This window comes from Anolis sagrei, chromosome 2 (assembly GCF_037176765.1).
Source record: "Anolis sagrei isolate rAnoSag1 chromosome 2, rAnoSag1.mat, whole genome shotgun sequence".
NCBI classification, from domain to species: Eukaryota; Metazoa; Chordata; class Lepidosauria; order Squamata; family Dactyloidae; genus Anolis; species Anolis sagrei.
Window position 1 is genome coordinate 227,715,628 of NC_090022.1, and position 141,165 is coordinate 227,856,792.

At 39.5% G+C, this 141,165-nt stretch overlaps 1 protein-coding gene across 4 annotated transcripts; it reads right to left on the bottom strand.

Annotated features, from left to right (window-relative positions):
• Positions 1–12,400: 12,400 nt before the first annotated feature.
• On the bottom strand, positions 12,401–96,091 carry LOC132767329 (transducin-like enhancer protein 1). Of its 4 annotated transcripts, none has more exons than XM_060762154.2 (20): positions 95,320–96,091; positions 92,182–92,282; positions 90,221–90,284; positions 89,687–89,731; positions 71,351–71,413; positions 70,219–70,293; positions 56,922–57,126; positions 56,103–56,119; positions 36,064–36,180; positions 34,418–34,471; positions 33,295–33,447; positions 32,188–32,332; positions 31,010–31,200; positions 28,070–28,146; positions 24,137–24,386; positions 21,043–21,290; positions 15,239–15,386; positions 14,282–14,432; positions 13,313–13,389; positions 12,401–13,026 (listed from the first exon to the last, which is right to left on the bottom strand). In XM_060762154.2, the coding sequence occupies exons 1-20, from the start codon at positions 95,389–95,391 to the stop codon at positions 12,919–12,921; spliced, it is 2,361 nt and encodes a 786-aa protein (XP_060618137.1). In that variant the 5' UTR covers positions 95,392–96,091; the 3' UTR covers positions 12,401–12,918. The 4 variants fall into 4 exon arrangements, with proteins under 4 accessions (XP_060618137.1, XP_060618136.1, XP_060618139.1 ...); XM_060762153.2 differs by having other exon boundaries at positions 70,189–70,293; XM_060762156.2 differs by having other exon boundaries at positions 95,368–96,090.
• Between the last annotated feature and the right edge of the window lie 45,074 nt (positions 96,092–141,165).

Here is a 141,165-nt window from a genome sequence, read left to right on the forward strand (position 1 = left end):
TCGAACCTCAACTTTAAGATAGGACTATATGTGACCATGTGTTGGGCCACATATTGTCCCTCCCTGCCCTATGCCAAAGAACAAATGGACACAAATCTGATGTCATAAAGTACAATAGATGACAATTTTAGTCTTCCCAGCCAACTCTGCTGCTGGCTTTTCTCGAACAAAGAACCTTCAAGTGGGATTGCTAAATAATAGTTATTATTATATCAGAACATTCTGTTCTATCTTTTTTGCCTTGAATCTAGATAATGGTTTTATATGCCATGCCAGGTAATAATTAGCTAACCAACGACAGGAAGTTTGTCAACATCAACATGCCTTTGCCAACAGCCATTGTTATTATTTGCTATGCTTGACCTTAAACATAATTATCACCACCGGTAATCCTAGCCAAGTGTTTGTGTTTGTTTTCAGTTCAATAAACACATGAAGGGGGAAAGCAAGCCTATACATGCTATACCTTGCCATCTATCTTCTTTCATGACAACTGCCATGTATGGGGAGCAAGCATTTTAATCTCTGTAGCCTTTTCCTGGAAAAAGAAGACCAGATATTTCTTGGAATACCATCACAGGGAACTACATGATGGATGCTGTTCATGGGGTGGTAAATTGGATTTGAACTTTAAAGGCAGTGCTGAATCTTATCCATACAAAGATTCAGCTCTCAAACTTGGAGCAGATTCACCACCCAACTACCACTTGTTCACATGGTTTGAACACATCCTACAAGACTTGCTTTCCGCATGTGAATAACTGGATAATCCTGGGGGAACCACACAGAGTTATCATTCAGGTCTTAACTCTTCTCTCTAAATAAAATGTGAGAAAAGGGTTTTCCCTACATCCCACTTCCACCTGACTTTACTGTTAATGTCTGTGTATTTGTTTCCTGAGGACATGGGAAAGACTACCACTGGTGACTGCTCCCAGATTGTGGGTTGGAAAGTTCAGTGGGCTGCCACTTTCCTTTCTTCCTACCAGTAGGCATGCAGGCAGACCTTTGACATACAATTAATATGGCAGATAGATGATGGATAGGTAGATAGGAAGGTAGGTAGGTAGGTAGATAGATCATCCATTACCTAGCTTCTGATAAAGTGGAATTTGATCTTTGAAATCTTACACCACAGTTTTGCAAAGCTGCCACAAAGCTCTTTCTTGCTTTAATTTTTCCAGGTTTTTGTCATTTTTTTAAAACAATATTGACTGCAATAATAATATTGTTTGTGGTAGCTACTGTTCTCCCTCACATAACACTTTGTTAAAAAAATACCCTGAATAATGTGTTTGGATGCTTTCAACTGTAGACTGTCATACATTATTATCCTGTGCATGGCTGGCTTGGAAGGAAGTTCCCTCATGCACAATTGCATCTTCAGATCCCAACATATATCTTTAACTTAAAATAAAATAAAAGAAATTACCATGAGCATTTATGTACAAGAAAAAGGATAAAATCTACATGTGGAAATGTTGGTCATCGTGTGACCTTTCAAACCTCTCTTCAACCATAAACAAAAGTGAAGGGTCATGGAAACTAGTCTAACCTCTGGAGGACACAGATTCTTTACTATTTTAAATTATAAAATCATATAGTAAAACTCTGCATTCTAAATGTATAATAGTAATTTATAAACACTACTGAAAATAGTAAAATACATAATAGTAATTTCAGCCACAGTTCTCTATTTTACAGGAAGGAAAGGGTAAAACCATCTATAAGTACTCCTTACCAAAGAAAAATCATGTGTAATTCATTTTTAAAATAACCTAAATAATGTGTTTGGATGCTTTCAACTGTAGACTCATACAGTATTATGGGTAAAATTCATGGGGTTATAATTAGCTGACAGGCAACTTTAAAGCACATAGACACACATACACACTACAAACCATAATGTGGGCCAACAGAATCGCTATGCATCGTGGCGAATTTGGCAGTGCCCATTGGGGAGCATGGGGAACCCACCGCTCCACACTCTGCATTTCCCAACTTATCTGTTGTCCATTGACTGCCCGGCTTCTTCCTGTTGATCCAATACAACATGGGAAGCCCCCTGTGTTGTGCCCCTTCATTTGTACTTTTGCAACTGAGACCCGCCAGAAGTAGTTCTACGTCGTGAGATGGGAGCCAGTGGGCTCTGTTGCAAAAGTAAAGACAAACCAGTACATGCTGCCAAAATGTACTCTGTCTCATGAGGTCATAAGACATGTTTAGGGAAGCCTTAAGTCACACTTACTTCCAAGTAAACCTGTTTTGCTTTGCAGTACACAAGAAATGGACTCGTGAAGATAGTCCTTTTCTCTAATCAAGGATGCAGGAGCCAAAAGATTTAATTTTTTTAGTGAAGTAAATGTTTCCCAGTGGGAGAGAAAATATAAAATTACACCATAAATTCAATCCTGAGGAGCTTAATTACTTCACTAATGAAAAATGTAAAGTTACTATGAAAGTGTCAAAACAGTCTTTCATTCCAATTCTTCAATTTTAAACCACACACCACTTAATATCCAGTTTCATTTTTGATATTTTTAATGAAGTGCTGCTCTTTCAAAACATAGAAAAGTTAGTGGCTTCTACTCAAACACCAACAAGAGGCAATATATAATTACCATTCTAAATGTGACTTTAAAAAAAAAAGCCAAGCAGCTGCACTTGCAAGAATGCTCATACAAATCCTGACATGGAATTGAAGCAAAGTGATCACTGATAATGGAAATGCACACCTGGGTTAATTTTCAATTAGGCTCACCTGCAAGATCTTCAATTCAGGGAGTCCTGGAGCATGCAAATCAAATACTATACATATTATATCAGGCATGTAGCCAGGGGGGGGGGGGCTCGGGGGGCTTCAGCCCCCCCCCCCCCCGAAATTTTCATGGTGGTTCGCGAAAAGGCCTTACTGGTGCATTATTTAAACTGTTATGTTTATTCATATCATGATCTGATCACCATACTCAATATTGGGGTATTGGGGTAACGATACAAAAGGTTTGCTAGGCTAGCCCCTCTTTCACTCAAACTCACCCCCCCCGAAACTCAGTCCCCCCCGAAACCCCCCCTGAAAAAAAATTCAGCCCCCCCCCCCCCCCCGAAACGAAATCCTGGCTACGGGCCTGTATTATATCAACCTGTTTGTTTTTTAAAACAACAACAAAAAAAGAACAGGGTCATAGTTTTCCTGAAAATCAAACACAGACGATAGGGGAGTGGAGAGACACACAATGACCACAACATGTTTAGCCAGCATGTGAGAAATTTGCAAGTGTTGTGTCACCTAGCCTTTCCCCACATCACAAGCATGGTTAATGATTTGGGATAAGTTGGTGCAAATTTCCAGGGCCTGACAATGTTGTGTATGTTTTTTAGATAGTTTTGATTCCCATTGTAAAACCAGTGGTTTTCAAAGAAAATAGTGAGATACAAAAATATATCACAAATAAATACAAAATATGAAATTCCTGTATAGATGCTTAGTTGGTTCAAGAGAGGCTAAAAACAGGCACTGGGATCATGCACACTAACCATTTAATTGCAGTTTCAATCCAGTATTGAAGAAAGCGGTTTCACTGTGCAATGAATTACATAGAATTACATACATAAATCCTGGAACCATTTCAAAGCCATTTCAAATGGTGATTAGACAGACCACAGAGCATTGATGCCCATTAAGGGCTTCCTTTGGCGTACTTTTGTGGGAGTTGTCTGGCTGCCGCAATTTGAAGCTAGCTTTGAACTGCTTTAAATGGTCAGTGTAGACGAGGCCTGCACGACACAGCAAAAATAAAATGCTGAACCCCTTGAGAATTGTTTCTGCAGTTGGAGAGCAAAGGAAGCCTGATTATAAGGGCAAAGAAGGAAAGCCGAGGTCCAGGTGCTACCCTTGTTCAGTCCTCCCTGTTTGCCACACTAAATGACTACCCTGTTTTTCCCACCTTGCTTTGTCCACTTACCTACCCACCATCCTTGGAAACACTGCAGGCCCAGCCAGGAAGCAAAGTCTCTGGGGTCTCAACCCACCCCACAAGAGTCAAAGAGGGAGAACAACAACAGTAGAGTCTTGCTTATCCAACATGAACAGGCCGGCAGAATGTTGGCTAAGCAAAAATGTTGGATAATGAGGGATTAAGGAAAAGTCTATTAAACATTAAATTATATTACAAATGAAGCACCAAAACATGTTATACAACAAATTGACAAAAAAAAGCAGTCCAATGCACGGTAACGTTATGTAGTTACTGTATATACGAATTTAGCACCAAAACATAGCAATGTATTGAAACAGCTGTGGATCCGGGCAGGAGGCAGACTGCGTTGGATAATACAGAACACTGGGAGTGAAGGTTGGATAAGCGAGACTCTACTCTATTTCCTCGGCCCTCTCCCCTTCATGTAAAGCCAGGACCTTCTTTCCTCCTGGACCAAAACCAAGATCCTGGTCTAGGGAGCTTACCTGGTGGTTTCTTTAAATTGTGTAGTTGTGCTGGGGAGCAATTGTGAGGTATGTCCACTCCATTAATGTTTCACTGAGGTCTGGACTCACTCTTGGATATCCAGATCACCCCTCAAACTGCACTATTTATGAATAAGCATTAGTAAAGAAGACCCTTAAATGTCTCAAGACATAAACTTAGAGAGGCCCTCCATGTGAGGTGGGATCCCAGATGGTTCCCTTTTACCCAGTGGAATGCTGCACATTCACTTATGTGCACACTGGGAAGATGTGCCTTGACATGATTGTTGAATGCCCAATCTGTGACCAGCATATGAGCTAAAGATATAGTCTAAGGACTACACACTCCTTACTTTTGTCAATATGTGAAGGGGTTCATTCCTGTAGCTCTATGATCTGCAAATTGGATGTGAAGTCTCTGTGAAGCATGTTTTCCTGCTTATTTCAGAGGAAGAGAAAAGCTTTGCTGTATGGTGATCAAACCTCCATATCCATGATTCCATATCCAGGTTCTACAGCTTGGAAATGCTTTTTTTAAAAATCCAGAAAGCAAACTTTGTTTTTTACCATTTTAAAAATGGGCACTATTTTACTATGCATAATGGGACTTAAGCATCCATAGATTTTGGTATTCATGGGAATTCCTGGAACCCTCACAATGTAGTGTATGGATAATGATCAAGTTAAATAGCACAGCAGGGGGGCCAAGGGTTAAATGGTTAGAAAGAAATAACTAATGGGTTAGAAATAGCTTAAATGCAGATTAGGATCTCTTCAATTATAGCACTATGAGTACACTTTAACTGGTTTCATTCTATGAAATCTTGGGGTTTGTAGCATAATGAGGTACAAGAGCACTATAGCTGAGATTTCTAAATAACCCTCCCTAAACTACAAATCCCAGAACCAATGAGTTGGCTGGATTCGGTCTGCCTTTGCAATTTCTGGGTGTTCTGGGTCCGGGGGCAGGGCAAGTGCTCAAGCGGCGCATTCGGGATGTCTATGCACAGCTGGACCTAGAGAATAGGGCTGTCCAACCACGGAAAAAATTGTTTCTAAACTCGATTCGTTTTTTGGGGTTTTTTGCGTTTCGTTATTTAAAAGAATTCCGAAATTTTTCTTTTAAAAAGTTCGATATTTACGAAATTTTGGAAATTATGAAACAATTTCGAAACAATAACGAATCGATTCGTTAATGGCGGACGCGATTGCGCAATACGCTAAAAAACCCTCCAAATGGGACAGGGGGAACTTCTGAAGCTTCCCTCTCCCTCTGTTGTTGACTGTTGGTGTGATAATTTTTTTTTTATCACTGATAAAACAAACAACGACTATAAAACTTGCACCAGACATACGGAAATAAGAATGAAATAATAACGAAACAATTTCGAAACAATTTCGAAACAATTACGAAACGAATTGGAAAAATTCATTTTGTTTTTTAGTTGCTCCTGAATGGTTCAATATCGCTTCGTTATCAAAAAAAATAACGAATTAATAACGAATTACGAAATTAACGAACGAAACCGCCCAGCCCTACTAGAGAACATAGGTAGGTCTTTGGCCACAAGGTTCTTAGATTCCCACAAAAGGAATATTCACTACCTAACTATTCCACCATACCAAGCCACCTTGTCTCTCTCCTGAGGAATCTGTACAAGGACCAAGTAGCAACAGTAAGAACTGACCACGGAACAACAGACTGGTTCAAGATTGGGAAAGGCATATGGCAAGGCTGCATACTCTCACCCAACCTTTTTAACTTGTATGCAGAACACATCATGCGATGTGAGGGGCTTGATGAATGCAAAGCTGGGGTGAAAATTGCTGGAAGAAACATTAGCAACCTCAGATATGCAGATGACACCACTCTGATGGCCGAAAGCGAGGAGGAGCTGAGAAGCCTTCTAATCAAGGTGAAAGAAGAAAGCACAAAAGCTGGGTTGCAGCTAAACATAAAAAAAACCAAGATTATGGCAACAAGAATGATTGACAACTGGAAAATAGAGGGAGAAAATGTGGAGGCCGTGACAGACTTTGTATTTCTAGGTGCAAAGATTACTGCAGATGCAGACTGTGGCCAGGAAATCAGAATACGCTTACTTCTTGGGAGGAGAGCAATGTCCAGTCTCGATAAAATAGTAAAGACATCACACTGGCAACAAAGATCCACATAGTCAAAGCCATGGTATTCCCTGTAGTAACCTACGGATGTGAGAGCTGGACCTTAGGGAAGGCTGAGCGAAGGAAGATCGATGCTTTTGAGCTGTGGTGTTGGAGGAAAGTTCTGAGAGTGCCTTGGACTGCAAGAAGATCCAACCAGTCCATCCTCCAGAAAATAAAGCCCGGCTGCTCACTGGAGGGAAGGATACTAGATACAAAGTTGAAGTACTTTGGCCACATCATGAGGAGACAGCAAAGCCTAGAGAAGACAATTATGCTGGGGAAAGTGGAAGGTAAAAGGAAGAGGGGCTGACCAAGGGAAAGATGAATGGATGGCATCCTTGAAGTAACTGGACTGACCTTGAAGGAGCTGGGGGTGGTGACGGCCGACAGGGAGCTCTGGCGTGGGCTGGTCCATGAGGTCACGAAGAGTCGGAGATGACTGAACGAATGAACAACAACAACAACTATTCCACTTCCACTACCCTTAAGAAGAATATTTACTAGGGGTAGGTTTGAACAACTCAGTATTATGATGCAAACCGGGCACTACTGTAACATCCCAAGAAGTGAGAGATTCTGCATATGGGGAGAACAAACAGTGGAAGATATTGAACATTTCTTAACTGACTGTCCAGCATATACTGAACTGCAAGACAGATATTTACATCCAATATTATCCAACTGCAGGTCCCCTAACAAAAATGATATTCTGACATCCCTCTTGCAAGGTCAGGAAATATCCAACATAATCAGAGTAAGCCTTTTTATTCTGAAAGCTATTAAGAAAAAAACAGATTTCCTGAAAGAACCAGGAAAATAAGATTCTGACTATAAATAGAAGGTCAGCTGCTGTCCTCATATTTTTGCCTTGTTTTTTTTTTACTCTTGTTCTATTTTGAAATAGTCACATGACTGGTCAAATTAATAATAGTAATAATAGTAAGAAGAATAAGAATTATTATTATTTATAAATCCCAGAACCCCAAAGGATAGTTGGAAATGGAACAATAGCCTTTTGATGAAATTCTATGCATACATTGATGGGCAATTTAAAGGTACATACATGGGGCCATTGGTATCTGCTGGGGTTTGGTACCTGGACCTTGCATGGATATCAAAATTCATGGATGTCCAAACACCATTGTATATAATTCTGTAGTGAAGTGGAAAAAATAGGTATTTTCAAGCTATGAATTGCTAAATCCGTGGATATGGAAGCTGATGGTACACTCACACTTTTGAATCAGGTGAGTGCCCCCCTCTGCCAAGGCTGGTTCAAGTACTTACTTTTGAGTAAGGAAAAATGTCAGGTTAATACACTTAGAGTGACCCTGCTTTAACTTATTCTGATCACACCCTCTGCCAGTGCACTGGTAGCTAGCTGCTAACCTGGATAGAAGCAAGTGGCTTTGAAGAGAAATATGCATTTCAAATGGACAAGTAAAATCTTAATGTGCAATTCCTTCAATAATACATGCAATACATGTGCAAATACAAGTCCATCGTTAAGGGTACTGTCATTTTAAATGAAAATACATGGCTGATTCATTAGAAGCAAGTAATTGAGTGACAGGATTAATATAGAATTTATAAATATTAAAAGAGTGCATTAATTTTAAACCTAGTTTTGCCGTGCATACTTGGTCCAAGAGATGATTTGGATAATTCAGAAAAATTAAAGGGAAGCTTGGAAGTGATCCAAAATATCTTGATGCAGTTAACCACAAAATAAGAGTTATTAGCTTATCATAATTGCAGCCAATTTTTAAAGTAAAGGAGTACTCCACTGTGGATTGCTGCAAGGAAGTGGAACAAAGCGTGTGAAATGAACAGATGGATTTGATTTTAAACAAATTAAGCCCACTCCCTGGGATGTAACAAGCGATTTTGTAGTTTTCCATGTTATGGGTTAACTTCCCACTGTGACCTTCTCAGCCTGCTTGCTATTTTTTTTTTCTTGTCATTAAGCATAATCCTTGGAGTACAAAGGCTTATTACTTCCAGTCGCAAAGCTCCCATCATCGGCCTACATGTCTGTAGGGTAGGAATAAGGAACCCATGGCCTTCCAGATGTTATTGGGTTGTAACTTCCATCATCCCTCATGCTGATAAGGGCTGATAGATATTGAATCAAGAACATCTGGAGAACCACATAGACCTAACCCCTGCCATGAGGAATGCTTCATATGCTATAAAGTTCACAAACAGGAAAGTTGCTTTGTTCTCGTGTTATTTTCCTATACAGGAACAAGTTCTTTATAAGTAATCTTTCTTGCATGAAATAACCCCCAAAAGTATGTTTAAAGCTCAAATTAGCAGTCATATGGTAGTTAAAGGGTGTTATTTTTTTGGAGTTTGTTCCTGCCAAAAATGTTGAGACAATGATTGTATCCAGAACTTGGTCAAGTTGTTTTTTGGACAATTGTTATGATCCATTTATATCCCATCTTTTTCCTAGAACGGGGACTCAGATTTCAAAATCCCAAGCCAGCACAAGCAGCTAGGGAATCTGGGAGAAATAGACCAAACCTTTCATAAGCTCTGATTTTACACATATGTACCAAAGACCATGTCCTTTTGCAAGCAGACTGTGTATTCATCAGATATAGTTGATATTGTACATACCAAGGAACAAGATCTGTGCAAATGCTACTTCAACATAACCCTAAGCCAAGGTTGTACATATGGACTCCATTTCTAGGTAAGGAACCATACATGTGTAAAAATCATTCTATGATGATGGGAGGAAACAACGAGCCTAATTTTTCTAATATGTGGCTGATGATATCACAGATGACGCCACCAGGTTGGAAACTGACAGTCCGTATAGCTCTGACCATGACTGGGTTGTTGTATGTTTTTCGGGCTGTATGACCATGTTCTAGAAGCATTCTCTCCTGACGTTTTGACTCCTGTTTTGCCAGAGGTTATGAGATCTCACAACCTCTGAGGATGCCTGCCATAGATGCAGGCGAAATGTCAGGAGAGAATGCTTCTAGAACACGGCCATACAGCCCAAAAAACCTATAACAATCCAGTGATTCCGGCCATGAAAGCATTCGACAATACATTCTGACCATGACTGTTATTCTATTCCCAATATTCTGAAACTGTCTTAAAAAAAATAACTAATAAAGGCAGCTAACAGCTTCCAAAAGTCAGAAACAAAACATATGGAAGTTACACCCATAACCCTGTAAAAAAAAAACCCTGACAGTCCATATTGGTCTGTCTTGTTCAACAGTAGACAAGATTGCCTTGGAGAGTGGTGGACCTTCCTTCTTTGGAGGTCTTTGCAAAGAGGTTGAGTTGGCATTTTTCAAAGGTGCTATGGTTAGGTACCCCTGCATGACATAAGTTTGGAATAGATGGCCCTTACATTTTTTCAAACTCTATGACTCTATACCTGTTTTCCAAAGATAAACAATAGAACCAGGCAGACCTTTTATCAGAGATGGCTCCAAATTCTGGGCATTACTAAACTCTATTCCTTCTTCCTCAGCCCTCTTTCTTGTGCCAACCTGCTGTACACCAGACACCTGGGACTGTGCAAAGCAGGTCTTACTGCCAGGAAGGTTTATAGGCAGGAAGGCTTTCATATGTTCTCCCCCCAGATCATATAGGGCTTTACAGGTTAAGGCCAAAAGCTGAATTAAATTGCTCTTGGAGACATGGTAAAAATGGTGTGTATCTGCACTCAATGCAAAATACTGTACTACCAGCAGCCTTTAGACTGTCAGAAAAATGAGGAAAGTTTGAAACTTAAATTGAAAATTATAGAGAAGGATTGGCCTCCTAGAGTCAACTATTACTGGAGGGTCCTTCAGGAGGGTCAGATAACATGGACACAAACTCATCTCAGAACTTAACAGACAGAAGACCTCTAATAGATTCCCCCACAGTGCAGGCTATATAAAACTGATTGCCCCATGGCTGCATACTATGCTAAGTTTGGCAACGGTCTCTTTTGGGGGGCTCAGTCCACCAAAATGAAGCGCAGGTGAAATTTAAGTCTTAGCATATCATTGATCATTCAGGACTCCGATATTAAGGGTAATTGCACAGAAACATCTCATGTGGCATATATCTTAAATCCCACACGTTTACTAAAGTAGATGCAGCTGAGGACACTTTCCAGTAGTTCTTTCAATTCTTGATCCCTGGGAGGATGACTGAACAAAAATGCATAAATTTACTCTCATTTATCTACAAAGGCAATGCCATCACTTTTACAAAACAAATGCCTTTCTGAGCTTTTAAATCACATTAAGGTACTGTAAACAACTGTAAACATGATTAGGATTCCTCAAGTTCTAAAATAGGGAGGACATAATTAAAATAAATAAATAAAATGTCCCTGTAGGTCCAGAATTTTCAGGTACTTGCAGATATTGATGCAATTCTTGTGAAAGGTCCAAAAGCAGAATATTGAGTTGAATTACAGCCTGAGAAATTACTTTTTGGACTAGAATTCCCAGAATACCTGTGCAAGCACAGCCAGAGAGCACATGCTAGCATTCCAGGAGATGAAATCCATAAGGGTATCTGTCGAATTCAGTAGACCTGGTTCCCAGGTATGTGTATATGGGACTGCAATACAGAAACGTAACTTCTCCAAATTCTGAACCTGCTGCCACAGAAGCTGTACACACCAACCGCATGTTCATTTGTCTATATTCACAAAAAAGTACATCTGAGGCATGCCCGCTAAGTATATATAGACAAATAACAGTACTAATTTTAAAAGTTATTAAACTATTCCATTAAGAATAGTTAATATTTTACATTCCAAATGTATATATATTAGGGCTATTACCATCACAAACTGCTATAAAATGGATTCAGTAGAGTTAACATATAAATTGGAAAGAAAACTAATGTCTCCTCAGGCACAAAAGAACATTTTTTACTAAAAGGAAAAACTCTGTCTGCAGTTGAACCAATGTTGTTCTCAGATGTGTGTCACTTTGGCTTCCAGTTGACCTTCTTCTGATTTACTGCAGATAAGGGGACTGCAGTGGTGCAACAGATTAAACCGCTGAGCTGTTGAATTTGCTGCCCAAAAGGTCATGATTTAAATCCAGGGAGCAGGGTGAGCTCCCACTGTTACCCCCAGCTTCTGCCAACCTAGCAGTTCGAAAACATGCAAATATGAGTAGATCAATAGGTACCACTCTGGCAGGAAGGCAACGGTGCTCCATGTAGTCATGCTGGCCACATGACCTTGGAGACATCTACTGACAATGCTGGCTCCTCAGCTTGGATATGGAGATGAGCAACACCCTCCAGAGTCAACTAGACTTAACGTCAAGGGGAAACCTTTACCTTTACTAAGCTTGTCACTTAGCAGAAAAGTGGCACACATCTTTTTAAAAAAACGTTAAGAGAATAAAGGATTTGTACTCATTCTCACAATTCACATATATCACCTGTATAAAAAAGCATTAACAGCTCACAATAGCATTTTACCAATGTCCTTCCAGAAACTCTTGGCCCACAATTCATTTACAGTCAATTCTATGTAAACTATACTTCAAAATTCACATTTTTGATTTTTTTTCCTAAATGTATAAAATTCACAAAGGTGATTCCTGAATTCAAAACATTCACAGCAAATTAACTATACAATGTAGGCTTTATAATTGTACAAATGGATAAAACCTTAGCCACCACTTCACAGTTCTATTTTGGCTTATCAAAAGATTTTGATTACAAAAGGGTTTCTGAAACACAATTTAAGGGGCACTGGGGGAAAAGAAAGAGACAGTTAGCTGATACTAAAGCCTTTACTGTAATAAACCAAATATATTTACAATTTATACAAATGCTTGATCTTCAACAAAATAATACAAAAACCCATATCCCGAGAGGCAAAACCAGGAGACAAGTTTATCCAAGATACCACTGTTCTACACATGACAGAATGTGGGTGGAACTGCAAGTGCTGGAACATAATCCCACTTATTCAAGCAATGAGCATGATTTTTTTATGAGTTCATAAAAAGGAAAACAAAACCCTAAAGGCCGCCACCATCTTCAGCAGAGGCTTCTTTTTTTTAAAAAAAAAAATCCATCAAAACTATGCTACATTAATCAACATTTGCCTTCTTCTTTCACATTGTCGCTGGATGCCAAAAGTTGCCTTCTGTTTTCATAGAACTTGAATAACGTTGTGTGAAGATGTCAGAAAACCAAGTTCTTCCCTTTTTTAATTAGAAAAAGGTAATGTCTTTCTACATCTACGATTTAAGAACGTTTTGGCCCAGTTCAGCTTTTTCCAACGCAACTTCTCAGTAGATAACTTCATAAACAGTTGCTTTCTTGTCTCCAGAGCCAGTAACGATGTATTTATCATCAACGGAGATATCACAGCTGAGCACAGAAGATGACTCTTTGGACTAGAAGAGAGGGGGAAAAAAACAAATATGTTACATGTTTGTGTGGGTGCAAGAGAGAAAGAACACTTGTTTATTCTTTCTCACAAAATTGATTTGGGTTAAGAGGTAATAGGCCCAATTTGGCACAAAACCTTCTGAGAATAGAATGCGATAATCTCATCCTCGTTTCTCTGAGTAACAAGTATGGAATACAAATATGAATATGAATAGCTATGGGGCCTTTTTTATTGCCTATCTCTCCAAGAGCATCAATCTCAAAATCCTCTTTATGAATAAACTGTCTCACCTGGAATATACTGGCACCATATGGAGTCCGCCAGGCATTTAGAAGGTTATCTTTTCCAGTACTTACAAACCATTTACCTGAAATAAAACCAACAGCAAGAACACTGTTAAACATCCCACATCAACATGTAAAATAATATATTTTATCAAACTGTGTAGTATCTTAACGGAGCATTTCTTTTTTCATATGGCTAAACTACTTTTCAGATTTCATCAATATGTTGCATGATTGCTGGGAGTTGAAGAGAAAGATAGAGGACTAGGGAACAGAGGGTGTGAAAGACTGTCAACTATCACTATACAAAACTGATATAATTGCCTACATCATTTGACAACCCCTCATTCTGACAAGTGTTTCTACATGGTTAACCGGCACACTGTGTTGGTAATCAGCCCCAGGGTGTCCCCAAGGTCTTTTGATGACAAATCCACCATTGTGAAATGAATTGCACAAAGTGATTGTGCTTATGTGCCTTCAAGTCACCTGTCAACTTGTGGTAGCCCCATGAATTCCATAGGGTTTTCTTAGGCAAGGGAAGACTCAAAGGTGGTTTTGCCAGTTCCTTTCTCTGAAATGCAGCACCTGATATTTGCTGGTGGTTTCCCATACAAGTACTAACCAGGGGCAACCCTGCTTAGCTTCCAAGGTCGGACAGGATTTAGTACCTTTAGAACATTTAGAATTTAGTCTGAACTAAAAAAAGCATACTTAACTTAGTGAGCAATGGGCACTATTTGAAATACTTGATGCTATGGCTGCGGCCTCACAGCCTAAGTGCATGAAGGTAGTGTTGTCAGTCTGCAAACATGAGCTAACCCTCACACCTATTCTGGGAGAAAGGTGTTACCTTTCATTTTTCATTTGTTAAAGCAAAATGGAATAGAAATAATTGTGTCCTTGCTGTAAGATATTCAGCTCAGATCGGAATAGGAAACATGGATGGCTTATATCCATTCTCTTCCAACTTACCACAATAAGCAAACTTGAGTGACAGCACACAGCTCTCATGCAGATGAAGCTGATATTTGTCAGGTTTATTTACATGCAGCACTTCCACATTACTGCTTTCCATTCCCACAGCCAGCCATTCACCAGTAGGACAATAGCCAAGGGAAAATATCTTTTAAAAAAAAGACAGTGAGAAGAGGATTACATAAAGGAAACAGATATCTATCTATCTATCTATCTATCTATCTATCTATCTATCTATCTATCTATCTATCTATTTAGCTATCCATCCATCTATCTAGGAACCCTTTTAAACCATAGAATCAATTGAAGCAAAAAGGTAATGCTTGGACATTTGCATCTGTACAAATGGAAGTACAGTACGCCCCATCCCACACACATATCTGTGGGACATCTGACACCTAAGACCCTTTATGGTTATTTAAACCATGGATTAATAGCAAACTCTATCATTTGATTATATTTGTGTGGTACTATATTTTTCAGCATAGGTAAGTGAAACTGTGGAGATTGTATCCATGGCTGTGCTATACAAAAATACATATAAATACAACTGTATTTCTTATACTAATTATGTAACATGCAGCAGTGATACACATTCAGACTTCCACAGTTTCATTGTATCTCCTTTGTTTCAACACCAAAGTTTAGGCAAACATGCCAGTTTGTTTCCATATTCAATTTTTAATAGAAAAAATGGACAGATAATGACGTGCTAATTATCTATGGGGTGCTTCACTGACAAAACATGATTGTGCTTCATAGTAAACATTACCTCAAAACAATGTAAAGACATGTCAACATCTCACGTAAATACAAAGAGCAGTTGTAATGTTAAGGGGAGTTGTAGTACTGTTATTAAGGTGTTTAACTTCACACCACAGTTAGTAAATGTACTCAATATAAGTGTTGTAATAATCAGTGCCTTCACAGATGCGGTAAGAAAATACTAGACACCTGGGATGTGAAGTCATGCTGCTGTAGCTGCCTTCCTTCTCTCAAGTCCCAAGACCTTACAGTGTTGTCCAGACCTCCTGTCCAGAGCTTGGTACCATCATTAGAAATGTCAATACAGCTGGCTCCATCTGTGTGGCCCTGGAATTGCCTGATAAAACAAACCAGATTGAATAATGATTTCCTGCCAGAACTCAAGGTAAACACTGTTGTGTTGTTAGCTTTGGACTTGTGAGCTTGTGCATGTGTGAAATCTCCTCCGTGTTGGCTGGTGCAAGGCAAACAACAACCCTGCTCTTTCCCCACCCTTCAGAAAAATGCGCTTCCTGTACCCAAGCTATTTTGCAGGTGCCAAAGCACATGAAGCATACCATAGATTGGCAAATAAGAACTAACTATTCCTTTGCTTGGATGTGTAAAAGGTAAGATGATTTACGGAGCTGTAAAATAATGCACCATGATGACACTTGGAAATAAAATTTAACAGATAACCAAATTAAACTCCAAGTACAAAAGACAAATTGCCTTCATAGAGGCAGCCAGTTATTTATAGTCTCTGCTAAAGCTGTGAATCAAGAACATTTAAAAAAATACTTTAAAAGATGCAGCTATATAAACACATGCAGGATGGGAGCCAAAAACCTACACTTTTGACTTGCGTTGGCTGAGTCTGCAAAAGCTATGCCCTTGGTAGCAAAAAGGTCATGATCTGTCATCATCATTCAACTATGTTTTATATTTTTTTAAAAAAAAATATCTCAGTGTTCTGCAATCCCTGCTCTCAGTAACAAAGAGTCAGTTTGAGCCTTCTTTAATCCCTAAACTGGGCGTTCAGAGTGTCTGCTTTTTTCCATCCGCAATTAGCATTAGTTCCTTGACTTTAAAGCAAAAGGGGGAAGGAGAAGAATGACTGCCATGGGACAAGCAATAAATCACCCTGGCGTGTCTGGAGTCATTGGTCTGAAAATTCAAGGAGCTATCAGTTCACGTACTCCTTTTATTTTCTGCTACTTTTACTAACCCAAGTGAGGGTAAGAAGTGAACCACGACAAATTGGCAACCAATACTTATTGCTCAGGAAACCTGGCAAGAACTCAACTGCTCCATAGTCATTAAGAATGTAAGGAGAGGATAAGCAGAAGAACTTGCTCTTACAAGTCCGCTATGGGGAATTGGAGAAACACACACACTTTTCTAACACATTCCTACATTTCCAGGTAAAAGGCAAGTGAGCTGACTCCCCCCACTCCCCATGTTTTTCAATGTCTAAAATACAATCTATAGCCTTGTATCCAACTATTAAATGGTTAGGCAATTAGAATTTTGTCCATATTCATTTCTCTTCTCTTCCATGAACTCCCTCCCTTACATTATTTATTTATTAAATGATTCCATATTGACATGGGAAACTAATAGGAAGAAAACTTTTTGTATTTTATGATGTTCATGAGACACAGTTGCCTTCTTACGTTATTCGGCACACAATGGCTGGAATCCTATTGCTTAGTCCTAACTAGAGTAAACCTATTAAGTCTATTGTTGAATGGCAAATCAACACATAAATCAATCTCATTGATTCAATGTGTCTACTTTAGCTGTGATTAACAACAGAATCCCGAACTCTGTGTTATGTTCCTTCAGTACTGGCATATTGAGAATGAGCTGATCTGTAAAACTGTTACGCCAATAGAGACTGTACGCTGAAAGAACTAATACTTTACCAGAGAGTATCAATTAATCCTAAGAGCTGAATAATGGATGTTTCTTGCTTGTTCCCATTAGCATTTACTTGATTACTAACGTTGTCAGTTTACTATTGTTTTACATGTTTAAGTGTATTATTTTTTTGAAGTTCCTGGTTTAATTGTATCTGTTTTCTGCAAACTGCTTCCTTTTTGAAAAAATTGGAAAGCAGTAAAGACATTTAATTCAACGGTTAATTCAACAGTTTGTAAATACGCTATTTTGCTATGATTTGTTCTTCTTCCAATAAGTAAGCATATTGTTATCATCGGAGAAGATAACCTGTGCTCTGATTGTTGTTGGATTAAAACATCCATCCTCCCTGACTACTAGCTACATTGGTGAGAGCTTTTGGGAGTTAAAGTCCATCAGTGCCTGCAGTGCTATGTGCCCTGTATTTCTGCTTTAATGATCATGGCAAAAGAATATAGCCGAAGCCCATCTGTAGGCATGAGTAAATACTGGCCCTGACTTAAGAAATTGCTGAACAAGACAATGTTCACTTGTAGACCTCAAGGACAACTGATAAACAGCGTGGCATAAATGGACCGGTACAGTATCTACATTCTACAAGCTGTCATTGCATCACAAAAGCAAAAACTCATCAGAGTGGTGTATGGATTGTAGCCGTGTTACTTTTGCATAGAAGAAAAAATAACTGAGGCCCCTTCTACACTGCGTATAATCCAGATTATCAAATCAGATAATCCACAGTATCAGCTTTGAACTAGATTATATGAGTCTACACTGCCATATAATCCAGTCCAAAGCAGATAATCTGGATTTTACAGAACAATGTAGAAAGGGCCAAAGTCTGGTGTTGCCCTAAAAAACAATAAACTCTTTCATTCAAGATTAGATTTCCAATTTATCAGATGCCAGGGAAGTATTGTTTCATTTGGAGAGTGTGCATATATACACATGCTTGGATGTGTAGGATATCAGCAACCTTTTAAAAAATGGGGCAAATTTGTGGATCTAGGCTTGAGCAAGAGAATACATGATACAAATATTAGAGTCGGATGATCGACATCTGAGGTCAGGAGATAGGGTTTCTCTGCCTTGACAAACTTTGTGTCATCCTATGCCACTAGCAGAAACAAAATGAATAAAAAAATGGGGATATACAAATCTACTGGATGTTGATATAAAAGTGAAACATGCAGCAAAATTTGGATCTCTTTGTATTCTGGACTACCTTGGTATAATGTTATGATGTTTCCTATAACTACAGATCTCCCACCGTCCTGTTGTGCATAATTTAGATGACTCACACTGCCTGGAAGTGTCCAGAAATGCTTAAGTGCCCAAACTTTGAAGCTTTAAATAGCTTCTCATTACCAAGGCAGGTGCAAATGCCGGCTGCACTTGCTGAGATTTACTGTGGGCTACTGCCAATTTTGTTGTGAAGTATGAAAAAGCTGGTCTTGTGGTCCACCAAACACTGTCATAAAATGGAACTATTTTGGGCTGTTCAACATTGCTGCCTTGCCAAGGCATTCACATCAAGGTATACCAACACATTCATCCGTTCAACCAGAAGGCTCCAAAGTAAATTAGGTATGGGGACATTATGTTAACTACACTCTCTACCTTACCAGCCTGTGCTAGATACTCCCTACAAAAAGAGAAGTCACTTATCTGGAGTGTGGAGAGTAGACAATCTAATCAGCTGCCAAAAATGAAATAGGAAAAATAGAACACACAAAATTCATGAGCTAATTTATAATTTTATTTGTCCTTTAGCTAAGTGAAAGATTTAAGAGCTGTCTCGTGGATTTGCACCTTTGCTGCCAGAAACTTTGGGATGGTCTAACACTGAGTATAAGTGACTGAGCATTTTTTAAAAAATAATAAAACAGACTGGCTGCTCCAGGACAAGGTACCTGATGCCAAGAGACTGAAGTTGAAAACCTCTAAATTTAGGTTAGCAGAAACTGATAGCTTGGCAACATCCAGTTGGCCAATATACTTTCTAAAATATGCTCCAGGGCAGCTGCAATGGTCTTCTGGGAGAATTCAGAAGTGATGTAGACAAAACAGAGTGGAAACATAGCAAATGCTCAGAAATTAGCAGATGCCATTTACATATAGCTAAACCAAAGCTTTAAAGACTTTTTTTGGGGGGGTAGCTCCCCAAATTCCCTCAGACATTATAGTCATTGCTATGTTGGCTAGAGGATACTGGAAGTCATAGTGAAAAGAGGTAGGTTTTCCAGACTCTAAGCCAAAAGAATCACAGGTAATCCTTTTCGCAGGTAGTCATAGTCATATTGTAGCAGAATTCCAAAATCATAATTTAATTGAACCCTAAAATACATGTCTCTTATCGTCAAATTAGACGAATATTGTCTGTGTCCAATCCATATCTCATAAAAAAGGGGTATGAATGTAAGATGGAATGCAAAGAGTGTTTCATTAATGCAAGGCAGGGATACTGGCACTGGTTTAACAAGAAATAGGCCTGATATATATTGCCCTTAAAAATGTTGTAGTAGTTGTGTGCCCTCAAGTCTTTTCTGACACTTGGCAATCCTAAAGTGAAACCTTTGGAAAGTTTCTGGGAAAGATTTGTTCAGTAGGAGGTTGCTCTTGTCTTCCTGAGACTGAGGGAGTGTAACTTGCCCAAGGTTATCCAATAGATTTCAATGTCTGAGCAAGGATTCAAACCCAGGTTCCAAGTCACCTTGTCCAATGTTCAAACCACTATACTATGCTGGCTCTCTGCAGTTTGGAATATAGACGAGAGAGTGACATATATCCAGAGGACGAACCAAAGAAGAAGGAAAGTAGTAGAACAGGAAGCTGAATTAGGAAGAAAAGGTTCTATGTACCAGACACAAAGAAGAATAAAGCATAATTATGAAGCAAACTGGGGATATAAAAAGTAGGGTCCCAAAGTGAAGGTGGAGAATGAAGATGTACTGAAGTATGTGACAGAAGAATGGATGGGAACATCAATGGAAGAGCAGCCTATGATTTGCATATAAAAGAAATGGGGGTTAATTATGTAGAAACACTGCTATAATTTGACTATCATAATGTCAACTGTCCCTGGTGAAAGCTAATCCAATGGGAAACTCTTCAGCTTCTCATTTGGAAATACACCAAAGGGTTTTTATTCTGCTTTATGCTTTTCCCCTGATGCATGCTATGCCAAAAGCAATTGAGGGCAACCAGATAACCTGAAAATGAGCTATTAATATTCTGGCCACTCAGCATTTTCAGAGATGTTTGCAGAGCACACCTGCTGTGCTTTCGGGAAGCAAAGATGGCGAGCAGCCAGTTAATTTTTTTAAAGTCGGTTATGGTGTTTATGTACACATACTAGCAAATAAATGTTGGCCTGAAAACAAAGCAAAAGGAGTGGCTGTTGGAAACCTGGTAGCATTTTCAAAATCCAACCCTAATGTGATCAGTCATGTAAAGACATTCTCACAAGCATGACAAAGCTTCTTTAAGGCTACTACAAACTTTCTTGAGTATTTGTGTGGATCTCCAAACATGTTAATCCTATACACAGTGACCGGAGCACACAAATACAGCAAGCTACAACCCAATGTCACTATGTTTTGAAAATGAGGCTGGAAATGTGTGAGGTTTTTGTGAAGTGGTGGAATGTGGTGGTATAAGGAACTGTATTGAAACTGAAAACCAAGCAGAATTTGAAGCAAAGGTACTTATAATTTCAAACCCAAGAAAACCCTGTTTTAAAATAATAAATTAGCCAAATTAACCAATGATACTCCATTTCTTCTAACATTTTTTTAACGTTTATACTGGGTTGACTACATGGAGGGGTAAGAATGCATAACCCCCTTACACTTGGACTACAGTAAACCTCAACAAATGTGTCTAATTATATTGATAGTGACAGGGCATGTCAATCATACCCTCAATTTCCAGAAATTTTGTCCAACCCCCTCTATGACTAATGGGGTTTCAGTAGGAATTATACAGATACTTAAAACATGGATGCTGGAGAAAAACCAACTACTTTAAGGCAAAAAATCTTTCACAGGACAGCTCTGTAGATGAAACATGTTTTAGAAACATCAACTGACCTGACCAGTGTTTGATTGTGCAGATCCCACACCGCTATGTTGCCATCACTGCAGCAAGAGAAGCAGACCTTGGAATCCGGGCTGATTGCTAGGGCATAGCAGGCAGGGGCAGACGACGTCAGCTCGGCTTTGATACGTGGAGTCGGTGCTGCCAGGTCCCAAATGGATAGCGTGCTGGCTTCTCCACCGACGATCAGGGTGCATCCATCAGGGAGCAATTTACAAGATCGAATGTAGTTATCTCTGTTCTGTAGGAAACACAACCCCCTCAATCACATTAATACACATTCTACAATGCTGAATAATGGCATGTTTTATGCCCCACCCAGATTTTAAACTCTGAAATGTCCTGTCAATCTACTGTGGAGTAGTCTTCTGTGTTAGATTCAGGCTCTGGAAAACCTAGGTTCAAATACCTAATCAGCAATGAAAACCCACTAGGTGTTCTTATTTATTAATTTATATTTTCCCAGCCTTAGATGACAAGAATGGCAATTCTACTCTGAAAAAGAAAGAAAGAAAAGAAACAAGCCAGAAAAACCCTTGAATATTAGTCAGAACCAGCTTGAAGATACATTACAACAACATAATGTTTCCTTCTGCTAAGAAAATTCCAATTAAGCTCTCTCTTGGAAGCATGGTTCTTTACTTTCTTTTTTCAATGAGATAAATGCATCTTCTTCCATTTTACTGCAGAGCAAGTTCTGCAACAAGAAGCAGAGCCAAGAAACGTTGAAACTGGAATAATGCCATGTTTAAAGAGTTACATGTGAAAGCGACAGTGACATGGTTAATGAGTGTTTCAATTACCTAATAACTTCATGTTTTATAAACCTATCTTAAGCTCTCGAATGATATTCTTAGGTTTCATTTGACCTCTGCTCTATCACAGCTCCAAAAGTAAAACTTACTCTGTTCTAGCTTTGTACAGCTAAGCACTCTTAAGGCCCTTCCAGGCAGGCCCTGTACCCCAGGAGCTGATCCCAGGTTTTCAGCTTTAAAATGGATTATATGAGTCCACACTGCCAGATAATCTGGGATAAACAGAAAAAGTGGGATCAGATACTGGGATATAGAGACTGTCTGGAAGGGCCCTTAGAGTGCTTTCCTTTCTCTAATGGGGTTCCTATAATTTTATTTTATTACATCTAGCTAGCTATTGGTATCAATGCTCCTTAATCATAGTAGCTAGTAGGGCTGGGCGGTTTTGTTCGTTAATTTCGTAATTCGTTAATAATTCGTATTTAAAGTGGCTTACGATCCGATATTGAACCATTCAGGAGCAACTAAAAATCGAAACGAATTTTTAAAATTTATTTCGTAATTGTTTCGAAATTGTTTCGTTATTATTTTGTTATTATTTCCGTATGTCTGGTGCAAGTTTTATAGTTGTTGTTTGTTTTATCAGTGATAAAAAAATAAATTATCACACCAACAGTCAACAACAGAGGGAGCGGGCAGCTTCAGAAGTTCCCCCTGTCCCATTTGGAGGGTTTTTTAGCGTATTGCGCAATCGCGTCCGCCATTAATGAATCAATTCGTTATTGTTTCGAAATTGTTTCGTATTTCCGAAATTTCGTAAATATCGAACTTTTTTAAAGAAAAAATTTGGAATTCTTTTAAAAAATGAAACGCAAAACCCCCCTAAAAACGAATCGAGTTTAGAAACAAATTTTTCCGTGGTTGCCCAGCCCTAGTAGCTAGCTATGCATGCATACATGCACACTCTATCAAGATGAGCCTGGGGGTTGAGTGTATGTATATGTGTATTATCATATAAAATGTGCAATGCACTGTTAACAACAGAACTTAGGAATACTGATTCCTTGATATACAACTCTTAGAATCTCTCCAACAGTATCAGCAATGGCCATATGGGCTGGGGGAGTCTAGGTGGTGTAGTTTTTTCAGCGTAAGGTTTCCAAGCTCTGGTCAAAGGAATTGTTTTGACAAGTCAGCCTTCGCTAGGCCATGTAGATTCATTTTACAGTTTAATAATTGATACCCCCAGTTTCAATTTTAATAATATTAGTTGGAGAAAATAAATAAATAAACAAAACCAAGGCAGGAAAACAAAATTTCAGCCCTGGTTATTACAGGTTTTAGTACATAATTGCAGCAGTTGCAAGATTATCACTTTTAAAAGCCACATAAGAGTGGTAAAAGTTCTGTAGCAGCCAAGAGGATAAAACCAATAAAAATGCCTAGCACTGGTAAGAGAAAGCAATTATGTTATGTTTCTGTATTACACTTCCTTTACTGTAAAAGGGTTTATTTTTGTTATAGTAGGATTTTTATTTCACACCTCATGGGTAGTAATAAAGGGCACATCCTATAGTTAGGCATCTTGAACCATTGCATGCAGAATTGGTAAAACACTTGTTTCACATCCTGAACCCCAAGCAAGCTCATGCAGAACCCTAGATTCCAGTGAACTCTACTTGAGAAGCCCTACCCTTGAACAATGTTACTTACTTTTTAAAAGTAACTCTCTAAACTCTCAGTGATCTGCTTATGAATTAATCTTCCAATTAAGTGGCTTCTTGGCTCAGTGAATGATTATGCTTTATTCGGTGTTGTTTAGCTTACATTGCGGCTTTAAACATTTACATTCAGCTTACAATGCTCATTTTATTTTTGCTCCTGATGTATTTTTGCCATACCTACAAAATATGCATATGTACAATGGCTATACAGATAAAGTAACACGCCTAAGTAACTATGTTCATCCATGTTTCAATACAGTTCTACTCTCATATCCTGAACTTTCAATGGAAACAGGAAATCCTACTGAAATGAATGATTTCTGCCAGAAGTTGCCATAGAGTCATCCTGGAGTACCTAGCATATTCCTAAAGGTAACCTCTCAAGGAATTTGCTATGTTCTCCAGGGCAACTCTCCTGGTAACTTCCAGCGGAAGCATACCATAGAATCACCTGAAGGATCTCGAAAATACCTTGAGAGAACTTATTTTGTCACATGCAGGTAGGTGAAACTGTGGGTACAGGGTATTGTGGACCCTGTATCCATGGTTCAGACGGTTCTGGTTTTCAGCAGAATGTGTCTGTATTTAGAAAGGACATGTTCACTTACCAGACAGTCCAGCTGAGAAACAGGACTCTTGTTGCCAGGCTGGCTGATATCCCAGACTTTGACACACCCTTTCCCACCAGTATACACATGTCTTGTTGGGTTGCTTATGGTAACTGCACACACCACTTCCCCGTGGTTCAAGGTATTGATCTGGCGAGCATGCCGAGGTATCCCTGGTCCAATGAGAGCATCTGGGGGGAAAGGTACTGGCTGCATCTGACCATCTGCAGTAACGTGAAATGAATATGCTCTGTTTGGGATGAGAAGAAAAGAACATAGGTTACATCATTGGCCTAATTATTGTGCTAAATTATAGCTCTGGCTATTTTATGTATTAAAATCAATGAAGCTGGAAAAGCAGTGGCAGTGTTATAATTCTAAGGTAAAAGGAGTCAATCCCTAGTAAATGGCTGGTGAGATACTGCATATATTCATGTATATGTCAATCTCATATCTAAGTCAAAGGCAGAGTCTGAGACCAAAATTATGGATTTTGATATGACTCATGGTCAGTACTTCTTTTAGGTTCTTCTGGGATGGGCTAAGCTCTTGCTTTCCGCCACTCTACTTAGAGAATCCTATATCAATAAGCATTAGGGTACAGTATTCATATTAACCCATGAATGTCGACTCAGATGTTTTGAATTTTTTGACTAAAATTCTAGACTTATATATATAGGTTTATAGGCCAGTTCCATAAAAAAAAATCATGACCAAGTTTTTATGCTGCAAGGGCACAGGCATACTCCATGAACACACATGAAGATGGTTCTGTGCTTAATGTTTATCAGGGAAAGGTCCTCATGATTTTTCAATGAATGACATGATTAAGCAAATTTCTTCTCGGGAGTTGTTGAAGTTTGTGTCAGTTGATTTCTGCTTTATCATAAGGCATCCTGCTTGGCATTTTAAAACCTCACCTATTTCCCTTTGCTAAGTTATCACTGAATTATGGGACTATTATGCATAGGTTCCAATGAAAGTAAGTTAGTTAATTATCATGACTCCGAAGTCTTCCCACCCACAATATTTGGTGGCAAAAGGATTCACATATCTCATGGCAAAGCTTGCTACATTATTCTTGAGGCATGGGTATTCAAGGAAAAGGGAATCTATGAAAATTGCTCAATCAGAATCCCTAAATCTATCAGATGTGTAATGGGTGAGAGGGAAATGGAGGCAGAATTAAAGTGATTCCTTCCTCTTTCCATCCCTGCTGTATTAGCATTTAGTTATAGTCTTTTCATCTCTGCAGGGCTTAAAATAGTGATTACAGTATATAATTTTGTTAGTCTGGCCTCCTTAAAAAAATAAACAGATGAAATCCAAGCCAAGTAGTTATCAGTTTTACCTTACACAAAGGTCAATTCCTTTCAACAAATATATACAGATTCTATGGTATTTGTAGCTAATTAACCAAGATACACATATTGGCCCCAGTTATTCAATGCTGGAAAATATTTATCTTAAAAGTCTCCCTGAATTGGAAATGCATGGTTCTATACTTCAGAATGTTGGAATCTGTAGTACGATAGGATTTTTAAATGTTTTAGTCCTTTAGATCTCAGTTCCCAGGATCCCTGATCATTGGCAAAGCTGGGCGTTGAAGCCCAAAACAACTGCAGGATCAGCATTCCAGGACCCCTGTTTAATTGGACAGGAGCAGATTATTTTGTGTACCTTGCTAAACTATAAATCTTAGAATTCCATAGGATATGGTAATGAGGAAAGGTGGGTGTTAGGATGTGCATTCAGTGTACCAAAGCTCCAGTGAACTACTGGTTACACAATACAACAAGCAGCAGTAATGCAAGTATCAAGGTAAGTATATTTGTGGAAAGGAGAGAAACCCATGGTAGCTTTGAATGTTAATGATAACCACAAGTACATGAAGCATCATCCCAATGCTTCTAATATTTGCACACATCATTACTGTCCAAAGTAATCCCCAGGATTTTAAGAAGCCTTAAACAAGGGCTAGATTTTTAAGTAATCTTAGACTTGGGATTCTATTAGCATGGTGTCAGGTGCTGGAGAAGAAACAGGAAACAGGTTGTCCAGAGGGAGCCCTTTCATCAGCAGCAGAATGGAAAACAAGATTGTGCTCCTAAGAGGCTGATTAATTCTTTTTTTAAAAAAACCCAACAACAGGCAGTTCTAGTCTAATTGTTTTCTGTTTCTCTAGAAAGACAGACATCTCGCATACCTTTTTTTAAAAAACAATTCAACGTACAAAGCACAACACCCGCATGTTGCTCCATGTCATAAACAATAAAATAGTAACCAACTGAGGCATGGTGCTTCACTTCCAGTTATTTGTTAGGGAAGTGGAAAGGAAGGGATGGGAACTCTCACCTCTACCAAGAAGAAGATGCACAGCTAGAATGCTGCATCCCATTTACAAAATAAATTCAATGTGACATCCCGATTTGTGTGGCTGAAAGAAACTAGCTTTCAAACTGAGGCCAAAAACTCTCCTGCTGTCAATATGAATCTGCTGCAGACAGCGTATTATCTGAACTTCTACACCAGGAATTTTCAATAGACTTATCTATCATAGATAAGGATATACCATCAGAAAGTTGCTATGGGTAACTGAAGGCATCCTGCTGCCTGGGGTGATCAGGCATAGCGTCAGTCTAGTTTCAAAGGCAAATAATGAAAGCAGATCAACTCAGCACCTAGGATTTTCAAAGTTTATCTTGTCTATTTATATAGTACACACAAGCTAAGATGGAAGGAGCTCCCAAGCAAGCAGTAAGTGTGTGCATGTGCCTGTGTGTGTGTAAGAAAGGAATAGATGGGGGGAGATGTGTTTTTAACGTTAAGTCTAAAAAACAAGGGTCAATGAACATGAACTATGAAAAAGAGTCCTGAAATTGTACAATACGCTTAAGTCTTTAGCTCCTTTCTGACACTGGTGCTTTTTCTTGGCTTCTGTCATTACACAGGTATACAAATTAAAATAAAAACAATTTCCCAATAGCCACACAGGTCATGACATTGCTATTTTAAAATAATGAAAACAGCAGGAAGGAAGAATCTTTGGAAAAGATATCAAAATCCATTATAACACACCAGATATTATACTACACATTAACATGGAATACCCAACCCTGTCTGTCAGTGCTGTGTGCCTGAAGGTAAGAAATACAGAATCCTACAATGCTTCCAAGACTGGTTTCTGCTCAGGCCAATATTTAACTACATTTTGCACATGTGAAAATTCAACATCTTCAGAATTCATGCCTGACCAAGCAATGGCCTAGATTTTGAAAGTTTAGAATATACATAAGCCTAAGAACAAAGTCAAACGGAGCAAATGGTTCACCTAAAAGAGTGATTCTCAACCTGTGGATCCCCTGATGTTTTTGCCTTCAACTCCCAGAAATCCTAACAGCTGGTAAATTGCTTGGGATTTCTGGGAGTTGTAGGCCAAAATACCTGGGGACCCACAGTTTGAGAACCACTGACCTAGAAGGACTTGAGTGTATGGCTGATTATAATCTCTGACAGAACTTGGAAAGGTACCAGTAATTCATTCTTCTTAAAAGTCCAATTTTAACAAATCAACATGCTCCACACCTACAAACCTGAACATTGTCCTAGCATTGGGCAGGTATAAAAAGTTTCTAAGCTTCATTTTCAAAAGTTCTTGCCTCCCAGTTATGAAGCTGATGTATTAATGAAGAGGTAAGTAATTGTGACTCTACATCCACTTAGGTTTTCAAAAGCCTAAAAATATCAGGTTTTGATTATATAAACAATATGAAAGCATAGTGCAGCACTGTTGTTATATCAAAGTATTAGTAGAATACATTGGAAAAACCCAATGTAGTTCTTCCTTTGGGACTCTCATCAGTTAATATGAGGTAAACAAAATGTACCCTGGCTGATTCAGACTAAAAAACTACAATATCCAAAGTTACTTACGGTTTTCCTCCAGGGATTCCAGCCAGATTTGGAGGGATTCCAGGTACTCTCATGTGTGGAGGAGGATCAAACCCTACCTGATAATGAACAAACATAATATATCTCAGAACGATCAGTTGAGCAAGAATTTTCTGGCTCACTAACCTGACAAATTGGAACAGAGATCTAAACCCATTACATATGCTATGGCCACAACTGAACATAATGATCTACAAAAGCGCTGTGGGGAGAACATGCAAAGTCCAAAACTACTGCTACATCTCCACAACAGATGAGCCTATTTGCTGGGAGGACGAAAGAAAAAACAAAAACAAAAGAAGGAACAGCGATTATGGTTAAACTGTTCCAAATAAATAAAACTTGGTAACTGTGTAATATTCCTGCTTCTTGGCAGGAATATTACACAAGAAGCAATATTCCTGCTTCTTGGCAGGGGGTTGGACTGGATGGCCCATGAGGTCTCTTCCAACTCTTTGATTCTATGATTCTATGATTCTATATTTATATTTATAAATTATATATTTATAATTTATATTTATAATTTTTATAAATTATAAATTATAAGTTATATTTATTTTATTTTGCAGAAGTTTCCATGCATTTTTGCATCTGGTTTCATCCAAGATAAAATGGTGATGAAGTTTTGATTTCCTTCCTGATAAATATTATGTAAGAAATTCAAAAATAGTAACTAGACGGATGTCCACAATCTCTTTTTTGACATATAGCCCCATTTTAAAGGCCACAATGAGCATAATATGAACACAGGACACGTTGACCATAATGGAATCTAGCAAACTCAGGGATAACAAATATATTCTTCCATTTCCTTGGCATGGCAATGAAGGAGATTTTGGAAACCTTTACCACCATTTTAGATTAACCACAGTGTTGTGTCATACAAACCATAATAAACTACTAAGATCATCTGGAGAGGCCCTGCTCTCTGTCCCACCGGCCTCGCAAGCGCGCCTGGTGGGGACGAGGGACAGGGCCTTCTCGGTGGTGGCCCCGCAACTTTGGAACTCTCTCCCTCTGGAGGCCAGAACCGCCCCATCCATCCTAACATTTAGGAAATGGGTGAAGACGTGGCTGTGGAGTCAGGCCTTCGATGAATGAGACAACACCATAGGACCCTGGATGGAAGTTGATGTAGATCCATCTTAATAGGATGACTGACCACTGTAGTTTTATATATAGTGTTTTTAAAGTTGTTTTTGTAATTGTGATATATGATATTTTAATGAGTGTATATGTTTTTTATGGCTGGAAACCAGGCTGAGTCCCTCAGTGAGGTTGAGAAGCTCGGTATAGAAAACTGTGAAATAAATAAATAAATAAATAAATAAACAAACAGTGCACAGCCTTGGCCTGCTTAACTGGAGTTGGAGGTTCGGATAATATGCTAAGTTTCAGCTAATCTAAAGCAGAAGTTTCAGATTTTCCCCTTGTGCCTGGACCAGAAAAAATATGGAGAAGGTGAAGGCTCACACACTCTTCTTCACTGAACAGTAAGCCAGCCAGGGGCTGACTGTTTGCTTGTTACTATGTTGGAAGCTGGCCTAGGGTGGGGAACAAATAAATAATAATAAATCATAATAATAATAATAATAATCACTATTATTATTGCCAGCATAATAACTATTATATTAAGTTATTGTTGATGCCATACTTTTTTTGTTGACTCTCCTTTTCCACTTACAGAGCTGTTTACTGTTTTTCTCTGAAATATGGTAAATATTCAAAAAACATTTAACCTACTGATGCCTCAATTAATGTAGTTTTATTGGTATCTATTTTCATTTTTGAAGTTTAGCTGCTGCATTTCCCACCCTTGGCTTATACTCAAATCAATAAATATTCCCAGTTTTTTGTGGTAAAATTAGGTGCCTCGACTTATATTCTGGTCAGCTTATACCTGAGTATATACGGTACTCATATTTTGAGACAAGAGCAAGCAATTGGGCAACCTCCCAGGATTTTTGGCTACAGTTTCCAATAGTAACAGTCCTTTGAGACTATGAATGATATAGTCCAAAAGATCCACAAACGGTACCAGGTTCCCTATTGCTAGGCTAAAGTATTTTGAAAACTAGGCATAAAAAGTCAGGTGTCCACAGATGGTCACCTAAATGGCCAGGTGTCCCTTTTTACAAGAGGTCCACCTTTTTAAGGGGTGGAAATCTTGACCCTTATTGGTCTGGCAGATGTCCCTTATTATAGAAGATGTCTCCTATTTGGAAAGCTTTTCCTTTTATACAAACTGAACAAGAAGTCCTTCAAATTCGATATTTTGGGTTTTGGATACATCATAAAGATAGAATTGTGAGGATTAGGTAATTTATGAATGTTGACAATATGTTAACTTTATAGCGAAAGATATATTCAAGTTTACTGAAATCCAGACTTTCATTTTAGTATTTAGATAAAACACAAACTTAATAGCACATTATAAATTTCAACTCCCCCTTACTATTGTTTTGAAAACCTGACAATACTATCTCCATCGAAGAGCAAAAGATAAATTGTTCAATTTTTTACATGAGCAAGAGGTATGTTCTACTTTACCAAACAGAAACTTACATTGTACAAAACCCATATAAGATATTCACTAAACAAATATGCTTCCTCAGAAGAACAAATACCTGCTCAGTGAACCAGTGAAACAATGTTCTGCTTTCAAGTTATCTTCTAATGAACCAAAACACCTGAGCTGCTATCGAAAATAGAAAATATATTTAAACATTAAAGTGAGGCATTTCCTTTTCAAATAAGGTGGCAAGTAACAGAGTCCTTTCCTGACACGTAACAGTGTGTATCATATGGAAAGAACTTACAAATCTTCAGTATTGTCATATGACAGGAATCTGGCAATGTGCAGCATAGAACACAAGATTCCCAGGGAATTCTATCTTCTTAGCAGTTAGGCTGCAAACGTACCATAGGGGATCGTCCATAGGCAACTACGGCAGCAGCAGCGGCAGCAGCACTCATCTGGGGGGACATGTTGTGAAGACTGGCATAGGCGGCTCCTGGGCTGGTTAGTTCCCCGTTCATGCCAGCATGAGGTACCATTCCAAATGGGCCTGGGTATGGTCCTGGTACAGCAAGAGGTGTCCTCAAGCCAGCAGCTACAATACAATGAAATGGCGTAATTATGAGGAGTACAACGTTCTTTCCAGTCCCTTTATACGATCAAAGAGCCACACTTATAGTCCAGACTGTACTCAAGTAGACCTCTTCCTTCCCATTACAAACTGTTCTCCATATATGTATGGAGTCCAAAAGTAAGTAGATTCCCCCACAATGTTTAAAGATTTTCTAAGGCAACTCTGGTCAGATGTCCTCCTCTAGAAAGGCTGAAAAAATAGCTGCTGTAGTTGAACCTGACTGATATAGGACGGAGAGAAGAAGATCCTTTTCTTCTCTGAAGCAAATAAAGGTTTGATTTTATCAATAAAGAATGTTCTGAAACAGAATTCTGTACGTTCTGTAATTTTTGGTTTGCTCAGTTGATCATTCTCAGGTATCCTTTATGGGTGTACATATGACTAGGATAAAATTTCAACCATATTGAATGTGATAGCTTTTAACAGAGGCATTTACCCATCAAATGAGCAGCTGTTAAAATACTCATGAAAAGTAGGTTACATTCCTTACCCTCTTTGCTGCCATTAGCTCCCTCCCACCACCACACACACCTTTCAAACACATTCACACAGGATCCCTGAAGATGGGTTTTGCTTTGTTTTTGCTATGGATAAGATTGATAAAGCTGAAGTCACTGACAATAACTCATATTCAACTGCCAAAGGTGACATCTTTTTTTAAAAGTTGCTACAATTTCAAATATATGAGAATAGTTTTAAAAATCTGCATTCAGAACAATGATCAGACACTTTTGTAAAGCTCTTCTACTGTTGGTATTAACTGGGAAGATTGGAAAATCATGCAGACAGCAAAACTGTCAAAAAGAAACAAAGATGCAAGGAAATTGTTATGAAAGGGAGGCCTTAACATATTGGGTTTTCTAATTCAACATGTAAATGACAAATATCCATGTATAGAGTAAGCAATAATTAATTATTTAATCGGGACTTTTAAAAAAAGTATGTTACCAGCTTGGTTGACCAGAGGATCCATTGTTGGAGGTTTGCCAAGGCCTGGACGAAGCCCTGGTGTGGCACTGGTTCCAGGAGTTGGCACATCACTTCGTGGAGTTGGTGTGCTGGATTTCAGAACTGGGGTGCTGGCTTTTTCATGCTGGTATAATTGAACAAAGGAAATCAGTATCCTCAGGATATATTATATAGTGTTTTGACAATAGCTGCTACCATAGTGAAGTGCTCACTCCCTACTGCCCTTGGGCCAATTTCTGAAAATCTAAGCCATATTGACCTTCCTGATATATGTGAAAAAGGCAAGGCATGTAACATGTCTTAATTGTATTATTTACTGGCAAGCGCTAGTATTGATTAGGTCATTATGCTTTAATTTTTTATCAGTTATTTTAATTTAAATGCAGGAGTTCCAATTACTTCAATATTAAATGCTCTGGAGTCATGTTGGCAAAACATTTGTCAGTTTGATGTTATTGTATGTAGTTATATTGCTGACTTCAGACAGGGAATAGAGAGCATTTGACAGCCACAACTTTAGTGTACTCTTTTTGGAGTATTTCAAACCACATCACAGTGATATCAAAAGACAAAATCCCTATTGGACTTAGCACATTCAGATTTAAACAATTGTTTCATTATAAAGCTATTTGTTTGCAAACATTACAAGATTTTCTTAGCTGGGGAGCTACTTTTTGGACTAAGTACTGAGGATATGCAGAAAGCATTTTTGAACTCTGATCAATTACATTCTCATGAGATGTGGGCAAATAGTAATGCCTTAAACAGCAGATAACTATCTCCAGAGGAATATTCCAAAGAAAATCAAAGCTGAAATGCTAGTATTTTGTGATCTCTTCAAGATGGTTAGCAGTCATTCCAAAATGAAGAGAAAGAAAAGAAAGATTATTTGAGTAAAAAGAAAGATCTTCACATTATGAATGAACAGGAGGTTCTTACATTAAACTGCCCCCTTCCCCCGCTTCATCCCTTCAAGCAATTCATCCAAAGTTTGAAAATCATTCAGTCACGTATGAATAAATAATGATGATTATTATGAAAATGTAGGCTTACAGACAAACCGCTTAATAGGGGGGAAATACTCACCAAACCCATTTCTTTGGATTTCATAGACGCAGAACTCCCTGAGGAGGCAGTGGATGCTGGGCTACTGGAGGCATCTTTCTTCATGAGGCGGGTTTTGTCTATGCCATTCTCTCGTGGTGAATGGGCAGGGCTTGCCCGCGGAGAAGAAGGGTCCTGCGTAGATGGCAGGAACAAGGGTGTGGATTGTTATATTTGTATGCTCCTGAGAGGCAGCACAAAGAGGGGGAGTACAAGGCACAGGAGCAGCTTTGGGGTTAAAGGAAGCAATCCTTTAACCTAAAACCAGGACAGAGGTTGATTTTTTCAAGTACTCTGAAATGAAAAGGTTTCAATTTGCCAAGGTCTGCACTGCACTTAGGCTGGGTTAAACTATGAGACATTTAGTATAAGGTCCAGGAAGTAGTGGGAGGTGAGAAGGAGGAGAGACGATGGTTTCTATGGTGGAAAAGACAAATTAAAACCAGCAAGGAAATTTTGAGGTAGGTTTCAGATCTTTCCTCCAGAATTGTTGATAAAGTTTAATGGTTTGTATACAGCCCATCCTCTACACAAAGCTACTATTCAATATAGTCACCATCAATTTGTACACATTTATGCCATCGTTTAACCCAGGCATCAAACAGTTTTGGAAAAATCAGAGTTTTGGTTCGTGACCCATGATTTTAAAGCTGTTTTCACGTCATTCAAGTAATTGAATTTGAAACCACATAGGGTGTCTTTCAGAGGTCTTCTTGCTTCTCTGTGTAGTCCAATACTGACGTTAAAACAACTTTAAAAGATTCATATTAGGCTTTCATAAGCTGGAAAGAACATAGAAGACATACAACATGGAACAACAATAACAAATGACAAAAAGCTATCTTGTAATGGTATATAGCATAAAATAACAGTAACATCATTATGTACCTTTCTAATATTCAAAATGAGTATAATTAAATGTTTCAACACTGTAATCTGTAAGCAAAAGCAGTACTGCTGGAATGCCCAAGAGGATTGCTTTTTAACTTCCTGATCTGCCTCGCCTACTTTGCTCCTCCTGTCCAAATAGCCCCTGTCACAGCAAATACACAACTTCCAGAGACATGAATTAAAGCCCTTTCCATCTCACGTAAAGAAAATTTACCTCATTAGACACATCCACAACTAAGTTGTCGTCGCTTTTGTCCCCATCACTGTCCTAGATTAAACAAACAAACAAACAAACACAGTATGATATTCAGGAATACTGTCAGTTACATTCACTAGTTATAATCAAGTAAGCCAAAAATCCAGATTAAATGCATTGCATGTGAAAAACTTTGGTAGCTTCTATGGGAAACTATAGGTATACCTCAATTAACAAATGAGGTAATACCCAGGTGTGTTCCTGGGTATTAATTCTTTAACAGATAATTTGATAAATAGAAGTAGAAATAAGATAGAAAGCATAGGGATGGGTTCTGATACCACAAAAAAACCCCAAAAAACCAGTTCAATATGTTCACTAAAGTTTCTTATTCAATTAAGCTAGGATCGGCTGAGGAATATCTCATTCTTTCATTATTTACTGCAGAAAATGTTATTACAAATCAGCAACTGAATGTCTATGTTTCTCCAGTCCACCACTACACCCTACCAATTCAAGTGTTGCTTTAAAAACTAAACCATGCCTGCAGTTTTATGGTATTTTCTAAACAACAGTGTTTCCTGTTTTAAAATATGTCTACATCAAAAAGAGGGCATCTGTTTGTTTTTTTTAAAATGTTTGTCACTGTACAAAAATCCTTAAACATAAGGAAAAAGTGCACTGTGGCAAAACATTGTCTTGTACGCTGAACAAAGAGTTTGTTTTTATGAGAGTGTTAGCAGGAATTAGCAAATTAATTCACACAAAATATACAATGTGTTCAGTCACATCCTCTCTCCATTTCTTGGGTTCTTAAGAAATAGTCAGGAAATCAATGGCCCAGTTCAGAAGTAACAGCAAACAACACTTCGCTGAGAATTCTGGATTATTATAGCTGAGCAATTCCCTCTTGCCTAAACAAACTAAGAAATATTAGTCTTTGGCTTACCTTATTTACCTTGCAGCCAAACCAGAACTTTTGCTTGCTCTTGTCCTAAAACCTGGTACTATCATCATCACCATCAGCATCTTTATTTAGACCTTGCCTTTCCCCCAAAACTGGGGCCCCTTCCACACAGCTGTATAAAATCCACATTGAACTGGATTATATGGCAGTGTGGACTCAAGATAATCCAGTTCAAAGTAGGTATTGTGATATTATGGGTTATATGGCTGCGTGGAAGGTCCCTGAGACACAAAGCAACTTACAATTTAAAGCCAAAACAATATAGCTTGAAACATTTTTTAAAAAAATCAAAATTAAAGCAGAATTTAAAAACATCGATCTAAAAAGATTTTAAAAGCATTTTTGAAAAGGACAATAAAAACAAGCCTTCATTCTCCAAAGCCCTTTCTGGGACTGAAAGCGAGGATCTCAGGGCCAAGTCAGACTCCTATGGGGAGCTATGATCTGTCAGTCTGTTAGACAGACACACTGTGTCTAAGCCATACAAGGTTTTGTAGGAAAATACTGGCACTTTGATTTTGGTCCAGAAATAAAGTAGCAGCCAATGGAGTTGTTGTAATGGGGCAGGGGGAGGCTATATGGTCCCTGTACCCTTTATGAAGCTAGCTTTCTATCAGTGTTCAGGCTTACATGTAACAAACCCTGTAATGTTTCTCCATTCCTACAGTTAGTTAACATCTTTGTCAGAGTTGCTTACATAGTGGCTAGAATCTTTATCATCCACTTTCCTCTTCTTCATGTCATTGGAATAATCAGGCCCATTCCTTCGTTTATCTGTGTTCCGCAGGCTGTCCGGGACCAAGAGTGAATTACTCTGCAAATACAGATACAAGAACAAGGTCATCTACCTTTACTATATTCACCTTTAGGAAACATGAGATTCCTGTGGTCATTGCAAAGTTAATCAACTGCCTTCCTACTCTATAGTAATGCCTAACCCCCAGTTGTTCCAATTGCAATGAATCCTTTGTTGTCCCCCATTTTAAGCTCTGTTACTCTATTTTTTTATTTATTACATTTATATATCACCTTTCTTTCAAACCAAATCTATTTTCTTTCCACTTTCCCTGTTTGTCCTCAGTTTACTTTAGTTGCTGCAAAAAGAGATGAAAATGCAAAAGCAGTTTCCACTCAGTTAACTTAGCACAGGGAGCGGAAAAGAGGGGGCTCACAGCAGCCTCTGGCAAAAACAAACTACTGCAGCCTCCCTTAAGTTTCTGTGTTCCTCCTCATTAAAGATCTTTGCCATACCCCAGTGAAGAATTTTCAAACACAAAATATATAGAGTTCCACCGTGTTATGATTTCGACAAGGAAGCAATGCTATAAAGACACGTAAAGTATAGTAAAGTTTGGAGACGTTTGCTTAATTTTAAAAACCCTAATTGCTGTAGATTCTGAATCAACTATTATTTTACAGAAAGAAGGTAGGGTGAGAACAAGACTTCACTATGATTAGTCCCCAGGCCCAGGTCCTAGGTCGTCAGTTAGTACTCTGTTCTGCACTTTCTCCACTTCTTCAGCCCTATGATACACTGTTTGCATTATCACTTGCCCAGCACTTTTTTAGTTGACCATGTCCATTTTGTAGTCCTAGCCATTGGTTTTATGGAACCGCGTCTGATGGAGTTATAATTGCAATTGGTTTAAATTTTTATTGTTGTGTTCTATTATAATTTTTGTATTTTATGATGTTTTTATTTGAATGTTTGCATGATTTTCCTCTTGGCAATTGAATGTTTTGCCTTATATGTTGGAAACCACCCTGAGTCCCATCGGGGAGATAGGGTGGTATACAAATATTATTATTATTCCTGAAATACATTTCAACCAAGGAGATAGCATTTGTGTTTATGAAAAGTAACCGTACTTCTTAATTATTTGTTTATTTACATTTTGAAGTAATCTGTCCTGATTTTCAACATGCTACTGATCCTTGCAGTACGATAAAAACTAAATGGAGCTCTAGGAAAAGGATGGAAAATGTGCAGGAAAGGACAGCAGAGTTCTGAGCTGATGTACTACTCTCCCATTAAATGCTGGAGAGAGTCTGAATCAATACAAATGTGATTTGTTTGCAACTGTTTTCAATAAAATATCACCCCATAGCCACTTACACATCTAAGAAATTGGTATGTGTATCGGATCTTAAAAGAATGAAATTTGTGCATCATCTAACTGTATATACAAAGCATAAACCAAAGAAACACAACTACAAAATGAAAAAAGTGCTGATTTAATGGATAATGTAAGCAAATCATTGACCTCACACAGTTAACTGCTCACACTTTTTTAAAAAAACCCCACAAAACTTCCAAGATAAAACTCATAATGTGAAATAAAGGCCAAAAGATGAGAGCAGAGACTAATCTTATCCACAATCTACAGGCTACTCTCTTTTCGATAATGCTATGTACAAACTGTTGACCCAAAGGGGAAGAGAGGCATTTTAGATATTTCTGGGTCACATGATAATTTGACATGCCTCCAATTCTCATCTTCCCTCCAGCTAAAGCATTAAACATGTCACAATGGGCTCTTTTAAGTTCAGGATTAGCATATGCAAGAAGGGCAATTTGTTCAATGGTGTGTTAATGCCATGAACAATGCTGAATGAAGGATGGACGAGGGGTGGGGAAGGAGGGAGGGGGGACTCTTTTCAAAAAAGACCTGACAGGACTCTTTTCTAAAAGTCATCTTTACAAGAAAGCATAATGCCAACACACTTTTCTAAATTTATATAGAAATCTGCCTGCCACCACCAGACTGCTTCAAAGAACACATCTATGCATATTCAAAATTACTCAGATTTGAGAAGGAAAGCAACAAAAAAGGTAATAGGAACAGCTCTTACAATGAGGGACAACTACTTTAGGAGCTTTGTAGTTCTCCTAGACCACAAGTAAAAAGGAAGTAGTACACACACACACAAAGCAATCTGGACTACCCTTTAAAAGTAAGTTTCAATCTCTTTTATACCTGATTATTCAAACTCAAGATACATTCGGGTTCCGCAAGGAGGGGCGAATGAAATCAAATAAAAAAGTGGCCAATAGTCATGTCTCTATCACAGTTTTTTTGTGGCTGAAAAGATATATTTATTGGATCAGTGAACTCATTCATTTGAAATGAAGTTGGATTTTAATACTCTCTAACAGACAAGGAAACTAGGAAAACGGTGCAGGAGGGTTTGGACTCCATTATTAAATTCACATTTTGAAGTGAGATGCGAATTGGAAAAAATCTGAGTTTGCCAAAGATCTAGGGATCGGGAAAGAGTGCTTCTTAACATAAACAAAAATCAAAACCAAGTTTTCCTTCACTTTTATAATACTGTACCACTATAATTAATAATTATTAACTAGATCGGCTGTCACAATTTAAAAACCATCTAAAGACCTATCTCTTCTGGCAGGCCTACCCAGCTAGTTTTTAAACATGAATTTTAATCCCATGTCCTTTGTTTAATCTCTGTTTTCTGTATTTTAATATGTATTTTATAGAAATACGTATAATACGTATTTTTTATAGAAATGCATTTTATTTGTATATTTGTGGTATTTTTACAATGTTTATGTGTTTAAATTATTCTGTATCCTGCCTCGAGACATGACGAGAGGCAGGTAAGAAATACAATTACTATTACTATTATTATTATTATTAGTCTACAAAGTGTTTCTAATTGACAATCAATACTTTTGATTGCATTTGGAATTAATGAGGTATCACCACATAATATGGCACATTTTAAGCTATGTTGCTTTTTGCAATCAATGTGATCCTATCTACGGTGATTTTATTCAGATGTCTTGTCATGTCTTGTCAGACCCTTTGAAATTGCCCCTAAGCATCTCTCAGTACTAGAAACATAGTTGTTTTCTTTTCCCAGAGGCTTTGCTTCTCGATTTGTAAGCCTCAATAGTTCATAATCATTTCCCTCTCTTTGTCTCCAATTCTTCTGTACCCCAGGATTGCCAGAAGTATAATTCAGGGTTTCTTTTTCTCAGCCACATTTTGTCTGGTATATTATGCTACAAACATTTGTTAGTCTGAATCTTAAAGTCCCCTCAGATTTTCAGGTTACAATTTTTACTACTTTTGTAGACTTATGTTCCTAGCAGTTATTTGAGTTCAGTGTATCCTTGCAGCCATTTTAGTATGGCATTTCTTATTTCAAGGCTGTACATACATACACACAAACACAAAGAGAGAGACTTTCCATTGTTTGTACTTGCTTGATGCTATTTGTTTGAACTGCATCTTCTTGAGGAATAAATACAGGTCCTTCGGTTTCTTCTTTCCATATCCAGTCCTGTAACCATTTACAGATGTTCCCCTTTTCATCTTTCTTTCTGTGTTTTCAACATGCTGATCATGTAGTGGTCTGTTTTGCCAGACTTCAAGGTGATTTCTCACATACTTTGTTTCTTCAGTATTCAATATATTCTATATGTACATTACTAACATTTTTCTTTGGTTTCTCTGATGTATTGACTCAAGAATCTTTTCTCTACTTCAAACAGTTTGCTTCACTTGTAGAAACCCACAGCCACCAATATTACATGATATAGTTGATTCATATCACTTTGAGAATGTAAAGCATGGTTGCTGACATAATTTTCCAGATTTTTCTAACTAGTGTATCTACGTAATTGATATGGCCCAGGATTTTATGGCTTGAATAATAATTAAGACTATATTATTTTGATTTTAGGACTTAGTGTATTTTGTCGTTTTTGTATGCTTTGTACTAGTGATTTGTTTCACTTTCTTATGTAGACCCTCCACTTATTGTTTCCATCACATCTGAGGCTTTTTTGTTTTTAGGATTGGCATCTATAATGTCAATCTTAAAAACAATCTAAGGAGCTAGGTTCTTGTAGGTTTTTTCGGGCTATAGGGCCATGTTCTAGAGGCATTTCTCCTGACGTTTCGCCTGCATCTATGGCAAGCATCCTCAGAGGATGCTTGCCATAGATGCAGGCGAAACGTCAGGAGAAATGCCTCTAGAACATGGCCCTATAGCCTGAAAAAAACCTACAAGAACCTAGTGATTCCAGCCATGAAAGCCTTCGACAATAAATCTAAGGAGCAATAGGGTACAGCATGTAGACCAGTGTTTCCTAAACTTTGGCCAAACTAGCTAGAACTTCTAGGAACTGAAGTTCTAAATAACTAGAGGACCCAAGGCTGGGAATCACAGCTATAGACAATGTTGACCTAGATGGACTACTGATATGTCTTTGTAAAAGGAAGCTTCCTCTGGCCCTAAGTGATTTCCAGGTTGCCTTGGATGATTAAAACCAGAATTCTTTAAAGAAATATAGTATGATGGCCCTATCAGCTACCTCTACACTCCATATACTTCTTGATCAGTGGATGTCTGGGGGTGTATCACAAAATTGCACTCACATTTCAGCTTGACAGTTCTGATTGCATCTCTTTTAACTTACACATTCCAACCCCACTTGTTTTGACACTCTAAATTTAGAATTCATTTAAATCCTAAGTGCACCCCTATGTTTATTTCTGTATGACAGATGCTGTTGTAATGAAATACATCTAAGAAAAAGACAACTACTTTCCACCCAGTGCTTGAAATCATCCAAAATTATAGATTTCTAGCCATTTCCATGATGTGTAGGTTCCTTTGCCTAAGGATTCACCGCAAAATCAACAATTTTCAGTGGTGACATGCTCTCGAAACTCTGCTTGAGTTTTGGATGGAAGCAGCTTTTTAAATAGTTTTGAATTGCAGTGTTAAAGTCAAAGAACTAAATCCATGTATGAGACCCAATTAGAGTAGTTTTGCATGTGCTGACCTACCAATCCCCTTTATTCAGTGGCTCTGTTAGCTCCAGTTCCCCATGCAGGGACATGAGAGAAGCCTCCCACAAGGATGGTAAAACAAAAATATCTGGGCGTCCCATAGGCAACATCCTTGCAGATGGCCAATTCCCTCACACCAGAAGCAACTTGAAGTTTCTCACACCCATACAAAAGTGGCTTTAATCTAGTTGGGAGTAATGACTGGATGTAGCCAAGGAATGCTAGCCTTTTTATTTTGTGAAGTTTAGATTCATAAGATTTTTCATTGCAAGCAGGTAATTTAGAAGACAGAAGTGCAATACTTCTGTGTTCTAAAATGTTTTCACTAAGCACTTTCACTTAGAAACCCAAAAGATCAAGAACATTAAATACACATAATGCTTAGACAACACCGCCCAATTTTAGCTTTTAATGTTAGGTATTTAGCTATGCCAGTACCAAGGACATACAGCACATTGTGAAGCTGATCAGGAAGTGGCATCATTTCTGACATTTAACAAAGCCAAACATGCCAGGAAAGTGTGTGAGAGGCAGACCAGACATCAACTTATACAGTAGTGATTTGTATATATCTTGAATATAATGGAGGGTGAGGAGACCTAACAAAAGGGAAAACAAAGCAAAAATACATGCAATTTTGAAATGACCACTAGAGAGATTTGATTATGAAGAAAGCAAGTGTGTTCATGAAACCCTTATCCTTATCTTGTAGGCAGACAGGCAAAGATCTTTAGAGGCACTCAAGTTCCTAGTGGCTTGCAATACAATGAAGTGAGTAATGACAGCAAACAAAAGCAAAACTGAGAAAGAACTCTTCACGCTGCTAATGCTACTACAAAACTTCTTCATTTGTGCAAAGTATACAGGTCCAGAGAGCCAGTGTGGTGTTGTGGTTTGGGTGCTGGACTAGAATTCTGGAGACCAGGATTCTGAATGCCCACTTGGTCATGGGCAAATCACACTTTATCAGCCTCAAAGAAAAGCTCAGTAGTTTTGTTAATTCCTTCCCTGAAATATAGTCCATAACATCTGGCATTTGTTGGCAGTCGCTTATCCAAATACTAATCAGGGGTGACCCTACTTAGCCTCCAAGATCAGATGGGAGCTGGTGCCTTTAGGGTATTGAAGCCAACTACAGATAGAGATACAGTATATATTCTTTTAATGTCATTTTAAATGCTTCGTCTATTAAGAATACTATTAAGAATATATACTATCCAAAAAGTTGGAAAGCTTGATTTCCAGTTTGCGACTGACTGAAATGCTTTACTTTGATCCAAACAATATGTTCATTGAATTCCATAGCTTTAATTAATCTGATCATATGTCTGTTATTTTTTTTCTTCTTATAAGAGAAAGAAATTACCTGTTTTAATTTCAACTCAATACATTAACTGAAGATAATCGTCACTTTTCAAAGCATCCTAAGTTTTTAGAACCCAATTTATCAAGGATTAAAACTATGAAGCCTACACTGTTAATACAGATTGGCCTAAGTGATAGGAATGGTTTTATAATTTCACCCACCTCTTCACTTTGTATTCAAAGATTCTCTTCTGCCATATTGGAAGTGGGTTATTCAACTGACTTTCTCCATGCATTTGGCTTATTTGGTTGAATGGGAACTCCCATAGTTTCAAGTAGGCATAACATTATTTACTAATTTATATATCATTTTTATTCATAATATGTTTGCTACCTTTTAGTCCAGCAGATTTCCTTAGATGATGCACAGCAGGTATATGCTTTTAAAATATTAAAGCAATGTTTAAAAAACATTTTGGGAATCCAAATATACTTTGAAAAATAGATTAAAACTGATAGGTTTTCTCCCACAACTCATGGCCATTCACAAAATTTGATAATAAACAAAATTATGTCTAACTCAAATACACATACACTACAATGAATTATTTAGAGCAGCATTTCTCAACCTGGGAGTTGGGACCCCTGGGGGGTGTTAAAGGGGTCGCCAAAGACCATCAGAAAACACAGTATTTTCTGTTGGTCATGGGGATTCTGTGTGGGAAGTTTGGTCCAATTCTCTCATTTGTGGGGTTCAGAATGCTCTTTGACTGTAGGTGAACTATAAATCCCAGCAGCTACAACTCCTAAATGTCAAGGTCTATTTTCCCAAACTCCAACAGTGTTCAGATTTGGGTATATTGAATATACATGCCAAGTTTGGTCCAGATCCATCATTGTTTGAGTCCACAGTGCTCTCTGGATGTAGGTGAACTACAACTCCAAAACTCAAGGTCAATGCCCACTAAACCCTTCCAGTATTTTCTGTTGGTCATGGGAGTTCTGCAGGTTTGGTTCATTCCATCACTGGTAGAGTTCAGAAGGATTCTTGATTGCAGGTGAACTATAAACCCCAGCAACTACATCTCCCAAATGACAAAATCAATGACCCCCCCCCCCCCCCAACCTCACCAGTATTCAAATTTGGGTGTATCAGCTATTTGTGCCAAATTTGGTCCAGCTAATGAAAATATATCCTGCATATCTAATATTTACATTACGATTCACAACAGTAGCAAAATTGTAGTTATAAAGTAGCAACAAAAATAATTTTATGGTTGCGGGTCATCAAAACATGAGGAACTGTGTTAAGAGGTTGCAGCATTGGGAAGGTTGGAAACACTGATTTAGAGCAACTAGTTAGAAATATATAGATGGACTGGGTTATGGATTTTTGTACATTGTTTTATTTCATTTAATCTTTTACAATCCCTTGTTCTGTGCATTCAAGTCATTTCTGACTAATGACAACCCTAAGGATTTTTCTTGGCAAGATTTGTTCAGAGAGAGCTATCTTTTTTCTTTTAGAGAGTTTGATTTGCCCCAGGTCCATGGTTGAGCAGACATTTCAATCCTGTTCTCCAGAGTTGCAGTTTAGTGTTTAAACCCCTATACCACACAAGCCACTCTAAACACCTTTGCAGAAGCATACGAGAAGCTCGGCCTGTCATTGAACATTGAATAAACCAAGGTGCTGTTCCAGTAGACACCAGCCAACCCCACTCCAATGCCAGCGATACAGCTTAATGGTGTAACATTAGAAAATGTTGATCATTTCTGCTACCTTGGCAGCCACCTCTCAACATCGACACCGAAATACAACACCGCCTGACCTCTGCGAGCGCAGCATTTTTCCGAATGAAGCAGAGAGTGTTTGAGGACCGGGACATCCGTAGGGATACCAAGATGCTTGTTTATAGAACTATTGTCCTCCCAACTCTGCTATATGCCTGTGAGACGTGGACTGTCTCCAGACGTCACATGCAACTCCTGGAACAATTCCATCAGCGCTGCTTCCGGAAAATCCTGCAAATCTCTTGGGAAGACAAGCGGACAAACGTCAGCGTGCTGGAAGAAGCAAAGACCACCAGTATTGAAGTGATGGTCCTCCGCCACCAACTGTGCTGGACCGGTCACGTTGTCCGGATGCCTGACCACCGTCTCCCAAAGCAGTTACTCTACTCCGAACTCAAGAATGGAAAACGGAATGTTGGAGGACAGGAAAAGAGATTTAAAGATGGGCTCAAAGCCAACCTTAAAAAACTCTGGCATAGTCATGAGAACTGGGAAGCCCTGGCCCTTGACCGCTCCAGCTGGAGGTCAGCTGTGACCAGCAGTGCTGCAGAATTTGAGGAGGCATGAATGGAGGGTGAAAGGGAGAAGCATGCCAAGAGGAAGGCATGTCAAGCCAACCCCGACCGAGACCGCCTTCCACCTGGAAACCAATGCCCTCACTGCGGAAGAAGTTGCAGAGCAAGAATAGAGCTCCACAGCCACATACGGACCCACAAGAATATTGGAAGACAATCATCCTCGGAAAGCGAGGGATCTCCTAAGAAGAAGAAGAAGAAGACCACACTGGCTCTCTTACAACCTCTTGGAAACTTGTTTCATCATTAGTTTAATGTTATTTCGTTGTGTCTGTCCTGCCCTGAGATTTTAAGATACATAATGAGATTAATAATAATGAATTCAACTGCTGTATTTGTTTATTCCTATACTAGTGCCAGTCCTCAATTTGTAATTATCCCCAAGAATTTTGTACCACGATTTCAAGCCAAAACATATTTTGTGTGGCAAACTCTATTTCTCATTATCAGTTATTATACTTTACATCTTCTTCCTCTGTCTTAACTTGTTACACACAACATGAGCTGAAACGTCATTTATTAGGCACTTTCACCAGGGATAAGAAATATCCAGAAAAGACAAAGAACATAAAGTTTCATAAAGTATAGGTTAAAAAAGAGATGTCTTTGTATAGTTCTGTGCTTGTAGTTGTCAAGAAAGCTGAGGGAGATCACCACTTCTTAAACTGTTCAGATGGCTAGGTAAAGTTTGTTTTTAAAGAGGGAATGTGTGTGTACGTGCCTTCAAGACACTTGATGTCTTATGGTGATAAGTTTCATATGATTTTCTTTGGCTACTTGGAGAAAATGAGATTATGTTCAGTGTCACAAGTAGCTACCTTACAAAGACTCTTCACCCACACGATTAGATTAAGTGATGGGTTTAAGAGTTCTTATCCTGTTCTAAAACACATTAGCCTAAATTCAATCACCAATCCCCACTAGAGTAGACTCATTGAATTAAAGAAACTTACATAAATGTTAACTTACCAAATATTCATTGATTCAATAGGTCTACTTATTGATGACTAGGCTTCATTTTAGTTTAATGTTATCAAACTCTTTTGTTTCCTCACAGAATTAGGACTGAATTTTATGACAGCGCTCTAGGTACTATCAACATCACATGTTTTTTCAGAATATATTTTCTTATTGGAAAGATTTAAGGACATTTATGGTACCTGGAACACCAAAAACGTATCTTTTTCCATAGTGCTGCTACTTGCCATTTCTATTTCCATTTACATCTCACATTTTCCACTAAAGAATTCAGTGCCTGAACGAGGATCATGAGATTGAATGCGGACTCTTTATCTTTAATCATTAACAGACCTAGGGGAACAGTGGGGAGGGGAAAAGAGAAGTTTCTAGCTCTGTTCCTATAGCTGGAAACCGCAAAAGTGTCAACTTCAATGCTTAGGATTTAAATACATAGTCATGTTAGTCTGGAATATCTTGTAGCATCTTTGAAACTGAGAGAACAAATTTGGTAGCAAAAGGCAGGCAACTACTGTACTTTACAGAATAACAATCCCAGAGATGTCTACCAGAAGGAATTACATATACTACTCTAGGAATTTCTCTTGGAAGTGGAAAATCAAATCCAAATGTATACACCCCAGGATTTTTGACAGGGCATGTTTCATCTATTACCCAAAATACATGAACTGAGCAACTCTGAATGGCCCATCATATCAAGCACTAGGAAACGCAAAGCTGGTGCCTTTGAAGATATGAGTAATAGCCTTGCATAATAAGCCACCAGAACTCTCAACTATGTGAACTATATAGATTTCCTGCAGAGATTACGGTCCGCAAACTTCCAGGAAACACCATCTTAGGACCCTTCCAGACAGGCCCTATATTCCAGGATCAGATCTTGAGATATAGGGCCTATCTGAATGGCCCAAAGATGGTGTTTCCTGGAAGATTTGGTGCTTTAAACTGGATTATATGAGTCCATACTGCAGATAATCTGGGATAAACAGAAAACTTGAGATCAGATCCTAGGATATAGGGTCTGTCTAGAAGGGTCCTTAGTCACTATAGGTATGGAATCCCTATACACCAACATTCCACACAAGAATTTAATTGCAAGCTATCAGGAACACCACTGCAGACAGGACCCTAGCACATTTAGCCACCAAAGCAATTTGCTCTTTATTTTTCTTAAAAACATATACCTGCAAGTTAACGATACCGCTATAGTCACACATATGGCAACACAATATGGCAATGTCTTCATGGCAGACTTTAGAACAATGGGTTGTTGTAGGTTTTTTTCGGGGTGTATGGCTAGAGGCATTCTCTCCTGATGTTTCGCCTGCATCTATGGCAAGCATCCTCAGAGGTAGTGAGGTCTGTTGGAACTAGGAAAAAGAGGTTTATATATCTGTGGAATGACCAGGGTGAGACAAAGGACTATTTTCTGCTGGAGCTGGGTGTGAATGTTTCAACTGACCACCTTGATTAGCATACAATGGGTTGACTGTGCCTGGAGCAAACTTTTGTTGAGAGGTAATTAGATGTCCCTGCCTGCTTCCTCTCTGTTGTTGTGCTATTGCAATTTTAGAGTTTTTTAATACTGGTAGCCAGATTTTATTCATTTTCATGGTTTCCTCCTTTCTGTTGAAATTGTCCACATGATTGTGTATTTCAATGGCTTCTCTGTGTAGTCTGACATGGTGGTTGTGAGAGTGGTCCAGCATTTCTGTGTTCTCAAATAAAATGCTGTGTCCAGGTTGGTTCATCAGGTGCTCTACTATGGCTGATTTCTCTGGTTGAAGTAGTCTGCAGTGCCTTTAATGTTCCTTGATTCGTCTTTGGGCGCTGCGTTTGGTGGTCCCTATGTAGACTTGTCCACAGCTGCATGGTACACGGTAGACTCTTGCAGAAGTGAGAGGATCCCTCCTGTCCTTTGCTGAACGTAGCATTTGTTGGATTTTCTTGGTGGATCTGTAAATAGTTTGTATGTTGTGTTTCCTCATCAGCTTCCCTGGAGCCCCCGGTGGCGCAGTGGGTTAAACCCCTGTGCCGGCAGGACTGTAGACCGACAGGTCGCAGGTTCGAATCCGGGGAGAGGCGGATGAGTTCCCTCTATCAGCTCCAGCTCCTCATGCAGGGACATGAGAGAAGCCTCCCACAAGGATGATAAAAACATCAATTCATCTGGGCGTCCCCTGGGCAACGTCCTTGCAGACGGCCAATTCTCTCACACCAGAAGCGACTTGCGACTTCCTGACATGACCAAAATCAGCTTCCCTATGCGGTCAGTGGTTCCCTTGATGTATGGCAAGAACACTTTTCCTCTGGGTGGATCTTTGTCTTTATTCTCGTGGCTTGTTCTTGGTCTTGCAGCTCTTCTGATGTCTGAGGTGGAATATCCATTGTACTGTAGAGGTGGTTCAGTTCATCTTGAAGGAGGTGGGGTTCACCTTTGGATGAATGCTGTTAAGATGGTCCAGGAACCTGTTGAGTTCTTCTCCATGGCTCCAAATGGTGAAGGTGTCATCCACATATCTGAACCATATCGTGGGCTTTTTTGTTGCTGTCTCCAGGGCTTGTTTTTCAAAGTGTTCCATCTAGAAATTAGCTATGACCGGGCTGAGAGGGCTCCCCATAGCTACTCCATCTTTCTGTTCGTAAAACTCATTGTCCCACTGAAAGTAGCTGGTGGTGAGGCAATGGTGAAACAGAGCTGTGATGTCTTCTGGGAACCTCTGGTTGATTAGTGCAATGGTGTCTGCTACCGGGACCAGGAAGAATGAAAGCAAAAAGCGAAGGAAGGAAGGAAAGAGGTATAGAAGGAAGAAAGGAGAGAAAGAGAGGGGGAAGGGAATAAGGAAGGAGAGAAAGAAAGATGGAAACAAAAAACCAAGGAAGAAAGGAAAGAGGTAGTGAAGGAAGAAAGGAGAGAAAGAAAGGGGGAAGGGAATAAGGAAGGAGAGAAAGAAAGATGGAAACAAAAAGTGAAGGAAGGAAGGAAAGATTTAGAGAAGGAAGAAAGGAGAGAAGGAAAGAAGAAAAGGGAAGGAAGGAAAGAAATCGAGGGAAGGTTGGCCACAGCAATTTATAACAATGGTTCCTTAACTCAGGAAGGCAATCTTTTACTTTCAGTACATTGATAATATCTCCATAATTTGGACTCATGGAGAAGACTCAAGGCATTTCATCAGAATTTCAACAACTTCCATCCAGTCTCATGTATACCCTCTTAGCCAGTTTATCACATCTCTTTTCTGTTTCCAGCCACCGTATCACTACATTTCAATATTCTCTCCATCATTGATATGGTTATCTACTCATCTTGTCCCTAGGCAACATCTTTCCTCCTGCCTTTGTTCTGCAATGACCATAATTAAAACTGAACTTGCCACCTTATCATCATACCCATACATTTTGCATTTCTTTGATCATTCACACACAGCCTTCCTATAAAGGTTTGTTCCTAGGCACCTATCTGAGAAAGCAGAACTAGTTGATAAAAGCTACAAATTTTGTTCTCTAATTTAGTTTCTATGGTGCTACATAGCTTCAGTGCTGTGACTCAGGAGATGAGCTGGAAGCTTCTCTGCACCTCCCCTGCCTTCCACCAGCAATGTTGGAAGGTATGAACTGCAACAACTGAAAAGTAGGATTTGGGGATGGGGAAAGAAACAGGGCATTGTTCTGCCTGATGGAACTTTACAGTACTTCTTTCCTGATCCAAGATCTGTTAAGAATTAAATCTGCAGGAGCCATATCCTATGTTCAGCACTGCAACCCTAACCTAATTAAAATCTGTTTGTGGCTACAGACAGAAAACAGAGACGGGGCTAGCATACCTTCTCATGATAAGGGATTCCACAGCCTGGGTGGCCACCAAGAAAACTATCTCAATATTATTCCTATAAAACATTCCTCTGAAGGTGCTGGGAGCAACAGAAGAGCTAATTCTGAAAATATTAAAAAGCAGTCATGCTTGTAAGGGAAACTGCAGTTTCTCAAATAGCCTGACTCCGTGTTGTATAGGTCTTTTAAAATTTACAAGAGCCCACGCAACATAACCAATTCATTCCAATAAATGTTAAAGCCATACCTGTTATATAACTGTCAACATTAATTGCTTGTTTAACTAATAATCTGAAATATTCACTAGTACTTCCACCAAAGAACAGGAGGGAAACGCTTGACATTTAACAGTGTATACAATTTGTCATTCTCATAACATGTAATTCTAGATAACATGTTATTCAAAAAGCGTTGCTGCATTTGCAACACGGGGTATTAAAGAACTTATGAAGTAGCCCTGCAATATATGAACATAAATATAATTTGCTACAGCTTGAATTGCAACTGTGTGCTGTTCATATAACACAAAAATTATTGTTGTTGCACTTTGAGTCTTGAACCCATTCCTGCAGGGCTACAAGTGATCTATTGAACTGGATGGCCCATGAGGTCTCTTCCAACTCTATGATTCTATTGAAAACTATTCACTAGAGAATTCGTGTGCTAAGGTGCTGTGGCAATGCCATGAGGAAATAACATTATCTTGAAGAACTCTGATCACATGCTGTGGATTGTCTCCTGTCAGTTTTTAAACAGTATTGACTGTTGGTGTTACCTTTACCCCATCCTGGATGTGACAGTATGGCATTTTTTCTTCTTCTGTGCTAGGCTGAGCACACACTACATATCAGCTGTTCTGCTGACTGGAGTGGTAAACTCTGGTCCTAGGTCAAACCTTCAAGAGGGTTACACTGCCAATCTCCTCAAGATCACATAGAATCTTAGTTCTGAAGAAAGGATATTTCCTAGTCTACTTATACCAAGTATTGTTCTGAATGTTTCTTCAAAGTTTTTGACATATTATATCATAAAAATAACAACAATGAATTTAAAAATATATACAAGCTAAAAGGAGCAGAGGAGCATACAGTATTTAACATTTTCCTTTTTTAAAAAAAAAAAGTTTATTGATCATTGTGTTGTTTAATCACATTAACAGAATGGCCTAACATCAACACAACTACACATACAAGTTGGATGTGCAAATAAACATGGATATTTTTCAAAGCTCTAATACATGAACATTTAGTTCATACACATTGGGCGACATAGTCATTGTGAGTATGAGAAGTATCAGATTGTGATCCCTCATCATGCGAGAGAAGTGGAGGAGGCAGTATCTACATTTGTCTGAGGCAGTGTCTACAATTTTCTCGCTAGATTATGGAGTTCACAATCTGAAAAAAGATGCAACTTCCAGCCAGTGCACTCTGTAAAAATGTCTTGATGTGGGGTAAAGTGTGGCCTTCTGGTAGAATTCAATACAAGGGAAGGTTGACCGAAAGACACTGATTCTAGGGCTATATATCTGAGCAGAAATGTCAGCTCGAGTGTTATATATAGGAGATAAGAACTTGTCTTCTCTGTCAGGATACAGAAATGTTGTGTCCCAGATCATACACAGAAATTGTAGGATTTACCTTGGGTTTAGAGAACTCCTTTTTTATCCTTAAAAGGTTAACATATTTATTGTATCCATTTCATGGAACAGTTCTCTGTGTCAGTTGGAATATATCTTGATACATCTTTTAGTTGAAACAAGAGGATTCCATTTCCAAATGATGATGAAACATATCTGAGTCAGCAGTTTCACCATCCACTTATGTTTTCCTTAGAATTTATATGATGATACAATGATTAAAGTTTTGGCCAAAACCCCTGATTTGATTTTATTTAACATATGCAGAGAAATTTCCTATGACTTATTTTCATTGTATACACATAGATATCCCAGTGCTCTGTGCATACCATGTATTTATACAGATCTACAAGGACAAGATCCAGTAAACCTGGTAGACAATGGCCCCTTCTACACTGTCATATGATCCAGATTATCAAAGCAGATAATCCACAACTGGATGATATGAGTCTACACTGACACATAATCCAGTTCAAAGCAAATAATCTAGATTTTATATGGCCATGTATGCCCCTCTAATCATTGCTCCCTCTTTCAGAGGAACGCAAAACATAACATCCCACATAGGATTTTGTGTGGAGGTGATTATCAAGTCCCATATACACTGTCCTTATATCCCAGGATCTGATCCCAGGTTATCTACTTTAAACTAGATTATATGAATCTCCACTGCCATATAATCTGGGGTAAGAAGATAATCTGGGATCAGATCCCAAGATATGGGGCAGGGTAGAAGGGGCTTCAGTTGTCACACAATTGATTTATCACATGATACTAGTATAACAAATGGTAGATGGTCTCTTCTACCCCACTTGATGCAGGAGGTATTACAAAACTTCTCTGTGTTAAACCCAAAATTAGAGGTCACCCCTAACATTCAGCTCCCACTCGAAACAGGTTTGTCAGCCTCTTCCTAATGGACCTAGTGAGTGTGGCAAGGTACAAGTCAGTCTTTCTTAATACTTGTTGGACTTGCAGGGACATTAGCTGCTATTAAGGCAACTATTTGATGCCCTCTTGTGAATTTTTCTCCATATGAGGAAGTCACTTCCTGTGGAGAAGTAATTTACAAATCAATGTGTTTTCTCTCTATGGAACTGTTTTTACTAGTTTTATTAGCACCTCATTTACAGGCCTCATAAATAGATAAGGTCTAGATGGGACAGCGCAGTTTTACAAGATCAGAGATAGTGTAGTACAGGCTAGAATGTTCTTTGATATGGCAAGAGACAAAAGCCTAAGTGAACCTGAAGTTAGCATGCATTATGCATAGGTAAAAAATAAGAGATTTGGGAAAGGGCTAAACTTGTTATCCCTCTGAATTCGATGTAGAATAGTATCCAATCTTGGCATACCTCAAAGGAAAAACTCCAGAGTCTCTGGAAAGCTGTCTCTGGGTGACATAAAAAAATTACTTAACATGGAACTCAAATAAACCTACTGAAGTGGATTAAATTTCTTATGGCATATAACATTAACTCTTTTCTTCAGAGTATAGGCAGTTCCCAAGTTACAAACATCTGACTTACATACGACTACTAGTTAAGAAGGGGGTGGGTGGGTGAGACATCATGAAGTGAGAGAAATCTACTCCTACAAAGGGAAATTCACTCCTGGAACATTTATCATGGGGGAAAAAACCATTCCTAGTTCCACAACAAACCATATTTTTCAAAATCCAATTATCACAGGGACAGAAAGTGAGGTGAAATCTTCTGAACAGGAGCACAGACAGCAAAACACCACAGGGGTGTTAACCCTTCCCTATGCTATCCAAAGATAAATAGAGAGACAGACAGACAGACAGATAGATATGGCTGGAGCTACACTTAAAAATGTACCTGTTCCTACTTACATAGAAATTTAACTTAAGATCAAACCTGCAAAATCTATCTTGTTCGTAACTTGGGGAATGCCTATATTAGGTACATTTATGAACATTCTTTAAATTACTCAAACTTTGCTGTTTATTTTTTGCTCATGTGTAGTGCATGCTTTGTTTTGTTCACTGGCCTTTTTAATAGTAACCAAGACAATTATGTGTTCATTCTATTATGGATTTTCTGTCATGGCAATCCCATGAATTTGATAGGGTTTTCCTGAACAAGGAATACTCAGACGTGGTTTTGCTAGCTCCTTCCTCTGAAATAAAGCCTACAGCGCCTGGTATTTGTTGGCAGTTTTATATCCAACCACATTATAAAATGTCAAGGTTCAGTATATTGGGCAGAACCCAAGATGTGCTCTTCCATAAGAATGTATTTTCAAATCATGGAAGTTGTTCTACACTTATACTAAAAGACAAAAATAGTGTTCTGATTTGCAGTTATCCAGAAGCTGGAAAGTTCTACATCATGTGTTGAGAACTTTTGCAGAACATAGGACTGGATGATATTCAGAGCATGGCTGTTCCTTCCTGTTACCATCTCAGTCAGGAATCAAGTTTTACCATTCAGACAACACCATGCATTGAGAAGAGACATGTCATTAGCTGAAGAACAAACAGGAAAAGTGCTTCAAAAACAGCTGGCATCTTGATTAATATGGCTTTGTTCCTTCATTGCTTTTCCTGACTCTGGAACTCCATGCCCAGCAAAGCCATAACCCCCTGCTGCCTCCATCCTGCGGCAGGCTAAAACCATTTTATTCAGGCAGATGTTTAAAGAAGTGTTTTTAAGACCAAGCCAAGGAGTGCTGTGTTTTATGTAATTTACCATAATAGATTTGTTTGATTATATTGCTTTTAACTATATATTTTTTAATATTTCTATGTTTAATTCTATTTTTATGTTTATATGCATTAGATTTTAATTCACGCATTGTTGTAGTTCTTAGTGTTAGCTGTTTTGCATCTTCACTCACTGCTTTGAGGAGCTGGTTTTGAAGAAACGGCAACAAAGATATGGCTCAGATCCATCTGTCTCTTTAGGGAGCAGATAAGCCTCAGCATTGGGAATTAGTTGACTTTGCTCCTTGTCCACTTAGCCAATATAGGAAAAGAGAGGTGATTGGTCTAACTGAACAGTGGCTTGAGGTGGTGACTCAGTCTCTGTTCCAATTGTTTTTTACCGAGGGACTTTAGGGAAAAAAGGTTTCTTCCTGAGTTCAATGAACTGGCCTAGGAGAACAGAACTGATTTACAGGACAGTGATTCCCAATCATAGTACCACGCTCTATACCAGTGCTTGTCAGTATAATAAAATGACAAGCAAACAGACAGAAAAGCAACACTGTGAAGGCCAGAGATCTACAGTACTTTTTAAATTGTGGCACATGTCACTTTTAACCAAATACCCTTATGTAAACTAGTTGATTTCTTTAAAGCATATGAATGTACTAAATTATCGGTAACAGGTCAAAATGAACAATCTGTAATGTAGACTTGGATTCTAACTTGCTTTTTGTGAACCGAACAGTTTGTGATCTGGCTATGGATTTAGAAGAGAGAAAGAGAAGACATGGGTTTTGGGCAATACTTCTTACCCTGACAGTCTCCTCCCAATTTTCCATTTTTTTGTGCAGGCAAGAAAACAGGTAAAACAGCAAAAATTACCTCTTACTTTCATCTAAGATGTCTGCCTACAGATGGAGGAGCGGAGTGAACCAAAACTGACTTTCACATCCTCTCCTCTTCCTGCCAAAGTCCAAAGCCCCTAAAATGCCCTTGACCTTTGAATGGGGTGGGTTGAAGAAGAAACCCCACTTCATATAAGATATAAATGGCATTGAAACTCTAAGGGAAGTTCAAAGATATTGAATTGTCTTTCTTAAAGCATGTACCTAACAAAAGGTGAGCTAACTGTTTTGCTGTTATAACTCAATAGTTTCAAGAGTGTCTGAGAAAAGTAGTAAGCAACACCAATAGAATCACACTGTTTTGAGTCACATTTTTAGTTTTGGGGGAGGGGCAATTTCATTCTCAAATGAAATTTTCTGTCAGTTCTCCAATTTCTAGCATTGAGAGAATGCTGGAAAATTTTCACATTTAAAAACGTTATATTTGCTGTTTTGGGTAATTTTGTCTTCCCCCAAAATTGACTAAACTGTATTTCTACACTTGCAACTGAATTTTAAGTTATTTCAAGAAATTATAGGAAGCATAAAAAAATCAAATTAGAAGCAATGTATACAACACTATTTAATACTATAATGATACTGACTAGACTATTGCAACAAAAGTATTGCCTCAAAAGTACAGGGCAAAGACGTATTGTGACTTCCGACATCAATGAACAGTTTTGCCTCATGACACAACTGAGTATCTACTAGGCACTACAAACAGGTGACTACACCAGAATATATAGTAATGTTTTAAAAGAAATGTTTTTTTTAATGGAATGATAACCCAAAAATAACAAGAGGTTTTAAAATATAAATATATAGTTTTTATCTTAAATAATGCACTTAGATAGGAAGTATCTGTCACAGTGATCACATACTTAAGCATATGTGAAGATTTTAAAAAAATCAAATCTCCAATGAATAAGGTATAAGAGTGTCTGTTTTTTGCTTTTAACAAACTCACCTGTTTTTAAAGTACATAAACATAATCTAGATTCGTTTACAAGGAATTTATTATAGTAACTAAAAATGATGTTTAAGATATATATATAATTTTTAATTCTTCCACGAAAGCACTGCTGTGCTGAAGAAGAGGCATCATGCCCATTATCTAAACTAAGGGAGATACAGCATGGAAGCCTACTGGGAAGGAAATAAAACTATCTGGGCTATTAACTACTTAGTAATTGAAAATGTTAACATTAGCAGGAATATTGGTACTTACTGTGCCCGGATCTCTGTCTGTTCCCGTAGTAACCAAGAAATGCACAGACATGCCCGTTCAGACACAGAGGCAAGAACAGAAATAAAAAAGGGGGGAAAATTAGAACACAAGCCGCGAACAGTTTTAAAATGGCTTTTATTTATATAAGTCATTGCACATTCCTAATACAGTGATTTCCTGAAAATTACATTTTGTAAACATGATTTACAGTTTTAACCATACACAAAGCCTAGTTCTTTCCATGACAGAATAAATTACTTATTTTCTTCGAAAATTATTCAAGTGCAATTTTGCCAAATATTTAAACGTTTCCCAAACAAACCTACAAAACAGATGCAATGCTTGAAACCTTTCATTTCAACACATTCATCTAAAAATTTGACTCTGTCCACTGTTCACCCACTCCCTTTGCATTAAAGATTATTTTGTTTAATAATAATAATAATATTAACAACAATAAAAATGGGGAATGTAAGAAAAAAAATACCCACTTATTCTGTCTCAACAACTTTCCACAATAGTGTGCAGGCCACTGAGGTTACAACTAAACATCGGTTTAGATGTCAAAATGCCCTGCATTTCACGAAAACAGGAGATCCTTAATGATCTCCAAGTTCAAATACTGGAAACCTTCAAGCTGAATTTTTTGCTTTAGCCGTCTTATCAATGTAGAACTATTGGTTTAATGTTTGGCAATCAGTTTGTTCTTGGTTTTCATTCTACACAGCTCTCATTTTCATTTAGAGATTCCCACAATTTGCCGCAACGTGCAAGTATTCATTTCACAAGGCTCCTAATCAGGCTTCCCATGCCTCTCACCTCTGTGGTGGTCTGCATCGTGGTGCTTCTTGTCATCTTTTATTGCCAAGTGGGACTGCCCACCCAGAGCACTTGAGAGGGCAAGAAGGCCAGCACTGCTCCCAAGGGGAGGGATTCCTGGAGGCTGAAGTCCTGATGGGTGTGGAGTTAGAGGCACTGGAGGTCCATGGCCATGCGAGAGGTGCTGAGCTTGCAACTGTTGCTGCTGTTATTTGTGGAAGCATTTCCAGGTAGATGTGGACCATGGAGCAGGGAGTTTTGAAGATATGAGAAAAAAGAAGGAGGATTGGTTAGCCAAGTGAACTCAATACTACTTCCTGTTTCAAAGCCTACCCCTCATTCCAGCCTGCTCCAGCTAATCACCCCATACTAGATTTCACAACTGCTTGAATATTTCCTCAGATATTGATCCTCTTTTGTATTACAGGACTAAGCCATGTAATTTAATCTACAGCCTGACTAACAGGAGATTTGTGCCGTCTAGACTCGTAAAGACATCTGGCACCTCTCCAAATCCACCTCTATATTAACAGAATTAGTGTAGATGCAAAGACTGCTGGCCCATATCCCCCTTCCTTCCCCTCCCCCCAAAAGCTTATTTTCACAACTGCTTTGAATAAAGATAGAAACAATGGCTTGGAAGGCTATGTCTAAAAAAGGCACTGCAGCAATTTCCAGTAGGAATATTTGTTATGTTCAGCTGTCAACTGTAAGCCCTTACCTTACAGCTTCATTTTGGCACTTAACATTTATAAATGTTCCCATCCTTTCATTTCTTAATGTATACCCCACATAAGCACTGCCAGAAACCAGACAGATGGCAGATTTGATGGAAACTTCACTTTGTTTATTGTAACCCAAAAGATGTGATATTTGAGATTCAGTTCACAATGGTTACCTTTGCAGGGCATGATTAGCTTAAATTTTAAAGAGTGATCATAGATGAAATAGAATACCAGTGCATGCTGCCCAATTGTTCCCACTTGAATCCTCTTACAAGCACAAATGGCACACAAGACAAGCAAAATAAAAAAAAAAGCAGCCTGTTCTTGCTTTATGACTGTGAGAGTGAGGCGAGACAAGCCAGAGCTCCCGATTCACAGGTCACAACAAATAATCTACTTTAAGTACGAAACAAAGATGACTACACATTCGCAATATACCAGAACTGTCACATCATACTTCTTATGTTATGTGAAAGCATTGTTTCAGACCTTAGAGGTTATACAAATGATAAGACAGTAGATCACATTTAAGCATAACCTCACCCAAATGAAAATGAAATGAATGTGAACAGAGGACTGCAACAACAATTGTGACCGAATACAAACATAAGGGCACTTAAACTGCACAGAAGTTTCAATCTTTTACATATTTACTTAACCATTCTGAATTCCATGGGGTATATTCCGAGGGAAATATATATATGGCACTGATACCTAATGGCCACACAAGAGGTCCATCCAATTATCCTTTTTTCTCCCCAAATTTGATCAGATTGCTTACGTTTGTAAGCAAGACTCTCTGCTTTCATGACTTCAGACAAATTGCAACTCTCTGGAGTTATTAGAACAAGGTGCTGTGTTACACACAGCTTGATTCACACTATCTCAGTTAATATGTTGGTTACAGATTAGCATTTTAATAATTTTATTTATTTAAAAAAACAAAACTGTCTGTTCTATTTTCCCAACAGGAAGATACTTTTTAAAAGAAATGATAATTTAGGGAGTCTGAAGGCAAAATCGAAATTTCTTTCCCTTGCAGATACTTAGATTAAGCAACCTTACTTTTCAGGTTCAAATTGGCCACCCACTATCAATATAATTCTGGAAACTAGTGATTTGGACAGTCAGTGAAATCCAGTACATGGCAATTTGGAGAGAGCAGAGTTAAAAACCTTTCTCAGTCACAAGCTTATTAGGTTGCTTTGAGCAAGTCAGGAACTCAGCTGCACTTCCTCTAATTAAAAAACTCAACCCATAGTTATTATGAAGACCAATGGTAAAAAGGACTTTTCCTATTTACAGTACATTTCTATCTTAGCAAGAATCCTACTTGCATTGCATGAGCATTTTAACAGACACAGCACACTACATATTGTATATATTTTGAAGTACTTATTTTAATACAGCCATATTTATTTATTATAGCAGTCTATAGAAATGGTTCTCAACCTGTGGGTCCCCAGGTGTTTTGGCTTACAACTTCCAGAAATCCCAACCAGTTTACCAGCTGTTGGGATTTCTGGGAGTTGAAGGCCAAAACATCTGGGGACCCACAATTTTAGAACCTCTGGTCTACAGGACTGTATCACTTGTATCCTCAGAGAATGTGGAGGCAAGGAGGAGACAGAGACAAGTGGGTCAGCTGCAGACAACTGAGAGTGGGCAGATGGCAAAGAGTCCATCTGGGAAGCCTACTGAAAGAAAAGGAAAAAAACACCAACCTTCTTTTTTCCTGGTCCAGGGATTCAAAAAGGTCAGAAGCAGTGCTACAGTAGGGAGAGTAAAGAGGACCAAAGCTTCTTTTAGATTCTACCAGGATGGGCAGAGTCCTCTCTTTTTGTGACTCTATCAGAGAAAGGGATGGTTCCTTTTCTGATACAAATTAATACTGCCCCTAAACTTTTATATATATATATATATATAAAAGGAGAACCCCCTCCTATGAATAGAATGACAAAAGGTCTCTGGATGGAGAAATGCCACTGAGGCAGTGGTGGCACTTTCACATCTCAATGGAGTGGACCGATGAAGCCTCTGTCTCTCACTCCAAAAAATTACAGGCAGTCTTCATAACATCTCCATCTCTTCTTTTCATTCACAATTCAACTACATGTCTATAATTAATAACAAAATAACCCCAGAAATGATTAGCAGAAGTCCACAACTCTTAACATTGCAGTTATCAAATTGTTTATTTTATGATGTTTTATGTTTATTATTGATGCATTTTGATTGTTGCTTATATGATTTTAATATGTTGTAAGCCATGTTGAATCCCGTGAGGGAGAAAAGCAGGATATATAGAAAGATATTATTGTTATTTTACTGACACAAAAACACAGTATGACACAGCAAAAAAGATATATATGCTGGATTTCATAACACAAAATCACAAGTCCAACACTTCCCAAGCATTTAGAAGTGTGTGATGTTATTATTGTTATTAATGGTGCAACCTCAATATCTTTATTGCTGATTACTTGTTGATGCTTTTGCAGTCAGTAAGACATGAAGTTCTTGGCAAAGAATTCAGTATCTACATCCTTTTCCAATTACCTCCTTGTGCCAGCTGGTGTCAACAATTAGCTGACACAAGGCTAGGAGACCCTCTAGAATTCATTTCAGTCTATTGTACTCTATTCTTTTTTTCTTTTTTTTTAGAAAAGCAAGGCCATTATCTGTAAATAAAAGTGCTTTCCACTCAAAGATAGATTACTTGAATCCTGACTTCAGTGTTTTAGTGTCTTCAAAAGAGAAAAAGAAGCCCTGGCTACTTATCACACATGCCCCTTCATGGAACACTTGATATGGCAGAAAACTTCTAATTAAGTTTCTTGCTTCATCCACATAAGAAAACTCTGTTACTAGCTTCAAAATAATGCCATGCATTAAAAACTATGGTTTAAAATTGTGACCTATTATGAAGGGGGTTGACTATAGTTTTGTGTTCTGGCTTAAATAAGAGACTGTGGTTAATTACAAATATCCTAACTCATCAACTGTGCCAACACTTTGGTGAAATAAATCAGGCACAAAGGCAAAAGTCTAATTTGCACTGACAAAAATGTTATTATTCAAACCGGTGCAGAATGCTCTTATTATATTAGTCATTCCTTTATTCCTAGTACGCTTCTTTTCATAAGAGAATTTGAAGGATGCTCATTAGGAGTTACAATGTTACGATTAAAAAAAATTCAACTTACAACTTACAACCAAAAGTAACTGGTTTTGTGAATTATAGTGTAAACCACAATCTTAGGTTAAAATAGTTAGGCAATTCAGAAAACTAACAGTATTTTAAATGTTCATAATAACATATAGATGAGACAGCCCTGTTACCCATAATTAGTACACAAGGTCAGAGTCTGATATTCTATCCTAATTATGGGATTAATGAGCTTTTTGCACAAGAAAGATGAGAAATCTAGAAGTGTTGTGATTGACAAATATGTATGTTTTATACAAACTAAGAAACTATGTCCAGCATCAGAACAAGAGTCTGTCAAAAGCCATAACTTCATATTATTTTCATAACTGCTTCTTCCACACCCATAAAGGATATGTATACTGATCCAGAAAAAAAATGTGACACTAGAGTTAATTGGAAGACTTCTTTCTTTACTTGCTTGTGCAGAAGGGCTGAATTTGTTGCACCTGTTCATAATAAATCATAATGTGCCCATCCCAAAACTGACCAATTATTTTATTCTTGTTATGGCCTTTCAGGCTATCATGTCAAATCCAGAGGTGTATTGTGCAACAGTGTTGGGATGTTTTTGGAATGCTAGTCCCATAATTCTTGACTGGTGGCTGTGCGGACTAAGAGTTCTATGAGTGCTATGCCAAAAATATCTAGAAGCCTGGAGTTGCTTATTCTGCCTAAATGTGGTTGCTATCAGGGTAGATTGACTGAAACAACGGAGTTTACACACATTTTGGATTATTTTTCAGACAGTAATGCCAGGATTTGGGACTACCAACCAGATTTACTATCAATTCTAGTTGAGACTACCAACTGGATTAACTATCAACTGCATTAACTGCAATTACTGGCATACAAAAATGATCATAAGCAGCAATACAGACTGTAACATACATTCACCACAAATGGAAGAGATGGATTACAAGAATTTCCTGTCTTGTCTAGAAATCCTTGGTTCACTCTGCCAATGAAAGGAAGGAAGTAGCATGGCTGCTGCTCAAAAAACTGCATGGGGTGGGCGGGGGGATGAGGTACAGCTTTCAGATGACAATAATAAAAAATGTCTATATTGCAGGTTCAGCTCTGTGAAGCTTCTAAACGAAAATGATTCTGGTGAACTTAAATATTCCATCCTGCTGCCTGCATATTAAAACAAAAATTTAATATATGCTGTGCATCCCTTATCAAAATCAGGAATGTTTTATATTTTTAAATTTTTATTTTATTTGCAGTTTGAAATACCTTCATTTGCATTTGTGTACATAAAGAGGTAACTTGGAGATAGGATCCAAATCTAAACATGAAATTCATTTGTGTTTCATATAGATCTTATACATATATCCTGAAGGTAATTGTATAAAATAGGTTAAATAATTTTTGTTCATAAAACCACATGTATACACACTGAGCGATCTTGGCCATCCATGAGGACAATTTTGGAGCAGTTTGGGTTTTGGAATTCAAGGATAAGGGATGCTCAACCTGAATTTATATGATTTTTTAAAATCAAGCCTAACTATATTGCATTCAATGACGGTCAATAATACTGTGGAAGGAGGGGATTATGACGGGACAACAAACAAAGGTGGACAATAATTTCACCACATTTTCCATACCCTCCTCCTAGTGATAGGCTCATTATCAAACCGCTCCAAGCCTTCGGGCAGTGGCGGTATATAAATTCAATAAATAAATAAATAAATACAGGTATTGTAAAAAAAAGTGTGCAGACTTCCTCTTCCAAGCATAGCACTAAAAGCCAGAGTAGGCTAAAATGCAATTCAAGGAAGTAAACAAATGTAAGAATAATTCACCATCAAATTTGTCAGTTCAATTTGGTTGTGTGACTTTTAAATTACATTTCAGGAGCTCACAAGATACCACCATAACTTTTGAAGGGATATCCTGAGAAATGTTTCAATATGTTTCAAAGCCCAGTCTACGAAAACAAAAAAGGGAAGAACGGCCATATAATAATAATAATAATAATAATAATAATAATAATACTTTATTTATACTCTGCCACCATCTCCCCCAACGGGGACTCAGGGCGGCTTACATAAGGCCAAGCCCAAACAACAAATTACAATAAAATAAAACGCAAATTCCAATAAAATAAACAACATATACAATAAACAATATACACAAAGCATTAAAAAAACAGTAAACCAAACATAGTGACAGTGAGCGGGCTGCATGCACATAAAATGATTTAAAAACTCAGGGTGAGACAAAGGAGCAGAATTATTTGTAAGGGAGAAATCATTGAGAGACAGGGTGATAGACAGACCTTCGTACGGGGGGGGGGGGGTGTACTCCTAGGACAAGAACGTTGAGGGGAGCAATAGCTTACGATTATCTGACTACTCTCCAAAAGCGCAACGGCAGAGCCAGGTCTTGAGATTCTTTTTAAAGGTTTCTAAGGTAGGGTCTTTCCTAATCTCTCCGGGCAATGAGTTCCAGAGTCGGGGGCCACAGAGGAGATGGCTCTCTCCCTTGCACCCACAAGGTGAGTCTGAGAAACTGGCAAGGGCAAAAGGAGGGCCTCCCCTGAAGATTGAAGAGTTTGGGCTGGTTCATGGTGAGAGATATGATCACGAAGGGCAGCGGGTCCCAAACGGTTTAGGGCTTTATAGGTAAGAACCTTTACCTTGAATTGGGACCGGAAAGTGCACGGCAGCCAATGGAGCTCCTTAAACAGGGGGTTGACCACTCCCTGTAAGTTGCCCCAGTTATTAATTTGGCTGCTGACCGTTGGATAAGTTGTAATTTCCAGACCGTCTTCAAGGACAGCCCCATGTAGAGTGCATTGCAGTAATCCAGTCTAGAGGTAACTAAGGCATGGACCACCATGGTCAAGTCAGACTTCACGAGGTATGGTCGCAGTTGGTGCACAAGTTTTAATTGTGCAAAGGTTCTCCCGGCCACTGCCGACACCTGAGCTTCAAGCGTCAGCGCTGAGTTCAGGAGAACCCCCAAACTGCGGACCTGTGACTTCAGGGGGAGTGCAACCCCGTCCAGCACAGGTTGCTATGGAGAGGGGGCTAAACAGTGGGAGCGAATGTGAGCAGGATTGGAAATTAGAAAAAGCAGGGATGGGAACTAGGGAGGGTGTCTCAAAACAATGATCTAACGAATAAGGGGCCAAAAAGGGTGGACTTTCTACCCTAATGCTCGGGGGTTTTGAAACCTGTGGGTGTGAACTCAGCCCAATGACCAAAGGATGGATCAATGGGTCTACAAACACATTTCTGAAGGTAATGCCCCAGTGCTTTACTCGAGGCCCAAGTAAGAGTAACTCCTCCACTAGCAGTCTGTCTTCCAATGAAATGAGAAGATGCATGGAGTGGTCGCAGGATTGGTAGCCTCTATAAAGCCATTCAATGGTTTTGATCTTCACTTCTGACCAGCTTACAGATAAAATTTGGGATAGAGAGATCTGGACCACTCTCTTTGATGTCCATTTGCCTCTGTTCTGCAACGAGTCTGAAATTTTCACAGCCAAGTTATTTGTGCTCAGCAGATGTTGACAATGAAGTATAGTCTCCAAAGTTTGTTCAACAGACTCACTTGTTAACTGTGCAAGACAAAATTTGTCTTTTTCCTGACCCGTCCTCCCCCCTCCCCCAACAGCCTCAATTCCTGACTTCTCATCTACTTTCTGCCCCTCAAACCTATTTCTCTCCTGGCCTTCTGCTGCAGCTAAATCCTCATATGCTAGTTACTAAGTGTCTCCCTGCATGCGGTCATGGGCAGACACAAGATAGAATTGGAAAAAGCTCAGTTCTATGGTTTGAAATTAAAAAGTGGTTACAAAGTTAAACATTCATAACTGAAGTAATGCTATGTTTGCTTTTAATTGCACTGGAATGTTTTCTAGTATAGGCCAGGGCTTAAATCTTCAGGGATTTTTTTCAAGTTCACTTCTGTGGGGAAAAAGGAAGTGGGGAGGAGGAAAACCAAGGCCGAAACCTGAACTTTGTATACACAGCAAAGTATGTTTAGCAAACCAGATTTACAACATTTACAACAACCAATGCAAGTGAATTTACTTAAGTTCTAGAACAGAGAATCGAAACAGAGCAACATAACAATCTGAAAACAGCTTTTAGCAGAATCCCCAAACAAGAATCTGTGAGAGATAGTCCAAAACAGTAACTTTTCAAGCTCTGCTTTTTCACTGGTCAAACAAATTTATCTTAGGTTCCATATGAACATGCTAAGGCACTTCAGGATAGGCAAAAAACAGAAGGCTGGATGTCTGTTTCTGTACTTATATCACCCATTACCAGACAGCTTTGCTTGTAGTACAAACTTAGTTTCACATTTAAATATAGTAGGAATGTTGGAGAAAGAAGTAGAAGATTATAGTAGAGGATTGTAGAAACACATTATCAAGCTCAGGTATTTTATGAGCTTGAGATATCTGGTCTCCCAAAAATTTCATTCAATATCTTCTCCTATGTCTCAACCAGCAGAGCATTCACTGAATACACTAAGACTTAAGCCTTTTGTCTCATATATTGTGTAGCAGGCACCTGATGTTATTTTGTCCTCCTACCCACCCCCATTGTCTTTAAAACAAGAACAACAACTCTCAGACTGTGGATTGCATTTGACATAAAATACCAAGTGCTGCCGAGGATCCCAGAAACCACTCAAGGCAAGAACTAAAAGGTTGCAGCATTACTTTTTTGCTTTCACTTCCCTTTGCATCCATATTTCTATTTTACAACAAAACATGCACCCCAGTTATTTATAGGCTTTCTAAAGATTAACTGCATGCTCATAATAAACCCTCAAGAGGTTAACCTCATCCTCTTAAGCTTCACACACTACAATCTCAGAGATAGCTGGCAACCACCGCCAAGTAGAGGAAAAATAATCCAGCATCGTGCTAATCCTTTAGTCAATCACCTCATGCAATGATGGAAAGCCGTTTGGAGGCCGACAACTCAATCTGTCTCACAAGTACTGTCAGTCCAAGAGATACATTTCACAGAACCATTAGCAGCGCACCTCAAAGGGGGGCCAGGGGAAACCTGACACCTCTCAAGTATCAAATTCTTTTTGAACAAGCTAAACTGAAATGCCCTCACAGACTGCCTCATTCTTGTGTTCGACACTTAGAAATGTTTTCACAATTCATCAAGTTGCTTTTTTTAAAAAAAAGAGGCCTGACAATCTGCACAAACTGTATATGGTGATTTTATTGGCAAACAGTGTGGTCTAATTACAACTGTCATTCACATTTCTTGGCATGCACAACTTTTAATTTTCCAGCCTGTTGCTTAACTATCTTCCTCCTTCTTTCTCCAATCCCTTCAAATTCTACCAAGATAATCCACTTAAAGCCTTCATGCCATAATCTAGATTCTCTCCACTCAAAGGAAAATCTACTTCCATGCCCAAACATAACAGAAGCAGAAAGGGGGCCACATTAAAGCATTTATGTGCACAGCTTGCTAAGTCACTACCTCACTTACTTTTTTTAATAACTGGAGACATTTTCTCCATGTCCATCAAAGATGAACACAACTGCCTGCATAAGGAGTGGGATGTACATATTCTGTCCTGTCTCTACTCTGTGCAATTTGTTCCCACATACCCTATTTCAGCTCTCCTTCCATGGCAATAATTACCAAGTTGCATAACTCTGCAAATGGTACTATTTGGATAAAATCAATATTGGAGATAGATGTATTTTTATAGATACTGTAAAACAGAGCCCCCACCTCAAAACATTTACTTAGTGTATTAATGTTTCCCTTATTTCAAAACATGTCTATTTTTCAATAACTTCTCATTTTTACTAATTGGAGGCTTGTTCTCCCTGCACACATACATACACACAAAGTCATCTTGTCTCCTAATCCCTGTGGCGAGTGAAAACAAAAATTCAGCCTTGCCTCTATAGTAGGTTACTCTCAACTAATGGGGCAGAGGAAGAATTTAGCAACAATTATTTGAAATGGCTGTGCCATGCCAGGAAGCTTAGCTTTTTAAACAAAAATCAACGTAACTCTTATTGCAATTCTACACATCTATTGGGGATCTGCTGAATCTTCATCCTCCAATGCATTTTTTCTGCTCCCTTGCCCTTTCTACTTGCCCTTACTTTCATGGAACAGAAATACCTTTTAGCTGCGTTAAGCCACTGGCTACTTGATTGTGTTTCTAATGTTGGAGAATGCACCAGCCTATTTGCATTTTCAAAAGAAGCCTTTCACAACCTTTCACGCTCACAATGAACGTCTAAACCGTTAAATTGCTATTTCTTTTATTAGCTTGAAAGACACTGCAGTTTAAGAGCATGGCCTCCGCAATTGTTCTTTACACTAAGTTGGGTCCCTGAACAATACTGACAGCTGCTATCAAACTGGGCTGCAGTTTACTTTCAGTGCAGCTGCTGCTTGTAGGAACAGACAGGCTCCTGATGCCTCCTCCCCTCTGGGGAGACAGGCTGACACAGTGCATGTTCAATGAAGAGGAGCAAAGGTCCATTGAATTGTCAGCCCAATTTTATGCTACTCCAATTTTCCAGTGTGCACACAATCCCTTTCAAACAAATCAAGCATATGTCAGAGCATGAAACTTATTGTGCAGAGTAGGATAATTATTGATATATACAAATGTGCAGAGAAGAAAGAGGCAGAGGGAATCCCTTATTGGACCAACTTGGTGGAAATGTTTTTAAAAAGAAAGAAAGCCGTAGCAGTAGTAGTGAGCTTTGCAGTGCACAAGATTATTCTTCAGGCTGTAATAGAATTGTCAAATCAGCTGTGCTGAGGAGGGAGAAGGGCTAGACTAGGGTAGTTTGGGTTAGACAGGATTGCATGTAGCATTTATGAACACTCAATGAAAACTGAAGAATATTTATACTGGCAAGTGACATGTCAATTCCTCAAGTAATGTAAGGCTGTAATCCTCTATACACTTACCAAGGAAGCAACCCAAGAGAACATGGAAATTATCTTCTTAGTAAATTTGCAGAGCATTGCATTGAATGAGGCAAAAACAGCACCTAGTAAAAGCTATCCTAATTGAACAATTACAGGTTTTCAGATGAGATTAAAATGCAACTTGCTTATGAAAGCTAATGGCCGATATCCAATTGCTAGCCTCAAGTAAAACAGCCCAACTGAATCAATTGCTGGATGCAAAGTCAACAATTATGTAGAACTGACTGATTCAATGGGTCTTTTTTGGCTGAGACTAACAACTGGATTTAGGTCAATGAATGACAGTCTGATTCTTTAAAAATATACTATTAACAGGGAAGGGTAGAGGCCGCAAGCCAGGGCTGTGTGAATGGAGCTTGCAAAAGAATAAGGATCAGAGTATTGTTCTTTTGGGTCAGGGACTGCATCTTCTTCCCAGGGAAGATGGATCACTTTAGAGCAAGTATAAACCAGCCAGGCATGTCACAAAAGTGTCATGTACCAAGTGTAAAACTTCATTTTCTTTTTTAAAAATGTATTTCCGCTGTTTTGTTTCTGCCTTATGTCTCTGTAGCTGCAGCAGAGATTTCTTCTTACATGATGCCCATTATCCAGAGGTGCTTGGTGAGTGGTGAGCTTTTGAGCAGAACTTTTATGTCAAGAACTTATCAGACAAGTGAGGGTTGCAAAGACAGCAGGCAAACAGAGACTTAATTACTATTTTTAAAGTACATGATTGGAGAGGAAAGGGAGAGAAACAAGGACCTGGTTTGAAAGCAGGGGATGTTTATGCAGAGCTAATCTGTCAAGTGTAATAAAGCAGCTTGAATAAAATTTAAGCTGAAAATCCACTGACACTCCCCATTGCAGGGAGGAATAGCTATTAAAAGGAAATGAAGGTCACCCTTCCAGTTTATTTCACCTAATTGACTGCCAATAGCTTACCACAGGCAAAGCAACAGCAGATCTACAATTGAGAAACTGATAAAAGGAGAGTTTTCAAGCTGAGGCTCATTCTTTTAATCCTCCCTCGCTCTTATGGGGCTTTTTTTCCATCTCCAGTTGGGATGTAATTTTAAGCACAGATGGATTAACTGGTCCCATTGTCTGTAGACGTCATTGGACTATGGCACTGTTAATCCATACAGCAGCATGTCTAATTATCATTACAAAGTGTCTGAGGCAACTATAAAGACCAGCAGGGCATCTTCTCACAAGCAATTAGCATAAATTGATAAATGAATAATTTGAATCTGCTCAAGGCACTTGCATATGAATAAAATCAGAAGGAAGAGAAGCACTTCTTGTTTCAGCTCCTTTTGCTTACTATGGAAAGACAAAAAACCAGATTTATTGTTCTTGGACATAGTAACAGGACTTGGGGAAGTAATAGTGCTTATGAAAATCAGTAGAGCAAGATAAGTTAGTTACCTGGGATTAACAATCACTCACAACTACACACTAGGACAGTATTCACACATAACAGTAAACTATAAATTAACATGACTTAAACAAACGACCATACACTCTGAGCTTTAAACTCCCCCCCCCCCCCCAGATCATCAGAAGAAGTTTGGAAATATTCATTTCCGCTTAGGCATAGATTTCTGTTTGCCAATAACTGTTGTCGTTTTAAAAATCCCAGCTTCAAAAATAATGGTTTTAAATTAAGCTCCGTTTATTGGTCCAGAAGACATGATCAACTGTGGTTAAGTGAAATCAAAAACTTCACAACCATTTCTTTCAAACTAAGAAAAGCAAATAAACATCTCCCATTGCTTCAGAAAGTTCAGATGTACCAAAGGAGGGAAGAGGAATGGGGAGAACCACCAGGCCATCAAATGCAATGAAAATACTTTGGCAATCTCAGTTTTGACAGCCCTTGCTTTTGCTACTAACCAACTACCAAGTGCCAAGGCACAAAGAAGAACAAAATTACAAGTCTAAAAATAAATTTTAAAAAGCAAATTAAATAAAAGTATGATGAGAATATACAGGTCCAATCGGGTAGTACGAGTATCCTTTATCCAAAATGATTGGGACCAAAGGTGTTATGAATTTCAATTTTTTTTTTCAGATTTTGGAATACTTGTATGTATATGAGGTATCTTGGAAATGGGACCGAAGTTCATCACAAATCAAAGGCATGACTATCTCAGCCATGAACGTGGCTGATTTTAGAGTATGTTGGAGTCCAGAATTCCAGAGAAAGGATGTTCAATGTGTATCATCTTACAAAATGTGTTTTTAATATTAGTACCATTTGAAAGTTGTGCAGGTGCCAAAACCAATTATTTTTAAGAATTAGTCTTATGTATCAAAGCAGTTATAACACATCAAATATTAACACATTAAAAATATCAAAACAATAAGAAAGAAAAGCTGGTTATACACACTGTAGGAGGTAGACCTGGAAGGCCACGTACCCCGATGATGGCATTCAGCTCAGCCATGGTCACTTGTTTGGCACGTTCTACAGCTTGAGCCACTTGCTGTTGATGCTGGAAAGACAAACATGAATTATTGTAAGAAAAATATTTAAAATAGGAAAGGAATTTTCCTAAACTGCAAACTAGTACTGTATAGAGTTCTCTGTGGCAGAAGAAGATGTGACTTGCCATTTAACAGTTACAAACTTAAAAAAATGCAACTCTTCTACAAGTGAAGATATAAATACTTTATCTCCTGTATTCACTATAAAAATTAAAAAGCCAAAATCCAGAGCATCGGAGATATGCCCAGTTGTTCCACTTGCAACAGGAGAGGATAAACAAACCACATGCTTGGTTTGCTTATTGCAGTGTCTACAACTAGCAGGACCAACAACCAAGAGAAAGAAGTCAAAATTTGTTCTTTGCTTGCTTCTCTGGCTCACAGATGGCATGGTTGGGTTTTTCTAGATACTGTACTAAAAATGTTATTACATAGATGACGTGTAGTTTCAGGGGTACCCACAACTCTAGTAGCATAGAACTATGTTAATTCACCCTCTAAAGTGTCAAGGTTTTAAAATCACAGAAGCCTGTAGGCTAGAGACATGGTAATATTATTTTTATGAAACAGCAATTCAACAATAACCACTGAAACATGATCCTCCCTCTTGTGTCTCAATTAAAATTATGCATCAATATGGTCTCAGCATTCTTATTTTATATTGTATTTGATTTTTCTAGGAATCATACTTTACAAATGCCACTCAAGCTTTAGAAAGTTGCTATTAAATGCCGGCATTTTTATTTACATAGAATTTAACAAATGGCTAGATTAGCAGCTGCCAAGATAACATTGGCATTAAAAAATCTTGATAATCTTTTAAAGTCTGCCTCCTCCTGTGTTGGAAAGAATAATTTTGTGGTTGAGCTATTTCACCAGTTATACAGTTGGTGTATCTCAGCTCATCTGCTAGACCAAATTAACAGGGGGCCTGCATACTTCAGTTACAACAGATGTTCCTCACTCTTGTGAATTTTAATAAAATTAACATCTTTAAAAATTAACTACTTTACAAACAAAGATGCAACATAATTTCACTCTAAACAGCTGAAGATTTGTACTTACTTCTTGAGACAAAAACGGGATGACTTGTGCACAGATTGTATTCAATCTCTTGGCAATTTCTGTCTATAGAGGAAAAGTAAATATTTTGATTAAAACACTAAAACTATTATTATTATAAAAAATTAAAGCAGCCCAACATTATATACAGTGCCTATAGATTATTGTATAGTTAATCAGAACAGGGCTCAATCTGATCAAGAACATCTGTTATGTCTTCAGCCCTTCATCTCCCCATATAAGAGGACACAAATCTATTCTTCATTAAATAGCTCATTAGCAAGTAAAGCACTGGTTAAAATCCAGAATGAACTAAAGGCGTTTAAATGGACAAATCTATTGCTTTTCATATGATTAGGCCACTGTATGAAATCATTTGTCACAAAGGTGTCTTCGTAACATTGCAATAGAAGCTGGAGGATAAAGCACCTGAGCAAATGAAACTTTTAGATAAATCAAAGCATGTCAATAAAAAGCATTCTTAAAATAAGCAGGTTTTGCAAATCTGATGCACCCAACTAAGTTCTTATTCATATAACAATGTTATACTGTATTGTTATTTCCATCCCAAGCAAACTGGATTCATAATCTAGAAGACAGTAGACCATATATTATGTCTGAATTTTAACAGAATTATTTTGGATTTTGGATCAATTATAAACCGGCTCATAATCCAGGAAAACTATGACAAAAGCAGAACATACTATTGTTTATTCCACTTTCATTTAATACTAAGCATTATGTAAACCTGTCATTTCATTGATTTCTACTATGTATCCTGCCCTGTCTACATGTATATGAGGCTACAAACAATCCTGACTTCCTTTGAGGACAAACTATGGGAGAGGAAAAATAAGTAACATCTTTGGGAAGTACTTTGGCAGGACTGGAAATTGCCAATTCTACTCCCCAAAATTTGGGTGAATAGAGGGAACAATTCATTTTGTAGCCATAAAATTCTGCAATCTGCACTGGGTATACCATGGGAGGGGCAATATTCCTGCTACCTTAATATTACAATAGTATTACAGTACATGATAGGAAGGAGAAAAAGGTAGAGTATGGCCCCATCTAGACTGCCATATAATGCAGGTTCATAATGCAGTTTATGAATTATATGGCACTCATATAATGCATTTACACTGCATTATGAACCTGCATTATATGGCAGTGTAGATGGGGCCTATGGCTAGCATATTCCCTGGGCCATGCTGCACCTATCTCTAACTTTTCCAAAATGGACACAGGTTTGCTATGAGAAGTAGCCCTGGTGGCCAGAAACAATCTTGCCCCCACTTCGTATTTCCATGTGGGTTTTCACTGGTGCTAAAGTACCCAAAAATTACTGGCAATATTTGGTGTATCATTCACATGTTCACAACATTTTCTCATTTTGCTTGGCAAATATAGGAAACTGCCAGCATTCTACCATATATCTCCAGTCTGAAGGGCTATAGCAAAAATAGTCTGCTAATATAATATTTGGCTATAAAGACACTGGTTTAATGCCTATAACTTATTCCATCTAAGGGTCAGATAAATTACCATCAACTTTAATTCAACACATGCATCTAAATATACTTCATTTCTTTCCCTATCTGTAGCAACCCAAGATTATGAGTGAGTTAAAATCTCTAGCTGCTAATAAATCAAAGCTTCAGTTAAAGAACTAAAGGAAATCTCACAGAATTTCTTTTGAAAAACAAAAACAAAACAAGTGCTATTCCAGGAATACTCAACAGGCTGAAATTCAACCTATAAAGGAAAAAGAATGAATGAGTCCCAGCAGGTCAGCCAATCAAAATATAAGTCATGGTTTAGAGACATGCCATATAATATAGACAGCATTAAATCTTTGAAATGCCTGTCACAGTCTCAAAAGTTCATGCAGTATTCATGACTTTCTGAGCTGTCACCAGATTGACACAGCTTATCGTTAAGATTTCTGATCTGCAAATATAAAGAGGACAGTTAAAACACTGAGGGACAAAAGAAACAAGTCCTTGCAGATAGAAGATACATCAACATTAATTGGCCACGTCTCTGTGGCTTCCTAGCAAAACAGATTGCTGGGGCCAGGGCCTCACGTGAAAGCCCTTCTGTTTGTATGGCAGCTTTCTGTGGAGTAACTCAAGTGGCCTTAATTGTTTATGTTCTTAATGCAAGGCCTCTCAAACGCATTCATTTTTAATAGCAGGCTTGAGTGTGGGGCCTATCTAAGAGTGCACAGCAATGCCAGTCATTAGTCTTTGCTATCAGCAATGATGGCCTTTTGATTTATTTGTAAATGACAACCTTCCTGGGGCCCTAGACGTGAGTGATGCCCCCCCCCCCTTTTTTTCTTTCTTTCTTTCTTTCTTTTTTTTCTTTCTTTTTTTTTTTTTTTTTTTTTGAAGCATCATGAAAATTAACATGTGGGAATTTGGACACATTTTGCAAGATGAACTTGTCAGTGAAGAATGCCTCCTTATTTATCTGTGTGTGTGGGGGGAGGGGGGGTATCTTTGTATAACCTCAAGTACTTTCACCTAAAATGGAGCCACCTGCAAGGGCCACCGCCCTTTTGTCAAAAGTTCATTACTGAAGTGCGTTGACAAAAAAAGTTCACAACAGCTGTAAATAAGCTCATCAGAAATCTTAGCCAAATTAATGACTCTATATGTACATTTTTCCTCATATTTTCTACAGGAGGTTGACAAGAGGTGCACAAATATTTAAAATTATGGGTTTTTTCTTTTAATTATTTTTTTTCTAAATAACTTACATTAGTTACATACTTATCTCTTGTAAGTTGAAGAGGACAGAGGCTTTTAATCAGAATGTATGTGACAATCTGCCTCTCTGATACAATATCTCTGTTTCCAGCTAACTCCTTTTGGTTAATGATCATCACTGCCTCAATCAATTGTAAAGTTTTGTGTTCCATTTCCCTCACACTCCCCATCCACCAAAGCATACACAGGCACATGTATACCTGTGTAGGGTTATGTGCACAGCCACCAACTGAAATAAGACTCCATACCACACCTTAGATAATGTTCAACGTTTTGCAATGTATTTCAGAGTACATTTATAATTTTTCTATGTAGCATAATTATTGGCTGAAGATGAGATATACTTGATAGCCCCTGCTTTCGAAGGAGACTTATTCCAGAGAGCCAATTCCTGTTGTTTTATTTCTTCTGTGTGAAAGGAGTATTGTGATTTCCTCATTTACCCTGGACTGAACTTTTGGTCCTGATAAATAGCTAAGAGATGTAAATTAGAGCTAACCCAGTCTGTTTGTGCAAAGCATATTTTACTAACATTTCGAGAAGAATGCTCAAAAGTGTTTGCAGGAGAACAGTTATTAATGAAGTGCAAACATATTTCCACTGTAGACCAAAACACCACCAATTCCCTTGATGGGAAAGCAAATCCAATGACAATAATGCTATACAGGGAGAGGCAGCATAACTTCCTTTTTTAAAATGTATTTAAAATGCCATTCAGTTGGTTGAAGACGAAGTGGAGCGCTAGTGGTAACGTTCGAGAGGCGGGAGTATTAAGTTTTGTCCTGACACAGTTCAGTCGCCATCATGTGTTGGAACAGTGAGGAGTATGCTTTTGCCGTTGAGGCCTATTTTTCGAGCAGATTTGGAGTGGCCGGCCTGCTCTCCAGATTTGGCCCCTTGTGATTTTTTTTCTATGGGGTGTTTTGAAATCCCGTGTTTATGTGAACCGTCCAAGGATTCTACAAGATTTGAATACCAACATCCAGGAAGAAATTGCCAACATAACACCTGCTATGCTGGCAAGAGTCATGACAAATGCCAGAAATCGGTTTACTCAGTATATGGAGAATGGGGGATGTCACCTACCTAATTTGATCTTCAAAACTATGTAAAACAAAACTTTAGGTATGCGCCTACATTATAAAAAAATTCTGATTCATACAATGGGTTTTATTAAGTTTTGAAAAAAGGATGTTATGCTGCTTCACCCTGTACAAACCATTGGTTATCTGTATGTGTTTCCTTCACAAGGTAACACTTTTCAAATTGAGTTCACTTACATTTATGAGGCACTATGTGCTCACAGTTGGAGCAGAGTGGGAACTCTCCCATTCTGGGATGAGGTGCCCTCCTGTTTGGTTTACAGGCCACCCATTTACAGGCCACCCTTAGTGCAAGGGAACTTTTACTGCTGAAAGCATGCTCCTTTCCCATTCCCTTGAAGTGGCAATGCATTGGCAAAACAGGGGTTATAAATAAAGGTCAAACAAAGTGTGAAGAAGCAGCGGTTTGGGGGCAAACCTTGGCTATTAGCAGCATAAGTCCAAAAAAGTTTTCTGACTCTGTTTTGTTGCAAACATGGTTGCCCTTCTCAAATGAACAGTTTTAATAGCAAACACTGAAATTTCATAAATTGTCAACAGAGCACTAATAAAAACAAAGGACAGTATGGAATGTATTTGTCATACAAGTGAAAAAACTTTTTATTAACACAGTTGGGCCTCCATATCCATGGATTCTGTATCCATAGATTCAACCATTCGTAACTTGGAAATATTCAAAAACTACAAAAACAAGTACACCTTGATTTTGCCATTTGATATAAGAAACATCATTTTACTACGTCATTGTATATATTGTAACTAGAGCATTCACAGATTTTAATATCCGTGTATGTGTGTCTTGGAACCAAACCCCAGAAAATACCAAAGACCCATGGAATTAGTATTCCTGTACTCCATGGTCCTTTTGAAGTGAGCTGCTGATAGCATTTATATCATGCAGTCCTGTTGGGGGAGGGTAATAACAGTATTACATAACTCCCCAACTCTTGTGAAGATACAAGGCTTGATCCTTTTCAGTACCTACACTCATTCTTTGGAATGCTCTCCCAACTAGATTGGCTTGGATCCTGATACTGTATTGTTTGAGAGGCACCATGAAAATGTAGCATTTTAACAGATGTTGACATCAAATGAATACGTTTTTATCCTTATGATCAATCTGTTTTATAAATATCTATCATCCCAGTACAGAAACCAATGTAGCATGTAAATAACTTATTCTTGCTTATTGGAATTCTGAATGTTGCAAAATACATACCTTAGAAATGAACAGAATATAGTAATGATGCTAACAATTACTAAGCAACTTTCTGGAAAGATTGATCTACTTGTAGCATTCATTTTGAGAGATTGCCTAGTCAAGAAACCAAAACAGCCAATTGGAATCTGTGTCAGGTGTAGATCATTCCACAATTAATTGGTCAAGAAAAGTCCAGTTCATGTTTTACTAATCCAGAAAACTATGGTGGTTGAACTTAGCCAGGCAGCACTATAGGTGTGGTCTTCTCCTACACAACAGGCTACAAGCATGTGGGTGGAAGTTTTACCTCTTACCTGAGACACAAATGCAACACACTCCTCAGGCATAAGTCACTTGCACTTCCTCTATCCTCTGATCTTTCAAGTTCAAAGCTGCCCCAGAAGTTTACAATCTTTTCTCCCACTTCCTGGCAGAGGTACCAGGTGCAGTTGTAACTTCCATAACCTCTGGACTAATTATTATTTTACGCAGGCTTGACAGCTATTAGATCTCACTCATTCATCAGATATATCTGCTAGATTCATTATTAAGGCTTACTCATGGGGGTATAAAGTTGCCTCTGCCTCTCCCTTATCATAGCAAGAGGGAGTTCTAATCCCCAAAAATATGTTTGCCAAAAGTCATGATTTTATCTCCCTGACAATAAGCCATAGAAGGTTTCCAAGTATGTCATTTTTAAAAGGCTAAGGTCTGGCTGCTTACACAGGAAATGCAGCCTTCTAACCCCTCCATAATCAGCCACTTTAATGGGCTATAAAAGGGTTGATTAAAAACAAATCCATACGCTAAACAACGTACTGGCTCCAAAAAGAAAAGCAGCACTGTTGAGGGGAGAAGGGGGAGTACAAAAGAGATGGGGATGTTTCAGAAATGCCTAATAACTACAATTATGACTCCAGCTTCTGCAGGACTATGAGGTGTTTGCTCACAATTAAAAATAAAATCCCCAAATACAGGCAATTTTAAAAAATTAAAATGACTCCCTAGGGTACTGTGAAATCATCTTTGTAAGAAAGAGGGAGAGTAGATATGATCACCTAATTGAAATTGAAATGATCCATTTAGCTTAGCCACAGAATCAGCAAGCCAGTGGGTTTAATGCTCTGGACTTGTGAGGTAGAAGGCATAGCAAAATAGAGCTGAAAACTCCATCTGAATGGACAAAATGTTCTTCTTGTCATTTATACTGTGTAACAGTAATCCACCAGGGAATAAAGGTCAAGGCTGCACTTTTGGTCATTACTGAATCATTTGAGATGATCTGTGGTGAGGAAAATCGAAGGCTGCGACTATGCAGCAAATGGCTTGACCTCAGACCAATTTTTGTCTCCATCTGTCTAACAGACATGAGGATAAAAGCTCTTTATAGGGTGTTCTTGGTTGTGTTTTTTTTTTAAACCATGTTGCAAGCCAGGAATCAGTTCAATATAACATTAATCAGGGAATGTAGGCTTTTCTATCGCAAAAATACATTCAGATTGTTATTCTTTATCACCTAAAATATTCCCTTCTCTTTGAAGTCAATTCTCCTAACTTTTAAAAGTTGTTTATATACAATAATTTGGATTCAATGATCTCACTCTAACAAAGGAATATATTTCCTCTTAGTGCACTAGTAATTGGTGGATGTGGGGAAAAAGAAACAAAGACAGAGCAACTGCCACTTTAGAAAGTCTTCTAAAGAGACCATAAGGAAAAACACTGGAGAGTTGTAGTCTTCTCAGTGGAAACAGAAGGATCACAGCCTTGTTCAATGTGATTTTTGATCCGAACTATGTGTTTTAAAAGGTCTTTTGAGCTCAGAAGAAATATCTTCAATCCAAACCAAAACATTCAAGCTGAAGAAGAGATAGTTTTAGAAGAAAACTTGACAAACTCACAGAGTCTAGGAACAACATGTCTCCCTGCATTAGTTGTTTAAGAATGTGAAACAAGAGGTGCAGTTGCATTCATGTCCTTCCCACAGTCAACTGGCCGGTTATTGGGTGAAAAGAAGGTTGAACAGCATGTTTGTTTGTAGACAAACATGCTTAGAGTATATTCACACTACTATGTAGTCATTGTACTCATATATGTAGCCAGTTTACTTTTAAGAAGCTGTAAACAAAATAGCTAAGGGAGTCCCTGTCTTGTTATGAACCTGTCAAGATCTTTAGGTGGCCGTCTAAAGAATACCAACAGCTGCAGAGCTCTATTTGACAAACAAGCTGAAGTGGTCTTTCTGCTCTTTTGCTTCTCAATTGCAAAAATGCATTCTCCTCATGATAACTATTTGGGAATTCATCAGAAGATACAGGTAAGCTACAACTAGAAGTGGGAATGTGAGTAGCACACAAGGGCTGGAAGTTAATGTATACATATGTCTGAAAGGGGCTCTGTAAGCTCATTTGCCTGACCATGGTTACAATGTTTTGGTGACTGGGAACCTTGGCAAGGTTAGTTTCCTGCATTCAACCAAAAGCAGTTACAGGCCTTTGTATTCATTGTGCAAAGGTTCTGCTGACATATGGGCACTGGGATAAATTTTATCTGCCCAGTCCTATCTCCATCCCCAGCATTAGCTCTACAGGTACACAGGCAAATGTCCAACCAGGACTACAGCTGCAACCAATGCTAACTCGCTCTGCATTTAGGAGTTGTAGTCAACTCCAATCTTCATTGTTTTCTGAGGCCACATCTCTTCAAACTAGCCTTTTAAATGTTTTGACTAGTTTATGGGTTTCTTTAATTGATACAATTTCATTTGTTTTTTTATTGTTCCTTGCTTTAGTGATGTTTTTGTGAGCAATCTTTAGTAAGAAAGTGAGAGTAATATTCAACACATAAATAAATAGATAAAATGAGATATTGAATCACAAAATATTCTACTGTACACAACCATTATTAAATTTGTTTGCTGCCCCACTCCCCATGACATCCCCAATACACATGCATTATTTATAACCTTTTATTTAAAACTAAATATGCTAGCATCTCATTTTGGCAGTGACAGCAACACGTTAAGAGACAATGTGCCATTTCAAAATGTTTAAGCCCCCACAGTATATCAATGTCAAACAACAGCATGTCAAACTAAGATTCAATTCAGGTAAGTGCCACTGCCAAATGTTCTTGTTCCCAGACGTGCTTTAAGATTATTTTTATTGCGTAAAATTTAATTTGTTCCAACTCACGTCTCCATGACAACATTGGCTAGCCCTGCAAATCATTTGGGTAATTGGATATCTTATCTCTCTATTGCTCTCAAATCGAATGATTCTGCTAGAATTGTAACAGCCAATCAAGTTTACAGGCCTCCTGAGTAATAGACTTAGAAAAGTACCCACGTTCATCTCCTATTTACAGCCATATTAACCATTACACAAAAAGTCATAGAAGGTGGCCTTCATCTATATTTCAAGTTATCAGTGCTGCCATCATTAATATTGTCATCAACAGAAAGGGGTGGAAAAACACAATCTAAATAGGTTAAACTCAAACTGATAAACAGACACATATATCCATTTCAAATGAGCTTTGATCAGTGGCTGTCCAAACATATTTGCAACAACAGCACATCACTTCAAATTTCCTGAGCTTCTCACACCCAAAATAACTGTGCCTTCACATATTATAAATGCATATTTGCATATATTCCTCTCCCCAGCTAAGAATGCAAATATGTCTATATCCTTCCATTTTTATGAATGTCTCCATGTAGTTTGGAGTGTGTGAATATGAGTACATGCTGAATTTAAAGAGGACTCCCAACTGCATTATGCTCTTCTTGTCTGTCTCAATAAGTCATTCACAGTCTGATTCACAAGTCAGTGGAAACCAGAGTAATTTGATTGAAGCAGACTTAATTCTCTTAACTGGTTAGTGGATGAGACTGTTAATTGTTCACCTTTTCATTTCTTTTCAGTCTATGAGCTCTGAGCTTTCTGCTCTCTGTCAGGGCTACTTCACGCATGATCAGTTTCTGACAATGGCACCTCTTCCATGCAGGAAATTGTGAGTAAAGTCACATGGTGGGAGCCCAGACAAACCTCTTTTGCCATTTCTCCAGGTCAACTAGGGATTCCCAACACGTGTGTGCTTTTGATTTTTTGTCTTTTTCTATGCACACATTTCTGTGATTGTAACATGGGTACATGAAGGCCCTACCATGAAGCAATATATGCACAGGAAATATATGAAGACTGCATTTCTTTTTATATAGTGTACAACAAGTCAATGTGGTATCTCTTCCCAACTCTCTCCAAATAAGCTCCCATATGTTTAACTATATATTCAGCAGAAGTAAATACTACTACCCCTATTAAAGTCGTTAGTGGGCTAGTAGATCTCCTATGCAAGTCCCAGTCATATTGGGATCTAACCCCGATTCCAGTCTTTCTCCTAATAATCATCCTATGTCAGGCAATATTAATCATGATTTCCCTTAAACAGGAGTTTCACAAGAATAACAACATTTTTCTATCTAACTCACAGGGATATTTTCTTCCACTCTAAAGACTGATATATACAGAGAGTGATTTATCATTCATGCCATTCAAATGAATATAGAGCCTTCGCTTAAGAATATAAATGTTGGAGCAAGGTAAAGCAATGTGATATGCTTGTTTCTTTCATTGAAGATGAGCATTCAGATATTCAAGATGGGTGGAAAATGTTTCTTCACACAGTGTATTATGAAACTGTGGTATTTACTACCACAAGTGGTAGCACCACCTTGGCCAGCTTTAAAAGGGAATTAAACCAAATCAGGGAGGATAAGCATATCAATCACTACTAGTTATGCTTCACATAGTTTCTTAACACCTGGCTTGGCACATCTCTTCATAGAGAACATGTTACAAACAAGATCTGTTACCTTCTTCTACAAGCAAAATCTTGTGTCAAACTGTTTGCTAGCAAACCAATAAAAACCCAACAGAACCTGCACCTGAGTAGGTATCATCAGGCCATGTTTAAAAAGTGTACGAATGGGTAAGAGAAGCGCTGCCAGAAGAGGGTCAATTCTGTGAGCCTATTCTCACAACTACTTTGGTGTTGCTTGGCCTTTTGTTTATGTCAATGTGAGATTGAATTTTCCACCACAAGCACAAAATGGTGACAGTGCTCACTGCAGCACATTCACACACCCAGTTTATTTCAGGCACTTTCAATCCAAGCGGAATAAACTAAAGAAGGCCTTGTAATCGCCTGGAGGAAGGGGGAGTATGCCTCACCCCACATCTTTTAGGCTTAGCTGAATGCCATCTTGACCAGCCAGCAAACAAAGACCCCTTTTGCTTTGCTCGCCTTCTACAAAACTGAAAGCTACCTTTGTGTTTTCGTTCACTAATCCATAGAAGCCTTTCACATGGCACAAAACAGAGGTTGCAGCATTTTGTTCCTTAAATCAATTTTCCTCTCAGCCATCCACTAGATGTTCCAGCACAGAGAAAGAACAGTCCTTCCCTTCTAATTCAAAAATCCATACTGCCATTGCCCTTGCAAACTGCTAAACAAGCAGTATTGGCAATTCACTTGTGTTCTGTAATATATTTACTGCAAATCCCAATGGCTTGCCTGCTAATGCAGTATTCCATTGTGTCTCTTCTTGTCAATACAATGACTGGTCACCTTACTCCATAAGCAGCTTTGACCGACTGTTTACTCAAGATATCAAAAGGCTGAAAAACAGAACCAAAAAAACCTCCACTAACACAAGGCTTGATTTTCTATCCAGTAATTTTTGTAAGCATTACCACAAAGGGCGGACATTTAGCTGACCATTTCTTTCATCAACCCAGAAGAGACATGACACATGACAGATAAGCCGTGCTCTAACTTTAATCATTTCCAATCAGTTTAATTGTTTAGAGTGCCTTGATTAACCAAGGTAAGGCTGTAGGATAAGTACTTCTCACATACTCAGCAAAAGAGATCATTGCTCTCACATTCATAGGACATGATCATATCAGATGCTTCTCCCTGAAATTTGGGTTGGATCCAAATTGATAGGGACAACGTGTTATCTGCAATGGGAACATAGTCATGGTTGGCTATGCCCTTCAGCAGAATGGAGAGCAATGATCTCAAACCAAATGTAGCAGATTGGTTGTAGAAGAACATCCCCTTTTTATGGTTTCCATGCCTCAGAATATTTATCCATGATGCTGTAATGTAGGGATGGAAACACTAGTCCTTCATCTAAAACAGTGGTTCCCAACCTTTTTTTGACCAGGGACTACTTGACCAGGGACCGCTCTCCAATATTAGTACCAAAAGGGTTACAAATCAGTTTGTGATCAATTTTAGGTTTGGTTTGGTTATTTGGGGTGCTGATTAAGAAAACTGCATTGGATAGACCACATAAACTCTAGTTTCTGGTACAGAACATATGCCATCCAGTAGTCACCATCTGTTCTCCCACAGAAACCCATATTTCATAATCTAGAGCTGATGTAGTAGTAGTAATTTTTCGTGGGTAGTCAGCCTCTCCTCTGCCACAATCCCCATTGCCTCAGAACTATGAAAGGGTTTCATGAGACCAGTCGCTCTCATTGCTGTGTGGTTTCAAGGCAACGGTGTAGTAAAGTTGAGGACACAGACCACATTTTCATTGTTGGAGATTGCAGGTTGGGAACCACTGTTCTAAAAGATCTAGAGTGATCCCTCAATTGGACTATAAATTTATTCACCTATTGGTTTTGTTTGTTTGTTTGTTTTGTCATGTCAGGAGTTACTTGAGAAACTGCAAGTCGCTTCTGGTGTGAGAGAATTGGCCATCTGTAAGGATGTTGCCCAGGGGACACCCGGATGATTTGGTGTGTTTATCATCCTTCTGGGAGGCTTCTCTCATGTCCCCACATGAGAAGCTGGAGTTGACAGAGGGAGCTCATCAGCCTCTCCCCGGATTCGAACCTGCGACCTGTCGGTCTTCAGTCCTGCCGGCACAGGGGTTTAACCCACTGCGCCACAGGGGGCTCCTATTGACCTATTGGTCAAGTGCCTATTTAACCCATGGAACATAAAGCAGAGTAGTGCTGGAGATTCAGGAGGGAGGGTAACATGCAATAGAATTTTCCCATTGCTCTCTCAGATATTTGGTTGTTTACATTGGGAGAATAGATGGAGTGCATATGATGCCAACTGGCCATGATTATGCAACATAGGAAGAAATATTGCACAAGGTAGTACAGGATAAGTTCTTGCACAACATTCCAAGAAGTACTTACACTGGCATAACCAGCATATTTACATTGCAAACATTATTCCATACTGTCAATTGGGTCTGCCACAAAATGTCTAGTTTTCTTGACACAATAATCAGCAGTTTAGTGTTAAAAATTAACACATTAATAACAAAGAATCAAGATGTTCAAAACTCCAGAAAGCCGTCCATATCAATAATTAAATTTCAAGCAATAGAAGCATTATCTTCAAATCTGTTTTAATAATAGCTTACTTTTCACTGAGGCTAGCAAATCTGTATGTAGCCTATACTTCTTTAAGCTACAGACAGGGAATTACAATACAGACTTCTCCACACAAAACTATCTATCTTTATGTAAATCTAGGTAGCTAGAACCCTGTCTTCCTAACATCTAGTTTAACATGATAGGGAATTCAAGCATTATAAACTCTCCCTGCAGTGTAAATTAATGCCAACCAGATTCAAGTTTATAACCTCGGTGAGGACTGGACTAACATTTTCATTCCTTTCAAAATAGCCCTGGAAAATCATGGAAGCCTGCTAATTCCCACTGTGTTTAACCCACTACTGTAGTCATCCACTACTGATCATGCAATGAGCATCTGTGGCCGGGGGGGGGGGGGGGGGGAATCTTGAATACACGAGTTTTTCCTTAAAAGAGAAGATTAGCACTGTTAGCAGTATGCACCGCTTTTGAAGCTGTAATTATTTGGAAGGGAGAAGGCAGGAAACCAAACAGAAAAACGTAGAAGGGCAGAGTGACAAGCTTGCCTGAAGGCAGGTCACAAAGATCATAGCAATCTACCCAAAGCAGACAAAGGCCCACCTGTCACTTTTAGGATGGCAGGGACTCAAACACTGTGGTAGTTTATATAGTCTGTCAGGGAGTTCAACAGTGATCAATCTTTCCTTGGCTGGCTGCCACTGAACAAAGGCTAATCTTACACCTAAACAATTTGGGGTTTTAACACACAAGAAGGTTTACCTTCTGGTTTATTCTGCAGGCCAACAGAAATGACTGGTGAGAATGATGGACAGAAGGCTTCTCATACAGCTACAAAGATCCAAGAAACTGTGTCTTGGCATCACATTCGCCACAGTAATGCCTGCTAATTCTGACTGCCATAATGAGTAAGTCTGTTAAAATGAAATATTGGCTTAAAACTCATAACCTTTATAGCAGTTGTCTGGAATGATTTACACCAGGTTTAGATCAATTATTAATTGTGTTTCAAGAATGCTACCTAGAAAAGAACCTAGCTGTTAAATGCCACTTCTGCCCTCACCTACACAAAACTGTGAAGGTAATTGAGAACACTACAAATTAGGATGTTATTCTATATTCCACAAATAACGTTATACATAATATGGAATACTCATGTTATGTTGGATGGAAAAATAAAATTACTTATAATTAAGTAGTAATTCTGATTTCTTCTGGCTTTGCTGAAAATGGATTTCTCAAGAACAAAAGTCCATTTGAGGAAGAATTCCACTAACTTAAGGGCTTAAGGCAATTTTTGCCAACTCTTCATTTTGCTTGGAGTCATAAAGATCTGTTTCAGAAGGACAGAGAACAACCCAAAACAATCAGGGACAGGGGAAAGCAGGTTAAAAATGGAAATTCCCATGTAGGATCTTCCACTGGATCAAACCAGTTTTACAATCTCAAAAAGCAAGCTAAGCTATTATATATACTGCAATAGGCAGAAATCCACTTGTATCAACATATCTGGGCTAGGGGGGCTACATTAGTCTTCCAGGAATGCTTGCAGGGGTGCGCCCCCCCCCCCCCAACACACACATACACGCAATACATTTTCTTCCAATACACAGAGAAACAAATAGTAAAGGCTTTCCCCCCAAATACTCTCCAGAAGGACAGGGGCCAAAGAGACCAAAGATAATGTTTTTTGTGTGTGTTTACCAAAACCAAATAAATAAATAAAACCTATTTTAACCTAGCTTCCCTACAAATATGTTGGAAATATTCTTTTCAGCCCCTAGAAGTCATTTTGGAGCAAGAAATATTCTTGAAAAAATATTGATTCATCAGGGAGGGGGATATAAAATTGCCCTGGGGACATCAGATTGCCAATCTCTGGTATTAATCTTTCAACCAATGTGGTTAATGGTTTGAGAATTGGACTGACTCTGGAAACGAGGTTTTGAATGCCCACTTGGCCACTGAAACCCACCAGGTGACCACAGGCAAGTCGTACACTCTCAACCCTAGAAAACAACAATATTTCACCATGCCTGATATCTAAACATTCTGATCCTGGAAATATCCTCCCACACATCGCAAGATGTATACGTATTAAAGGGACAACAAGCTGAAACAACCTAATTTCATATTAGAAAATCCCAAATTTGAACAATATTCCACAACTTTTTCTCTTTTCTCTATAAGGCAAGAGACACACAAGCAATTCAATAGTCAGGATTCTGGGATATACATTTTGATATTTAGGCCTAAATACCAGATTCCACCTGATATTAGAAGCTAAGCAAGATCAGCTCTGGTTAAAACTTGGACAGGAGGCTCTCAATGAATACCAGGTGCTGTAATCTAGAGCAGTGTTTTGGACATCAGCTCCCGGAAATCCCAGCCAGCTTGCCAGCTGCTAGGAACTTCAGGAGCTGAAGTCCAAAACATCTGGAGGAGCAGAATTTGAGAAACACTGGTTTAGAGCAGTGTTTCTCAAACTCTGCTCCTCCAGGTGTTTTGAATTTCAACTCCCAGAAATCCCAGCCAATTTATCAGCAGTTAGGAATTGTAGGAGCTGAAGTCCAAAACACCTGGAGGAGTAAAGTTTGAGAAACATGGTTTAGAGGAAGGAACTAGCAAAACCATATCTGAATATTCCTTGTCTGAAAAGACCCTACGAAATCCATGGGTTCACCATCTGTAAGCAGGTCAAGACCTTCTTCTGCCAGCAGGCATTTGAGGTATATTGCTGGGGGAATATGCGTAAGATTTGAAAGTATGTGGTAGGGGAGGGGTTAAAGGCTATCTTAAGCGTATTTATTATATTTTACTCTGTTTTTTTTTTTACCTTAACCCACACAATATCATTTGTTTTAATTTTTTTGTATTGCTCTTTTTAGTCTATGATCTAAGTGTGGAATAGTTAGCCTTGAGTCCACACAAGGAGAAAGATGGAAGTATAATTAAAGTAAATAATAACAACAACTTGACATAAGACTTGAAAGCACATACACAGGATAGGATTAACCAGTCAATCATCACTCTCCTTGGCCAAACCTCCTCCACTAAACTGCATACTTTTTCAAGACCACTTAAAGTAGTTTAAGAGACCCTCACTACTGATCTGTACATCAGAAACTAGCTCCATGATGTGTGTCTTCTAAAAGGAGATGGGTGTAACAGGGGAACAGGAAAAGAATACAAGTCCATACTCACAAACAAAACCTTTTATTTACATGTCTTGAGGTCACAAAGCCAAGATTAAACATTAGAAGGACAGTCCAAATATGGAAGGAGCCACTACAAAAGCAATAAATAATTTTCTCCTTGAGTCATTAGCCAAGATAAATTGCTTAACCATGTTAGCAAAGTAACTGCAATGTTTACTTTGTCTAAGTTTCGAGAAACAAGACCACAGGGAGAGGTCTCAGAAATCATTCATACATAGATAGAGACACACATAGAAGAACTGGCTTCGTTAACACTAAAGCTCAGTGAAAACTTTTCACATCACAGCCGTTTCCAGTTTTTTTTAAAAAAAGATGTTGTCAGATATGACAACTTTTGTGTCCCCTGATGATGCCTTGCTAAGCATTTGGTTATAAGCCATAAAGCAGGAATAATTTCAGCCTGTCAGGAGTCTAGCTAATGCCCAGTTTCCCTCTAGAGAGAATTCCTGTCAAACGTAATGAGAGCTCTGAAGGCCCTCTCTCTACAACATAATGAGCACTTAGGCCAGGCTGGTGATCAGCCAGCAAAAAGCATCAATTTGAGCCTGGCTACACCCTCGGGGCTACACATCACCAGTTTTAATAAGAATTATGATTACTCTCTACCAAATGCCTAGGAACATACTGTCCACGTTTAAAGTCAGGAAAGTTTATCCTAACTGTCCACTCACCCGCCTCCTTTTCTTAAAGTCTAAGCTTATCAAGTCAGGCAGGAAAAATCCCCTAACAATCCACCCTTTGAAAAATATTGCTCAGGTAACAAGGGATTTATTTAATTCTGCGCAACTGAAAGCAACGATACAACACTAGTTTGTATATTAAAGTAAAAGTTTATCTACTGCTGTATACAATATAATGAACATGGAAATTCCTACTTAGTAACAACATTGTTTTTGCAACTTTCTCTTCAAGTTTATACTCCAGTTTACACACATTGCCTACAAATTACTAAAACAGAAGAAAATAAAACTGGTTCAATAAGTTCACACATGAAGGCTAAAAGCAAAGACGTCAAATTAAATTTTGTTGCTTCAATCTTTAAAAGTAAACTCAGAGTTGATTCTCTTGCTCCAAATTACCATTTACTTCAGTTATATTAGAAGATTATTATTTATTTATTTAGGGAATTTCTATCTTGTCTTTTTCCGTAACACAGACCCAAAGCGACTTACAAACAGAATACAAACATTAAAATCCTTCAGTCAGGAACAAATAGATAAAACCATAATAAAACAACAATCAATAAAAGTTCATGTGTGAACTTATTTCACTTAATCAAAACCTTTTAGAAAAAAAGGAACAATTCAACTAGAAAAAGATGTAACAACATGCTACATTTAAACTCCCATTTAGTAACAAGTGTGTGTAAATAACTTAGACATTTTCTTCTACCAAGATAAAAAATAGTATTTTCTTCTACCATGAGAAAAATGTAGTATTTTATTGCCATTATTATTATGCCACGACAAATATGTTTTCAAAATTAGTATGTATGCAGGTAGAATACTAAGAGTGAAAAGAGAATTAAGAGTTTCTTCTTCCTAAGTCCAGCAACATATCCAGAGACTATAAGATACATATATAGATAATTCAAGTGCATTGCCTATAGCAAAGAGGAAACCACAATAACTGACAGTGTGCTGTGGTAACTTTGCATTACCAAAGACAATATTTTCAAATATGACTGTCTTTATAGCCCCACCAAACCCACCCTCCAAAAATCAAAGGGTTCAGAGTTACAAAAGCAGAATTCAGCACTGAAACACACTTGCTTAATGGAAGCCTTTGAATATACTGAAGATGTGAAGCCTGAACTAATCAATTTCTTCGCTGTGCCCTAGCCGGTCAGCCATGCTCTTTAATTTAATGAAACAAGAGTTTTAGATGAAATAGCACATATACATCAAGAAAGAATTGTATTGTTGCACTTTGAAATGTGTCCAACTGTGCAACTTCATCTAATGATAATTTTTTAAAGAGGCCATCGATTTCTGAAAGACTTATTGTACCAGCATCTTGATGAAAAAGTGGATGTCAGCATATCTACAGAATACTTACACCCTGCCATTAATGCTTTCTTTGGCAGACAATAACTACTCAATTGAAGGTCCTTTGGGCTGGGCAATCATTTAGCTTTTCTTCTCTTATGAGGTCCTTAGTGCCTTGTTCCAGTTCAATACTCTTTTTATTCACCATTATAGTGGCCATAAGTGTGAATTTTATGGGAACTTGCAAACTCAGTCATAACTAGAGCTTTCCAAGTCACTAATCTTTTCATGCTTTTAAATTGCTAGGATTTGAGCAGCCATCACCATATGCTGCACGGATATAAAAGACTAGGGAAGCAGATCCAAGGTTGAAACCAAAATGGAATTTCCTCCTAGAAATCCATTTCCTTGAAAGCATTTAACTTTAAGTGTCTTTGAAGCAATGGATAGTACCACAGCAATGCTAATTGTTTCCTACAGTGCTCATACAGCCAACAAGCAGCTTATAGAAAAGCTGTGTTTTACCTAAACCATCCCCAAACCTATTACAGGGCCAGTTTTAATTATAAACACAGAATCCCGTTTCAAAAAACACTACCAAATGAATCTTGTAGCAATTTCTTACCTGTTTGTGCATTTCAATATTTAATCCATATGACATTTCATAATACTGTAAAGAAGGGAGAGAAAAGTCTGTTAGACATAAGATTAGGAATAGCAACACTATCATGCACAAAATGGAGCAATTGTCTTGTGTCACTCGAAGGGCAGTCAGGGAAATATATTTCAGCTAAACATTAAGAATAATATACTGAGTCTGTTGGATAGTTGGAACAGTTTGCTTCAAGAAGCACTGGGCTCTCTTTTGCTTGAGGAATCTCTGCAGAAGTTAGGGCCCTTCCACACAGCCATATAACCCAGAATACCAAGGCAAAAAATCCCACAATATCTGCTTTGAACTGGGTTGTCGGAGTCCACACTGCCATATATTCTAGTTCAAAGCAGATAATGTGGGATTTTATTCAGCTGTGTGGAAGGAGCCTTAGAGACCTGTCAGTGCACTGCAGATCAGAGAGTTGCACTAGGTAGACTCCAAAGTCCTTCTAATATTGAATTTTATGTCATAATAAAAGAAAGAAGGAGCCAAGGTCGTACTTACCATCACATAGTGCCTCTGCATTTCTGTCTTTTCACTGGCCAGCTTCTCACATTCCAGTTTAAGGCTAGAAAGGGGAAAACAGGCATTCTTAGCTATGTCAGTTCAGGCATTTGCTTCTATTTGCATTTTGAAAAGGAAACTAGTTTGGGAAACTGTCATAGTACATACAGTGTAAATACACAGAGGCTTTACCACACTGCTTTCACATAGAACATTAAGCCTGAATACACAAAAGTACATAATATATATTCAGATCAAATTGCATACACAGACACACACTGACAGAAAACATGCACTTAATGGGAAAGCATGGTTGTTAGAAATACATTTCCAACATTCTTGCTCATGTGAGATTCAGAAAGATAGCAACCCCACTACAAAAATAAAATACTGATTTCTGAATAAAGGAGCTGTTCTTCAACTCTGAAACTGCATAATATTTTAGGACTCATAAGTACACTTTCATTTAGTATAAGGTTGTGGAACTGGGTTTTTTCATGAGAGAAAGCAACCATCTATTTGTATGTGTTCCTCACAACAGACCATAAATAATCACTAGGTACTTGTCCTTACCAAAATAGCTTCTGGGTGTTTTTTTAAAATCCTTTCATAATGAATACTGAAGTATAATTTCAGTGATACCATTAAGATATGTGTTTTATACATATGATTACTTGCTTTATACTCCTCCATTAGCCATGTATGCTTTTAAGTTGAAAGTAAATGAAACATATCTTAGGAATCCATAAACATTAACTTAGGACAAAGTCTTCCAGCGAACTTTATATGAGATTTATTTCTGAGTAAACATACATAGTTTGATGCTGGTCAACTGCAATCCAATGTACACTATTCATTACTATACCTCAATAGACACAGAACATTTGACTTTGCAGTGGTTGTTCAACCTCAAACAATTTTACACAGAATTAACATCAATAGAAATTTACTTGTAAAACTCTCACAACTGGGATTACAACCGGCGCTTACTCAAAATAGCCGCCTGAAGGACATTATGACAAATCCTTTAGAAAATTCAAGTACTCAAGTTTTGCTGCTATGATTAAAAGGTATTTGCAATCATATACTATAATACCTGATCTGCTCATGCCATCTTAAAACTTCTGTTTGATCATTACTTATCTGAATGGGCTTGATCTTTGAGTCAAGCCTGTGTACACAGAGTGCTCAAGCTGTGTAACACTTGCTTTCAGCTTTTTGTGTGTTGTTACAAATTAAGACAATACACGGAGAGCCATAAACCATTCTTAAAACTGATTTTTTACTTTGAAGTAATTTCTCTTGGACATGTTAACAATTAAGCATACTTATTGGTAAAATCTAATGCCCATTTTCATGGATGCAAGCTCCATGATGTGCACTTATTTGGGAGTAAGTCACACTGAATGTAGAGTGGCCCTTATGAAAGGAAGGACTCAGGGTCAGATTTTTCGAAGTCAAGATATGTAAGAATCCAAACACCATTTTGAAAACAAACAGGAAAACGACTCCTTTACTAGAACTGAGGGCATAGCAGTACCCTCTCTGCATTTAGAACATTTTAAATTGATTTTTCAAGCATTTAGTGGTGGAATGCTGGAATATGAGGACAGGAACAGAGTGATCAAATGTCAACTCAGACTCTTTCAAAGGCTTCCAAAGCAAATATTGACAGTTCCTGTGAAGCTCTGAAAGCACACGGGAGGGGGAGGGAGTGTTCACCTGAACTGCAGAAACTCCTACAAATAAAAACAATGGTTCACAATTTTTCCTCCCTTCTCCAACACTGAGTGACAGGCCTTAAACTGACTCCACACGCCACCACCTGGGCACAAACACTAAGTACATTTTGAAGAAGCCCAACACACCCCACTGAACAACCATAGGCAGAGCGATCTGGAATCCCAAAGCACAAGCAAAGGAACACAAGGGTGTCGATGACTTGCCCAGGCTGCACCCACCTGTGATACTGAGCTTGGAGGAACTGGAATTCTTCTTTGATTCGGTCTAGAGATTCCGGGATAGTGAACTTAAAGGACTGTCCTGCTGCCTGGTGTGGCGTCTGAAGTCCAGAATGCCATGAGGGAGAGAGAGAGACAAGTGAAAAAGGAGTCAACTTGTAAGGAGGAAGAGAGGAAGGCGACCCTTTAATCCCATGACCCAGGTTACCCTCCAGAACACAACCCAAGCAGGAAGGACAGAAGGCAACCACTCAGCATAACCACTCATGTCTAAGGACATGAAGCAGCCACGAGGCCAAGGTGGCATCAAATAACCCCTGAGGGATTTGAGCAGTGCTAGCCATCACACGCTTGATGTTTGTTTCCCTTTCTTTAAACACAAGCTCAGAATATTCAGCTAAGAGGCCTGTTCCCAAACACCTTGATACCCGTTCAGCAAACAGTTGTGGCATCTTCATTTCATCTGCTATCAGATTTTTAGGTGGAGGGAGGGTCTGTGGATCATTGGCTGCTGCCACCAGCAGCCTTCTCCAATTTCTACCCTCTGGGCAAGAGGAGAAGAGGACAGCCCCTCCCCTGTCATTATAGGCTAGTAGACAAACAAGTCTGGGAGTAAACAAAGGAGGAGACTCTCCTGCCCTCCCCTCCCCCCACTTCTGGGGAAGGTAGGCCAAAAAAAGGCAATTGAAGTTTTCCAAATGAGCCCCCAGGAAAGAGGGGGGGGCAACAATAATTCCAAGGAGTTTCCCAGGCCTTTGCCTCCCTTCCCTTGCTTCCATGTGCTCATCAAAGTCCTTTCAGTTCAGTTTTGTTAACACAGGGCTCACCACAAGCCACACTGAGAGCAAGAAACTGAGATTTAAAATACAGCCTGTCCCACAAAAAAGTATACATTTTTGTGGAACAGCAGCTACAGTGGGTTGCTGTGAGTTTTCCGGGCTGCATGGCCATGTTCCAGAAGCATTCTCTCCTGACGTTTTGCCTGCATCTATGGCAGGCATCCTCAGAGGTTGTGAGCTTGTTGTGAGCTTTGTTGGAAACAAGGCAAGTGGGGTTTATATATCTGTGGAGTAATGTCCAGGGTGGGAGAAAAGAACTCTCATCTTATGGAGGCAAGTGTGCATGTTGCAATTGGCCACCTTGATTAGCACTGAATAGCCTTGGAATAGTCAGGAAAGAATGCTTCCGGAAACATGGACCTACAGCCTGGAAAACCCACAGCAACCCAGTGATCCCAGCCATGAAAGCCTTCGACATCACAGCAACTAAAGTGCTTGTTTAAAGGCGAAGTAAATGCATTTATACGTTGTAATATGTTGTAAGCCACTTTGGGTCCCGTGAGGGAGAAAAACAGGATATAAATAAAGATTTGTTGTTGTCGTTGTTATTTGGAAGAGTAAATGTTATAGAGATTGAGAATCCCTTGTTAGAAAATCCGAAATGCTCCAAACTCCAAAAACATCCCACGGGTGTCTTGAGTGACAGACACCTTTGCTTCTGGGTGCCTCGGGCATACCCAAACTTTGTTCCATGCACAAAAAATATTGTATAGAAAATTACCTCCATTTTAAAATACAAAACACTGCATAGAAAAGTAACTTCAGACTAAGTGCATATGTATGGAACAGCAATTAATTTCATGTTCAGGCTTTGGGTCCCACCTCCAAGATCTCTCAGCAGTCCAATGTTTCAAAATCCCCCCACCAAACAATTCCCAACCAAATATTAAGCATTCGAGTGACCTGCTCCAATACCACATCTATATAATGCCATAGCATATGCCAACTTGGAGCAACTTGGACTCTCCAGGGGTTTTGGACTCAAACTTCCACCATTCCTAACAGTCTCAGGCCCATTTCTTATCTCCACCTCAGCCGCTTAAGCACCCTAGACATTATTCCACAAATAGACAGATAGATAGATGATAAACCCCACTTGCTTAAGCGGCTGAGGGGGAAAAGGAAAGGGCCTGAGGCTGTTAGGAATTGTGGGAGTTGAAGTCCAAAACACACCAAGGGCCCAAACTGGCCCATGCCTGATATATATACTATGTGTGTATTCTATCTGTACACATGCAGAGACACACTAGTTTGGGGGATATTTTAGTATGTATCCCAATGGGTGAGTCATTATACTATAGAGTGAATGTAGCCCATGACTGATAATGTATGTACACTCCCTCTCTGTCTCTCTCTATACACACACGCGCGCACACACACAAACTAGTTTGGGGGTATTTTAGTATCACAATGGGTGACTGATTCTACACTGTAGAGTGAATGAAGCCCATGCCTTATATATATATACACACACACACCATATATATACTATACACACACACTAGTTGAGGGGCATTTTAGTAACCCAATGGGTGAATCATTCCACACTGTAGAGGCTGTATGGCCATCTGTCAGGGGTGCTTTGAATGCAATATTCCTGCTTCTAGGCACGGGGTTGGACTGGATGGCCCATGAGGTCTCTTCCAACTCTATGATTCTATGAATGCTGTCCATGCCTGATATTTATACTATATATATATCACACACACTAGTTTGGGTAATATATATATGCACACTACTTTGGGGGGTATTTTAGTATCCCAATGGGTGATACACACACATACTATACATATATACATATACACATACATACATATATATACATATAATATATATATATATATATATATATATATATATATATATATATATCTCACACTAGTTTGGGGGTATTTTAGTATCCCAATGGGTGATACACACACACACACACTAGTTGAGGGATATTTTAGTATCCCAATGGGTGAATCATTCTACACTGTGAATGCAGCTTGGGATCCCGGGAGTTGTAGTTTTCTCGGGGCACATCTACACCAGGCATGGTCCAACTTGGGCCCTCCCTCCAGGAGTTTTTGACTCCAACTCCCACCATTCCTAACAGCCTCAGGCCCCTTCCTTTTCCCCCTCGGCCGAGTCCAAAACTCCCTGGAGGGAGGACCCATAATGTTTCAAAGGGATTGAAGTTTCCAAGGTTCATGCGCGCTTATCCATTTCTACGGGAAGCATTGCCCGCACAATAATATTATGATCAGTCACCACCATCACCATCCCAGAGGTAAAGGGTAGTTAGGATATACGTTACATTATAGAGAAGACACGCGTGTTGGTGGGGAGAGCGGGGGCCACTTACGGGGTGCCGGCTTTGGGGGAACATGGCTGTGGGGGAAAGGCAGCTCCCCAAGTCCTCCTCCTCCTTCCGAAGTTTTCAGGCCCGAAGCGAAGCCCTGGCGCTCAGCCTCTGCGGCTCCGCATCCTCCCGGCGCCTTTGTTCCTTCCTTCCTTCCTTCAAGAGGGGAAAAGAGGCCCAGAGCGGGCTTCGAACCCGGAGAGAGCGAGACGCGGCCTTCCTTCCTTCTTTCCTTCTCTCTTGCCTTGCCTTCGGCTCCAACTTAACAAGCCAGGAAACGGGACGAAAAGCGAGGCTGTTTTGTTTTCTTTCTTTCCCCGAAGGAATCAAATATGGAGGATCTCCCAACACGGCTCCAAACCACCAAACAAAAGCCCCGCGCCGTCCAAGGCAAGGCCGAGGCCACACTGGGGTTATTATCCCAAAGCGAGGAGAGAAAGGCGCCGCAGCAGCAGCAGGAGCAGAAGCCGCCTCATCCCCGTCGGGCCGCTCCTCTCTCTCGTCTCCTTCTTCTTCTTTCCCTCAAGTTCGTTCCCTCGGAAACACACATCCAAAGCAAGGGAATCAGATACGAAATAGATCCGAAATAATAGAAAAGGACAAAAGGGGGGAGGGGAGGGAGGGAGGGAGAGCAAGAACTCCGCGGGACAACGCAACTCAATAAACGGCACCCAACGTCTCCTCCGCCCGCGCTGGTTACATTAACACGCGGTTTCACACTCCTCGAGCTAACCAGGCTCCTCGGCCCCGCCCCGAAAGCGGATCGCAGCCAATGGGGTGCTCGGGTACCAACGTGGGGCTGTGACGGGACACCAATGAGAGGGCCGCTTTGGCAACTCAACGCCGCCCCCTTCGCCCCGACTCTGTCCCCGCCCCTCCTCCTTTTCCGAGGAAGGCTTTCGAGGCTGAGCGAGGCTGAGCGGCAGGACCCCTCCGAGCGAGCCAATGGGAGGCGGTGGAACGCTCAGACAGGGGAAGGTCGGGGAGAAGGAGAGTGGCGAGGCGGAGGTGTCAATCAAAGTAACGTGGGGCAGTGAGAGAGAAAGAAGGAGAAGGAGAGAGAAAGAGATGACTATATGGGGCTCTCCTCCTCCTCCCCTCCACCTCCGCCCCGCTTTCTCTTTTATTATTATTATTCCTTTACCTTGCCCGGCTCCCTCTCTCTCTCTCTCTCTCGAAATCTGTGGAAATAACACAGGGAGATAAATAATGCATCCCTGGTCCAGGACAGGCAAGGGCTGGAGGAGCCAGGTGGAGGCTGCCCTGTTTAAGCGGATGGAAGGACGAAAGGAGGCAGAAGAGATTCCCCTTCCGTTTGTCAGAAGGAACCAGAGGGCCACCAAGAGGAATGAGGCCCCGTTTACATATATATCTCTCTCTGTGAACACATTTATATTTATAACGGCGGTCCAAGCAGTCATGCTGGCCACATGTCCTTGGAGGTGTCTATGGACAACGCAGGCTCTTCGGCTTAGAAATGGAGATGAGCAGCGCATCCCAGAGTCGGACATGACTGGACTTAATGTCAGGGGAATACCTTTACCTATACATTTATATATACTTTCATTATATATATATATATATATATATATATATATATATATATATAGTGGAGCAGGCAGGCCCGTAGCCAGGATTTCGTGGGGGGGGGGGGGGGGCTGAATTTTTTTCAGGCTGAGTCTGAGTGAAAGAGGGTCTACCCTAGCAAACCTTTTGTATCGTTACTTCAGTACCCCCATGCATATGGGATATATTGAGTATGGTGATCAGATCATGATATCAATAAACATAACAGTTTAAATAATGCACCAGTAAGGCCTTTTTGCGAACCACCATGAGAATTTCCGGGGGGGGGGGGGGGCTGAAGCCCCCTGAGGCCCCCCCCCCCCCCCCCACATGCCTGGGAGCAGGCATCCTCAAACTAATAATAATAATAACACTTTATTTGTACCCCACTACCATCTCCCCAAGGGACTCGGTGCGGCTTACATGAGGCCAAGCCCAAATACAACAATACAAGCAATAATAACAACAATACAAGCAATTAAAATAAAAAACATGGACAATACAATAATGCAACATTAACAATAAGACCACACGATTAAAAACGATGGGAAGGCCAAATGTAAAATTAAAATTGAAAATAATGCTGGAATATGGGCGCAAAAAGTGATGGGGCGTTTGTGGAAAACATACAAGCAGACCTAAAAAATATTAAGTGCTTTGGCGGACAAAGTGCAATGGGATCATTATTCTGGGGAGGCTCCTCCTAAAAACTGCGGCCCTCCAACTGTTTGAGCCTTCAACTCCCAGAATTCCTGATAATTGAACAAGCTCATTTGAGAACAGTTGCAGTAGAGTCTCGCTTATCCAACCTTCGCTCATCCAACGTTCTGTATTATCCCTTCGGGGGGATATAAATATAGGGTGGGGTATAAATATAGGAAATAAATAAATAAAACGCAGTCTGCCTCCCACCCGGATCCACCGCTGTTTCAAAACATTGCAATGTTTTGGTGCTAAATTTATAAATACAGCCATTACTCCATAATATTACCATATATTGAACTGCCTTTTCTGTCCATTTGTTGCAAAACATGATGTTTTGGTGCTTAAATTGTAAAATCTTGATGTAATTTGATGTTTAATAGGCATTTCCTTAATCCCTCCTTATTATCCAACGTTTTCGCTTATCCAGCGTTCAGCTGGTCCATTTACGTGGGATAAGCAAGACTCTACTGTATGTGCTGCTTTGCTTGAGGGTATCTTGTTGGAAATATATTCTTTTGGGTCTTCCAGGGCTGATTCAACTAATCCTTCATGAAAAGGTAGTACAGGTTGCTACTGTATTATTGTTGTTGCATTTTGGGTTTCTTTTTCTCTAGTCCTTTGCCACAGACTGGCAACCAATGTGTTGTGAACTAGGACTGGCTACTGACCACCACTTTAATCTTGTAATAATGATACTATAATAATGTACTCTACTGTACATACATATACACCAGGCATGGGCAAACTTCAGCCCTCCAGGTGTTTTGGACTTTGACTCCCACAATTCCTAACAGCAGGTCCAAAACATGTGGAGGGTTGAAGTTTGCCTATGTCTGATCTAACCTAACATCCCATATAATTATAATAATCATTATCATCACCATTTTATTACTTATCCACCTCTCCTCGTGGCTCAAGGTGGGCTACAACATAGCTAAAAACACATAATCATCACAAACATTATATAAAATACACATATTAAAATGTATTTCTGCAAAATGCCAATATTAAAAATACACAGAGCAGAGATTAAAATACAATGAACACAACACATGATTCAAACTATCCAGGTAGGAGTGTGTATGTGTATATGTGTATATGTGTGTGTGTGTGTGTGTGTGTGTAGAGAGAGAGAGAGAGTAAAGGTTTCCCCTTTACCCTTTGGAGTGGTGCGCATCTCCATTTCTAATCCGGAGAGCCAGAGTTGTCTGTAGACACCTCCAAGGTCATGTGGCTAGCATGACTGCATGGAGCACCATTACCTTCCTGCTGAAGTGGTACCTATTGATCTACTCACATTTGGATGTTTTAGAACTGCTAGGTTGGCAGAAGCTGGGCCTAATAGCGGGAGCTCATCCCGTCCTGAATTTGAACCACTGACTTTTTGGTCAGCAAGTTCTGCAGCTTAGCAGTTTAACCTGCTGCACCACCATAGCCCCTTCATACAGAATAGAAGGTCATAATTCAGAGATCATGCTTATTTCAGTAATAGCTAAATATTCTGCATAATAATAACTTTTAAATAGCTACATGAGCAATTGTTTGCTATTAAACAAAGGACTGATTGAAAGTGTTCACAGATCTAAGGATCACTGCAGCTGCTGGAGTCTTTTAAGAGTTCGTATGGATCTAAGGGAAAGAGAAGAAATCAGGTTGGCAGAAGCCGGGCCTAACAGCGAGAGCTCACCCTGCTCCCCAAATTCAAACAGCCAACCTTCTGGTCAGCAAGTTCAGCAGCTCAGTGGTTTAACCCACTGCGGCACCAGGGGGTCCATACACACATATATACATGTACACATAAACACACACACTCGTATTTATAATACAAATGCTCGCATACTCTCAGCTAACCAGTACTCTCAATCTGAACTTTTAAGCAAGTGACAAAAAATAGAAGAAATCACACTTTAAATAAACATTAAAATGCATGTATGTATGTATGTTACTGTAAAAGTGTGCTAACATTCAGTTTGTCTGTACTGTATTTGTCTTTCTTTCTTTCTTTGCTATATTTCAATATTAATATCGTCAACATAGAGTTTTCAGCAGTTGTATAGTATTAGGCCTATTTTTAAGATTGCAGCCAGACCACGATCTTTTACCAGGGAAGGCTAAATTGGCTGTATGGATCTTTTAATTAATGACCATTGCTATATTTTATTGATTCTATTGATCTTGTTATTTTTATATGTTTCGTTTTAAATGTGTTGCTGGTTTTAATTTTGCTATATTGTATTTTATATGTTGTATGGCACCATTGTGTGCTTGTAACCCATCGTGAGTCCCTTTTTGGGAGATGGTGGCAGGGAATAAATAAATAATTATTATTATTATTATTATTAACTCTGAAGAAACAAGAAACTACATTTCTCGAATATTCAGGCAGACGACCTCGTCAGAGATTCTTAACTAGTCCATGGCCTTGTTTTCTTTAAAAGGGATTATCTTTTAAAGGACTATCTTTTAAGGGATTAAAATTAAATCTCAGTGCAGACTGACTCATCCTTTGTAAGCTTCCCTGTCCAGGCGCTGTGTTGATCCTCCCACCCCTTGAAGAACTTGCAAAGGTAAACAAAGTCTTAGGGTGCGTCTATACTGTAGAATGAATGCATTTTGAGATAGAATGAATGCAGTTTAACACCATGTTAACTGCCATGGCTCGGTGCTGTGAAATCATGAGAGCTGTAGTTTTACAGGCATTTAGCCTTCTCTGCCAACAAGTGCTGGTACCTCACCAAACTACATATCCCAAGATTCCATAATACAAAGCCATGGCTGTTAAACTGCACTAATTATACAGTGTAGATAGGCCAGGGCAGGAATGACTCCAGAGCTCCCATTGTCCTTTGCCTGCAATGGGAATGCTGGGACTTGCACTCCAATCATTATTGGAATCCTGTCCTCCCCTTTCAGAGAAGATTTGCTATGGTGCCATCAAGCCACCACATTCCTGTCCCTGCACTTCATTAGGGCTTCAGAAGAGATTGTAAAAACAGTGTAGAAAACAACCTGAGGAGACATCCAGAAGAATCATTTCATAGTAAAAGGGCACCATGGGTAAAAATAAAGGTTTCTCCTTGACATTAAGTCTAGTCCTGTCAGACTCTGGGGGGTGGTGCTCATCTCCCTTTCGAAGCTGAATTGCTGGCGTTGTCCTCCAAGGCTGATATGACTGCATGGAGCACCATTACTTTCCCGCTAAAATGGTAACTATTATCTACTCACATTTGCATGTTTTCAAACTTCTAGCTGGGCAGAAGCTAGGACTAACAGCAGGAACTCACCCCTCTACCCAGATTTGAACCACTAACCTTTCGGTCAGCAAATTCTGCAACTTAGCTTTTTAATCCACTGCACCACGCAGGCATTTTTCTCCTTTGATAAGAAAAAATAATGGAAGAAACAATGGGGAATGTGCAGAAGGGCCAACAAGTCAAGTGAAGACCTTCTCGTCTAGTGAACTTCCATGAAGGAGGCAGCATGAAATAAAGAAAAAGGCCAACCTGCCTTTTAATGAGTATAACAGGATGCTTTTGATAGGAAAACCCCAACATTTAAACTTTATTCGGAGAAGTGTTACATAAGCAGAAGAAGTGTAACCCAATGCCAAAGGACATATTGGTGGGTCTTTTCACCTAATTTATATACGGACTATTCCATAGAACAATGTCCAAAGGGCTATTGTGTGCAGAGTGTCTCAATGTTAGTTTTATTTTCTCAAAACCTGAAATTCACCAATGAGAGCCTGGAGCACAAAATGCACATTTAAATCCAAATGCCTGGTTTGAATTGGATTATATGACAGTGTAGAATGCACAGCTTTTGGATCTATGTTCATTTGGCCTTATTAATGTCTCACGTATGTTTTTTTAAAGAACTGATTTTACCCCTTCTAGACTGTCCATATAATCCAGAATCTGATCCCAGGTTATCGGCTTATCCTAAATTATATGGCAATGGACATTCATATAATCCAAAGCAGATAACCCGAGGTCAGATCCTGAGATATAAGGACAGTATAGAAGGGGCCTTATTCACACTCACTTTTGGAAGGAGGATAAAAACTCCTTAGTCACCGAGTTGATGAAGTCTTTTAATATCATCTTATAAATCAAATCCTTCATGAGTGTAAATGGCAAATTTCACATATGCTGCAATGAGGTCAAGATATAATTCCATTTGATCCTTCATGGTGTCCAAGACGCCATTTATTTACATCTAGTATAAATTCTATTCCTTCCCAAAACGTGTTCTAATTATATTGTTTTTACTGAATTTGCTACTGACATATTCAATACTCTTTTTTTTAAAAAAAACCCACTTGGAAAAAAAAACAGTATCGTGGTAACATTTCACCCTATGCTCAAGTGGGGTTAGTATGGGTTTAATTTTACACAATGACTCACGGTGGTGACACTACACTTGACACTTTGGAGTGTTCCCATGCAACAGCCTCCAAGTGTTGCCAAAAAGATGCAGACCAAGCGGGGAAACAGAAAGTCATCTGCATTCTCCGTATGGGAGGCAAAGAGAGGGCACTGTTAATTCAAAAGGGTATAGATTTCTGCATATCTCTGTCACATGCACCTTGGCAAAGGAAAATATATTTACTTGTCTTTACAAGTCATACAAAGCTCAGCTGAGTCATTTTAAAGCTTATCACTTTAATCAGTGGTTTTCAAGTTATGTTGTGGGTTTCTCAGAAGCTTATCAGGGATTTCATAATGAGATAATAGACACATTTCTTTGAAAGACTCCTTGGCACCAAACACTGCTGATCTTCAGCAGCAGGGAATGCTGAGTTTGCTCCAAGGTGTATCCAATGCAATGATAAGCTCCAATAGGCCTGGTAAGTGCCCTATATGACTTGGCCAGAAAAGGATTGAAGAAACCTTGACCTCTAGTTTGTTTTGAAATTCAGATGCCAGAAGCTCCAGTCAAAATAAAGGATTATGGTGTTTGCAATTCAAAATATGTTAGGGGATTTAGGAGTCTCTTACACTGCCATATAATCCAGATGATCAAAGCAGATAATCCACATTATATGCTTTGAACTAGATTATGTGAGTCTACACTGCCTGTCTGGAAGGGCCCTGTGTCAAGTTCTGGGCACCACAATTCAAGAAGTATATTGATAAACTGGAACATTCCCAGAGAAAAGCGACCAAAATGATCAAAGGCCTCGAAGACTATGAGGAGTGGCTTAGGGAGCTGGGTATGTTTAGCTTGGAAAAAAGAAGGCTGAGAGAGCATGTGATAGCCATGTTTAAATATTTCAGAGGATGGCAGACACTGGGGGCAATTGAGTCAAACTGCAGACAAATAGATCCCACCTAAACATTAGGAAAAACTTCCTGATGGTAAGAGTGTGACAATGGAATATGCTGATTTGAAGTATGGTAGAATCTCCTATGGAGGCTTTTTAAAGATAAGCTAGATGGCAATCTGTCAGGAGGACTTTGATTGTGTGTCCCTGAATGGCAGGAATTGGAATGCATAGTGCCTGTGGTCTCTTCCAGTTCTATCGTTCTATGAGTCTATGGTACCACATCAAAACTAGAACATTCTGAAGTAGATACAACAAATGACATGGAAATATTGAGACAATAGACAGAAATTTGTGTTTGAAATCACGTGGTCAGGTGTCTGAGGATGGAAAACACTACATTATATATGCAATTACACTACCTGTTGTACCAGATGAAGAATGTAACACTTTCTGCTGTTTTTACCAATCTCAGCTGTGAACACAGACATCAGTCCTACCTGTAGTCCCAATTGCAGGCCCATTGACACAAGTCTTAAATGGGAGTCAACATTTCTGCATATATCCTATTCATTCAGCGAGTCTGCTGCAGTTGGGAGTGGCAATATGATTCAAGGCTGTGACTCCTTCATAACAGGTAGAAGAGTAAGTACATGCTTAGGTCTGCAATTGTATATGCTTTTGCCATGAGTCATTAATATTAATGGTGCTTACTTCTAAGTAGACTTGCACAGGCTTGCCGCTATCCAGTGGTGTTCCCATGATGTGGGATAGTGGCTACTGATGGACATCATACAGCTGTTTGCGAGACCTCAGAAGTACGAAGCAGCACTTCCGAGTGGGTGCCATAACTAGTCTTTCCACTGTCTCACACACACCTTTACTTTGTTTTTTATAGCAAAGTGCTGCCTAAAATTAAATAGAGAAATAAATGTTTTTCAAATGAATGAAGAGTGGAGGATGCTGCCACAGAAGCATCTGGACCTCATGTGGGAGGTAAGATCAAAGGCCATTGGCATGCTTTGCCCACCAATAACCCCAATGACTTCATTGCAGTGAGGTAGCAGATGGGTAATGAGTTCTTCACAACATCATGTGATAGAGACTGTCACCAAAGGCTACTGTGCCGATTGCCATCTCTGTGCAATGAAGTCCTATGAATGAAGAACCAGTTTTAGAGTAGAGTTATGATAGTGATGTTTCAGTTAACCTGCTGGCACACGCTGCTAGTATGAACTCAATAGATCATTCAAATAACATATTTTGCAATATGAAGATGAGGTTTCTCCCTTCCGCACCCCAGACTTGCTCATACTTCTGGGGGTGCTATGTAATTAATCAAATTGAAATTTGATGAAATTATTGATGGAGTGTAATTTTAGCAGGGCATGTTCTAACACATCCTAATGGCACATCCTGTTGATCGTGTTCTTCCAAACACATGCTTTTGAGCTACTTGAGATTTCTCATACCAGAAAGCATTTCCCCCATCCAGTTTTCTACTGTTGAAATGACAGTGGGAAATCACTGGGATATTTCAAGCCATAAATGCTGGCTCATTTACATATTTAACAAATTATTCCTGTTCAACATAATTTGATGGTTGGTTGGTAAAAAAATCTGTTCTTTATTATATTGATTCACACATTAAATTGGGGACAGCTTTACTGTGACCGATTAAGGAGTATAAAAGCATTGCTACAGCACACACACACACACACTTTCCAAGATGCTTTCAGTTGTTATCTCACCCATGAATGGATTTAGACAATACATTTCTCTACCACTGCTAAGTGTCCTGTTCAGTTCCTGTGCATATCCCACCCACACAGCAGATATATACATATGGAAATAGGTTGTGCATATGATTAACTACACAGCACACTGTTTCGACCATGAAGTCTATTGCATACTGGACCCTTTCAGATATCCAAGTTTTATATCATTCTCAGTTCTACAGGAACCATGTTCCTTTTGTGGATGGGAAAAGACACTGAATTATTCTCAAAACCAAACACCTTATATTTGCATGTTGTGGCAAATATAAGGACAAATATTTACACTGTCTACATTTGCATAATTAATATTCCACTGACCAGGATTGTATAGCTCAGACTGTGACAGTTTTTGAAAAAAAGAGTCTATTGTTCAAAAGCTGGGCTTAGGTGCTGCCTTGGGAAAAGAAGTGATCAGCACTAATGTTGGCATTACGGAAGCCACACCAAACCATTTACCAAAGTGGAGTCATCTTCGCACAAAGAAACCCCATTCCCCTATAATGAAACTGTGCATTTTGAACATCGGTTGATCTTAATAAGTGGAATTGACCAAATTATGGTGTCATTTAAAATACCATCTCATTCTACTTTTCGTAGGTTGGAACTCTACAGCTACATACACTTGTAGGCAGTCAACAATTCAACCTACAGACTGATTATAGTCATTTTGTCTAGTGAATTAAAAGCACCATCTAAAACTGATATCGCAAATAATGTAACTTTGCACTTATGAGCTAAAAGATATATACGGTGAGCCTTTATTTGTCTTTGCACCAAATTAGCTACATCTTGAATATGAATAGTCTGACAGTTATATAATGGTTGCAGCTATTATGTAAAAATCCTATAGAGAATTTTTTTTCTACTCTCAATAGAATATAACTTAAATGAAAATGTCTAAATGGCAAGTTAGTATAATTCTCAGAGAACAAAAATTATGTATTTCTCTATTTCTACATTATATGGAATAGAGTCTGTCTTAAGAATGGCAGACAGTGAAATCTTATATACATTCACCCAGAATTCAAACAACCATCCTCTCTATTAGCCAGTGGGATTTACACCCAGGAAGTCCAAGTTACAATAAATAGAAACCACAGCTCTGAGTGTGGTGATAGGCACGCATGGAGGGCTTTCAAATATAGGGTTGTGATAAATCAAAAATTGAATTGATGGCAAACAGCAGTAGAAAAAACAACAACAATACCATGAGTATTGGATTTCAGACTTGCTTTCTGAAAAAAATGGCTAATATTCCATTCAAGTAACTTGAATTATTACTTCAAAGTTGTTTGGAAAGACCAATGGCAATATATGCCATGCTGTCAAATATATACAGATTTTATGATTTAATGCTCTTGTAATAGTTACTTTCAGGTGTTAATAGCATATTAGAATGAGTATGTTTATTTTCTACATATGCATTTGTAAATAAATTGGTGGGACAAGATTTATTATAGATTCTAAATCTCATCTGGGAATCTTTGAGTGCATGTTGAGATGTTGACAACTCCAGAGAAACATGTACATGTCTAAAATCTAAAATCAAATATTTGATTTAAATACACATTTTATGAGGTTAATACTGAAGTGTAAAAAACTCTTTTTCACATTAGATGTTGAATTAATTGAATCAGTCATGAAGAAAAAACACTTTTGAGACAAAAGGAGAATTTTTATTCTCCTTTCTGAATGCCCTGATCCAGATTTGTTTATTTCCGTCTGCTCAAAAACCACTTGGTTATTCATGAACATGATGGCTGCGATTAGCTACGGTCAACTGGACTGTATTTCCAGAGTGACTGCTTGGGCCTAAATCAAAAGTTGTTACACTTTTATAAACATACAAATACTTTCTGATTTAACAAGGTTGTAACTTGCTTGGGCTGATTTTGTGGTGCCTGGAGGAACACTAATGAAGAACATAATTTGAAACTTCATGGAGTTTAAGGTCATACCTTCTCCTTGATTCTCCTGCCAGGATAATTGCAGCACACAACATTTTCACACAATTATTTCAAAAGGCAGGGAGAGAGCGAGAAATGGAGACATACCAGTAACTGCAAACTTGAGGATAAATAATCCCATTGAATCTTTTGTGTAAATAAAATAGAAACTGTTTATGGATTATTTTTTTTAGCTATAAGACATCCCAAAATGTAATAATATGTAATTATAGTCACTAGAAATTTTACTTGGATTTTTTAGTAGGATCTTTAATGATAGAATCCCCACCGCAGTTTTCATTTCTGTCAAATTACTTATATGATCTTTTATCTTTTTTTCTTCCTTGTTTTTGTTTTTTCTCTCCTCTCCTACTTTGTTGCAACTAAAAGGAAAAGGAAATAGTAGTAATAGTAATAGTAGAGTAGTAGTAAGGGACCTCTTCCATTTGCATTTTTATAATCCATTTTCACAATGCTTTGGTCTGTGGCTGCATCTACACCATAGAATTTACACACTTTGACATTATCTGAATTGTCAAGTCTCAATGTCAGTGGTTCTCAACCTCTGAGCCGCAGCCCAGCAGTGGGCCGAGAGAACGAAAACCCGGTCCATGAACCTCCTTCCTCTTTATTTATTTTACTTTATTTATTTTATTTCCGCTCCTTTCTGCAATGCTAACTAGCCCCACCCCTTTTGTTGGAAAGTGATCCCTGGTCAAAGTGGTCCCCGATCAAGTGGTCCCTGTTTATTTATTTACAATATTTGTATACCGTCTTTCTCAGCCTGAAGGTGATTCTAGGCGCTTTACAGTCGGCAACAATTCAATGCCCAAATACCATAAAATACAATTAAAAATATTTACCATATAGTATAAAAATCATACAGAACCAATAAAAACATGGTCCCTGTTCAAGTGGGCCCTGGTCAAGTGGGCCCTGGTCAAAGAGAGTCCTGATCAAGTGGGCCCTGGTCAAAAAAGGTTGGGAACCACTGCTCATTGCAATGGAATGCTTGAATTTTTAGCTTAATGAGACACCAGCACTACTTGGCAGAGAAGGCTAAAGACCTTGCAAAAACAACAACTCCCATGACCCCATAGTATTAAAATTATGTCAATTTGCATTAATTTTACAGTATAGATGCACCCCTTATCATAATCATAGAGTTGGAAGAGACCTCATGGGCCATTCAGTCCAGCCCCCCGCCGAGCAGGAAAATGACATTCAAAGCAGCCCGGCAGATAGCCATCCAACCTCTGCTTAAAAGCCTCCAAAGAAGAAACAAGAATGGAGTGGCTGTCTTAGATTGCTTTAAAAGCCATGAAGTGTTTCATGGTTAGACTTCATGCATCTGGGGTGGGGGGTGGGGGGGGAGCAAATCAGTATGTTGTTCTGTGAAAGAAAGTAAAATAGACCACAGTAAATTTATTTCAGTCTAGTTTGCATGGCAGGACTAACAAGTAAATTGTGCCTTGTGTTAATCAGTGAAAGACAGTGCTATTTGCATTTTTTAAATCATTATTAATTCTATTTGTAATTTAACTCTCTTCCAAGATGTTCCACAGTTCTCAATGTTCCTTTTATCTTCAGAACAGTTCTGTCAAGTAGGTTAGCTTGGAAATTTGTTGAACTTTTGTCTTGTTTCTGGCCTGCTCCTCAGTCTTTTCTTTCTCATTTGTTTGCTTTATTAACATAGGACCATTCCAGTGTCTATGATGGAACAGTCTAATCCAAATGGCAGACCAAAGTCTAACAAGATTACCACGTGTGACAGAGTCCAGATGAAACACTGCAATGAAAAGCCATGTGCTGCTAGTTCCTAAAAGCACATTCTCACCCCCTTGGTTCTTCTGCTTTAGCAGCATTAGTCAATCATTGTGCATCTTAATGCAACCTTGATGTTTTGATCTCAGGAAAAGTGGAGAGAGATGAATATAGGAAGGAAGAAAAAAAGAAGGAAAGAAAGTGAGGGGGTTGAGTGTGAGAGAAGGAAACAGTAGCAGGGATCATGAGCACTTAAAACATAAATAAGATCAGCTCCAAAGACTCTTTTCTGGTTTCACACAATATGGTAAAATTAGAGATTGCAGGAAACCAAGAGAATTAAATTGGGAACACTTGAAGAAAAACGACCTGGTTTTGTGAAAATGACACATTGACTGGCCAGTGTGGTATTTTCTCCCCCCGCCCCCCCTTTTAAAAGAAATCCAACAATTTCTTTGTTGAGGCATAGATCAAAAGAGGCCGCATATGTTTTCATTTTGTTCTAAGCCAAACTGGAAAATTACATCCAGATGTTTAATAGGCATTCTGTTGGCTTTTTTTCCATTCTTTCCCCCCTTCTCTTCCCTTACATTGATTAGATATGTTGGGACTGTTTACTTACAAGTGTAGCTGGATCATTAGCTAATGCAAAAAATGTTTGCAGTTAGTTGCTAATTAGGTCTTTTGAAAGCCTTCCATGCTTGTGAACAATTTGTACAGTGGTCCAAAAGAGATGAAGAAGTCCCAGTAGTTCAGAGGTTACTCTCCTTTGTGTGTCTGGGTGAAAATATGTGTCCCGTTCCCCAGGCTTTTTTCTTTTCTTTTTTCTTTTCTTTTCTTTTTCTTTTTTTCCTTTTTTTTCCTTTTTTTGACTGCAGGAACTGATGTTTGATCCTAATAGGTTGAAGTGCAAATAAATTAGGAACAGACCACACACATATGCAGATACTCACTTCGGTAATAATAGTTCCTTTTTGAAAAATCCTAACATGTGTTGTATGCATGACAAGAAAAATGTGGTAAACTTTGAACCATAATATTATCACATTCAGATAATTTTGGAGCATACTTTAGAGACAGATGGGGAAGTCATTTATGATAAATTAGTATACTTGAATTCATTACTGTAGCACTTATAATTAAAGCAGCTCCTTTACAACTTCAGTACCTTTCCAAAGTACTTAGAAACCATTTTTAAAGAGAGAGAGGAATAGAGAGACTTTTTTGAGATGCAAAGGATTTAAAAAGACAAAAAGATGAACAGAATCTTAGAGTCTGGAGAGAATTTTTCCCCCCGCTATGTGAGTCTGCTTTGCCATATGAAAGCCCTAGGAAATATGGTGGGGAATAGTTATTTTAGAATAAATATGAAATAAATAAAATTTGAGAAAGGTGTCAGAGATATTAACCATCATGGTATTGCCAAAGAAATTGCTTTAGACTCCATGGCTCCAATCTGATAACCTTTTCCATGCAACATCACCTTTCGGAGATACTTGACACAGTGAGTAATTTGTGTAATAAAGACCACCTGGCAATGCATCCTTTTCTTTCTCCCCTGGTATCTGCCTGAGTTGCCTGAGTAAAAGGCTGCTGCTAAACGCCTGTAACATTTATGTTTCCACCCTGCCTCACTCTCTCTCTCTCTTCTTTTGATGCTTTTGCTTGTTTACTTGGGTTTTCCCCCTTGTCGTTGTTTTACTTAACATCAGCCTGGAGATGTGCCTTAGGGGAATTTGGAAGCTTGCTCACTTCTTCGAGACATTTTAATTAGTCCTACTAAAGGAATTATTTTCTACTGTTTAATAAATGTACTGAATGCTTCTGTTATTTTTCATTCCCCACTCCTCACAGACCAACATGATTACTTGCCATTTGTCTACAGGATATCGGTGGTATTGTCTGCACCAATCCAGGTACAGTTTTCCAGAGCAAAGTATGAGATTCAAAATAAGATCTGCATGCAAATATGCAAACGGCTATTATTAAAATATGTTTAGTTTAAATAAAGTGAAGAATTTAATAGCATGTCTAGATCACCTTACCAGAGAAAAAGAGATCAATGTGTTGTTGAAAGCTAAGAAACAGGAATTCCAGACAGCAACAATCAAGTGCCAATGTGTTGTCGAAGGCTTTCATGGCCAGAATCTCCTGATGTTTCGCCTACATCTATGGCAGGCATCTTCAGGAATTGTGAGATTTTTTACATCAGCAAAAACGCACAATCTCTGAGGATGCCTGCCATAGATGTGGGCAAAACGTTAGGAGATAATGCTTCTGGAACATGGCCATACAGCCCAGAAAACTCACAGCAACCCATTCAAGTGCCAGTTAACACCTCCCAAACATAGAATGCCCCCAGGCAACAAAGCCAACAGATATCCTCACTGATTGACTTTGCAACTGCAAGGCTACTCAATGTTAATTAAGCTTGCTAATTGCAACATTCCTGCTTCAAACAGACAAGGGTTCTTTCTCCCAACCTGGACATTCCATATATATATATATATATATATATATATATATGTATATATATGTATATATACACACACACACACACACACACACACACACTTCACTTGCCTCATTTCTTGTCCCAGCATATATCATGTACTAAGGCGACCAAGGCTGTTTCAGTTCCATGTCCCCGCCTAAAACCAGACTGTGCCGGATCTAGATAACCGGTGTCTTCCAAGAACACCTGGAGTTGTGAGGCCACCATACATTCCATAACTTTACCCAAATAGGGAAGATTGGAATCTAGCCGATAGTTGACGACTTGAGTGGGGTCCAGTAATGGTTTCTTCAACAGTGGTTTTATGACCGCCACCTTAACTCACTCTGCCAAAACCCCTCTGGCTTCTTTTATCAGCCAGGATGTTCAGGGGTCTAGGATGCATGGGGTTGGCCTCGCTTCTCCAAAGATCTTGTCCACATCATCAAATGGAACCAATTGAAATGAATCAATCAAAACTGGACAAGCAGGTGCTCGTATTACATCCTCAGAAACTGCAGTTAACGTGGTGTAAAAATTGGAACAGATCAGAGTGACTTTGTTCTCAAAGAACCAAGCAAATGTTTCACAGTGAGCTGCCGAGTAGTCAGGGATTCCATTCTGAGGTGGATTTAACAGCCCTCTGACAACTCAGAACAGCTCAGCTGGATGGTTCCTTGCAGATGCAATATTGTGCTGGGGCTGATCCGCTACATTTTCAACGCCACATGTACTCTAGTCTCCTCTTTTTTTGCTTCATTGCTGCCAGGTCCTCATTGAACCAAAGGGCTGGTTTAGCTCGGTTACTCGAGAGGGGGCGTTCTGGAGCGATCATGTTTACTACACTAGTCACCTCCCTATTCCAGAGAGGGACTAGAGCATCAACAGGATCACCTACCGAGGAGGTAGGAACATCTCCCAGAGCTGCCAGAAATCCACTGGGATCCATAAGTCTCCTGGGTTGGACCATTTTAATGGGTCCACCACTGCTGCGGAAGTTAGGGGCCACAGCAAGTCTAGACCTGATCAGATAGTGATCAGTCTGCTACCTTCTTCCCATGCCTGACAGAAAACCAGATCTAATGTCTGCCCAGCACTGTGGGTGGGACTAGTTGGGACGGGCCCATGGTTGTCATGGTGGCCATGAAGTCCTGAGTCACACCTGACAGATGGTCTCAGCATGAACATTGAAGTTCCCCAGTGCTAAAGGCCTTTAGACTCCAATGTCAGGCCTGAGACCACTCCAGCTAGCTCAGGTAGGGAGAATGTAGTGCAGCGGGGTGGTTGGTACACTAGCAAAATCACTATTCTGTCCTGGTCACCTACCCTCAGGCAGACACATTCAAAAGTGGTTGACTGCGGGATGGGGCACCTGGTCAGGGAGACAGAATCCCTATAGTCTACTGCAGCTCCACTTCCCCGTCCTCCAGGTCTCAACTGGTGCTGTATGGAATAGCCTGGTGGACAGAGCTGGGAGAGATTAGGTGCCTCAGCTTATATTTGGGTCGGCTTATTCTTGGGTATATACAGTATCATGCCCAAGTCCTCTGCAAAACTTGAAACTCGCATGATTTCCCTTCCTCCATATACTCATTCAATGTAACTAAATGTGAAAATGTGATGTTGTGGGCTTCGTATGAGGTATTAGTACTGATAATTCTTGGGAAAATATAACATCCTTTACTATGGTAATTTGCCCTCTTGTAGTAGCTAGAAATAGCAATATTTAATATTTATATAGTGCTGCCAAGCATCCAAAAGGGCTTTATGTTCAAGGTCTCGTCAGTCTTTACAACAATTCTCTTTGGTACAATGTATTATTGTTTGTACTGTGTAAATGTGCTATGATGTTGAGGAACCCAACCACAGCTATGCCAAGATTTGAAACCAAGATTGTGTGGTTCTTTGCTCAGTTCCTTACAACGCGATTGACAATCTTAAATAATTCTACTTAGAAGAAAACCATGCTTACTTCAATTGAGCTTACTTGCAAATATATTCCTATAATAAGTGTCAGAGTGTTTGAGAGAGAGTTGTGAATAATAAAGAAGAAAATATTTATTGTTAAAGATCTGGCACTACACCACAACTAAAAATAATTTATATATATATTATTTTTGGAATAAATATGTATAGCTGCTTATTTTGGCAGCAGAAACTTTTACAATGCTCCCTTTTTGAACATGTGCCTTGTGTACATCATATTTCTTTTACTACTTTAGCAGAACCGCTTCATTGCTTTTGTATGCCAAAACTAATCTAAACAGTCATAATAATATAACATTTCCATCATAGGTCACTTCTGATATTTTTTTAAAGCATACATTATTTCCCTCATTTGTCACAATCTGTAGATATCAGCTGGCAGAAAGGTCAAAATCCAGCAAAATATTCATTTAAAAATAATTTATTATATCCATTTTCAGCAGACTATGTGCAGGAAACATTCTTTATTATACTTCTTAGTTGCTCAGCTGTGATATATAGAGTTGAAACATTTAAAACAATTTAAACAGACCATCGAACTATGCTACCAAAAATTTTAAAAAATCAAATACAGTTGGCTTTCCACATTTACAACTTAACTTATGTGGATCTAATCATTCGCAGATGTTGCACATAGAATTATGGTGGAGGACCTAGAGATTCCTATAGACATGTCCTCTCAAGTAAAAATATGGGATTTTTATTTATGTTTTTTTCCCATTTTCACAGCAGTCTAGAACCCACTAAGCCAGGTCTGACAGTATTGAAATGGCTAAAATGATAGATATGAAGAAATCAAGAGGTAGGTATTTGGAAGGACACATTTTAGCACAACCTTTGTGTACAAAATCCACTTGATCTGATGCTTTCATCACACCGTGTCCCTGAAAACTTGTGCTAGAAATTATTTTTTCCAATTTTCCTGGATTCATTATGTCCTTTTAATGCTTAAACATGCTACCATGGCTTTCCCTTTAAATATTAAGACAACAGAAACATTTTTGCCTAGCACTGGAAAAACAAAACTGAAATCATCAAATGAGCTCCTCTTGGAAGTCTGTTCCATTTTTGGAGAGTGGGGTAGATTAACTTTTGAATAATATCTACTTTCTCATGACCCTCCAAAACTTTGAGAGGTCAAACCGAGAATGGGTTGCATTGTGGAGCTTAGCATTTAGAGGGTGACACTTTGAACAATAACAAAAAAAAGAAAGATATTATTGAAGTGTTAATGATGTGCTATCTCTTATTTGGCTCTCAAACGTATTTATAAATAGGTTCCTTGAAAGAACATAAATTCAGAGATGTTTACAGTACTACAGTACAGTACAGTACAATAGAGTAATGTTATTATAAAGTTGGAAGAGACTACATGGACCATCTAGTCCAACCCCCTGCTGTGAAGGAAAAGCACAATCAAAGCACCCCCAATAAATGGCCATCCAGCCTCTGTTTAAAAGCCTCCAAAGAAGAAGCTTCCACCACACTCAGAGGCAGTGAGTTCCACTGCTGAAAAACTTCCTAATGTTTGGGTGGAATGTCATTTCCTGTAATTTGAACCCATTGCTTGAAATCATTGGTTTTTAACCTGTGGGTCAAAGGCCACCAGTGGGCCGCAAGGACAAAAATCTGTTCCACAAGCCTCCATCCTCTTTATTTTTTTTTTAATGTTCTGCCCCTTTTGTGCTGCCTGCCACTCCTTCCCTGTCGCTGACCATGGCATATGTTCTGTATCAGAAACTACAGCTGGCATGGTCTATCCAATGCAATTTTCTAAATCAGCACCACAAAATGAATCTAAAGTTGACCAAAACCTGATCTGCAGCCCTTTTGGTACTAATGTTGGAGAGTGGTCCCTGTTCAAATAGTCCCTGATCAAGTAGTCCCTAGTCAAAAAAGGTTGCTCTAAATCCTAGTCTCGCTCTCCAGGGCAGTAGAAAACAAGTCTGCTCCTTCTTCCTTATGGCATCCTTTCAAATATTTATACATGGCTACCATGTCTCCTCTCAACTTTTTCTTCTACAAGCTAAACATACCCAACTTGTGCTGTCGCACACTGGGCCTGAAATAATGTCTGTTTACAGGACGTGCCTTCTGTATGCCAAACGGGACGCCGGGGTGCCTCAGCTGAAGGGCCCCTTAGATTTCCCAACACAAAGTTCTATTGAGGCTCAAAATAAGTTCAACAAAGTTCTTTATTTGGGCTTAAATCTTTAAACAAATGAATTAAATGCTTTATAGCCTTGGGAAACGGGTAGCTTCCTCAATCTGCTATCAAGGGCAGGCAACTGGTGGTAAACTGTTCCTTTCTTCCTTAGGGAAATCTTCTGACCCCTCTCTGGGCAATCTTTCTTTACCTTGTTGGCATGAGGCCCCTACTCCCGGCTCCAAGCTGCTTTATGGATAGCCTGAGTGGTCCCTTACCAGACAATGATTGCTGTAGATCTGCCAAACCGAAAGTGTCCTTTAGTTTTACTCCACGAAGGCTGTAGGAACTGTCCTGTTGCCCCAGCAAAGGCTGGCTGTTTTCCCCCAGCAAAAGCTGTGGAACTATCCTTTTACTCCCCCAGCAGAGCTGTGAGAAGTGAAGCCTTTGTGCAGGTGGGAAAGAGAATCCCACACGTCCTGCTGTTAGGCTTCAAACAGTGAGACTGACCAAAAGTCCTCCTTTGCCTTCAAAACCCTGGGAAAAGGGGTGAATCTAAAGATTCTAACGATGATTGCCAAGTTGTTGGCTCTATGATTGCAACCTGAGGGAAACTACCTTATTGCAAAATGCATGGCTTAAATAGATTCATGCAAACTAGCAGTGCAAGAAAAGGAATTAAAATCTCCTGGTCCTGCCGTGCCAGTACACAGCTCATTAAGTCATTCCTCATAGGGTATGGTCCCAGGCCTTTGACCATTTTAGTTATCCTCCTCTGGACACCTTCCAGCTTTTCAATATCCCTCTTGAACTGTGTTGCCCAGAATTGGGTACACTGTTCCAGGTGAGGTCTAACCAAAGCAGACTAGAAAGGCGCCATGACATTCCTTAGTGTAGACCCTATACTCCTTTTGATGCAGCCCAAAATACCATTGGCTTTTTAAGCTGTTGCATCACATTCTTGGCTCATGTTCAACTTGTTGTCCACTAAGACTCCAAGATCTTTTTCACATGGACTGTTGTCAAGCCAGGCATCACTCATTCTGTATCTTTACATTTCATTTTTTCTGCCAAAGTGTAACAGCTTACATTTGACCTTGTTGAAATTGATTTTGTTAATTTTGCCCCAGCTTTATAATCTGTTAAGATTGTTTTGAATGCTGATCCTGTCCTCTGAAGTATTAGCCATCCCTCCCAATTTGGTGTCATCTGCAAACTTGATTATCATACGCTCTAAACCTTCATCCAAGTCATGAATAAAGATGTTGAATAGTACTGGGCCCAGAACTGAACCCTGCGGCACTCCACTAGTCACTTCTTTCCAAGATGAAGGGGAACCATTGGTGAACATTCTTTGGGGTCGGTCACTTAACCAATTACAGATCTACCTAATAGTAGCATTTCCTAGTCCACATTTGACTAGTTTGTGGTGAAACTTCAGTTCAGTAAACATGAGGGCAACAGTCTAGCTTAAGGGGTACACATGTGGCACATGGAGTTCTAACTTTCAGTAAAGGATAATGCTAAGGGGACTCGGGAACTGTGGATACTTGTGAGTTGTCACTGTGGCCTCAATTTGTTTGTTGGTATGGTGAGTTTTATATCTGCATAGTTATGTCAAACTGAGCCTAATTTATTTCTTTTTCATGATACAGCTGAGCTGCCCTGTGTGTTCTCACAATCTACATTAGTTGGGATGTGTCAACTTAAGAAAATTTTAAAGTAATGGAGGCCATTCCACATCCATCTGGTGTCTCTGTAAGTTTATTTTCTGCCGTAAATGAATGGGTGCAATGCTATATATCTAAACATCAATGTTGTAAAATATCTATCTATTCTTTTCAGCATACAGGTGGAAAGATGTCACCTTTTAATAAACTACTGATGAGTACTCGTGATATAATTACATTGGGTGTGGTGCACGAGTCTGAATAGCAGAGATCAAAAGAAGATGAAATTTGCATTTACTGCCTGCCTTTGAAAATGTCAACACACATCTTTTATGAAGCAAATTTGAGAAGTGAATCGTGTATACATATTTCAGATGTACCTTTTCAACCACCAGGTAGGTCCTTAGATCAAAGAGGCTAAACTGGTGGGAAAGGTCAAGTTATAGAAATAAATAAAAATATGCTGCTTATGCCTTTCAGAATGACAAACTTTCCCAATACTGATTCATTCATGGGACATAGGAAGCTGGCTTAAACCAGCATTCTGGAGTAAGATATCTATACAATTAACAATGACTGGCAGTACCTCTCCTTCTGGTCCCTCCATATACCTGATTAATTAGATGGGAGTGCTCAAAAATCTATGTACACAATGTATGCTTCATAATTAATGGGTCAAGAAGTAGAAAAACAGCCTTGGAAGCTATGTGTGGTCTCACAGATGCACTCTGTCTACCTGTGCTCTAGATCCTGAAAGTCACCCCATTGCTTAGGTCTTGCAACTCAGGGCTGTGGCTTCCTTGATTGCCAAAATCCACCAATAATGTGGTCTTCCTTTGCTCTTTATCACAGCAGGTTAATCACCAGCTGCAGCTGCAGTAAACCTTGCCAACTTTTTTTTTGTTGTGTCAGGAGCGACTTGAGAAACTGCAAGTCACTTCTGGTATGAGAGAATTGGCCATCTGCAAGGACGTTGCCCAGGGGACGCCTGGATGATTTGATGTTTTTATCATCCTTGTGGGAGGCTTCTCTCGTGTCCCCGTATGAGGAGCTGGAGTTGATAGAGGGAGCTAATCCGCCTCTACCCAGATTCGAACCTGCGACCTGTCGGTCTTCAGTCCGGCTGGCACAGGGGTTTAACCACTGTGCCACAGGGGGCTCCATCTTGCCAACTAAAAGGTGGACAGTTTGAAGCTGGGTCAGGATGAGCTCCTGACCTTCAGACCAGCTCCCCTCCCACCTAGTGGATCGAAAACAGCAATGTTAGTATATGAATGGGAACTGCATTAAGCAGAGAAGTATTTTAAGCACGGTGTTTCAGAGGAAAGTTTACGAACAAAGGTAGCTCTTTGGCAAGGAAATGGAGTGACAGCACCCCCCTGTGGCTGGAATCGAGCACAGCCTCCAAAATATGCCAAATGATGTGAAAAAGCCTAAATATACATCTATCTGTTTTCTGTCTTGTCATTGTATAATCAGCGTTGAATGTGTTCTGTGATCAGCTCTGAGTCCCCTTCAAGGTGAGAAACGTGTAATATAAGTAGTACTGTAAATAAATAAATAAATAAATTCTACTGCCTTCCACTTTAGCAAGCAATTTTTTTTTTTACAAAATTGTATCTTCTCATGATATGTCCAAGGGATGGCAAGTATTCACACTTGAAAGGCTGAGTCCAAAAACCCATCCTCTGTTCTCTTTCCATCGTTAAGCAAAGATCTTTCAGTTTACTCAGGGCTTTGAATTCAACTGTCTGTTGCAGGTGGTCTTTTAACTGGGGTGTGGTATATTTGTATTATTATCACCACCACCACCATTATTATTATATTAAATACCTATTAGAAATTGTTTTATGTTAATGTTTAATGTGTGTGTGTGTGTGTGTGTGTGTGTTCCCTCAAGGCATCTATCAACTTATGGCTATCCCCAAATTTTCATAAGGTTTTGAAAGGCAAGGAATACTCAGATATGGTTTTCAAAGTTCCCTCCTCTAAAATCTAGCCTGCAGCATTTAATATTCACAGGTAATCTCCCACCGAGGTAATTACCAGGGCTGGCCCTAGCTTAGTTTCCAAGATCACATAAATAAGCAACAACAGGGTTAGCGCGCATGCCACAGTTGTGCAACCGATTAAGCTCACAAGTCTAAAGTTTGTGAGTTCTTGCACAATGCTTGGGCTACACTAGGAACTACTTTTGTGCATCCTTTTAGAAAACACAGTTGCTTGCATATCATGTTTTATTTAGCATCAGGTTCTGGCCATGCTAATAAAAGCTTAGTGGTCTTTTGTTGTAATTAGCCCTTGTGAATCAGGATGGGGTGTTATTTGCAATAACGTCAAAGGATGGCATTAATCTATGACACAGAGAGAGGAAACAAGAACATTTGTTACAGCTTTACACAAGTTGCCATAGGTAAACGGTGTTATCTATCAGTGCTGAGTTTATACTTTGCTCAAGAGAGCTTCAAGGACTTCAGGGGCCAAACACATGGGCCAGTCAGGCTACATATTGCATATACTCAACATTTTCCCCCATAACTTATCTATAAATAATTTGGTTGCAGTTTATTCATTTAATTCTGCTGGTGGATGCACTTTGAGGTGGAATGGGGATATTGCTGGCATGTTAGTCCATTTTATCCTTACAGTTTTTAAAAAGTATCTGGATAAAATACTAGTACACACAATTGCCTTTCACAATTAGAGCCTTTTTGCAACATGAGGAATAGTTTATTCCCCATGTTGCCAAGTGCTGAGCTAGTTGGGCAAATAACAATATCATATTGAAATTAGTTGCAAATATAGGCTTGAAAAAGGCAGTTGGTGCTTATTTTGGTGCAGGGCATTTCCATTTAGCATCCTGAAAACCTCCTGTGGGTTGACCTGTACAGGCATACCTCAGTTAACAAATCTTCTGAGTCAAGCTCCTTTTTACAAAGGCTTTTAAAAACAAGCCCAGATCTTTTTTCTCCTTGTCCTCTGACTAACTGGATGTTTTTAGTAGTATCTGCCCTGAAAGGGTAATGGATGGCCACTTGTACTTTGATTGTGCTTTTCCCGAATGGCAGGGGGTTGGACTGGATGAACCATGTGGTCTCTTCCAACTCTATGATTCTATGAAGGAGAAACATAGATTTTTGGTACTGAGTTGCAACAAAGTGCCTGCAATAAGCAATGCATTTAACAAAAGTTCATCTGGGAAACAATGAGATTGTATTCCAGTTGAATCTTCTGTATGTGCCTGTTCCAACAAGCAAAGTAAACAGCAGTTGCCTCCAGACTTCTCCATTAAGCATTTATGAAAAACAAAACACAGAGAAAAATAGTGGTAGATATTAAACCTCTCCTTAGTCATCAAAATTGACTAAATGTAAAAAAAAGAAAAGTGGAGTGTTGTTAATAAGAGATCATCCTGAAAGCATTTTGGGAGATATTACTCCAAGTATCTTCTAAAATATTGTAGAAGGATATTATACAAAGGTGTACCTCAGTTGGTTATTTCATGTGACCCGGGCATATTCTTAGTATTAAAGAAAAAAGTCTTAACTGTTCAACTCCTCTCCTTCTCCTCATCCTCTTTGTCCTCATCCTTGTTGTTGTCATCGTCATTCTCCTCCTCCTCGTCTTCTGTGGTACAGGAACTCATCCTTATTCTTCAGATGATTTCTGAACTTAATCTGAGATGTTTGTGCATTCACTTAAAGTCCTATATGGCTTCGGACAAAGACTGAAAAGTGAACACCTGTTCCAATGACATCAGCCTGGCCAATTAAAATGATGATGTTCTGACGCCTTTTTTTATTGTGAAGATAAGACAGATGACAATATAGAGATGGGTTTTGTCATCTGCATCATTCCTTCTGCATGGAAATTTGCTAGGTACTTGACTTGTTATGTCTTAGGTAACTGGAAATACTTACTTGTTTTTCCGGACCTTTAAAAAGTTCCGGACCCTCTTCATAGTTATTCCATTTAATATGATGTATTCCATCTTGGAACAGGCAATGATATAAAATTAATAAATAAAACAAGTCATAAAAATAAATATTAAAAACCTAAGAGACACTTCAAAGTTTCAGCATTTTCTACACAGAAAGAATCTCCAGGGGGAAAATATGTAAATTGTATATAAAGGTTCACATGTGCAGAAACGTACACCCAAAAAATAATAAGTGTTTCATATGGAGAAAATGCATATGATTTGCACTGGCCATAAATACACTGTTTGTGGTTTCTAAGTAACAAATGGGGTTGAAAGAAGTATGTCTGGCTTTATACCACAAACAGGGGAGAATGAATTTGTGCTCTCAGTCCTCTTTTTTCTAAAAACAAACCAAAACCCCAAAAAGTAAAAAAAGAAAAAGAACCCCCTATAAAAGTCTCATGCCGAGCTTTCACCACAGAGTTAGGACACGTCCAGACAGTTTCCTGAGTCCTCAGCTCAGCAATTGTGTGGTAAACCAGAAGCACAGAGAAAACTATCAAGGTGTTAAATTCAAGATTTTTAAAAAGCCGATTCTACTCTATAGCCATCACTCATCCAGTAATAATTGTAGCCCACATTTATGTAATTGCAAAAAAAGGAATGCCCTCCACCAAAAAATGTTGATGCATGGGGTAATATTCAAAATTACTTTTGAATATATTGTATGTCATTTTCTGTATGTTCCCAAAGCTCCATCTACACTGCTATATAATCCAGTTTCTGAATGCAGATTAACTTCATTGAACTGGATTATATGGCAGTGTAAATCCAGCCTAAGAGAAGCAAATTACTCTGAGTTTTGGCGAGAAAGGGGCCATCCAAGAAAACTGTGAGGATGAAGGAGTGAATAAACAGGCTTGCAGGCCACATGTGGTCCCACAGATGCACTTTGCCCACACCTGTTCTAGATCATGCAATTCCTGTAAGCAAAATAAATTACACTGAACCATCATAGTAGAAGAACCTTCCACCACAGTGATTCATGGTAAGAAGCCTTCTTTGAGTCTTCCTATCATGAAACTGCATTATACAGCCAATATGTTGTTGTTTATTCATTCAGTCATTTCCAACTCTTCATGACCTCATGGACCAGACCACGGCAGAGCTCTGTTGGCCATTACCAACCCCAGCTCTTTCAAGGTCAAGCCAGTCATTTCAAAGATAACATCAATCCATCTTGCTCTTGGTCGACCCCTCTTTCTTTTTCCTTCCGTTTCAATGCATTGCATTTTGGAAAATTAAAATGGTAGCAGACCCACTACTCCCATCTCTAGCATTGAACAAGGTCATTTTTTGGAATTGACGTGGTAGTTGCAGTCAGCTACCTGACATTTGCTTCTAGTGCTGGGGTGGAATTTTTAAACAATTATTTAGGCTGCCCCAGGACATGTTCAAAGATATCCTTAAACCTGCTGTACAAGGATATCAAATGTTAATGCTGTTTTGACGCAGCCCTTAATTCCAAGAGGAAACATTATATATAAACGAATTGATGGATGGAAATCTGTTACACCCAAAAGTAGCCATAAATAGTGATGGGTGAGAATTTCAGCAAATTAGGAGAAGCATTGGAAATAAACTTTCCTAAACACTTCGCAAGTTGTGAAGAAAGCTTGTGAAAGTTTCTTTGTAAAAAATTTCTCCCAGAAAGTATATTCTTCCCAGAATAACTTCTCCAGAGTCTTGCGAGATGGGGGGAAAAGCAGCTGTTTAAAAATGGGTGGAACCCTTCCTAATATCCTGAGCCAATGGAAACTATGGGATATGGCTGGAATTTACATTACTGATATATATTCTGGGAATTGTAATTTTTCCTTGTCCTGGCAAATGAAGCCCAATAGGATTAGCAATTTGAGCACTACTATCCCAAGACATTTTACTGTCGCAAGCAAAAGTGTGGTGGCTAGGGGCTTCCATACCAGTGAGATTTGTGAATCTGCCTTGGATTTTGGGCCACATATTAAGGGAGATATCCAACATGCTGATCCTATTTGAGGGACTGGATTCAGCCTCTTGGGTGGTCCCTTTAAAATCTGGATCACAGTAGATTTACTGTGCTACACGGAAGCCAGCAGTTACCACTCTCCTCTTCCCCTGCAAGGTCTGGCATGTATCAAAAAAAGTTCCTAGTTCATGCTTCACCATGCTGGCTTCAACCTATTGCATGACAGGGTTTATTTTCAATGTTGTTGCTATATGCCATGAAATAAGCAAAATAAATGTATTTTGAAGCCTATTTATTACAGTGCAACAATGTTCCATTTTTCTGTTGTGAAGATTAATGGTGGTAGTTTCTGGAGGCCCACAGAATACAAGTACCATTTTATATTGTGTCATCTATTCAGAATAGACGTTTGGTCTCTAAAGTGTAATACCTCTAGCATCCTTCGGCCTTTTGCTCAGTAAATAGATGAGATGGAAACATAGAATTCCTGGCCTTGTAAAGAACCATAAGATCCTCATAGGGTGCATCTACACTGTAGGATTAATGTAGTTTGATACAACTTTAACTACCATGGCTCAGTGTTATGGAATCATGGGCAGTGTAGTTTCACAAGGTCTTCAGCATTCTTGGTTGAAGTGCTGGTATCTTGCCAAACTACAAATCTCAGGATTCTATAGCACTAAGCCATTGCAGTTTAAAAGGTGTCAAACTACATTAATCCCACAGTTTACATGTACCCATTAGACATGTGCATGGATCTGTTTTTAGCTGGTCCCTTTGGCCTTTCAGCTTATCCGTTTTGTTACAAGTGCTCAAAACGGTAAGGGCCCTCCCGGTACGAAAACCCATCCGACACAAATGCAAGCAGAATCGGATCTCGGCTCTTCCTCCCCTATTCGCCATCAATATTGAATCTTTTTGATTTTCCTTTATTTTCCTGATTCTTTTTATTTAGTGGGACTGACTGGGAGTTGAGGACCTGAAGGATGGTAGGTGGGGTGCTTGGAGAGTCACTCTTTTAGCTTCATTTTCCACTTCCCTTCCTCTCCTTCAGAAAATACTTCTAAAAGATAATAATAATTTTTAATAATAGTAATCCCAGAAAACAAAAAAAGAGAAGTCTACCTCTCCTCTGGAGTAGAAAGTAGAAACAGCTTTAAGGCAGCAAAACCAGCAAGCAGAAAGGAGATTGCAGGCATGCATTAGAGAAAACAGAGGGGATTTTTAAGCTAGTCCAGGAAAGATAGTTCAACTGAGCTACAGGTCATCACTCTTCCTTCCCTGGGCCTCCTTAAAATGTCTTGGAAGGTGTGCTGTTGGTGCTGTAGAAAGAAAGTGTGTGCACATGCCTCTCCTCTCATGTAGAATCAACTTTAAGAACAGCATTAAACCCGGTCTCCTCTACCATCAAAAATTAAAGGATCCAGAAAGACTGGTATCTTAATTCTGGTGCTTTTTTCAATCAAGGTCTTAATGAAGGATATGGAAGGGGAGCCTGTGGGAAGCCCCCCTCATAATGGGCTGAATAGGGTACTTTCTTAACCCCATTGCTGACACCCAGGCTCCCTTGAAGGGAAGAAAGGAAAGGCTCCCAGGGGAATAGAGAGACTCATAAGTTCTCAAAATGCACAAGCCTAGTACCCATAGTAGTAGTGAAGCAGAATCTTTTCTTACAGGAATGACTTAGGCTGAATCGACACTGCCAAATAATGCAGTTTGAATTGCATTATAAGGTCAGTGTAGACCTATACAATGCAGTTTGAACTGCATTGAACTATAGTATATGATCTACAATGCCATATAATGCAGTTCAATGCAGTTAAACATCATTCTGAAACTGCTTTGGCAGTTTAGATAGGGTTCCAGCCTGAGTAGAGGGAGTGAGGATTCTGAATACTTTTTCTCATCCCCTAACCTTCATTCCCGCTATCTTAGGGAGTGTGACAACATCTAATTTTATCTTTCAGGCCTTTGTAATCACCCACAGTATGAAAGAGAATGAAGATCAATTTATCAGTTCTAATCCCCAAGAGACATCCTTTACCATGCAGTTTCATGAATTAGCAGATAATTGGAAACCTACTCTGCTTGCATAGATTTCCATGCAATTTAAAAACTTGATTTCTAAATCATGTGGCAATTCTAAACAGATAGTATCTACTATTAGTTTATTTATTGTTAGATTTATATCTTGCCTTTCCTTTAATGAGCATATAGCGAAGTACATGGCTTTTGCTCTTCCCATAGCAACAATCATGTGAGAGAGCTTAGTGGAGACTTGAACCTGGATCTCCAAAGTCCACATCCGGCTTCCAGTCTTCCCATATAGGAGACATGTTTGGCCACTATGGGATGAATCTTTATCTGAAGATGTATGTCCTTATTGAGTCAGTCATCCCTTCGATCCAGACAGCTAGCTCTAGGGGAGAAATAAGAGAAGCAAAGGAGTGGGTGAAGCTAACATAACCCTACAATTAACTTTTGTATAACTGTAACCATATGGGAGAAATTGGTATGCCCAAATAGGACTATAGTCATTGCATATAGAAATCTCAGATCTTTCCCTCTCTCCATTTTTTGGCCCATGGGTAGCTATTTTTTTAAAAAAATAAATAAATAATACTTCATATTTCATTCTGTAGTCCTGTGATGACAGGTATGGTGTAACTCTTCCTAATCCCCTTATTTTCTCTTTATACATGAAGAATGTGATTATGTTTTATAGGTCTTACAGCAACACACAGTGCTATTGTCACTTGCTTTCCAGCCTTCCTTGTAATGCCAACAATGTGATGTTTTTATTTTTTGCATCTCAGACTTCACCCCTCTGCATGACATTTTTTTTACAGTTTATGTGAAATGTACACTCATTTAGCAACAAGGTGGTAATTCACGTTATGCTTCACCAGCAATTGCTCACCCGTGACTTTCAGCCACCCATTTTACGGGCTAACATTATGGCATAAAAATATGTCTGATGCAAGACACTGTCCCAAGTACTGAACTGGTCAGAGAAACTATGAATTGTATCCCTTTTGACATGTTTCCTTTCCACAAAGGGATATTTGACCTCTGTGAATGCATTACAGGCTAGCAATGTTTCTCCAAGCTCTGGCTGTTGGGGCAGACTATAAACCAATGTTGCCCAAACAAAATCATGTTGAAACAACACAGGCACACCCACCTAGTTAGCAGTAGAACACAGAAGTCCTTTCTTCAAATTCAAACTTAAAATAAACCATGATTTTGAACCCAGAAGTCCAAAGGGCAAGAGCATACAGCAAAAGTCTGAAACCCCCCAACCCACTCAAATGTGAAGTAGAATCTATCTATATATAAAAAATGTTGTGTGCATAATGAGTACCTTAAAAACAATAGAACCAATGAACGAAATCACACCAAATTTGGCAACAAAATGTCTCACTACACAAGGAGTGACCATCACTCAAAAATAATGATTTTGTCATTTGGGAGTTGTAGTTGTTGGGATTTATAGTTCACCTATAATTAAAGAGCATTCTGAACTCCACCAACGATGGAATTGAACCAAACTTGGCACACAGGCGCCCTAGGACCAACAGAAAATACTAGCAGCGTTTGGTGGGCATTGACCTTGAGTTTGGGAGTTGTAGTTCACCTACATCCAGAGAGCACTGTGGACTCAAACAATGATGGATCTGGACCAAACTTGGCATGAATATTTCATATGCCCAAATATGAACACAGATGGAGTTTGGGGGAAATAGGCCTTGTCATTTGGGAGTTGTAGTTACCAGGATTTATAGTTCACCTACAATCAAAAACCATTCTGAATGAACTCTACGAATGACAGAACTGGGGCAAACTTCCCACACAGAACCCCCATGACCAACAGAAAATACTTAAGGCCATCCAGTCCAATTCCCTTCACCAGGGCAAGAAAACGTAATCAAAGCCCTCCTGACAGAGAGCAATCCATCCATAGATTTAGATAGATATATATTAGGGCTGGGCAGTTTCATTTGTTAATTTCGTAATTCGTTATTAATTCGTATTTAAATTAGCTTACGATCCGATATTGAGCCATGCAGGAATAGTGTGAGGAGTAATTAAAAATCGAAACAATTTTTCCAATTTATTTCGTATTGTTTCGTAATTGTTTTGTAATTGGTTCAAAATTGTTTCAAAATTGTTTCGTAATTCTTTCGTAATTATTTCCGTATGTCTGGTGCAAGTTTTATAGTTGTTGTTTGTTTTATCAGTGATAAAAAATAAATTATCACACCAACAGTCAACAACAGAGGGAGAAGGAAGCTTCAGAAGTTCCCCCTGTCCCATTTGGAGGTTTTTTTTAGCATATTGCGCAATCGCGTCCGCCATTAACAAATCGATTCGAAATTAACAAAATTTCGTAAATAACGAAATTTTGAAATCTCAAAATTTTGGAAGTATTTAGAATTTGGAAATGCTAGCGCCCCCTGGAAACGAATCGAGTTTAGAAACAAATTTTTCCGTGGTTACCCAGCCCTAATATATATGATTCACACACAGAGAGATAAAGTATTATAGATTTGAAAGGGACTCCTAAAGATGGACAATTATATGTTGCATGTTCCAGAGTAGGCAAACCAGACAATCCCTACGTCAACACTGTCAAAGAAACATCAAGAAATACTGTTTACCCACAAGCATGAAGACATTACATATATTAGAAACCAGTACTTTCTAATTAATATATTTTCCATAACACCAGACCGAGCCACAGCAACGTCTGGCAGGGGACCGCTAGTTATTTATATATTGATGTATCCATTCATTTTTAAAATAACTCAATACGAGATTATTCAATTGACAGAAAGAATAGCTGACTGGAACTCCTTTTTTGCTGTTCCAGATGGAACAGTCCTGCTTTCTTCTCACTTCAGTTATTTTAACCCTTGCAAGAACTGAATGATATCTTTTATCCACAATGATAAAAGACTTTAACTGCCACAACTCATTGCTGTGAAATCCTGTGAGTTGTAGTTGGGTGAGGCGCCACAGAGAATACTAAAGACCTTGTCAAACCTCAGTTCTTAGGATTCTATAATATCAAGCCACAAGAGCTCAAGTGGTGCTAAACTGCATTATTTCCACTGTATATATGGAATCATAGAATCATAGAGTCCTAGAGTTGGAAGAAACCTCATGGGCTATCCCCTACCCAATCCCCTACCAAGAAGCAGGAAAATCGCATTCAAAGCACCCCTCACAGATAAACATCCAGCCCCTGTTTAAAATGCCTACAAAGAAGGAGCCTCCACCACACTCCAGGGAAGAGAGTTCCACTGCTGAACAGCTCTCACAGTTAGAAGTTCTTCCTAATGTTCAGGTGGAATCACCTTTCATGTAATTTGAAGACATTGTTACATGTCCTAGTATTCAGGGCAGCAGAAAACAAGCTTGCTCGCTCCTTCCTATGACTTCCCCTCACATATTTATGTGTCAGGACCCGGGTTCCTGGCCTTGGATGTTGGCGCAAAAAACCGGATTCCTGACATGGAGAACTGATAAGGGATTGCAGCTGGTGACCTTGGGAGGGCCCGTTGGTGGTTTGGCGGGGAATATTGCGCGGGATCTTTGTCAGGCGGGAAGAGGGGATTCGAATGTGGGGGAGGGTATATAAGGGTTGACTTGCGTCTGTGCGCCAATCCTGGCTTTCATTGTGTATTTGCATCCAGTAGTAAAGGTTTCCTGATTGATTACGGATTGGCGTCCTGTGTCTTTTCTGGGAGCGGCTGCTGTGAGCTTACATTAAGCCAGGATTCATCGGTGCCATCCCACGGCTGTGGTGAGGTACCCCTATGCAACGGGAAGAAGATCCAACGGAGGGGGGAGAACCAGCCTCCCCTTTCGAAAATGCAGAAGAGGAGCTGGAGAGAGTGAATGCCTTGGCTTCATCGACTGCATATGCCCAGCCCAACGGAGTCACACAGAGGCGAGTGAAGGGGGCAGGGGCAGCAACGAGAGAAAGCAGTGGGCTAGAGTTTCCCTCCCCGCAGAGATTGGATTGCCTGGAGGAAAAGATGGCATCAATGGAGACTACCCTCGCGATGATGTCAAAGGTGATGGAGAGGCTGGCCCCCCTGTTGGAGGAACCACCACCCCGAGGGGAATCGATGTGGAGCGCAGGGGAGAGGAGTGACCGGGAACCCGGGGCACGTCCTAAAACACAGACGAGCTGGAGGGCTGCGGCGGAGAGCGATGAGGAGGAGGAGCGACCCCGGGGACTGGCGCCCCAGCAGACGTTCCTGGTGCCCCCGGCCGGAGCCGGGCGCGGCACAGGGCGTCAGGAATTGCCCCCGGAGCAGAGAGGGCTCCAGGGAGGGCCACCGCGAGCGGAGAACCGGGGAAGGCAGCTCCTTCCATACCAACCTAGGAGGGAGGAGCTGAGGATCGAGTTCGGAGGAGAAGCCGGGAACCTCGCATACTTCCTGACTATGGTGAGGGGATATCTAGAAGATAACGCCCTTACCTTCGGATCGGAAGCAAGCAGAGTGCGAGCAGTGGGCGCAGCACTGAGAGGGGGAGCAGCGGAATGGTATGTCCAGCTCCACGCCAGGCACGACCCATGTTTGGGATCTACAAGGCGATTCCTGGCTGCGATGGAGGCGCGCTTCAGGGATCCGCTCGAGAGGGTCCGGGCGAGGGAAAGGCTGCAAACGATAACCCAAGGACATCGTTCCGTATCTGAGTACGTGGAGGAATTCCGGTTGAGGGCGGAGAAGGTCCCAGAGTGGTCCAACACCACCAAGGTCCAGATCTTCAAGGAGGGCTTGCGGAAGGAAATCCTGACCTGGGCGCTTCATCGCGACGACCCGGAGGAGATAGGTGGATGGATCGAGCTGGCCGGCCGCATCGAGACGACCTTGGCACAGATCAAGAGGCATCAAGGAGCAGCGCCGCAGCAGACGAGGGCGAAGGAGGAGAGTCGGAGAACGGAGAGAAGCACGGTCGGAAAAGCCCCGACCGGAGGGTCCAAGGAGCAGAGGGGCCCTTGTTATGTATGCGGTCGCCTGGGCCATCGGGCTGCCGAATGCAGACAAAGGAAAGGGGGAGAGTCCCATTTCCCAAGGTTCAAACCGGCTGCAGGGAAGAGAGCGGAGGAGAGCCCCCCTTCTAGGGCCCCGGTGGGAGATCTGGTGAGTCACAGCCCAGGAATGCTAGTATTCCCGATCAGGCTAGAAGGGGAGGGGAAGTGGGCCAGCTGCAAAGCTCTCATGGATTGCGGCTGCTCAAGAAACATTATGGCCCCAGAGCTAGCAGACGAGCTGAAATGTGAGAAAACCCCCTTGCAGAGCCCCATAGCATTTTCGCAGCTAGATGGGTCAGTGGCGGCTGGGGCCCCGGCACGGTTTGAAGTGGGAGAAGTGAGATGTAAAGTGGGGAGCTGGGAAGGCAGCATAACCTTCGTTGTATCCCCTATGGCTACTTACAATGTGATACTGGGGATGCCATGGTTAAGGGAAGCCAACCCACAGATCAATTGGAGGGAAGGCAGCATAACATTCCAGAGCGAAGAAAGAGGAAATTGTTGCAAGGGGGAAGAAAACACGGCGGGTGGGGTGCAGGAAATTCCCCCTGAATACAGAGACTTTGAGGATGTGTTTGACGAGAAGGAGGCGGACCAGCTTCCCCCTCCTAGGAGGGTCGAAGTAAAGATTGAACTCAATGAGGACGCTAAGTTGCCCAGGAGTAGATTGTACCCCATGTCAGTCAAGGAGATGGAGGAACTGAGGAAATATATTGATAAAAACTTGGCCCGAGGGTTTATAAGGCCCTCCGAATCACCATTGGGAGCCCCAGTGCTGTTTAGGCACAAGAAGGACGGCTCATTGAGACTGTGCGTGGACTATAGGGGGCTGAACGCAGTGAGCACCACCAACAACTACCCCATGCCACTGACTAAGGACTTACTATCGAGATTGTCGGAAGCAAGGGTGTTCACGAAAATTGACTTAATCGAAGCTTATCATAAACTGCGCATAAGGCCCGAGGACAGGTGGAAAACTGCGTTCACCTGCGCGTTCGGCCATTTTGAATTCTCCGTCTGCCCCTTCGGTTTAAAGGGCTCTGGATCAGCATTTATGCAAATGATTAATGAGGTGTTACACCCACTATTGTATCGCGGGGTGTTTTGCTTTGTGGATGATGTAATTGTGTTTACACGTGATAGACGATCTCATGTCAAATTGGTGAGAGAGGTGCTCCAGAAATTGAGGGAGGCAAAACTGTTTGCAAAGCTGCCAAAATGTGAGTTCAATAAGGAACAGATAGACTTCCTTGGATACCGAATATCCAAGGGAGGGATAGCAATGGATCCAGCAAAAGTGGAGGATGTCAGGGGGTGGAGCCCTCCCCAAACGCGCAAACAGTTGCAATCATTCCTCGGGTTTGCAAATTTCTACCGGGGTTTCATAAAGGAATTTGCTCAGATAACGGTGCCCTTAACTGAACTGCTAAAGACAAAGGGAAGGGGGGAAACAGTAAAGGTACGATCCCCGGGAGCAAAGTTAGATTGGTCAATTGAATGCCAAAGGGCTTTTGAAGAACTGAAGCGCAAATTCACTGAAGAACCAGTATTAATCCACCCCGATTTAACCAAACCATTCGTGATCCATTGTGACGCATCAGATTGGGCGTACGGGGCGGCCCTGATGCAAAGGGACCCAGAAGGGAGGTTGAAACCATGCGGGTTCATCTCAAAAAAGTTCAGCGAAACTGAACGAAACTGGCCGGTGTGGGAAAAAGAGGCTCTGTCAGTAGTGAGGGCCCTAGAGACATGGAGGCACTTATTAGAAGGAAGCGGTATCCCCTTTGAAGTGTGGACCGACCATAAAAACTTACAATACCTCACTTCACCCAGGCAATTGTCAGCGAAGCAAATAAGATGGGGGCAGTATTTCAGCAGATTTGATTTCAAGCTGCGTTTCCAAAAGGGGAACCAAAATGTGGTCGCAGACGCGTTGTCAAGAATGCCGGAGGATGGAGGGAGGGGACGAGGCCCAAAGGGGAGCATATTCTCAGAACAGCAGTGGGGCATGGCAGTACAAACCCGAGCGCAAACGGAGCGCAATCAAAGGCTGGTGGGGGTTGAGAGCAAGGACGGGGGATGGGAGGAGGAGATAAGACAAGCATGCAGGGAGGATGAGTGGCTGGAAAGAAATAAGGAAAAGGTGGAATGGAAGGATGGATTGGGATTTGTGCACAGGAAGCTATATATCCCAGGCAACCTAAGGGAAAAAATGATGATTAGATGCCATGGCAACAAGGGGGCAGGACACTGGGGAGTGACGAAGACCCTGAAAATGTTGGCACGTCAGTGTTGGTGGCCCGGGATGAGGGGTGACACCAAAGTGTATGTATCCAAATGTAATGCGTGTGCACAAAGTAAGGCAACCACACAAAAGCCAACGGGGTTATTGCAAAAGGTGGCAGAGCCATCAAGACCTTGGAGGGTGATTGCTATGGACTTCGTGGGTGAACTTCCAGTCAGCAGAGGTCAGCGCTATATATGGACAGTGATGGATTTATTCTCAAAACAAGCACATTTCATAGCGCTGCCCAAATTGCCATCTGCAGAGAAATTGGCTGAATTGTTTATCAAACATATCTACCGGTTGCATGGTTGCCCGGACCAGGTGATTAGTGATCGAGGGGTACAATTTACAGCCAGGTTCTGGGAAGGTTTCATGCAATTGATGGGGGTGGAGAGGACCTTGAGCTCGGCGTTCCATCCCATGACCAATGGGGGGGTCGAGCGCACACAACAGACCTTGGGAATGTTCCTAAGAACGTACACAAACCAATGCCAAACTGACTGGGCCGATCTACTCCCGTTTGCGGAAATTGCGTACAATGGGGCCTGTCACGCATCCACAGGGAAATCCCCCTTTGAGGTAGTGTACGGCATGGAAGTAACCCCTTTACCCAAACTGCCGAGTTGGGGGGAAGAACTGGAGGGAAAGGAAGGATGGTCAGACAAAATGAAAGCTAACTGGGAGGGAGTGGCAAAATCACTACGAGAGGCCCAACGGAAATATAAGTTGTTTGCAGATCGGAAAAGGAGGGAAGGTGACAAATTGGAAGAAGGGGATTTGGTATGGCTGAGCACAAAAAACCTTAAGCTAAATACCCCCTCTCGGAAGCTGTCTCCCAAATACATCGGTCCTTTTAGGATTTCAAACAAGGTGAATGAAGTGACATATACCCTGAAACTACCTAAGGTATTGGGGAAAATACACCCAACGTTTCATTGTAGTTTATTGAAAAAATACCAAGGTCCGCTAGATGAAGAAGGAACATAATGGTGACGTATATTTCCCTTCCAGGAAGAAGAAGAGGTGGAGGGGGACATTATGTCAGGACCCGGGTTCCTGGCCTTGGATGTTGGCGCAAAAAACCGGATTCCTGACATGGAGAACTGATAAGGGATTGCAGCTGGTGACCTTGGGAGGGCCCGTTGGTGGTTTGGCGGGGAATATTGCGCGGGATCTTTGTCAGGCGGGAAGAGGGGATTCGAATGTGGGGGAGGGTATATAAGGGTTGACTTGCGTCTGTGCGCCAATCCTGGCTTTCATTGTGTATTTGCATCCAGTAGTAAAGGTTTCCTGATTGATTACGGATTGGCGTCCTGTGTCTTTTCTGGGAGCGGCTGCTGTGAGCTTACATTTATGCATGGTCATCATGTCTCCTCTCAGCCTTCTCTTCTGCAGGCCAAACATGCCCAACTCTTTAAGTCACTCATCATAGGGTTTGTTCTCCAGACCCTTGATCATTTTAGTCACCCTCCTCTGGATACATTCCAGCTTGTCAACATCTCCCTTCAATTGCAGTGCGCAGAATTAGACACACTATTCCAGGTGTTCTGACCAAGGCAGAACAGAGGGGTGTTAATTACCGATTTTTTTACTGTGTATGTGTGTGTGCAGATGTGACTTGGCTTCAAAATGAATTAGCTGAACTTATTTCCCACTTAAATCAGCGAGACAGGTGAGTCATGTTTTGAATCCCATTGAATTCAACAAACCCAAACAATGTTAATGCTGGATCCGTGTATGTTTATAATGACGCACCAAGTTGCTTGCTGTAGTGTAGTCTACTGCTGCCCCAGACTAAGCAAGTAGCATCGTCTACATATTGTGGTATAAAAACACCCAGCCAGTATGTCCAATTGTACAGGATGATGGGACTTGTATACCAAAACATCTGGAAGATGCCAAGTCTCCTACCACAATACAGTCCATCCTGTGAAGCCATTGTATTAGTCCTACATTCTAGAAGTTTTGATGTGCCCAGCATGTGTGTTCACAAGCCTCCCTATTCAATTCTGACCGAAAATTGATTCCCAGTGACAGCTTCCCCCTCCCTTATTTTTACTCTACCAAGTTGTAAAACATTAAATGTCTGCTATTGAACCATATCATTTCAAGACCATTCACCCTTAGCCAATGCATATAAGACTTCATCAACTAGCCTCTTGTTTATATGTCAGTGCATGGGGTGTCTTATAGACAGTGCTTACTGTTCTGCACAGTGAATAGTTTGGAGCCAACACATACCGACATCTGCACTGAATTGTTCCTGCTTGTCGGTTTTCTTTCTAAATCTCATGGGTTGACAGATTCTTTTCTTAATTGAAAGGAACATTTAAAGAATTTTCATAGTTTATCCATGGCTTCCTGCCCTTTACTTGGTCTTTTGATAGCTTTCTTGTGTAAAATTATCAGTAAGTCGCTGAAAACTGGCAAAAATTAAGGACATTTTTAATAGCATAATTATACACACGAGGGAAATCATTAGTAAGTGAAATGAGCTGTTTTCTTTTAAAACTATTCTGCTGTTATGCTGCATCAAGATTGCCAGATGGTGGCTTTTTGCCCTGACCTTCAGGTGGCTTCTCATGTATGCGATTATTTTTGCAACTACTTTGCTCATTTCTAAAGTGAGGGAGAAAAAATAGCAGATATATAGGTCAGGGGTGGGCCACTTGTGGGTTTCCAGACGTCTTTCCACTGCAGCCCCCAACAGCCCTAGCAAACCTTGCCAATGGTGAGCAATAAGAGGTGTTCAACAACATCTTGGAGGTTACAGTTGTCAGTTACCCATCACTGATGTAGACAGAGAAGAAGAGGACGTAGAGGAATGGCTGTGACTCATCTGTGTCCATGCATCTTTGAGAGCATCTTGTTACCCAGACATATGGAAGAGTTTCTAATATGAAATTGGAACTGATGTCTTGATATTATTGAAGCTCAATTCAAACAAAAATCTTAAAGCATAAACATAAAGCAAGTATTTTCACAGTAATTACTGTATTTTTATGGCTCTTTCCAGAGGATGGTATAGAGTAGTCATTGCATTTTAATTTGCTGTGTTTTGTCTTCCCATCTTCCCTGTCTCTCATGCTCTCTCTGATATTTTTTCCATTCTGAGGGTTTTTTGAGTAGCAAAAAGTATGACAGACAGAAGCAACTAAAAAGAGAAAGGAGGAGGAAGAAACCCATGATACACTGTCTGAGCTCACTTTTTGGCTCTCCTTCCAGTGAATTTTTTTTTGCTAAAAGTAAGTATAGGGCTGACAGCCCTATCTTGATTATGGCTTTTCCCTATCTCCCTGTCCTTGTTGCTGGGTTATGCAAGTATTCAGATATCAGCAGAGTCAGCCATGATAATCAAGAGCTCTGTGGTGATCTGAAAACAATTGTGACATGGAGGAGGTGAGGGCCCACATGGGAGATGCTATCCTGGGTAATCTTGGCAACAGCCATGGATTCAGATATGTGCTAGATCTGGGACTGCTCTGGTCCAGATTTACACTGGACTAATAACCTGCATCGTATAGATGAACTCCTGATGAGCTCCAGAAGACTATGTCCATGATCCATGTCTAAGGCACTTCCAAAAGTACCTATACAGCATCCCAGTGTTTGTCACCCTAAGGGAAAATTGGAGTTTTATGGAGAAACTGTTTCAGAGAAGGACAAAGACTACACTTCTTGAAGCAGTCACTGTTCTTGGCATGGTTCTCAGAAAGATGGGACAAAATTGAAATGATAACATGTCCTTTGCCATGGAAAGTGAATTGTGTCCTTTTTATACTTTTCAAAAAGACCACAGGGAGGTACGTCCATCCCATGCTTTACTATGGCCAGTGCATACCTGGAGGATTTGGAAAAAGCCTTTCTCTGCTATGGATTCCACTCCCCTTATTGGGTTATTCTACAAGATTAGTAAAATTTCTCAGAATGGCATGAGATCCACGCATCCCTAATTTGTACTATTTATCATCTCCCATAAAGATACTTGCAGGCTAGGTGTGATTTGTAACAGACTCGCCCTCTCTTTGATGCATATGTCTTTGATATTTGCTTTTGGGGGAAAGGTATATAAATAGAAATACCTCTGCTATCAATATCTTAATGTAGAAAAATATTTTCCTCAAGTTCCTGAAAGTATAATTGAACAAATGTGTAACAGACTGCTATATACCTAGTGCCAGGGCACATCAGTTCTAAATTATGAACCATCTATTTGCATTATAGCAACTTGTAATTTAACATGACACATTTCTGAGTCAGTGAAAATGTCCCCTATTCCTTTTTCCTTTGGCTTGAAGTCACATCATTATATTCCTGGTACTGTTTGAAGATCAGGTCACAAATGCCCTCATTAAGATGTTCTTTGTCATTGTAGGAACGTATGCTTAATCGTTTGTGACCACTTATGCGACTGTTGGTTTATCTACAAAAAGACTGGCATCTCCCGAGGTGTTTTTAAAGGATTATTCACATGTACATATTCATACCATTGGCCTGGTAGTCATGATTAGCCACCTGTCATCCAGTGTTCTGTTTTAAAAGTTCAGAGCATAGTAAATTGTAATTCATGCAGAACAATGCTTCTATTGGCATTTCAAAGTGAATATTTCAATGTATGGCGTGTCACTATCTGCTGACTAGTATTTATACTGCATTGTCATTTTAGGGCTGTTTGACATAGAATCATAGAATAATAGCATTGAAAGAGACCAAATGAGCCATCTAGTCCAACCCCTGCCATGCAGGAAAAGCGCAATCAAAGTACCCCTGACAGATGGTCATGTGAACACATAATGAAAGACTCCAATGAGGCTATTACTCAGGAACTCTCTGAGGTCACATAAACTCAGCAGACAGTGAGGAACAGCCTTCAACATTTCCTGCAGCCTTTTCTAGCTGAGCTAAGCCTATCTTTCCCCTCCAGAGGTTGCTGGAATCAACTGTCCTGAGTAGAAGAAAGGAGTAAGCTGAACCAAAAATGATGAAACATAGAGATGGTGAATAGTAGTAGCTGCTCCGAGTCTCTTTTAAGAGAAGAAAGTGGGAAATTATTATTATTATTATTATTATTATTATTATTATTATTATTATTTATTAATCATAAACATAATCATCATCATCCCCCCATTGGCGGGGGGCTTAACTGTTTCTATGATAGTGAGAGCTGTGCTGGCAGTAGTGTAAACTACCAGCAGATTCAACCAAGCCAGAGTGGTCTCAACTGAGAAGTAGAACTAAGTGCATCCGACCCATTTAAATATGGTGAAACAAACTCAATCATTGACCAGGATAATAAGGACTGCAGCAAGTGCTTCTTCTGGCACCCATTGACAAGTGGGCTACAATGCTGAGCAACCATGGCATGGGCCTGTAGGGCAACTGGAAGCAAAACAACTATAGAAGCGGCAGAAATTTTCAATGCCACAGAACCAAACTGTCATGAACTACTATTATAGACCAGAACCACAAAAATGTGGATACTCTTGGACTTCTGAATTCAGACAGAGAAAGTTTTGGAGCACAATACTCCTGACCTCACGATCATGTTAAAAAACAAAGTATGGATTGTCGATGTTGCAATCCCAGGTGACAGCAGGATTGAAGAGAAACAACTGGAAACGCTGACATGATATGAGGATTTAAAGATCCAACTGCAAAGACTCTGGCACAAGCCAGTCAAGGTAGTCCCAGTAGTGATCAGCACACTGGGTGCAGTGCCTAAAGACCTTTGCCTGCACTTAAACACAATCGGCACTGACAAAATTACCATCTTCCAGCTGCAGAAGGCCACCTTACTGGAATCTGCAAACATTATTCGCTGATGCATCACACAGTCCTAGACACGTAGAAAGTGTCTGATGTGTGATCCAATACAACAGCCAGCAGAGTGTCTGCTGTGGACTCACCTTGTTGTGTTTCAAATTATTATTATTATTATTATTATTATTATTATTATTATTATCCAGGTGACACCAGGATTGCAGAGAAACAACTGGAAAAGCTGACACGATATGAGGATTTAATAATCGAACTGCAAAGACTCTGGCACAAACCAGTAAAGGTGGTCCCAGTGGTGATCAGCACACTGGGTGCAGTACCTAAAGACCTTGGCCTGCACTTAAACACAATCAGCGCTGACAAAATTACCATCTGCCAGCTGCAGAAGGCCATCTTACTGGGATCTGCCAACATTATTCGCCGATACATCACACAGTCCTAGACACTTGGGAAGTGTCCGACGTGTGATCCAATTCAACAGCCAGCAGAGTGTCTGTTGTGGACTCATCTTGTTGTATTTCAAATAATAATAATAATGATAATGATATCTATATATAATACACAAGAGTCATAGGGAATATCCAAGGGAAGCAGAAAGTCTCAGACTCTCACTGTGCTATACAGACTTACATGTTGTGCTTATGTACTTTTTTAAAAGAAGAAGCAATGTTGATTTATACTATTGTATTCCTGCTATTGTACATGATTTGCTCTAGCAAGTTAGTATAAAGAGAGGATCCAGTGCTGGAGGCATCTAACATCAGGACATAGCTCTGCAACACCTCCCAGGCCTTAGCAAATCACATTTATTCTATGAAAAGCAGAGATATTTTTGTCATTTATCTTCTCTTTATAATGCATGTGTTGATGGAGATGTCAACAACCTGCCAAATACTGACAACTTGGCTAAGGCAACTTCGTTTAGCTAATTGGCCAGTATGTTTCACAATATGTGTGCTACTGACTTAATTAGAGAAAATGTAAGACGTGTTTGTCTGTGTTTTTTGGGACAGTGGTTATCCACCGAAGTTTATTTACTGGTAACATATGGCAATCTGGTAAATTATTGCCAAAATGACAATAACATTACAGAAGTGTATTATTTTTAATTTCCTTAGCACTTTTCTCCCTAACATGTAACACAATATCTTATTCTTAGCCTATTTATCTTCCCCAAAATTCCAAGAAACAGAATAGAAAGAGAGGTTGGAGTTGATCAAATCCAAAGTAGAAAATGTACTTTAGAGCTCAGAAGAGAGATCCCTGGAAAGGTCTGAAATGTAGCACTGTGGCCTGTATCTCCATGAAGAACACATATAGAAGGTCCAGAAAAAGGCCCGCATCTCCATGACGAACACATATAGAAGGTCCAGTTTTAAACTTAGGCAGCTCCAGCTAAAATATTTTCAGGTAGCAAAGTTGAGAGTCAGTCTAAACCTTTGCTTTATTTTAAACACCTTTGGAAACTCCTATAAAGTTCAGAATAAAAACCAGAGCAAATTCTCCACTCTAATAATATCAGAACCACCACTGCCACTGGCTTTTGGAGATTGGCTGCTATTCAAGGTGACCAGCTTTCTACAATCAGTTGCCCTCTATATATGTTGAACTACAACTTCCATCAGCTAGCAGGACATTGTTGTGCAATGCATGAAGATGACACAAGATTGGGAAAGGCTGGAGCTATCAATCAAGGCTAGAAGAGCAGTCTGACTCATAGAAATGCACTTTGTTGGTATGTTGAAAGAATAAAATACAGTTTGAGTACTCAAATGTTTTGTTTTGTTTAAAAAAATGCTTTTTAGATGATTTTTCATTTCATGTCAAGTGGCATCTCACTAATGCACAGAAAGGAAAATATCTTTCTGGTTGGGATCTGCATGTGGTGGATAAGAGCTCTTTGTGTTGTTGCAGATGAACAAAGCAAAAATGGAATGAATGCACAATATCACCACACAAACTAGTAGTTAATATAATGCATGCTTGACTGGAGGTATTCCTTCCTAACAACAGTCTCAAAAGTGAATACTGTATAGCTATAAACGAGAAAAGGATTAGATGGGGTCATAAAAGATAGTAATATGATTGGTATTCAGTCAGATTAGAGAGGTACATTAGCATGCTTAATGCATCCCTTTTATTCTAAACTTTTCAATCATTATGTTATCTAGTTTAAGTAAATAATATGAGGAGACCATGGCCCCTCTACTATCATTCACTGTTCAGCATCAGTCTGAAGATGAGAGGCTGTAGCCTCTCCATGTGGTCAAAAACCATGACATTTAATGGTTCCTGACAATGTGGAGAGTCTCCATGAATAAAGGAGGCTCTGTTCTTTAACATGCTTATCTTTTATAATATGTGTTTTTGATCCCTGTTTTGAGTAAAATGAAACTATACTTATTTACATTATTTTAAACTCCCTTTTCCATTCCAAAGTAGCTGAAAACAATAGAAATTTGACCCAGCATTAGAGTAAACATATAAAAATACAGTCAACAACAAAGCTAAGAGCAGGAAAGGTAAGGGCAACCTCTAAGAGTAATTCCTAACAGAGCTATTGCAGTTTTCTACCTATACCTTGAACTCCATAAGCTTTTCTGAAAAGCAAAGTCTTCACTGTATTGTGAAAAACCATTAACAAAAGGTAAGATGGATTGCTGTTGGATCAAAAAGTCAGGGCTTGGGTACACCTACTGAGAGCTCCCTAGTCCCAATGGAAAAAAAATTCTACTAAAGATTACGAGACATAGAAATAACTTTTATATTAAGCCAGTATGGACAGCAAACTAGCATGTCTGGAGGCAAACTATCATTATGATAGGACTGTGTTCAAGAGATTTCTGATTGTTTTTTGTTTCTGACTGACGGTCCCCTAAGCAAACCTATCATGGGGGTTTCTTGGTAATATATGGTTTGCCTTTGCCTTCCTCTGAGGCTGAGAGGATGTTACTTGTCCAAGGTCGCACAAGAGGTTTCAAGGCTGAACTGGGATCAGAATCTGTCTCTAGAGTCATAGTCCAATGTTGAAACCACTCTACTATGCTGGCTCCACTGGATGTTTTCTTTTTTAAGATATAGAGCTGGTCTTGATGGCATATTAAATTCACTTTATGCATGTGCAGGTTTTTAAGGAACACAACACATTAGTGAACAGACTGGTAGCTTGGAAGAACTTAGAAAAAGTATTATTGAGGACTATGATGCCACATCTACTAGCTGCTGGATCTAAAATGAATATGGAACTCACATGATTTGCAGAGGAGACATAGATTCTGGAGTTGGCCACCTACAAAGATTGTGACAAAGCTGTCCAAAATATATTATAAACTTTTTGGGGCAATTATGTGCTTCTCGTGCTTCATGTTTACTTAAGAAGAATATAGAACAGGAAGTTGCTTTAAAGGAGTGTGAAATATATGTAAATAAATAGT

Bases quoted from the DNA above. Each gene is read 5' to 3' on its own strand.
- LOC132767329 (XM_060762153.2), bottom strand. From the start codon at position 95,391: ATGTTCCCCCAAAGCCGGCACCCCGTAAGTGGCCCCCGCTCTCCCCAC. The intron at 71,414-89,686 runs GTAAGAAATTGC...TTTCCTCTATAG, and splicing joins ATATTGAAATGCACAAACAG to ACAGAAATTGCCAAGAGATT. The intron at 15,387-21,042 runs GTCAGTTGATGT...TTGTTTTATCAG, and splicing joins CACAATCAAACACTGGTCAG to GCAATTCCAGGGCCACACAG.